Source organism: Pleurodeles waltl, chromosome 9 (assembly GCF_031143425.1).
Source record: "Pleurodeles waltl isolate 20211129_DDA chromosome 9, aPleWal1.hap1.20221129, whole genome shotgun sequence".
NCBI classification, from domain to species: Eukaryota; Metazoa; Chordata; class Amphibia; order Caudata; family Salamandridae; genus Pleurodeles; species Pleurodeles waltl.
Window position 1 is genome coordinate 504,796,450 of NC_090448.1, and position 144,179 is coordinate 504,940,628.

A 144,179-nucleotide genomic window follows, 5' to 3' on the forward strand; every position below is an offset into this window, starting at 1 on the left:
CTGGTATAAATTCTCTAGTTTGTGAGCGCAAACTTTATAAATTAAGAACTTGCAATAAGTAAAACGAATAGAGCCTGACTTCGCAATCCCAAATATCAAAGTATTTTCATTGGATTCTGGACTCTGCCTCCCATGTGCGATTAGTAATTTCACATAGGTATTTATTCGGTTCTTTACAAAACTCCTCCAATAAAAAAACTTTGAAAAGAAAAGCCAAGCGCTAGAATGCACCGTTAAGCTGGGATTCGGATAGTAGCTTTCTGTACCGGCTGAAAATACAGTGTTGACGTTAGTGAGAAATGTAAATAGCATGTGTTACTGTTAGTATTAAATTTTTTGTGCACATTTTATTGACATCTGGAAGATGGAAGACCGAGTAGGCCTTGCCTGGATTTTAACACATATCCTGTAGGTCGCTTTACCTTGCTGGCATGTTTTATCACTGAGTATCCGAATACGCAGCTAAGTGAAGGGGAAATAAAAGGTTTGGTGAACATTCTGGCAGGCACACTGGTCACCAATAAGACCCCTACAGCTCAGAAGGATGCTAGTGGGGTACCTTAAAAAGCAAATGATGCATTACAACTTCCTCAAGAAGACAGTGCATGAGGATGCCGCCCCCATCTACTGCTGCTCGATTAACATCCAAATTCAGGGTCTCTTCCTCCTTGGTCTCTTCTGTGATTTTCTCGTTGTAACTATAAACACATCGTAAATGTATCAAATGTGCTACCATCACTTCATAGCCACCTGCTTCTCTGTTTCCTCTAAAACCGATACCAGTTTATAGGTACTTTTAGCTCGTTCTTTCATGCGTCCTCAGAGGTCATTGTGCTCCAGCCGCTCACTAAATAAATACACCTTGTGAAGGTATGTCTCAAGAGCAAGACAAGTGACACTGCAGTAAACCACTTGGCACAATAACAAGCAACAGCTTGCTGAGGAGAATGTGAGGCATGCATGTTAATAACCGTGGATAAACTCCTGAAAAACTAAAACAAGTATATAGTGTGGAGTATATATCCCAGTGCCCCCTGGACCTGGCCCATCTGGCTATACTGAAGAAGCGTAGGAAACTGCACTTTAAAAAAAAAAGATTTTTTGGCCGGATTTGCAGATCCTCCACAATTTCCACAGGAAATTCAAAAGCAAAGTGCTTCTTTGCCTTGGTGTGGTCCCAGGTGAACCCCAGCACCAAGGCAATAGGTCAGGGTATTCCTACACTGCTTCCTTTTCTTTGTTTTTACATTTTATTTAGAACTCAGCTGAAGCTGAGGGCCAGATGTAGGTAAGTATAATTTTGCGACTTGCAGTTTGCAAGTCATAGCGACTCGCAAACTGCAACTCGCAAAACCAAATGCAGAAAGGTGTCTCAGACACCTTCTGCGACTCGCTATGGGGTCGCAAAGACCCACCTCATGAATATTAATGAGGTGGGTCGCAGTTTGCGACCCCATAGCGAATCCATGCACTCACAGGGATGGTGTCCTGCTGGAGACAGCAGACCTCCATGTCTGTGACTGCTTTTTAAATAAAGCAGTTTTTTTTCTTTTTGCAGCCCGTTTTCCTTAAAGGAAAACGAGCTGCAAAAAGAAAAACTTCCGAAACCATTTGGTTTCGGTTTTTTCAGAGTAGGCAGTGGTCCATAGGACCACTGCCTGCTCTGATAAAACATTTTTGTCGACATTCACAAAGGGGAAGGGGTCCCATGGGGACCCCTTCCCTTTTGTGAATGAGTTACCACCCACTTCAAGTGGATGGTAACTGCGAGTTGGTTTGCGACCGCATTCGCGGTCACAAAGCAACTCAGCATGGCGATGCGGTCGCAAATAGGAAGGGATCACCCCTTCCCATTTGCGAGTCGCATCCTCAAATTGCGAGTCGGTACCGACTCGCAATTTGAGGATGTGCATCGCGTTAGGCCTTTTGCACGCCGCAAACTGCGATTTTTGCAGTTTGCGACGTGCAAAAGGCTACCTACATCTGGCCCTAAGTCCCAAAATGGTTGCCAACACTTCCTGGTTGAAGTGTTGGAAGCCAATCAGATCTTAGCATGAGATCTCCAGGATCCGTGGAGCCTCAGCATCCCTATATATCTATATTTATTTTTTCTTTTAATATCTCTAAAACTACTGAATGGATATACACCAAATCACAAAAAGCACACTTTCTGGAACGAAAGCTAGCTTTCTGCCAAATATGGTGTAATTTTACTTAGTGGTTCGGGCTGTACCCATGTTCAAATTCCATATGGGAATTTGCATGGGGAAAACAGGTTTTAGGACCTCCCTTTTCTCAGCCTCGCTTTGACGAATCACCCTGAAACTTTCAAGACAGCAGTTGAACTGACTGTCATACTAATGTTGAAAGTTTTGCCAAGATTCTTCAAACGGCAACAAAGTAATTGGCAAAACAAACAATGTTTTTTTTCTATGGAAACTAGGGGTCCTAACTATAACTACCCACTGTCAACCACCAGTAGGTAATGTATATATAATATATATATAATATATATATATATATATATATATATATATATATATATATATAAATATATATATATGTATATAAATATATATATATATATACATATATATATATATATATATACACAAACGTTTATATAAATAAATATATATATACACATACACTAAATGTTAACTCGTACGGTGCCTTGGACGCGGGGATCTCGTCCAAGGCACCGGTTCCCGGGTGCCTTGGACGAGATCACCTCGTCCTGCACCTGGGAACTGGGAGGAGCGCTAGCGCTCCCCCCATGGGCTCCCCGCCCACACCCCCCGGTCGTGGATGGAGGGGAAGCCCTTCCCCTTCCACCCCAACCCCACCCTCGGCAATCCGATGACATCAGCGCGATTACAGCGCGCCAACGTCATCAAATATTGCCGAGGGACGCGCTGGAAGCCATTTGCTTCCAGCGCATTGAGGGACCAGGACCTTGAGGTGAGTCCTTCCCTCTTTGGGGAGTGGGGGAAAACAGACACAGGGGAAAGGAAAGGGTTTTTCCTTTCCACCGGTGCCTGTTTTCATTGGATTCCTGCTCCACGATCGCGGACGGGGCCCGCGATCGTGGAGCAGGAATCCCCACTAGGCACCAGAGATTTCCTTTTTATGTTAGTTCTGCGGGGGTGACCCCTTGGGCAAGGGTCGCTCCCATTGGGGGGGCATTATTTTCCTTTTTCGGACCCCCCTGGAGGCAGATCGGCTGATTTTTCGGCCGATCTGCCCCAAGGGGGGGGGGCCGAAAAACCACTGGACACCAGGGATATTATTATTTTGCATATCTTTTGGGAGCGACCCCTTGGGCAAGGGTCAATCCCATTGGGGGCATTATTTTCCTTTTTCGCCCCCCCCCCGAGAGCAGATCAGCTGATTTTTCAGCCGATTTGCCCCCGGGGGGGGGGGGGGGCGAAAAACCACTGGACACCAGGGATATCATTATTTTGCATATATTTTGGGAGCGACCTCTTGGGCAAGGGGCGCTCCCATTGGGGGCTAATTTTTTTTCTTATTTCGGGCCTGGGGGGGGGCAAAAACCACTAGACACCAGGGAAATTATTTTCTTTGTTTTAGGGCAGCGACCCCTTAGGCAAGGGTCGCTGCCCTGGGGGCAATAATTTTTTTATATGTTTTGACCCCCCCCTGGGGCTAGATAGGCCATGTTTTTGGCCGATCTGGCCCCCGGTGGGGAGGGGGGGTGAAACTCACTAGGTGCCAGGGATTGTGAGGTGTGTGTGTATTTTGTGTGTTTGGGGGCACCCCTTGGGCAAGGGTCGCCCCCCAAAGGGGGGAAATTTCGCATTGGCCATCTCTGTCCCCTTGGGTGCAGAGGGGCCTATTTTTGTAGGCCCATCTGCCCCCAAGGAGGGCAGAAACCACCAATACGGCAGGGATTTGTTTTGTTTGGTTCCCCTTTTTTTGTTTAGTGCTGGGGGTGCCCCCCGTTTGCCCCCTTTGGCAAGGGTCACCCCCTAAAGTGGGCACAGAGCTGTTGGCCATTTCTGTCCTTCTTGGGGGCAGATCGGCCAATTTTTTTACGCCCATCTGCCCCCAAGGGGGAAGAATCCACTTAGGCACCAGAGATCCTGTGTGTGTGTGTGTTTTGTGTGTGGGGGGGGTGGCGGCACCTTTGGCAAGGGTCGCCCCCCAAAGGGGGCACGTTAGTGATGGCCATTTCTGCCCACCTTGAGGCAGATCAGCCTATTTGTTTTTAGGCCCATCTGCCTCCTAGTGGGGCAGAAGCCACTCACCAGGGACATTTTCTAAGTTCTTAGTGGTGGGGTGTTTGTCAACTGGCGAAGTATTTTTATTTGTGATTATAACAGTTTATTTCTTCTTTTTGTTCTAGTTCAAAGCTTTTGCTTCCTTTGCTGTGGATCCTTGCGGTTTTGGCAGTAGTTGACCTGCGGTTTGCATAGTTGCATGTTTTAGGTAAGTGAAAGCAATTTACTCCAAAGTAGTATTGTTGACATGCATGAATGACATGTTTGTAGGTGGTGTACTAAATGCAGTATTGTGTGTGAAATTGTCCTTAGATTTGAGCACAATGATATTTGTGTTGTCATATGTCTAATTTGCTTTTTTCTTTTTTCTTTTTAGTGGGATATCATTGGTGATTGCTGTGTCTGTGCAGAGTAGTTGCTGGTGAGTAGCTTTTTTAGGCAAGTGAGTGGTATAGTTTTTTAGTACATAACTTTTTGTGATAAAGCTACACTTCTTGTTTATTACTTATTTTAGTGCTAGTCGGCAATCCATTTGTTGTTAGTGAGGATCATGGCTAGCCATATAGTGACCGCTCAGCAGGTTGTTGGCATGCTCTTTGAGTCGTCTTCAGACCATGATTACGAAACTGACTCTGCATCTGAGGCAGAGGAGGAAGTGAGAGATTCTGGCAGTGAGTTTTCTGTCCGAGAGTATTCTTCTGATGAGGAAGCTACTCTCAGTGCAGATGAAAGGCCTGTTGTAGAGGGGGACATTGATATGCCAAGAGTGCAGCAGCCTGAGCCTGAAGGGTTTCCCATTAGAAGACCTGACACCTGGATTGCCCCAAACATGGAGCAGCCACAGTTACCTGCATTTACTGGTCTCCCAGTGTGTAGAGTCAATACGGAAAACTTTTTGCCTGTCCATTTCTTTCACTTGTTTATGGACGATGTATTTTTGGAAGAGATTGTGGAGCAGACTAATTTGTATGCAGAGCAATATTTGCCGGACAATGCTGCCAGACTTAAGCCTTAGTCTAGAGCTACTCAGTGGGTTCCCACATATCTGGAAGAGATGAAAAAGTTTTTAGGTTTGACTTTTTTGATGGGGTTGATCAGGAAGCCGTCACTGGCTTCTTATTGGCCTACTAGTCCCTTGATGGCAACGGCTATATTTCTTGCAACTATGACACGTAATCGCTATTTGCTTCTTCTTCGTATGCTGCATTTTGTAGACAATGCTTTAGCCTTGCCACGAGATCACCCTGATTGTGACCGTCTTTTTAAGATTAGGCCTGTCCTTGATCATTTTGTGGATCGGTTTTCAGAGGTCTATGTTCCAGGCAAAGAGATAAGTGGACGAGTCTTTGGTCCTTTTCAAGGGGCGTTTAGTTTTTAAGCAGTACATTCCTAGTAAGAGGGCACGGTATGGGATTAAATTGTATATGCTGTCAGAAAGCAGTACAGGATATGTGTATAATTTCCGGGTCTACACTGGTAGGGATTCCAGTATTGACCCTCCTGGTTGTCCAGCCACTTTTGGAGTTAGCGAAAAAATTGTGTGGGAACTTGGTAGACGACTGTTTAACAAAGGTCACCATTTATACGTAGATAATTTCTACACTGGAGTGCAGTTGTTCAAGGAGTTGTTTAGAGTGGATACTGTTGCTTGTGGCACAATCCGTTCTAACCGGAAAGGCTATCCAAGGGAGCTTGTCTGTAAAAAACTTGAGAGGGGACAGTGCAGTGCCTTGCGGAATAATGAGCTGCTAGCTCTGAAATTTTCAGACAGGAGGGATGTGTACATGCTATCTACCATCCATGATGAGAGTACTTCCCCTGTGACTGTTTGGGGTCAGGTTGCGGAAGTGCGCAAACCTGCGTGCATTTTGGACTACAATAGGCACATGGGTGGTGTTGCTAGAGTAGATCAGAGGTTGGAACCATGCACTGCTCTTCGTAAGTCTTACGTGTGGTATAAAAAGTTGGCCCTACATTTATTTCATTGGGCAACTTTTAATGCTTTTATTGTGTTCAAGGATTGTTCACCTGAGTCAAGGATGACATTTGTTAAATTTCAGGAGTCAGTGATAGAAAGTCTTATTGTGGTGGAACAGGCCAGAGTTCCTAGAGTAGAAGTGGTGGAGGATGTGGCTAGATTGAAAGATCTGCACTTTCCAGATCACATTCCTCCCACTCCCAAAAAAGACTTGCCCACAAAGAAATGTAGAGTATGTGCCCGGAGATCAATCCGGAGGGAGAGACGGATGTACTACCGAAAATGCCCTTCAAAGCCTGGGCTGTGTGTGCCTGGCTGTTTTAGAAGTTACCACACAAGGAAAAACTTTTGGGAAATACTGTGAGCATAAACTGCCTATTTTATATTTTCATATGTTCAGTTTCACGGTTGGCATTACTGTCATGTATTTAGTTACAGCTTTTGTGTTTGTAGTTTTGTACTTATTTTATAATTAGTTCGAAGTTTCTTTGTTGTTTATTAAAAAAAAAAGTCATGGCGGTGTGCGTGGGGTGGCGCTTGGCTGGCGGTGTGCGTGGGGTGGTGCTTGGCTGGCGGTATGGGTGGGCTGGCGCTTGGCTGGCGGTGTGCTTGGGGTGGCGCTTGGCTGGCGGTGTGCTTGGGGTGGCGCTTGGCTGGCAGTGTGCATGGGGTGGCGCTTGGCTGGCGGTATGGGTCGGGTAGCGCTTGGCTGGCAGTGTGTGTGGGGTGGCGCTTGGCTGGCGGTATGGGTCGGGTAGCGCTTGGCTGGCGGTGTGCTTGGGGTGGCGCTTGGCTGGCGGTGTGCTTGGGGTGGCGCTTGGCTGGCGGTATGGGTGGGATGGTGCTTGGCTGGCGGTGTGCTTGGGGTGGCGCTTGGCTGGCGGTAAGGGTGGGGTGGCGCTTGGCTAGCGGTGCCAGCCAAACGCCAGTCCACACACTCATCAGCTGGTGTGATTGCTGTAACAGGCATGTGGGTGTATGAAAGTGATGGGCCCTGGACTGGCGCTGTCTGTTGATGCGAGTGTTGTAATGTGCTGGACCCGTGGCTGGCGGCGTGAATGGTCTTGTGCATGTCATGTATGAAAGGTGTGTGAATGGACTGTAAAGCGGTTGGTGCCTTGCCATGGCTTTACAGCTCATGAGCTGTGAGTCATTGGTTCAGTATTTTGGCCTTTCAGTTATTACCAGTGCATTTCACTTTTGTGAAATCTCTTGTTAATACAATTTGATCTACTGAACCATCACTCACCCTCATGCCAAATCCAACCAGTATGTGTGGCACAAATGACATAACGTGCTGCGCTGTAATCAGGCGTCGCAGCACACTTGAGACGCGCTAGGTGTCTCAGGTGGGACCCCGATGATGAAGCATGCCACCAACTTGGTTGGTGGGTGAGGGGTCTTTTTCACATAACCTAAGTGCGTTTCTTTTCACAATGTTAGTGCTTGGCACATCACAGACGTATGTGGACACATCAAAATGATACATTACAAAACTACCTGTGTTTGGGGGGGAGGGGGCACCTATGGTTTTGGTCCTGGGTGGGGCCTTCATCTAGGGAAACCTACCAAACCCGGAAATTTTTAAAACTAGACACCCCAAGGAGTCCAGGGAGGTGTGGCTTGCGTAGATCCCCCAACATTTTCTTACCCAGACTCCTCTGCAAACCTCAAAATTTGCATAAAAAAGCATATTTTCCTGACTATCGTTTGTACGATTACCGCTCCAGCACAAAATTCCTACTCCCCAGCGTTCCCCTCAGTCTCCCAAGTAAAATGACACCTCACTTGTGTGGGTCCCCAAAGCAGAGTCAGCCTAAAGATGTATAAAAGAAGAATATGTCCTTATCAACTCGCTGTGCTAGCCCCTCTATCTCTACAAGTTTTGGGCCTTATTGTGTTGCAGGCACCTGGCCTACACACACAAGTGAGATATAATTTTTATCGGGAGACTTGGGGGAACGCTGGGTGGAAGGAAATTTGTGGCTCCTCTCAGATTCCAGAACTTTCTGTCACTGAAATGTGAGGAAAATGTGTTTTTTAGCAAAATGTTAAGGTTTGCAAAGATTCTGGGTAACAGAACTTGGTCAGAACCCCACAAGTCACCCCATCTTGGATTCCCCTAGGTCTCTAGTTTTCAACAATGCACAGGTTTGGTAGGTTTCCCCAGGTGCCGGCTGAGCTAGAGGCCAAAATCTACAGGTAGGCACTTTGCAAAAAACACCTCTGCTTTCTGTGAAAAAATGGGATGTGTCCACGTTGTGTTTTGGGGCATTTCCTGTCGCGGGCGCTAAACCTACCCACACAAGTGAGGTATCAATTTTATCGGGAGACTTGGGGGAATGCCGGAAGGAAATTTGTGGCTCCTCTCAGATTCCAGAACTTTCTGTCACCGAAATGTGAGGAAAATTTGTTTTTTTAGACAACTTTTGAGGTTTGCAAAGGATTCTGGGTAACAGAACCTGGTCAGAGCCCCACAAGTCACCCCATCTTGGATTCCCCTAGGTCTCTAGTTTTCAGAAATGCACAGGTTTGATAGGTTTCCCTAGGTGCCGGCTGAGCTAGAGGCCAAAATCTACAGGTAGGCACTTTGCAAAAAACACCTCTGTTGTATGTCAAAAAATGGGATGTGTCCACGTTGTGTTTTGGGGCATTTCCTGTCGTGGGCGCTAGGCCTACCCACACAAGTGAGGTATCATTTTTATCGGCAGACTTGGGGAAACATAGAATAGCAAAACAAGTGTTATTGCCCCTTGTCTTTCTCTACATTTTGTCTTTCCAAATATAAGAGAGTGTGTAAAAAAGACGTCTATTTTAGAAATGTCCTGTAATTCACATGCTAGTATGGGCACCCCGGAATTCAGAGATGTGCAAATAACGACTGCTCATCAACACCTTATCTTGTGCCCATTTCGGGAGTACAAAGGTTTTCTTGATAGCTATTTTTCACTCTTTATATTTCTGCAAATGAATTGCTGTATACCCGGTAAAGAATGAAAACCCACTGCAGGGTGCACCTCATTTATTGGCTCTGGGTACCTAGGGTTCTTGATGAACCTACAAGCCCTATATATCCCCGCAACCAGAAGAGTCCAGCAGACGTAACGGTATATTGCTTTAAAAAATCTGACATTGCACGAAAAAGTTACAGAGTAAAACGTGGGAATAAATTGCTGTTATTTTAACCTCATTTTCAATTTCTTTTTTTTCAGTTGTTATTTCTGTAGGAAACCCTTGTAGGATCTACACAAATTACCCCTTGCTGAATTCAGAAAGTTGTCTACTTTTCAGAAATGTTTAGGTTTCTGGGATCCAGCATTGGTTTTATGCCCATTTCTGTCACTGCCTGGAAGGAGGCTGAAAGCACAAAACATCATAAAAATGGGATATGTCCTAGTACAATGCCAAAATTGTGTTGAAAAATTGGGTTTTCGGATTCAAGTCTGCCTGTTCCTGAACGCTGGGAAGCTGGTGATTTTAGCACCGCAAACCCTTTGTTGATGCCATTTTTAGGGGAAAAAACACAAGCCTTCTTCTGAAGCCCCTTTTTCCAATTTTTTTGAAAAAAACAGAATTTTCCCTGTCTTTTGGCTAATTTCTTGGCCTCCTTCAGGGGAACCCACAAAGTCTGGGTACCTCTGGAATCCCTAGGATGTTGTAAAACAAGGACGCAAATTTGGCTTGGCTAGTTTATGTGGACAAAACGTTATGAGGGCCTAAGCGCGAACTGCCCCAAATAGCCAAAAAAAAAGGCCTGGCACAAGAGGGGGAAAAGGCCTGGCAGCGAAGGGGTTAATAGTGAGCCTGCAGCACTCATTGTGCGACCCATTTTAGGAGCCCCTTTAAACATGTCTCAGACCTGCCATTTCATCCTGTATGCAGTTTTAAACTGCCAATTCAACTTGCAATATGATCCCCTTGCCAAGCCTAAAACTCCCTTTTTGTTACATATACCTCACCCCTAAGGTAGGCCCTAGAGGGCTCATAGGGCATGATGCATTGTAATTAAAAGTTGGAAATGCACTTTTAAGTTTTCTATGTTGTGGTAGTAAACAAAACTCACAAATTCACTTTTCACTATCGTGACGCCCACCTCTCTAATAGGATAACATTGCATTACCTTATCACATTTATTGTGATAACATTTGTCTGTGAGCAGGCAGAATTTACATGTTTGGTGTCTAGAGAATAGTAATTTTAAATCTTCTTTAATAGGAAAGTCAGATTTTAAGTCACAATTCTGAATGTGCCACTTTTAGAAATCTGGCTTTTTTTTGTATTAACCATTTCGTCCCTGCAGTATGGTCCTAGGTGACATGATTAGGTGTAGCTGGCAGTTGGCCTTTGTGTATTCCTTCCCGACAGCCACACAATAAAAAGCCTGGATGATTGCATGACAGGCCATCCAATGCAGTATGGGGTGTGGGACGAGGTATGCATCCCCCACTTCGACTTCAAAGAAACTGCTTCAGTTCACACATAAAGAACTTCACTTTAGCCCATTGGGCCTGCAGACAGACTGGGACCAGGACAGGAAGGCGGGAAATTCCAGACTCCTCTGTGGAGGGTAACTCCAAATGTTTCTTCCACTTCAAAGTGGGTACCAGGTAGAACAATAAGACCCTCAGACCAACTCTTCAGTTCACTTCTGGACATGCAAAATTACTCTCAGAAGACTGCCTTGCTGCCTGTGGCCTGCTGTGTACTTCAAAGGACTGCCTTCTGCACCAAGAAGACTGCCCTGCTGCCTGAAGCTTGTCCTGTGCACACAGAGGACTGCCCTGCTGCTTAAGACCTGTTTTTTTGCCTGAACCCAAGACTTCCAGAGTGACTCCAAGGGCTGGTTGGCTGGCCTTCTGATTGGAGCCTCTGGAACGGAAAAGGCTACAACCATCTTGAACCGGCACCTGGACCAAGTCTGAGGGAGTCCTACGTTTCCAAGTGGCGCCTCTTCAGTACTGGACACTTGGAAGTGGTGCTAAAATTGACCAGATAGCCCAAATCCAAAACTTGGGACTTAAAAGGTTTTCTGCCAAAAAGTGCTCTGAGAACCAAAAGAAGACTGGGGCCTACCTGCTCGTCGATCCGCCCAAGGTGCATCATCAGTTGGTCTGACTGCATGGCAGCTCCCACTTTATTCTTCTCCAGAGCAGCAAATCCTGTTCAGCGATTCCTTGCAGAAGGGCTATCATTGGCTTCAGCCTGCAGCTTCGCCCCGCTGGTGATTTTCAACATCCATAAAAGAGACTAAGGGCCTGATTACGGTCTTGGCCGATGGACTACTCCGTCACAAACGTGATGGATATTCCATCCTCCTTATTACATATCCATAGGATAAAATGGGATCATAATAAGGCGGACGGGATATCCTTCACCTTTGAGAGGGAGTAACTCCGTCTGCCAAGATTGTAATCAGACCCTGAATCGAAAAGTAGAAATCCTCACCACATTTTTGTCCAGCGGGTACCTGACGACGATGAATCCTCCTCTGAACCCACCAGCTGCATTGCCCCATTGCACTTTGCCTTCTCAGACATTTTGTTTCAAAGTTTCATCTAAGGCCTAAGTAGTTATTGATCGACTACATTTTCCATGCTCCCAACTTAGCCCTTTTTCCTGAACAGGGGACAAGTAATGCAAACTGGCATAGCAACATAATTTCTGGCCATGTTGACTAACAAGTGAAGTGTCATACATTAGAAATTACACAAGAGTATGACAATTTTTCCCAGGCCTACTTAAGAAAAGTAGTTACATACCTGATTTGTATCTGAAGAATTCTAAGAGATTTCTTGATTATGGTTGTTGGACAAGACTGTTTTTATCAGGAAACAAGTGAAAACTGCTGCCAACTAAACATGGCGGTCCAGAGTGACACAAAACAATCAAAGCACCCTTGGGGGAATTACTGCAAGTCCAAAAGTGAAGACACAGAAGGAACATTGTATCACTGGTTCTGCATGCGTAATGTGTGAATGATCATTCTGCTTACCTGTATGTCACCATCTTGGATCAACATCGTAAACATGGGCGATGCGGTTCCTCCACACTTTTCAATGTATGCCACTCAGCTTTCTACATTATTTGTAAAATATCAACTACATTGTAAAAAAACTATAATGGCGTTAGAAGAGTAAATGTGTCACCATCATGGAGTAATTGCAGAATTTCCATATTCATGTTTTTCTTTGAAAGGGCATAATTTCTTAACAGTGATATATTTAAAGCACAATCATCGTCGTTTGATCTCTTGACTTACAACCCTAAATGAAGTGTTTCATTAATTACTTTAGTTTGCACACATACTACATGGTTCCTGCATGACTATGTATATTCAATAAAACCACTTACAAGTAGGTAATGTGTCCTTTGTCCTGCTGATTTACAGAATACTGTTGGCACTGAATGACACAGGAAGAAATAATTGAGTACTATAATGTGTTCTGCCTCTGCAGTCTATGACATGCTGATATGTTTTTGTTCGTTCCCTAAAGAAACGAGCACATGCTGAGAAAAATAGCTAATCTGCCTATTTGTTGATGATAGTCTGCAAGCCAATGTTTTTTTTATCTGCAGCAAAATAAAGTATTATGGAAAAATGTTCATTCTTGAGCACAGAGCAGCTGTTAACAATCGATGTGGTATTCTTACTTTTAATAAAATGGGCTTCTCTACTATTTAGTGCCCGAAGGTACTTAACACAACATATGTTCAGATCATTTCCTGCTAAAGCCTCTCCGAGTTGAGTCACTGATGCTTGTACATTTTTACACTTGGAGTTAACTTTGCTTTTCACAAAAAAAAAAATATTCCTAAATGCGACGATTATTTAACAAAATTGAACATTAAGGCCACATTTGAAAAGAATTATATGATTGATTGTGTCATAATGTAACTTTTATGAAACGCACTTGTAAGCCGATGAAATAAATACAATACCACCGATACCTGGCGAGGTTAATTTTCTGATTTTCTGCAATGAGACCACTGCCGAAAAACCTGTTCCTTGTAAAATCATGCTAATAGAGAAGTGCCAGAGACAAGATAGAGAAGTTTGTATTAGTAATGTTTTATAGTGGTATACTTAAGGGAGGAGTATGGAGTGGATTTATAGGAGGGGCATTTTGAGTGTTTAGTAATGTCAGTGGTCTAGAGCTGGTTGCAATATTTATTGTGAAGACGAGAACTGCAGATCTAGCCAATAGGTTGAGGGCATTAAGATGCATATTTATACTTGGTTTGCGCCAAATTAGCGTCTTTTTTTCCCCGCTATTTCAGCCCAACCCTAACTCCATATTAATACTTTGCCGCTAGACATGTCTAGCGTCAAAGTTATGGAGTTAACGTCCTTTTCTGGACGTGGAAACCTACCTTGTGTCAATGAGATGCAAGGTAGGTGTTCCCGTGCAGAAAATGACGTTATGACCCTTGCGCCATATTTATCCCCCCGCGCTAAAATCATGCACAGTGGGGGTGGGGGGTTTAAGTAATGGTGCTAAGCTTGCTTAGCGCCATTATTTAACGCCTGGGTATGGGCAGGCGTTAGGGGACCTGTGGGCCTGCAACTTCAGTTCTGGTTTACTTCAAAATTTTCAACTCAAGCTGGTCCTCTAGATTTCTTTGCAGCAGTAACACTCCAGATATAGGAGGGAATTTTCACAGGAGCACACAGGAAATATGGTACATGCTGTTTCCTCCATTCTGACAGCAGCTTCTTCAGGGCAAACAGACTTAATTGGCAGGACCAGGATCCCTGTAGCCATGGGGTTCAGCAAGAGACTAGCCTCGCAAGTTCTGGAAAAGAAATTTGGTCCTGGAAACTCGAGACTGCTGAAACCTTCACTCACCACAGTCTCCTTTTAGGCACATAGTAAGTTCTTCAATTCAACAATAAGGGACGTCTACTTTTCTTCATTGGCCTGATGAAGGTCTCTCCTTGGAGTATGTCAAACAAAAGCTGAAACCAGTCTGCTGGTTGTGATGAGCTTTCGGTGAATAAGACCGTTCCTTTGCTTCCCCTCCCAGATTTTACATCAGGGTGTTCCAGTTCTTGTTCTAAGCATATGCTTTCATGCTACAGCTCCTTGCACAACACAAATCATCTTGGTGTATCCTTTGTACAACAATGTTTACCCAGTCTTCCAACACAATCCTTAGCCTCTGAACTTACTTCTACCATATCCATATATCATCTTATGGGGCCTATCACCGATATTCTGTCTGTATGCTACCACCTCAAATAATATGGTGCTGAAAGAGCTAACCGGAGGCCGATCTGCCCTTGAAGAACTGACGGCAATAATCCCTCCTGCTACTGGGCTGAACTGGGTAACTGTGTTAAGCTCTGTTAAGAGATAGAAATTTGAGTCAAAGATGTGGATTCTTGCAAATATTCAGCTAAGATTAGGGGGAATGCATTTAATATTCACCATAGGTAGTAAATAATTAACCTTACCACTAGTATTTTCAGATCTGTTTACCAATTTGCTACATTGAACATTTTGATGTTAACTAGAACCGAAGTAAAGATCAAATTACCAAAATGCTGCAAATGTATTTTTGATAGCACTTTCCTTTCACAAATAAATGAATTAAGCATTTAATCCATGTTACACATTGAGAATATGCTGTGGTGACAGAAAACACACTCTGATAAAAGCACGTCACATTTTAAGGTGCAAGTGAGAAAGGTATATACTTTGCTTCGGTGCTCCATATCTGCATTCTCTACAGCTGCACATGTATTCTGTATCCTGCACACAGACATCAGATGTTCCAGAGTAACAGAGATGGAAGTTTAGAAGTAGAAATAGTTGAAAATAGAACCACATGGGAATTTGGATTAACAGGTAGTCCACGACCAATACGGAAGTCAAAACATTATGGCCCTCAGTATGACCCTGGCGGTGAGTGATAAAGTTGTGGTACTTACAGCCAACAGGCTGGCGGTAAGTACCGCCAAATTATGACCATGGCGGTGATAACTCCCATAGAGAGCCATTGTACCACACCAACCGCCATGGCGGAAACAACACTCACCACGGCGGTAGCCAACAACAGCCAGGCGGGAGACAAAGTACCGCCCACCATATTATGACACTGCAACCCGTCACCTTTTCCCGAGCGGTAAAAACGCCAACAAAAGCCACGCGGAAACAGAGCTCAGAAGTGAAAGGACTCACCGTTGGAGACACAGGGAAGAACCACGCCGCCATGGAACCCGAACTGCAAATTTTCCCGAAGATCTTCTACGTCATGCTCCACCTCGAACACCAACGCCGATGAAGACGACAACAGTGAGTACAGCCGCCTAGCACACAAGGGAGGGTGGCAGGAAAACGACAGTGACACACACACGCACAACACACACACCTGACACACACACACCATACACACAACCAGCAGCACACGTAAACCAATTAGACACGACACACAGCATAATGAAACACGGACCATAATGCTGGAGTAATGACAATGTATTAGCACAGCAAAATCCACCACATGAATAAAATATATACAAATGTCCATAAGGGGCCAATGCCCAGTCCAAAGTCATGAGGGCACACAAGGCCACAGGGCACAGTCCAAGGCCCAACCTGTTTCCTTACACAGCCGGAGAGAACACAGCAGGGGCATCATGTTGCAAGTGGGAAGGCACCTCAGGGTGGTGGGGGGGCACCTCAGCCGAATATGGGAACATCCCCACTGGTTCTGGAGGGGGCAACATGCCCATTGCTCTGTCCTGGGGAGTGCAAGGCCACAGGGGACAAGTGCATAGTTGTTGTGGAGGTGTCTGCCAGTGAGGTGTGTGTTCTTCTTGGGGTGGTGATGCTGATAGTGGATGTAGATGTAGTGTATGCAGATGAGAGTGTGGACTTGAATGGGAGGGCGGTGGGAGAGGAGGGGGAGACAGTGGAGGCAGTGGATGTTGTTGAGTCTGCAAATGTATGATGTTTGTGTGAGTGCCTGTGGGATGAAGTGTGGTGCTTGTGTTTGCCTGTGCCACTCATGTGTTGCCTTGTGTGCATGCTCGTCTGTATGTGTGCCCGGGATGAGTTGGGGTTGAGGGGACTGGGAAGTGGGAGTTGGAGGGTGGATGGTGGAAACAGGGACAATGGCTGCCATCAGAGAGGAGGCCAGAGCCTGAATCGATCTTTTGTGGGTTGCCAATCCACCGTGAATGCCATCCAAGAATGCATTGCATTGCTGCATCTGGGATACCAGCCCCTGGATGGCATTCACAATGGTTGACTGCCCTACAGAGATGGATCTCAGGAGGTCAATAGCCTCCTCACTCAGGGCAGCAGGGCTCACTGGGGCAGGGCCTGAGGTACCTGGGGTGAAGGAGATGGGTACCCTCCTTCGTGAGCGGGCACGGGAAACTCGCTGAGGGACTACTGGCAGAGCTGTGCTGGTATGGGGGTGGCAGTTGTACCTGCAGCTGGGGTCGTCACAGAGGTGTCTGCCATCACCAGGGAACTCCCATCGCTGGAGGTATCAGAGTCTGTGTTGTCCCCTCCAGTCTCCGCCATGGTGCTCCCCTCGTCCTCCGTCCCACTGGTTCCCTCAGCGTCAGTGGACTCTGCCTCCAGGGTCCTGTGGGATGCAGCTCCCTCTGTCGCCAGTGCCCATGCTCCTCTGCCAGATGATGCTGATGCAAACAAGGACAGGATGACAAAACAAGAAAGGGGGGGGAGAGAGACAAAGGATACACTGGGTCAATGACTGCACCAACATAACCGTTGGCGTACACAGCACCCTCACACACAGGGAACAGGCCTATGCAATATGCATTGCACTACCAGTGATATGGCTAGTCACCAAGGCATGATGAGGAGCACACACCGCCAACTGCAGCACAGCTGGGACCCACGCAGCCCTGCCTAAAAGTGACTACTAACAAGCTAGATTACCTGTATTTGCCATGCAACCATTACCCTTCAGAGGGCCCAGGCTACAATGTATGGCCTGGCCTTAGGGGCACCCACTAACACACAACCACCACCCGGATACCACCCCACCAGCCAAAATATGTACTGATACCCACTGTACTCACCCCCTTGTGGCTGCTGTGATTCCCTCAACAGCCCATCGAGCTCAGGGTACGCCACTGCCAGTATGCGGGCCATCAGGGGGGTCAGTGTCGTATGGGCATCCCTTCCTCGTTGGGAGGCCATCCCCAGCTGGGCTTCCGCAGTCTTCAGTGCCCAGCATTGCGTTTCCTCCAACTGTTTCTAACAGTGGGTGCTCCACCTGCCATAGACCTCCAGGGTCCGCACCTCCTTGGCAATGGCATGCCATAATCCCTTCTTTTGATGGGCGCTGACCTGCAGTGTCAATAAAGACAGAACACCATTAAACTAACTGTCCAGACTGTCACACACATGTCCCACCATACCCATTTCCATCACTATTGGCCCACAGAATGCCCAGCGCATGACATGTACACCACCAACAGATAATCCCCCCTTCACACACATCTCCATGCATCCATGCCACATGCATCGTGCACACAGTGTACTCACCTGTCTGGAGGCCCATACAGCAGTCTGTACTGGGGTAGGACTCCATCCACTAGTCGCTCCAACTCCTCCGAAGTGAAGGCTGGGGCCCTTTCCCCGGTCATACGGGCCATGGTAGGCTCCAGACACAGGACACAGCAGCACATGCAGTATAGGTCTTCTCCTGTTGAAGGTCAGGATACAAGAGAGGAATGATTTAGAAAATGGCGGTCACGTCCACAGTGGTGTACACCGTCACTGCCGGCGTACATCCTCATTGGATACTGTACTCCATAGGGCCCAATATTTTCCAATGAGGAATTGCACAGCGGTTCACGACCGCCTACCGCCACGACGCCCAATGTCAGTGGAATTACCTCACTTCCACGTGTCCCTCCACACAGGATTTCGATAATTGCTGCATCACAGACTAGATTAGCACATACGTCGCCATCCCCACTGTCACACAACATAAATGCACAAAGTATACTGAAGTTGTGGTTTGATTGTTCAAATTGTGACAGCCTACTCACTTTTCTGTCCCTTGGTTACCTACTGCTGCGGATGAATTGGAGATGGAGACATACCTCCATGTACAGACCCCTGGTGGACTTAGCTATACTGGAGGACAGGCACATTATCCTCCCCTATGGACTGGACAGTGCCACAATCACAGGGCTGTGTGCCCAGTTGGAGCCTGACCTGATATCAGCTATCTGGCATCCTACTGGGATCCCCCCTCTTGTGCTAGTTCTATAAGTGCTCCATTTCCTGGCAACTGGTTCGTTCAAAGTGACAGTGAGCTTGGCAGCAGGAATGTCACAGGCAATGTTCTCAATCGTGCTGGCAGGAGTGTTGTCTGCCCTGATAAAACACATGTGCAGCTACATATCTTTCCCCCAGGTAGAACATTTGGCCACAGTGAAGGCCGTATTCTATGCAATGGGACATATCCCCAATATTATTGCTGCAATTGACGGGACCCATATTGCGTTTGCCCCCGCCAGAATGAACAGGTGTACAGGAATTGTAAAAGTTTCCACTCCATGAATGTGCAGATGGTGTGCCTGGTGGACCAGTACATCTCCCAAATCAATGCTAAATATCCTGGGTCGATGCATGATGCCTTTGTCCTGAAGAATAACAGCATCCCAAATGTGATGGGCCAACTACAGAGGCACAGGGTGTGGCTTATAGGTGAGCCTTGGTCCCCACCTGGTGTATGTTAGTGCATGCCTCTAATGTTAACGTAATAGGATAGTGTGTGGCTAAATGTTGTCCCTCAATGCCTGCAGGTGACTTTGGCTACCCAAACCTATTGTGGCTGCTGATCCCTGTGAGAATGCCAGGACAAGGGCTGAAGAACGTTATAATGAGGCACATGGGCGAACCAGAAAGACCATTGAGAGGACCTTCGTCCTCCAGATGGCCAGGTTCAGGTGCCTCCATCTGGCAGGTGGATCCCTGTGCTATTCACCTGAGAAGGTCTGCAAGATAGTAATGGCATGCTGCATGTTGCACAACCTGGCCCTCAGACGACATGTACCTTTTCTGCAGAAGGAGGTGACTGGAGATGACCCTGTGGCAGCAGTGGACCCCGAGGACAGTGAGGCTGAGGAGGCAGAGGATGAGGACATGAACAACCAAACATCAAGTTATCCGGCAATACTTCCAATGACACACAGGAGAGTCAGCACAACATCACATTTCTCTGCCTATTGGTATATTCTGTGTGGCAGTGGCATGCTGGCATTGCCCACTTGTTACCTCTGCTTACTGTCACCTATGGATTAGCACTTTACAGATGTTGGTGATATGACAACAATGTCCTGATGTGATCACTACAGCCAGATACAGGTCATTCTTTCTGTGCTCTCACTATGTACAGTTCATTTGCAATGGATATAGCTGTTTCCATCATAACATATTTTCATTAGATGAAAGACGAGTAGTCAGGTTTTTTTCCAAGGGTGTTTATTGTAGTACTAAGAAATAGAGAGGAAAGTGCAATGGAATGGGGTGATGATGGAGGAAAGTCCATGGTATTGTTCCAGTCTGTTTGTAGCACAGGTGCAGTGTCCAGGGGGCCAGAGGAAGGGGAGCAATGTCAGCTCAAAGTGGACAAGGTGACTGAGTGGGACACAAGGGGGACAATCAGAAGAGTCTCATTTACTGGCGGTGGTCTTGGCAAGTGTCTCTGGCTTCTGTCTGTGTCACAGGGAATGTTTGAGGGTGGTTCACCTTCTCTAGGGGGAGGGGCACTGTTGGCCTGTGGGTCCTGTGGCGGGGCCTCCTGTCCACTAGCGGCAGCGGATGTGGAGGGCTGTTCAGTTGACTGGCTAGTGGTAGGGGCCTGCTGATGTGCTGTTGCCTCCCTCATAATGTTGGCCATGTACCCCTGCTATGGAGATCATGGTGTTGTTAATGGCCTGCAGGTCCTCCCTGATGCCCTGATACTGTCCCTCCTACAGCCACCTGTTCTCCTGCACGTTGTGTAGGATCTGGCCCATCGTATCCTGGGAATGTTGGTAGGCTCCCAGGATCTCGGAGTGTGCCTCCTGGAGAGTTGGTTCCCTGGTCCTGTCCTCCCCCTGGTGCACCGTAGTCCTCCCAGTTTCCCAGTTGCCCTGTGCCCCTGTCCCCTGAACGGTGTCCCCACTGCCACTGACCCCAGGTCCCTGATTGTCTTGAGTATGAGGTGTGGCCTGGTGTCCCTGTACAGATGGGAACACTGCAGATTGACGTGTCCTAGAGACAGAGGTTTGGTTACGCTGGGTGGGTGCTGTGGTGTTTTTTCCTGATGGGGGAGGCTCTGTGGTGGTCTGTGAATGGGCTTGGGTGACCGGCTATCCAGTGGTCCCTGAGTGGCCAGGTAGGTCAACCAGATCCGGAAGTCCAGGGTTACTGTCATCACTGGGGGCCTCCTCTGTTGGGGGACTGGATAGTGGTGACACCTCCTCTCCACTGATATTGGCTGGAGTACCTGTGGGGATGCAAGTGTTGTATTATGCTTCAAGTGTATGACATTTGTACTTCCCTAGCTACCCCTCTATGGTTTGTGTTGCCCTGCAGTTCCTTTGCATGGTGATGCATTGTGTGATTGTTAGTTTCCCTATGCTGTGCATGCTTTAGTGATGGGTGTCCATGCAGGGCTGGGAGGACTGTTCATGCATTGGTACGGCATGCAGGGCTTGGCATTAGGGTTAGTGAGATGTGTAGGTGCAGTGTGTGGGATGGACTGGAGTGATGGGAGTGAAGGTGTGAGTGTGAGATGGCATGCAGGTATTGGGGGGAGGGTGATAGGTAGTAAATATTTACTTACCAGTGTCCAGTCCTCCGGCTACTCCAGCAAGTCCTTCAGGATGAAGTATTGCCAGTACTTGCTCCTCTCATGCTGGGACCTGTGGGGGAGGAGGTGGGGGTCCACCGCCAGTTTTCTGTATGGCGAGTTGGTGCCTTGCTGCTATGGAACATTCCTTCCCCCATAGGTCGTTCCACCTCTTCCTGATATCGTCCCTTGTTCTTGGGTGCTGTCCCACGGCATTCACCCTGTCCACGATTCTCCGCCATAGCTCCATCTTCCTTTCTATAGATATCTGCTGTACCTGTGCTCCAAAGAGCTGTGGCTCTACCCTGACAATTTCCTCCACTATGACCCTTACCTCCTTAGTGAGACTGGGGTACCTTTGTGGTGCCGTGAGTGTTGTGTGATGTGTGTTGGTGAGGGTGTGTTGGGTAATGTGGTTGGGTGTATGATGTGGAGTGCATGAGAGGTGTATGGGTGTAAGTGGTGTGTGTGTCTAGTTGTCTCTGTGCTCTTCTTCTCAGTCTCCTGGTAGCAATTGGTGTTCATAAGGGATTGTGGGTAATGTGGGGGGGTGTTTTGTAGTGGTGTGGGTGTGGTGTATGTATGAGTGTGAGGTGTGTGTATTTGGTATAGGCCAATGTACTGTTGTTTTGTATGTGGGTGTCCATTCTGAGCGCGGCGGTATGTACCGCCAATGGGTTACCTCCATTGAATGTCCGCCATGGTGATTCGTGGGTCATAATGTGATGGGCGTGTTGTTTTGTTGGCGTAACCGTATGGGTTTTGGGACCGCCACTTCATCACTGACCTTTGGGCTGGCAGATTTGTGTATGTGGACGTTTTCTGTCGGATTTATGTGTGTGTGTCATAATATGGTGAACGGATTTCTGCCACCTCTGCAGTATGTTGGGGGCCGTCAGCGTGGCAGTAAGCGGGATTTACCGCCAATGTCATAATGAGGGCCTATATTTTTAGCGCAAGAAAACGGGGAATATGGTAGAAAGGTAGATTTTTGTATATCTTTGGGGATTTTGGGGCATGAAGATCTACTGTTTCCTGGAGTTGAGGCTAGAAGAGAAATTTGGGCAACCCCATCCTCTCTAGGTCTAAATCCTAAAGTCTCAAGTATTGACTACCTTAACCTTTTAAAGGGTTGTGTCACTCCCGACTCCTGTCTCTCTACTTCTTGTCACTGGGCTACTTCAGCAAGACCTTTTTTCTATTCAAACTATCTGTTCCTTATTCACAGAGGTAAACTTACTCTTTTGTGTAAGATTACAGTTGCTGTAGTAAATTTACTACTTTTTGTTAGTCACAAGTTACATGTATAATTTACTTCTAGTAATTTGCCAGTAGTAAAAGTATACTCTTAAGATAACTAATAGTAAAATTACATGTGTAGTTTGTGAATACCAAAACAGTAGCAAAGTTACTACAGAAATTGTACATTTACACACAAGTGTAAGTTTAACTTTGTGAATCAGGCCCTTTGTCTTTATTTCTCTGACCTTCTCAATCAAAACTCAGTCTATTCTCACTTCCTGTCTAGGCTGTGTAAAGCAGGGAGATCACTAGGGGCAAGTGTGCCTCAAGAAGTTGAGGCTCATTAGGAATGCAACAATAATTGGTCCACTGTAGTGTGGTCAGCACTGGGGTCTGTCCTGTCGCTAGTCTCTATTATTGAATGACTCTCTTCACCTGGCTTTAAATTCAGAATAGTGGTAACAAGCTAGTTTTTTATGTGTTTCTGAGTTCAGACTCTTTGATTTTTGTAATTTCATCATTTGTTCTGCAGTGAAATCTTGAACATGACTTACTACTTTTAAATATGCGGACCTCAAAGTAGTATTGCACATCCTCTAAATCTGGAATGTAGGTATTCAAATTGCTTGCCCCACCACGGCCCAAATTGCAAGAAACTGTATCGAGAACTGGATGACAATGTTTTCAGAAGTGATCCTCTGGAAGGCTCCAATGGAAATGAAATGTACTTTATACAGTATTTTCACACAGACATGGATAGCCTGGGGACGGACAGTAGGAGTATCAATCTCCCAGTCTGCAGCCATGTCAAGGATTACTTCAGGTGAGAAGCAGTGTCTGCTTCCCTGGACATGCAAAAGATTTTGATCCTTTGCCTGTAAACCCCTTTTCTCCTCTTCAAATAATTATTCCTAAAAATTGTGGGACAAAGCAACAAACACACTCCCCAACATGTTTGTTTGGGATCTATTGCTGTGAGGGGTCCTTTCCTGGCTATTAGCTGTTTTATTTGAAAATATTTCTTGTAGTAATTTGTCCCTGTCTTCATTTTAAGAGGTTGCAAATATAAGGCATTGGTGCCCTGAATAAAAGGAAGGAGTGCAGATCACTATAAAGGGGGTAATAGAAGTATGCAAATTGCACCTCCTAAGTTGCGTGTAGTAAATGGCAAAGTACAAATAACAACAGTTAGGCCAAAGGTGGTGCTAGTGTGGTAACAGGAATCCTACTACCCAGGAAACCATCTGTAGGTTTCCTGCATTTGTGGTGTGTAAGAAGGGATGAACAAGTGGTTTTGGTGATTCTTTCTGTGGCCTTTGATAAGACATCATTGCTATACACTCTGCATCAAAACCGATTCTCCAGTGCTGTGAGTTCATTGAGAAATATGTGATCCTTACTGCAATTTCTTCTAAGATGTATCATCTCCCCAAAAGGAATCACTTTCGATCGTGAGGCTCATAATTGAAAGGGATTCCCTCTCAGGGGGTCAAGGCCAAGGAAAGAATCACCCAAACCACTCGTTCATCACCTCTAACACACCAGAAACGTAAGGAACCTACAGACAATAGACTCACTTAAATTACTGGATACTCTTCACAGAGCCACAATGTTTATAGAATTTTGAGGAAACATTGGCACCTACTACAGATGAATGGCACCTTATCCAAATTCCTATCAGAACACCCAGACATCACACACAGTAGAGGAAGGGCACTGAGGAACTGTCTATGTTCTTCACATTTCTCCATGAACCCTAGCACGACACGGATCAATTGGCTACCTCCATCCTCCAAAGGCTTTTTCAAAAGAGAAAACTGCAACATGTGTAAATATGCCAGAGACAGAACTACCTTACTTGAATACAACACCAAACAAAGGTACTTTGTACAGAACTTTATTAATTGTAACACTGTTTGTGGTTTATTGCATCATATGCCAATGTCAACAGATCTATGTGGGTAGTACCATAATACAACTCAAGGATAGAATACACGAACATATCAGGGCATTTGGAATACCAACATTAATTACCCATTGGCTGTTAACTATAACATGCATCATATGGGCTCTGAGATCAATATTGGTTTCCATGGTATTACAGTAGTGGAGACTTGACAGAGGTGGGAAACAGAACCCTAATTCTCAGGAGAATGGAAACAAAATGGATTATCAAACTGCGGGCTGTGGAAAGGGGTCTGAATATTGATAGAGAATTATGGGGGTGATTCTAACCCTGGCGGTCGGTGATAAAGCGGCGGCCAACCCGCCAACAGGCTGGCGGTCCAAAAAATGGAATTCTGACCCCGGCGGGAACCGCCAACACAGCCCGCCACTTTAACACTCCGACCGCCACGGCGGGACAGACAAACAGCGCGGCGGTCACCGCCAACAGGCAGGCGGCAGACAATGTACCGCCCACCCTATCACAACTCACCAATCCCCCACCTTTTCCGGGGCGGGAGCACCGCCGATAAAAACACGGCGGAAACAGACTACGAACGGGAAAACGCTCACCTCTACGCACTCCACGAGGAAGGAGGACAGCATGGAACCCGAATTAAACATCCTACCTGCTCTCGTCTACCTGCTCATCTACCACGAGTACGAACGCCGGCGCAGACGACAACGGTGAGTACCGCACATACGACACAGGGGAGGGGGGACGAGAAAATGTTACGGGCACACACATATGCGACGCCCCCCCCCCCAATATGTACACACCAATGCAGAGCAACAAGTCACAGTGACACCACCCAAACCCCCATAAAAAATGCAATTACATAATCAATTTGGGAATAAAAGTTTATGTACAAAATAGGCTCTGAGAAGTATTGGTCAACTATCAAAAATATTTACATTTCAAAAAGTCCATATACACAGCAGTGGATAACCGAAGCAATTAGCCTAGCAAATGTTACGAATTTCGATTTGTCCGTGGGCCAAAGTTTTGCGACACAAGGGCAAAGCCCACACAGGAGACCTGAGTCCTTTGGAGAGAACACTGCAGGGGCATCTGATGACAAAACTACAGGCACCTCAGGGGGAAGGGAAGGGAGGGGCACCACAGCCACATGAGTCCACGACGCCAGATCCACGAAGGGGCCACCATGCCCACTGTGCCATCCTGGGGAGTGCAAAGCCACAGTCTCTCAATGTCTCAACAGTGGGTGGGATGCCCACTGTGCCATCCTGGGGAGTGCAAAGCCACAGTCTCTCAATGTCTCTACAGTGGGTGGGGTGACCACTGTGCCATCCTGGGGAGTGCAAAGCCACAGTCTCTCAATGTCTCTACAGTGGGTGGGGTGCCCACTGTACCATCCTGGGGAGTGCAAAGCCACAGTCCATCAGGTGGATACATTTCTCCACTGGTCAAGGAGAATGCATGGTGTGCACAGTGAACCGTGAACAGTGCTTGCATGAAGGGCCCAGCGGAGCGGTGCTTGAGACGGCGGGGCCCAGCGGAGCGGTGCTTGACAGGAAGGGCCCAGCGGAGCGGTGCTTGACAGGAAGGGCCCAGCGGAGCGGTGCTTGAGACGGTGGGGCCCAGCGGAGCGGTGCTTGAGACGGCGGGGCCCAGCGGAGCGGTGCTTGAGACGGCGGGGCCCAGCGGAGCGGTGCTTGAGACGGCGGGGCCCAGCGGAGCGGTGCTTGAGACGGCGGGGCCCAGCGGAGCGGTGCTTGACAGGAAGGGCCCAGCGGAGCAGTGCTTGAGACGGTGGGGCCCAGCGGAGCGGTGCTTGACAGGAAGGGCCCAGCGGAGCGGTGCTTGAGACGGTGGGGCCCAGCGGAGCGGTGCTTGACAGGAAGGGCCCAGCGGAGCGGTGCTTGAGACGGCAGGGCCCAGCGGAGCGGTGCTTGACAGGAAGGGCCCAGCGGAGCGGTGCTTGAGATGGTGGGCCCAGCGGAGCGGTGCTTGAGACGGCGGGGCCCAGCGGAGCGGTGCTTGAGATGGCAGGGCCCAGCGGAGCGGTGCTTGAGACGGCGGGGCCCTGTTCAGCGGTGACTGTCTTCACGGCGGGGCCCTCTTCAGCGGTGCTCTTCTGCACGGCGGGGCGCTGTTCAGCGGTGACTGTCTTCACGGCGGGGCCCTCTTCAGCGGCGCTCTTCTGCACGGCGGTGCCCTGTTCAGCGGTGACTGTCTTCACGGCGGGGCCCTCTTCAGCGGTGCTCTTCTGCACGGCGGGGCCCTGTTCAGCGGTGACTGTCTTCACGGCGGGGCCCTCTTCAGCGGTGCTCTTCTGCACGGCGGGGCCCTGTTCAGCGGTGACTGTCTTCACGGCGGGGCCCTCTTCAGCGGTGCTCTTCTGCACGGCGGGGCCCTGTTCAGCGGTGACTGTCTTCACGGCGGGGCCCTGTTCAGCGGTGCTCTTCTGCACGGCGGGGCCCTGTTCAGCGGTGCTCTTCTGCACGGCGGGGCCCTGTTCAGCGGTGACTGTCTTCACGGCGGGCCCTCTTCAGCGGTGCTCTTCTGCACGGCGGGGCCCTCTTCAGCGGTGACTGTCTTCACGGTGGGGCCCTCTTCAGCGGTGCTCTTCTGCACGGCGGGGCCCTGTTCAGCTGTGCTCTTCTGCACGGCGGGGCCCTGTTCAGCGGTGCTCTTCTGCACGGCGGGGCCCTGTTCAGCGGTGCTCTTCTGCACGGCGGGGCCCTGTTCAGCGGTGCTCCTCTGCACGGCGGGGCCCTGTTCAGCTGTGACTGTCTTCACGGCGGGGCCCTCTTCAGCGGTGCTCTTCTGCACGGCGGGGCCCTGTTCAGCGGTGCTCTTCCAGTAAGTCTAGGGAGCCAGACCTGGCCTGGACTCCCTGCTCACTCGCCCTCCGACCGTGCAGTGGCAGGCCCCTTCGGGGACGGAGTCCTGGGCCCTTTGTTCTCGTCCCTTGCAGCTGGGATGGGGCTTGTGGGGCCCTCCTGCTCCGCGCTCCTGCTGGCTGACCTCTCCGCCCTGCTGCCCTTTCGCTCCTTAGATGGGGCTCTCGGGCCCTTCCCTCCCCTGGCTGTTGTGGCAGGTGAAGTGGCCGAAGTGAGCTCCTTGGGGGCAGCCGTGTCGGTCCTCTCACGGCGGCCCTTTAGTTTCCGGGTCCTCTTGCCTGGGGGGGGGGCTGGATGTGTCCTTGCTGCTGAGTGAAGTGTCACTGCCGCCAAAGGGTGGACTCCAGAACCCATGCACCACTGTGACACTCGAAGCAGGGCTGGTGGTGGCTGAGGTGCTCTTGGGACTCTCAGCAGATGGAGGGGGTGGGTCAGGGGAGGGAAAGAGGTTAAGATTAGAGAGGTAATATTTCTTAGGACCAAGGTAAAGGGTAGGAGTAGTGGTGATGGAAGTGGAGGAAGAGGATGTGGTTGTAGGAGAGTCAGGTGTGCTGTCTTTGGGTGCAGGTGACTGAGACGTAGGCTGTCGTGAGGTGGTTGGCTGTTGTTTGGGTGTCTGCCTGCGTTTATGTGTCTTGGAAGAGGGGGTGACAGACACAGTGGGAGAGGACACAGGGGACGTGTAAATGGCAGTGGGGGTGTTGACTGCACGTGTGCGGACTGGACTGGAGGGTGTGCTGGTGATGGAAGCACTGGCTGATGGTGGTGTGCATGCATGTGTGAGTGTAGACGTCACAGGGAGGGAGGAGGGAGACGAGGAGGAGGGGGACTCAGAGGTGGTAGTGACTGTTGGAATGTCTGCATCTGGGTGTTGCTTGGGTGAGTGTTTGTGGGATCTGTGGTGCTTGTGTCTGGATGAGCTGCTCTTGGGTGTTGAGGTGTTGAGGTGTGTGCAGGCTGGTCTGATGGTGTGGATGGGATAGGCTGAGGAACAGGAGACAGAGAAAGGGTGGAGGCAGTTAGAAGAGGGAGGCTGGAAACAGAGACAATGGCTGCCGTCAGTGCTGAGGCCAGAGCATTGAACGATCGTTGATGGGCAGCCTGACCCGAATGAATGCCCTCCAGGTAGGCATTGCTCCGATGCACCTCCCTTTCTACCCCCTGGATGGCATTCAAAAGGGTAGTCTGCCCAACAATGATGGTCTGAAGGAGGTCAATGACCTCCTCACTGAGGGCAGCAGGGGTGACAGGGGCAGGGGCTGAGGTGCCTGGGGCGAAGGAGACGCCCGCCTTCCTGGGCGAGCGGGCACGGAGCGAAGGCTGAGGGGCTGCTGGGAGGGCGGTGCTGGTGCGCTGGGTGGCGGCTGTACCTGTAGAGGCGGGAGGCCCGGATGTTGCCGCCACCGCTAGGGAGCTCCCAACCGAGGACGTGTCCGTGTCGCTGGTGTCTTCACCGGTCCCCGTGGTGGTGCTCCCCTCGCCCTCCGGATCACTGGTGCCCTCGGTGTCTGTTCCAGTGCCCACCGGGGCCTTGTGACTTGCAGCTCCCTCGTGCTCCGATGCCAAATCTCCTCCGCCTCATGATGCTAATGCACACATGCACATGAAGAGATAGAAAAAGGGTGGGGGGAGAAATGAAAACAGGTTGAGTGCATGCCATGTCAACACCGTTGGCGGAGAGGACAGACACAGGTGCCTCATGCACTAAGCCGCGCAATCGGGGTACACTACTCACTATTTCTGACTCGGCCAACAGGTCTAGGGACAACAAACGCGCACATGTGTGATGCAGGACCATGGTTAGCTGTACTTGGCACCCTACAGAGGTGGGGGGCGGGGGCACAGGGCCATGTCTAAGGGAGGGGACTACACTACAGAAAGCGCCCTGGCCTACTGTCACCCACAGCCCTCCTCCCCCACCCAGACGCCTCAACTGCGCGTAAAGATAGCAGAATGTGCAGATACTCACCCCCTTGTGTCTGCTGTGATGTCCTCAAGCGCCCATCCAAATCAGGGTAGGCCACCGCCAGGATCCGGGACATCAGGGGGGTCAGGGTACGACTGGCACCCCTCCTAGGTCGGGAGGCCATCCCCAGCAGTGACACGGCGGTCTTTCTGGTTCCGCGGCGGATGTCCTCCCACCTCTTGCGGCAGTGGGTGCCCCGTCTGGTGTAGACCCCCAGGGCCTGGACTTCCTTGGCGATGGCACGCCAAATGTCGATTTTCTGATGGGCGCTGACCTGTTTGACATGTACAGGGTGGGAAAGAAAAAACGTAATTTTTCTGCTTGTTAGATGTGAATGACCCCCCCTCCCCAACCTTGCCATGTGGCACATTCTCTCATCTGCCGGTACCTTGCACTCCTCATTTTCTCCCCACCCCACCAACTTACATCCACCCCACTCCACACAGGCATAACCCATTCAATGTGCACTCAGTGTACTTACCTGTTGGTCTGGAGGACCGTAGAGTAGCGCATACTGGGGGAGGACCCCATCCACAAGTTTCTCCAACTCTTCAGAAGTGAAGGCAGGGGCCCTTTCCCCAGTCGCAGCAGCCATTGTATCTTCCAGACCGAGGTCACAGCAGCACTTGCAGTATAGGTCCTCTCCTGTGGATAATCAGGTCTCGAGTGATTAAGGAGATAGAAAATGGCGGTCACGCCCGCGGCGGTGCGTACCGCGGCGGTGCGTACCGCGACCGCCGGCGCACATCGTCATTGGCTCATGAAACCCATAGGGTTCAATGTTAACCAATGCGCCTTTGTACAGCGGTCTTCGACCGCCTACCGCCACGGTGTCCCACGCTAGCGCAGTGACCTCACATCCCATTGTCCCACTTCACAGGTCAGGCAGCCGCCATTCCAAGGGCCCACATGGCATAATTTCAACTGCGTCACAGAGGCCTAGGCCTAGCATTGCCACTCATACAAGCCTTTCACTGCATTTCGAGTCAATTACTGTGCAAGCTGTGGTTACGTACCTGTGGGTTGCTTGACTCTGTGCTCCATGTTGTCCTTCCTAGGCACCGTCCGCTGGGACTTGCGATGAGAAGGATGAATCCTCGCGTGTACCGACCGCTGGTGGACCTCTCGACAATGGAAGAACGCCATATAATACTACGCTACAGACTTGACCGTGCCACTATACATGAACTGTGTGCCCAGCTGGAGCCAGCCCTGATGTCCCCCATCCGCCAACCCACAGGGATCCCCCCTCTAGTGCAGGTTCTGTCAGTCCTCCATTTTTTGGCAAGTGGGTCATTCCAGACAACAGTGGCCATGTCATCTGGAATGTCTCAGCCTATGTTTTCAAAAATCTTGTCTAGAGTGTTATCTGCCCTGACGAAACACATGCTGCGCTACATTGTATTCCCTGAGGAGGTTGATTTGGCCACTGTGAAGGGTGATTTTTATGCCCTTGGACATATCCCCAACATAATTGGTGCCATTGATGGGACCCATGTGGCTTTAGTACCCCCAAAAGACGATGAGCAGGTGTACAGAAACAGGAAAAGTTACCATTCGATGAACGTCCAGGTGGTCTGTTTGGCTGACCAGTACATCTCCCATGTGAATGCCATGTTCCCTGGGTCAGTGCATGACTCGTATGTGATGCGAAATAGCAGCATCCCTTATGTGATGGAACAGCCACAGAGACAACGTGTGTGGCTAATTGGTGACTCTGGTTACCCCAACCTGCCTTGGCTATTGACCCCAGTGAGGAATCCCCGGACCAGGGCAGAGGAACGGTACAATGAGGCCCATGGGCGAACTAGGAGGATCATTGAAAGAACCTTTGGCCTCCTGAAGGCCAGGTTTAGGTGCCTGCATATGACAGGGGGATCCCTGATGTACTCACCAAAGAAGGTGTGCCAGATAATCGTGGCCTGCTTTATGCTTCACAATCTGGCATTGCGACGTCAGGTGCCTTTCCTGCAGGAGGATGGTCCAGATGGTGGTGTTGAAGCAGCTGTGGAGCCTGCGGAGAGTGAAGAGGAGGAAGACGAAGAGGACGACCCAGACAACAGGGACAGAGTTATCCAACAGTATTTTCAGTAGCACACAGGTAGGGATCAGCCACGCCATTTAACATTTACAGAAAGCCCCCTGCATCTTTACTTTGTGTATTTCCCCCCAGTTCTTTTAAACTGATGTTTGATTTTCCCTTCCCTTTTCAGTGCTGTATGACCCACTGCGTGACTTCGGCTTGGTTAGCCCATGGACTAATGCTTATTGACATCGGTATGTTGTCATCACAGAAATTACAGAACATTATTGATAAGTAATGTGTTATACATTTGTCAATAATACAGGCTGACTCCAGAATGATTTCAGTGCAATGAGTGATTTATTTTTAGTGCTAGATATTGGTACATGATATTAAAACGGTGATGGGTGAAGGTGGAGTTATGTCCATGGCAGAGTCCAGTTCTCGGTCGCACAGGTGCATTGTCCATATGCCTGTGGAAGGATGGAGCAGGGGCAGTTCAAGGTTGGACAGGGAGACACTGTGGGACAGTGGAATGACATCCGGGGGGATATTAGGCTGGCGAGGGTCTTGGCATCCTACTCTGTCTTCCTTTGAGATCTCAGGTTCCTCTTGCGGGGTGGTTGTTCTTCAGCAGGAGGTGGGGTTCTGGTGGCCCGTCGTTCTGTGGGGGCCTCCTGACCACTAGCGCCGGCGGAGGTGGTAGGCTGTTCCTGGCTAGTGACAGGGGCCCTTTGTGGTGCCACATGGTCCCGCAATGTTGTTTCTCTACGGTTGAGGGCCTGGACTATGGTCCCCATAGCGGTAGCGATGTTCCTGAGTTCATTGCTGAACCCCATGTACCGTTCCTCCTGCTGTGCCTGGATCTCGGTGAACCTGGCCAGTACTGTCGCCATCGTCTCCTGGGAGTGATGGTATCCTCCCATGATGGTGGTGAGGGCCTCTTGGAGAGTCGGTTCCCTGGGCCTGTCCTCCCCCCCCTGTCGCACAGCAGCCCTCCCAGTTGCCCTGTTTCCCCGGGCCTCTGTCCCCTGGACGGTGTGCCCACTACCACTGCCCCCAGGTCCCTGTTGTTGTTGGGGTGTTGGGTCAGCCTGGGTGCCCTGTAGTGGCGGACACACCGCTGATTGACGCGTCCGCGAGACAGAGGCATGGGCCCGCTGGGTGGGAGCTGTGCTGTTATTCCCAGAGGGGTTTGGGTCTGCTGTGGCCTGTGTCTGTGTGTGGGGAACCGACTGTCCAGAGGTCCCCGATGGTCCGGGCTGGTCGTCAGGTTCTAGGTCGACAGAGCTGCTGTCCTCGCTGGGGGCCTGTTCTGGGGGTGGGATGGACAAATCTGGACCCTCCGTGGCGGTGTGTTGGCGTTCGGGCCCTGCAGGGGTAAAGGAGTATGGTTATTGTTTCTGTGTGTGCCATTGCGTGCATGTTGAGTGCCCTTGTCCCCCAGTGCTGGCATTCCCTTGTGGGAGGTGTTGTGAGGGTTTGGGGGGGGGGGGGTGTATGGGTATGTGCAATGGTCATGCTTTGGTGGTGGCTGTCTATGGTTTGTGTTGGCATTCAGGGGTTGGTGTTGTTTAGGGTGGGGTGTGCTGGTGAGACATTGGCAGGGAGGTTGTGTGCTGGGGGGTTGAGATTGGGGGGGGAGGGGGGGGGTTGGCATGCTGGTGGTTGGGGAGGGGGTGAAGTAGTTGAGATTCGACTTACCAGAGTCCATTCCTCCGTGTACTCCAGCGAGGCCATCAGGATGCAGGATGTTTACCACCTCTTGCTCCCATGCTGTGAATTGGGGTGGAGTGGGTGGGGGTCCGCCGCCAGTCTTCTGCACAGCGATGTTGTGCCTGGAGATCATCGAGCGCACCTTCCCCCGTAGGTCGTTCCATCGCTTTCTGATATCTTCCTGATTTCTGGGATGCTGTCCCACAGCGTTGACCCTGTCTACGATCCTTTGCCATAGCTCAGCCTTTCTTGCTATGGTGGTGTGCTGCACCTGTGTGCCGGAGAGCTGGGGCTCAACCCTCATGATTTCCTCCACCATGACCCTGAGTTCTTGGTCCGAAAACCTTGGGTGTCTTTGGGGTGCCATGGGGTGGTGTGGATGAGGTGTGGGGTGGTGTTTGTGGTGATGTGCGTGGTGATATGTGGTGATGTGTGCGTGGATGTGGTGTGGGTGATGAAGTTGGGTTCCTGTGTGTGTTGGGGTTTTCTATTGCTGTGCTCGCTCTCTCTATCTCTATCTCTCTCGCTCTCGCCTTCGCTCCGATTTCCAACTAGTGGGGGTTTGTGGGTGATGTGGGTGTGTGTTTTATATTGCAATGGGTGTGTGGGAGTGGTGTGTGTATGTGTATCAGGTGTGTGTATTTGGAATTGTCCAATGTGGCTGTGTTTTGTAAAGGTGTGTGTATTTTGAGCGCGGCGGTGTGTACCGCCAATGGAATACCGCGGTTGAAAGACCGCCGCGTGGATTCGTGGGTCAGAATGGCATGGGCGTGTTTGTGTTGGCGTGACGGTGGAGGTTTGGTCATCTCCAGTTTTCCGCGGCCCGCTGATGAGGCGGCCTTCCTTGGATGTCGGATTTTTGGCGGATTCACAGTTGTGGGTCAGAATGACCGTGGCGGTTTACCGCGGCCGCGGCGGTAGAATGGCGGACTTCTGACCGGCGGTAAGGGCCTTTTACCGCCGAGGTCAGAATGACCCCCTATATGTTTATCAGACAGATTAAAGTAGCATAGAAGTATTGAAACTGTAGAATAATAGACAACCTGATGTAAATATAGGCAACCTTTGCCTTCTAGTGCCTTTCTTTTGTTCGCAATCTGACCATTAAATGTTTCTACCTTCATGCGAAGGACTACTCTTTTTTCAATGGAGACGCACTTATTCCGTCTCTATTACGCTTAATACAACTATGATTGTTCTTGATGACCACACCTATTTCTCAATTCTACTTGGCGTTCGGAATGATGCTGTATAATTTTCCCTTATATACATGTATGATGATTTCATATGTTTTTACACCCTAATTGAGTGGTCATAATGCTGTTGTAGAGCATGTCACAATGTGTATATATACTACTGAGGAAGTTACTTGGCAATAATATACAACTGCTCCAGCTTTCATGATGGTGACTCAACTATTATTTAGTGGCACTTAAATGTTCTGTATTACATATTGATAAATTCTGGTATTGCAGAACCAGTATCACTGTAAAATGGATGACTGTCTACTTACGTTGATGTGAAGTATCTCTACACTGTTAATTGAACGGATTGTTATGTGTGCTGTAGTACTAACATTTTCAACATTCCTCAACATAGTGAAGACAGAGCAAGTTGTTTGGTGTGTGAATTAATTTCTTATGTGTTCAGCCTGGTTGTGATAGGTTGGGGTTGGAATGTGTTTGACCTGTAGATGGGTAGTGGCATTCAGATCAAATACTCTATGCATTACCCGATGTTGTGCAAGTGTTGTAAGCCTTGTTATAAAATACAAGATTTATGTTTAAAGAAAACTTTGAATCTTAACAAAAATAAGCACTGTTATACAATTAAATAAGGTTTGCTTTAAAGAAAAGAAGATGATGAGATCACAAGAAAATGAAATAACATTACACAGAATTTTCTACAAATATCACAAATTAAGATCTTCAAAGCACACATTTACCAACACAAAAATGGCATATTATGTGTTATCCCTGCAGAATCTGCTTATTTATATGACAAAATGTTTGTAGCTCAAATAGATCAAAAGTGTGGATAAAGGTGGCAACATGTTTGCACTTATTGAAAGGCCCTTTGCAAAGGTTGACTAGTCATCATTCAGCTGCCTTTTTATGTATTTGGTTGCTATACTGATGCTACTGAGGTAAATTATTTCCCCAGGCAGTATTATGTTGTTCAAAGACAAAAAGTAATACTGTCAAAACCATGCACATTGTGTTGTATAATTTGGCTCTTCTTGATGCATAATTTAGTCCATCCTGTAGCATAATTTGGTATTCTACCGCCACATAATTCCAGTGACCCTGGTGATAGTGCTGTGAGTATTTACAAGTAGCACCTCTGTGCACAAAGTTGCAGGGTCTACTGCATGAATTTGTGCTTTATGACAAAAAAGGTAGATTTTTGGTTTCAGGAAATTACTTTTCATACTGGTAATGGCCCAGCAGGCCCGCAAACAATAACGTTTTGCATAAGCCACGACAAAGTATACTGTAGTATTGGTTATGTGGCAAGGTGAAGTCATACTGTGTCTTTTATGTACTTTGGTTAGTGTCTTGAACCTTCAGTTTCAGGATACCAAATAAGTAATTTTGTCTTTATTTACTGTTGCACACATCTCACACACACACACACACACACACACACTGATTTAGAACCATACTTCTGCCTTCCAGGTAGGATAGTGTTTTACAAGGATGGTTTTAGCCAGCAGCAGAGATGGGGTCTTGGTGGATGACACCTGCCCAGGTCCTAACTTGGGTTATGGAGGACAGTGCTGAGGCAGGATCAGAGACTGAGACAGCAGACTCTTACACAGTATCTGAGGGAAAGGAGTAAGCAGCAGAATCCGGAAGTGATTTTTCAGTCAGTGGAGTCCATCCGATGATTCATCTTCCAGCAATTCTGAGGGATATGATGATGGCAGTCATGCTGCCCGTCTGCATCAGAGCGACCGTAGGAGGTTAGATCAACCCAGAGAGCAGACACATGTGGTGGCCAGCATAAATGGAGTGCTCTCTTGGCAGCTCCCTAATTTAGTTCAGCCCCAAATTCCACTTTTCACTGGTGAAGCTGGATGTAAAGTTGATATGGCCAATCTTTTGCCAATTGACAATGTCCATCTTCTTTTGGATGTTGAATTCATTGAGTAAATTATGCATCAAACAGATTTGTGTGCCAAACAATTTATGAGGGAGTATGAATGCACCAGAGGGCATACTTCTAGGGCACACCAGTAGACTCACACTTCACTTGAGAAGTTGAAGATATTTTTGGGCCTTAAGCTAAAAATGGGGTTAGTGCACAAACCAACCTTGCGATCCCACTGGTCTATTGGCACAGTTTGGATAACCCTTATCTATGCCCCGTACATGAGCAGATATTGTTACACACAATGCTCTGCAAATGACAAACTGTGCCTGATATCACAATTTCCCCTAAATTTCTGTAATGGAAACTTCTGGAATCTGCAGGAATCCACAAAATTCCTACAACTGTGCATTACCCCACTTGTGTGGATACAACACAGCCACACTTGTGTGGTTGTGCCTAGTGCCCACTACAGTAACAGCTCAAACCAAGGTAAATGGGAGCACTCACAAGGGAGCTCCCAGTGACCTTGGTTTGATCTGTTTCTGTCTCAGGCACTAGACATAGCCACAGAATTGCAGTAACATTTTTATCCGGAGACATGGGGGAAAGCTGTGTGCATGGAAGTTTGTGGCTCCCCACAGATTCCAGAACTTTCCATCACAGAAGTGTGAGATAAGTGTGTTTTTTAGTCAACATTTGAGGACCACAATAAAATGGGAGTCCTGTAACCCAAGCGCGCAGATCCAAGCAGGGCTCTGGTAAGATCCAGGGCAGGCACAGACCAGTCCTGTATTTTTCAGAAAATCATGTTTATTTCCAAGGCAGGATTCCCTCAACATGTGTTGGCTGTAGCCTTAATCATAGGTCATGGGAGTATAACACCACCAAAGTGAAATACGCATAGTAGAAACAAACAAGGGGTCACTTCCTGTAGCAGGTACAGACAGAAGGGAGACAGACTGGAAGTCAAGATATGGATGATTTATTGTTCTCAGAACCTTATGATCAGGTTTCTGCAATAAGATTAGTTTTTAAAACATATTTTGGCATAGTAAAGTAAATAGGTTTCTTTCTTTCCAAAAAGAGTTCCTTCACTCTTCTTTGTGGTCTTGGTGGTTTGTTCACTTCTCCCAGCTTCCTCTTTAGACACCAGAGAGACCCTCCTGGAAAACATAAAAGAGATCCTGAGCTACTGTCTTGCGGTACAAGCATGATACCCGTCACCAGTAACCAGTAGTTCTCTGCGGTAGGAATTTAGGTCCTGTTTTTATTACCCTGTGTCTTTTATGCCAATTTTTGCTCCCTGGTCTGAACCATGCTCACCCACCACATAACAGTGTAACATGGTAAAATCTTAAGTGCTCCCCGTGTTATTGCTACTCATTTACTAAGCAAACCAACACTTTCCTGGTGCTACAGCCCTCACTCCTGGCCGCAGCCATAAGGACCTCGGCACCTCTCTCCCTTTGGCAACTGGGTATGTGTGCGGTATCTCCGGTGGTCTGCTGGGGTTTGCTGCATCAGCGCTTTTCCCTCGCGTGTCAGGATTGCACGGGCTCTGAACACGAGTTTGTGGTCCCTTTAAATGGTGGAGTGCATAGTCTATAACACTGCGTGCTGCACCATAGTAAGTTGCTTGTCCTCAAACTTCCTGTGAAATACTTACCTGATGACTTGAGTCCGCATCTTTGTGTTGCTGGATTCCTGCTGTCGTGCTCATCCGTTGTTGGAGTCGGGTCACATCCTGCTCCACTTCAGTGTTCCCTGAAGGATTTCTTCTTTGTTAACCTGCAAGCAAAATACAAGAAACAACATCCTTTAGGACACCATTTGTGCATCGAGTGGTAACGCACTTCCTCACCAAGTAACTGTTTATATTACTTATCTGATTTTTTTCATGTTCCCTGTTTTGAAGGCTATTTGTTGTAAAAAACTGAAGTTTCTTCATGCTGAAGGCTTGTTGCTGAAAACCTGAAAGTAAATAAGACATTTATCGAATTCATTTTATTTTCGCTAATTAATAGCAACAGGTAGATATATATGATTTTTTCTTGATTGTGGAATGAAGTCATTGGTTGAATGTCTATATATATATATATCTATATATGTATATATAGATATATATATATATAGTGAATATTTAATTGTCAGTGAGATAGCTGCAAGTTTTCTTTTAGAGGCTACCTATTTTCCAAGCTCTTCCGAGAAGTGTAAAAGGTGTGTTAGTCATCACTACTGAAAATGTACACATCAGATTAATACAACACCAGAGTCACTTGAATTCTGCTTTCTTTTAGATTCAATAATTGAGCAACTCGAACTTCTGACACTCTCTAGGCATACAGAAGAGGGGATATAAGGCATCTTAGTAGTACATTTGGTACATACCATAGCGGTAGGCTTCTTATGAACTTCTTGGGCTGATCTTTATGGTGTATTTTTCTTGTTTCTAGTGAAAGAAAAAAGCCAGATGACCAGAGCAACAATGCAGTGAAATTACCAGGCTCCTTTGTCCTCTGTTCCCTGAGGTTCAAATTTGACTTTGACTATGTTGGGTCTTTTTGACCTACAGGAAGTTAGGAACTTACGCTGTGATCCATTTCACTCCTGCGAAATGTTCCAGGTGAGAGACTGACATTGTGGTTTGCCTTGTCCTCCCTCTCTCCCTGCTGTGATGGCCTGCAGGTCCCGGTCTTGCGCTCCTCTGCTGTCCTGCGTGGTTCCTTTTCTGTCTTCTCTTGCTGCACCTGGCATCTCTGATTCTTCCACGAATCTCCTGATACAAGTGTTCGCAAAACTCTTTTTCCCGTGCTGTCTTAGCCCTTACCGTCCTCTGCAGCCGGCTCTTTGGGCAAAGTTATGCCCAAGTGATTTTCACTGAGGGACAATGCTAGAGGTGTAACCTCTATTTCCTGATGCCCTGTGATGGCAGCCATGTTGGAATGGTTGTAAATACCTCCATTACACTTCCCTTCACCAATACAAATACTAGTGTTATCAGCAGTGCCCTATTGGAATAGTGAAAGGGGACACATATGATGTAAGAGCAAAACAGACCATATGTACTGTAATGTCACAAGTGTTCATGCATATGAATTTTCTAAATCATGAATGTGCAGTGTTATATATTACAAAATGATGGCACAACGATTAGAAATTTGTCTGCAGTATGCAAATTATATACAGTACAAAGAAAAACACGCCATGTGCACTCTGCAAGTTGAACATATAAATAAAGGTATGCAAAACATTACAACCAAGGTGTTTAGCAGGAAATTAAATCACAAGCACCCTGGAGCGTCCAGTGGGCAATCTTAATAAGCACCATATTGGAGGGGGACTGCCTTGGTGAGGACCAAGCAACCATGCACGATAGACAAGATCTGTTAGGAGTACTCATGCACGAATATAACGCTGTGCACAGTCTATCACAATAATAACAATAGTATGCTTGTGAAATGTGAGCATCCTAATACTGAATGCACATATGCAAAAGTTGAAATGGAGGTCCATCCACACCACGTGAGCTAAATCCTTCTACACAATAAATCTAGACTCCAATGCATTCTCTGTTAGTGATATATGAAGTCCCATGTACAGATCCCTGATAAAAAAATAAATAATGAGAACAGGAGTGCCAACATATTTGCATATGAACACATGGGTTATGGAGAGGCAAGTGCCCCCAAAGTAACTGGCTCAGAAACGCTCATGTGTGCAGAACTTGAATGGTAAATGGTAAAGAGACATAAAAAGGTCTTGTATAGGTGACAGAAACTTGCCCATGTGGGCAGTGGATACAAATCAAGGGCAATCTTCCTGTATGATGCCCCTGTACTTGCTGACTATGTAAACACCAGTGAAGTGAAGTGACCTGAGTGAAAAGACAAGATACAACAAAAGTAAATTAAAATCAGTTGAAACAGGCTGACACTCGTGAATACAAAAAGCAGAAAGAAGCATCACAAACATTACAACAAGTGAAATTTAGGTTAGAGGAACTGACAACTCCTCATCTTAATTAAGTCCGAAAGGTGCACAAGTATCAAAGTCCGGTATGAAATGTGATTGAAGTTTGTGAAGTGCCTTTTCCTTTTCACTTCCTCTGATGTTAGGCAGCACTGTGTCCAAGAAAATAAAATGCAATAAGTCCTCATTGTAAAAGTTTTTTTCTGCAAAGTGTCTTGCCACCAGGTACTGTTGGTCAGTGTGGCATATTGCCCTGATGTGTTCAAGTACTTGCTTCTTAGCCTTATGTACAGAGCTGCCAATATACATCAAGTCACAAGGCCAGAGCAGGTAGTATACACAGTAACCAGTGTTGCATGTTACAATCCTTCTAATCACAAACTGTCTAGATGTGTTGAGGCTAGGCACACTGGAGACATCAAAACTATTGTTACATGCTCTACAGTTCTTACAACAAAATAAACCCATAGGGACATTAGTCCTCCTACATTCACTGCTGGTCACTGCATTCTGGCTCAGATTGTCTCTCAGTGAGCAAAAATGTTTGATTTGTGGAGCTGGACCCAAATATCTGTCAAGTATGTTATCAATTTTGAGAATGTGCCAATGTTTCTTGAGAATTCTCGTTACAGTGTGTGCCTGATTAGAGAAAGTGTTGATGAATCAATTGGTGCCTGATTCTTGAGGTGGTTTGGCAATAGGATACAATAGATTTTGTCTAGGAACCAAATTGTCCCTTTTCTTCACCAGTTATATGACCTTGTTAGTGTACCCTCGCTCCCTAAACCCACTGACCATCAATCAACTTTCTGCTTCTAAGGCTTCCACTGTACTACAATTCCTCTTTGCTCTTAAAACTCCCCATAAGGGATACTAATTATGAGATTGGTAGGATGGGAGCTGCTAGCATAAAGCGAGCCGTTCCCAGCAGTACGTTTTTGAAACCACTTTGTTTCAAATTTCACACCTGAAACACAGACCAAGACTTCCAGGAGTTCAATTAAGGTTTTGCTTGAGTGGCCTGTGAAGTGTAAATTATATGGATTGGAAATCAATTTTTGCACAAAAACAGCCGTGGATTTTTCAACAACCCGCCAAGTGGCAAATATTTTGAATCTAGTCCACAGGACCATCTGTTCTTCAAATTCAGTAAAGTTGATGACCACCTGCTCCTCTCACCAACCCACAAAAAACTTCACATAGCTGGGGTGAAGTAGGTGCCTACCACCATTCCTTAAGTCTGCCTGTACACCTGATTGTCAAATATAAAGAAATTGTTTTTGAGACAATAGTGAATCATATCAGCAATCATCTTTGTGTGCAAAAGATAAGAGATAGGTCTGGCTCTCATGAAATGTTTACAAGCGTGTATGCCAGCTTCGTGTTGGATACAGGTGCAGAGACTGGTGACATTCAAAGTCAGAAGTGTGTACTCATCTTCCCACTAAATATCCTCAATGATAGTCAAAAATGTGTTGTGTATTTCAAATAGACAGTAAGTGCCATGACAAAAGATCTCGAATAAAAATTAATATATTCAGAGCTATTCTTCAAAAGAGATCCTAAGGAGAGCACAATGGATCTTCCTGGAGGGTTAGTTGCATCCCTATGCAGTTTAGGCAGTAAATATAGAAAGGAAATTATCGGCTTGTCACATTTAAGAAAAAGGTATTCTCCCCAATCCAGGAGACTTTTGTCCTTTATTTGCTAACATATTCCAGTAAACTTTATTGGACTTAACTGTCTCCAACCTGCTAGAGCATGTGTAACAAGTCTTATTCTTAAGTTGTCTTAAGCCCTCTTAGAGATACATGGATTTGGATAACACCACTACATTCTCTCCTTTGTCTGGCTGTAGTATAACTATACTGGAGTCAGACTTGAGGTCCTGAAGGGCTTTGAACTGTTGGTAACTCAGATTTTTACCTTTTACCCCTTCTGAGCGTTTATACCTAAGATGTTTCAAATCTTTAATTACACCCTTTTCAAAACAGAAAGTGCCTCACAAAAAACAAGGTGTACAAATGTTGATTGAGGTTTAAAATCATTAGAACAGCTCATGCCCACAAACCAAAATCAAACAAATTCACGTAAGGATCTTCATAATAAGTACTATTCTCATTGAGCATGGATAATGCATGGAGGAGTTCTATATTACTGATATGCAGTGCTTAATTTCAGCCAATGGTTTCCGGTACAGGGCACTGGAACTTGTTTTTGAGGCCCTGCACTTATTTTTCTGCCTCAAGCATTTACTGTGAGCAAAAGACATATATGATAAAGACAGAGGAAGAGAAAAGCGAAAAAGCTTCACATAAGGAGAAAGCTGAAAGCTGCAATAGTGAGCTGAATGGGCAGGGAGTGGCTGTAAATGGCTTAAAGAGGCCCGGGATGGCTTTAGGATTACACTCCCTAAGTATTCCGTGCTCGCACATTTAATTGTAGCAGCCACATGTTTCAGAGGACAGCTTTGGGCACCGGAACATTTTTATTGACAAAAGCACTGCTGATATGGTGCTTATAGTAGGGGCATCCTGTGTGACACTCTGACCTTTATCTTTGGTGCGAAACCATTTCGGGAGTTGTAATTTCCTGCTAAGAAAAACAAATCAATCCCACTCTGAACATTGTTTAAATCTGTGGAAGGACAAAATGACAAACACAGCAAAAGTAAATTGATTTCCTCTGTAGAGAGAGGGCATTCCGAAAAGTTTACCACATTCATGGTGCCTGCATGTCACCATTCCAATGGAGGCTTTGCCATCTTCTCCTTTCTCTCTTCTCAGCCTGTTTCCGCTTCTCTTTCCTCGGATTCCTCTTCATCTGCCTCGTTGAGGGCTTTGTTCTAGGGGCTGCTCTGTCCTAGCTTGGTATAAGATTTGAAATTATTTTTTAAAAAATCCTGCAAGATCTAATTTGTTGGCTCCGTGCCAGGGCAGACTCTGAGACGTCTGAGGTGCTGCTCTCTGACATATCACTCTCTTCATGTTCCCATATAGCACCTTTGTCCCTGGTTGCACCCATTGGTGTGTCAGTCACATTAGCATCGTTGTACAAATAATCGTATTTTCTATTGAACATGAGAATACGCCCCTATTGGTAATCCTTATCATCTCTTACAAATGTTCTGCTTTTTACTGGTAATTTCTCCCTCCAGTTTATCCAGTGTGGTTTGAAGATTTATGGTAAATTCTTCCAGCATATCCTTAGGCACACTGTTGCGGACTTCTTGAGTTAACTTATCAATTTCCTCCAGTAGTTTCATCCTGTCTTTAATGTCGTATTTGAGAAGGTATCTGCCTCATAGTGATTGAACACTGTTTAGAAATGTTAGCCCACTCCTCCAGCATCTCTGAGTCTGTGTTGTCGTAAGTGAGAATGGTAAATATTTGCAGACCCCTCGGTGCTCTTTCTACATCTATGTACTTTTGTAAGGATTCTGCCACCCACCATTTTGCCAGTTCTTTTTTCTGTAAATTTTCAAGATGCTAAAATTTAAACTATATACTAATACCAGTAGCAGTACTGACCACATCTGAATTACATGCACAGAATAATTTATTGGCTGCATATTTCCTTCTTGCTTCCACACTAGAAGCCAAGTTCATATAAAGATCTGATAGAAATTCCAATAAAGACTGTTGCAAGAAAATACAGATGCTGCCTATACAAACACAAAAGTCACAGTTATTGGGGCACATTGCTCCTGGATTCTATACTAATAACTGACAATAAACGGCACGTGGGCAGAACAGTAAACAATAAACGAGTGCGGCTTACTCACCACCATCAGCATCGAACCTCAGATATGAGCCCCCTCTGCTGAAGCAGTTATAGCCCCAAGTGTTAACTCGTGGGTAATGCTCGTGGTTGAATGGCCACCGCCCAATGTATAGAATGTCTGCTATGCAGCTATTTCGTGAAGATGATGGCACCGTCCATTGTTTCCCCTTAAGGCAATACATGCTGCTCTTGAGATGACCTGTGCCGAGACCACGCAGAGTAATGCCGGTGCGGCCCGTTTACACAGAGTGCTCAGAAACTGACGGCCCTGTACTGTATCAGCGCGAACGCTGTCCAAATAGTCACTGTGCTGTAGGCGCGGGCAGACAACTAAGCGTACGGCTGAGTTTACCTTAAGTCGTGCCGCTTCACACAACTCTCCTTCACCAATACGCCACAACATGCGCTCTGCTGTCAATGGCGAGGGCCAACTGCTCGGCGTGACTGACTGAGTCAGCACCTTGCTCCTCAATTCAATGATCGGCGCTGTGCTAAATTGGCGTGGGCAATGTTTAAAACAGTGAGGACCGCGCGAACTGACAATTCAGAGTGTTGAGAAGAAACGGCAGCGTGCGCCTCAGTCAAACACAAGTCGTGCCGTTTCCCCACACGTCGTCTTTAATATGCCGCCCCATGCACGCTGCTGCCGAAAACACCGGCTGACTACTTGGCGTGTTGCAATAGACTGCAGCGTGCACCTGAATTCACACAACTCATGAGGCTTCCCAAAACTCCTTCTCCAATGTGTTGCACTATGCACACTGCTGCTGATACACCACTGCTGGGCATGTGCTGATGCCATTCACTGCCGCCTCAAAGGCCACAAAATGTAGTGTCCTGTCCCACTTCTAATGCGTAGATTTCATAGGTCTATACCCAGGGGCAAACGTGTTGGCCACAGAACTGAATACAGCTCGAGACCACATCAAAACTGGAGTTCTGAAGCCCAAGTGCGAGGAGCTGAGCGGGGCTCCGGTAAACCCAATATCAAAAACACAAACCTTCATCCATCAGGGCAGGCTCAGACAGTCCAGTAGTTTGCAGAAAATCGTATTTATTTACAAGTCAGGCTTTCCCCCAACGCGTTTCGGCCGTAGCCGCCTTAATCACTGGTCACAGGAGTACAACACCACCAAAGTGAAATACACATAGCCAGAGGTTTTTCTTTGATCGCGCTGAAAGTAGTAGATAGGTCCAGCAGAACCAAGGCTACTGTTTGTCCACTGTCACCTGCCCCATACATATCATCAAGAATGGAGAGCATCACATGCTCTGTATTATGGGCTGGGAGAAAGTTTGCCCAGAAGGGATTAAAAAAATTAATTTTCTGCAAGTGGCAACATAATTTGTGTTCCACATGCACTTCCATAATTTTGGAAGAAAATGGTAACAGAGAGATGGGGTAGTAAATATTTGGGCACAGGGGATCTTCACCTTGTATTTTTTTGCAGTGGTATGACAACAGCCTCTTTAAAAGTACTTATACCGTCTGTAGGAAGCTGGCTCTCTATGTAGTGTGCAAAACTAGGCACATTGTGCAGAGGGTCAACCACACACCGGTTTATAGAGGTAAAAACCAGACCACCTAGACCTCTAATTTTTATGGAAGCTTGGTCGAGCAGTTAGGCTAATCTTGGAGAAGTGCAAAGCATTTGTTGTACTCACAGTATCAATAAAGCAACCCACACACTCAGAAGAATAACTTGAGACCAATTTACAAAACTACTTTAGATTTTTATAACATTTTTAAGACCAATATAATCAAAATCGGGTAAATACTTTTTAAATTGTGAATTTTTAAAGTTCAGAAAATGTCTCAGTTCTGTGCATAATTACGCACCACAGGAATCAATGGATAAATTGATTTAAAATGCATATAAAATCAGGAAATGTTTTTACCAATGTCTCCTTTTGCAGATAGGTGGAGGTCGTCGGTGGGCCCTGTGGACCAGCTGGAGAAACTCGGTTGGCTCCCAGTTTCGGTGGGAGCAGCTGCAGAACGTTGTTAGAGCTGGGGCAAGGCCACTGCAGGGGACCACTTGGAAAAGCATTGCACAGGTGGACTTCAACGTGAGTCTGGTGAATCCCCTTGGAGTGTCAAGGTTGCAAGGGGGAGGGGACCCTTAGAACACAGCTGGATCTTTGGTGCAGGGCACAGGCGGCCGGGTGCAGAGCAAATCAGTGAGCCAGGAGCTGTGCTTGTACTTGCAGGTCAGCAGGGGCACTCTGGTGGGAATTCCTGATGTTTTCTGAAGTCCCTTGACTGGGGCTTCCTCCTGGTCCATTTTCAGTCCGGAGTGGACTGTCCTTCTTGCTGTCCAACGTGGAGTGACCAGCAGCTGGGACTGTTGCACGGTCCAACCACTGGAGGTCGCAGTGCCACAAAACTTGGCACACTAGTAGGTTTCATCCTCACAGTGTGTTGGGTGAAATTTGGTCCTGCTGCAGCATCTCGTGCCTTGGTCAGTGAACTGGACTTCACTAGTCTTTTGGTCTTTGTTGCAGGAGAGTGGTGCTTCCACTCTGAAAGGAGATCTTAAGCGATTTTTAGAGGAGTGGAGATCCTCTGGGAGTTCGTAGAGTCTGTTCAATGTTCAAGCAACTCCTCAGCAGCAATTGTCAAGTCCTGGGTGCAGCAGACAGGGTTTGGTGCCTTCTTGGGGCCTCTTAGTCAGCATTTAGGGGAGTACCTCGTAGTAACTAATGGGTCATTGACTAATGGGTCATCTACCTTCCTGTGGGTAGAGGTCACGTCCCTACGCCTGATTGGCTATTTTCCTTCCATGCAAGATGAAGGAAAATGAAATGGAGGGGGTCACCTCGCAAGCAACACCTTAGGGGTGGTGAAAGCTGGGGCTGATAACTCATCCTGTCCTTTGTGTGTTTTCCTGCCATTGCTCTTGCCAAAAGTGGGGGTTTGCAATGGGGGCGGCCATCTGCTGCTAGCAGCAGGTTTTGGGGTTAAGTTTCAAAGGCGGTAAGCCCTTTGAAGCTCGCTAGCAGGGCAGTGCACATTCCTAAGGAGGGAGGTGTGACACCTCTACCCAGGAAGGGCTTTGTTCTGGGATCCAGAGAGCAGAAGCTCTCACCCAACGGTTCCAGAATCTTGTCCGGTGGTGGCAGGCTGGTTGTGACCAGCCAGCAACCATGCCAGTGTTAGTTAGCTTTACAGGGGTCACCTCGAAGGTGGCCCCTGAGTACATTTTGCAATAAATCTAATACTTGTACCAGTTTGGATTTATTATTCTGAGTTGTTTGATACCAAACAACCCAGGGTTCAGAGAGGTCATGTAGCTGTGAAAATCGTACTGACCAGGGTCCAGCACCTACATTTAAAATGGCTGCTCTGTTCACTTACTATGTCCAAAGTTAGTCAAGGACATAGTGGGGGCATATTGCTCATGCATCTAGACCCACACATACATTATGGTGCACCCTGCCTTAGGGCTGGAAAGCCTGACAGAGGGGTGACTCACCTATAGTGCATGCAGTGAATAGTGGACCGGGCACACAGGCTCTATGCCATGTCAAGTTTGCATTTTAGGATTGCATGAGGACATTCAGCCTGCAATGGCAGTGCTGGGTGCCTCTGGATGCATGGCCCTAGAGGGTGGCACAATCTGTGCTGCTGCCCTCAGGGGCCTACCCTTAGTACCCATGCCATGGGTACCTAAGTACCACTTACTAGGGGATTATAGTGGCAGCTAAAGGTGTTACCAATTGTGCCAATACATCACAACAGTTTTTGGGAAATGATCTGGTGCAGGGAACCTGATTAGCAGGGGCCCTGGGCACTGACAACTTAGAGACCACGTCAAATACCAGGCAAAATGTGGGGGCTAACCATGACAAAAGAGGCCTTTTCTCACATTGCCCCTTGAAAATCAGAACCATTTAGGAGGGATTGTAACGGACTGGGGATTTTCGATTGGAAGAGTTTTGAACTCTGCAGGGAAGACAAAGATCCAAGGGTAAACCAGATTTCACCATATACATAAAAACTAAACTGCTTTTATCAATAGAGGGGACCCTATACATGGTAGTGGGATTCCTGTCTGGGATGGTCTGTGGCATCATTGACTTATTAGGACTGCTGGGAATACTATCCTTAGTTTTATTTATCTATGAAATAGCCATTAAGCAAATCACAAAACTCCTGAGTAGGTAGGACCAGCTAAGATATTCTATCAGAGGCTGAAAGTCAATTTACAGTTTTAAAAATATCTTTCTGCCTTTTCAGAGATACCATAACTTTATTGGTGAAGAAAGAGACTTAAATTTGATTTAATAAAATCGTATACTCAGTCATTCCATTCTTAAACATCGGCCTAGATTCTACACAATAGTCTTTTTGCCGAAGATGCTTCAATTGGTGTAATTTAAGCTTAGCCTCCTTTAGTCACTGGGGAACCAAGTGGGCAGATCTGGTCCAAACTTAGTTTTCATCTTTACTAATGGAGCATGTTGATTACCAGTTACGTTCAGCCAGTGTTTAAAATTATCAGCAGCAATGTTTGTAAAAACAACTCATCTGTCACATAGCTTCGGAGTATTAAAATGAACATGAAGGAGCTCATTTCATTTAGTTACCTTAGCAAGTGGGACTCTTTTTGCTATTTGTAAATTTTTCAAAACGTGATTTGTTGCCTAAAACTGCTCTCTACAATTTGTATTTACGATACTTTGGAAATTATGTTACAACGTAAGGAGGTCCTTGTATGACTGCTGGCTGCCATTGTGTGTGTATGGTGTGCATAAAACACACACACAACCATATCACAGGGCCGAATGCAAATTATTTTAACTAAATTAGTGACAAAAACACCAAGGGCCAGATGTAGGAACGCAAAAAATAGCGAGTCGGAAATAGCGACTCCATGCGAATCGTTATTTACTACTCGCAAAACGATATGCCAGGAAAAATCGCTATTCCAAATAGCGATTCGGTGCGGAGTCGCACCACAATTTGCGACCTCGCAATTTGCGAGGTCGCAAATTGCACGAACGGTGTGGTCCTGTGTCGCAAATTGCACGCAGGTGAAAATTAAACTTTTGAAAAACCCACTTCCTGGTTCTGAGTGATGACATCAGAACCAGGAAGTAACCTCATGGAACAGGGAAGAGCCCACCCAGCCCAAACTGCAGAGCCACACCCAGGTGAGAGGAGCTGCAGCAACAATGGCTACACAGGAGAAGGAGACACCCAGTGGAGGCAGAAAACGCAAACTTATGTTTTCTGAGAAGGAATTTTAGGTGCTCACCGAGGAGTGCTGCATGCACCATGAGGAATTATTTGGCAAGGTAGCAATGAGTGTCCCTGACAGCCACAAAAAGAAGATCTGGCAGGACATCCTGAACAAAATAAATGCCATCGGTGTCAGCCACCGCACCCTGGATAAGGTCTGCAAAATGTGGTATGACTTTCGCTCCAGGATCAAGGAGAGGGTGGCAGAGCGCATGAGGGCGGTGCATGGCACTGGAGGAGGGCCATCTACTGTAACACCCCCTACAATCATCGAAACCATGGGGGAGACAACTCTGGAGCCGGAGGCTGTACTTGGCATTGGAGACCTAGACAGTTCAGCACCAGGAACATAAAAAAGTAACTACCAAAATGTATGTATTTACACCAGCCTATGCACCATGCACACAATCACAGTACACATCAACAGGCACCTCCAGATTAGCTCCATTCATAGTTTTGCAACCTATAGAACACTGCATTATGGGCAATGTAGTACAGTAGTCCAAATATAGGGAAATGTTTATTCTGAGCCATCAAACATGTGTGTGACACTGACAGTGTATCCCCTATGTCCCACAGGTCTCCCACAAGGCTCCCCCATCTGCGCCACTGTGCAGGGAGAGGATCATGGCACTGACACATAGGAGGAGGCTGCCACAGACACCACAGGGGAGTGCAGGACAACACCACCTGTCCAATCGGCACAGGAAACATGGATGATCCTGCTCTGGGTATAGAGGCAACCATTTCGACACCAGGGCCAATGCCTAGGGAGAGTCAACCACGGGGATCCTCTGGCTCAGTGAGTAGACGACACACAATTCAGTCTGTGCGTAGGGAGGATGTTGCCGATGAGGATTTGTTGGGACTGGAGGCATCCTTATTGCAGAGTCACCGGCTGCAAAATAGACAAATGCAGTTAATGAACCGTAACCTTTCAAGACTGCAGAACATAATCATGCATGGGCTGGCAAATGTGGACAACCAGTTCACTACAATGAACGCTCACTTGGGTAACCTGACTACCTCCATAGACAACTTGGTCAGGGAACTGGTGGCTGACAGGGCACAAGCACGGCGCAGGGAGCGCAACACTGCTGCCCGTTTAGACAAGTTAGGTGTGTCTATAGGGCGCCTGGCTACCACTACAACCTACCTGTCAAGGCGCACTGTCAGCCTGCAAGTGGAACTAGGCCATTTTTCAGGAGATGTGGCTCGAGGACTTGGCCGCATCAGACAGGCAGCAAGGGGCATTGGGGATACCCCGCAGGACAGTGAGGAGGTCTCCAGTGTGAGTAGTGTGTCTGCAACTGATGCACGTGTGTTGTGGAGTAGCAGTGCACGGCAGGGCTCAGGAGACCAACCTGGAGTGAGCCATGGTGGCCGCAGTCACAGGAGGCTGTGAGCTACTGATATGTGGTGTTACAGAGGCACATGCACGTAATGTGTCAGACTACACTTTTGTTTTGCCTTTTGTAGCATAGTTCACAATTGTTTCCACATTATAGTTCTGCAATTAAAGGGTTAATTTTTTGAACTGCACAACTGGGCAATGTGTGTCTTACATTAGTGAGTGTTGTCAGGGTTGCTATGTACCTGCAGAAGTAGTGGTTTCCTATGTGGTTCTGTCTCTGTCTGCCCTCCATTGTGATGCTTCTATCACCAGGCTGTCGATGTGGTAGCTCTTGCTTCTCATCCTCCGAATCTGTGTCATCAGGGGTGAGATATAGCCCACGTCTGGTGGCAATGTTGTGTAGGATGGCACAAGTAGCAACAATCTTGCAGGCTGTTTCTGGGGCATACTGCAATGCTCCTCCACTTTTGTGCAGGCATCTGAATCATGACTTCAACAAGCCGACCGTCCTCTCTATGACAGCTCTGGTCCGCCGATGTGCAATGTTGTATCACCTCTCATTCAGATTGCCAGGTGTTAGGTATGGGGTGAGTATCCATGGTCTCAGGGCATATGCACTGTCACTTGTTTGACAAAAGAGGCAAACTTAGCAGGGAATTACAGGGTTACGCAGTAACATGTATTTAAGGCATCAGAGTGTACTCGCCAGTACCTAATAAATATCCTTCTCCAAACTCCCCACATTCTAGGCGTTGGTGTATCCCACTGTGCCTGAATATGCATGCATCATGTGTACTCCCTGGATATTTAGCCACAATGTCAGTAATGACATTATGGGCATCACATACCACTTGGATGTTTGGTGAGTGGGTACATTTTCTATTGCGCAACACATATTCCAGATTTGCTGGTGGGCAAATTTGTACATGTGTCCCGTCCACACACCCTATTACATGGGGGAAGTTTGCAATTCTGTAGAAGTCCAACTTGGTGCTGTTAATTTCCGCCTCATTCCTGGGAAGGTGTCTATATCTGGGCATGTGTGCAAGTATGGCATCTAGGAAACGTCTGAACAATCTTGAGAGGGCACTTTGGGATGCCCCATCTGCCACTGCAATCACCCCCTGATAGCTACCCAAGGCCAAGAGGTGCAGTGAGAAGAGCACTTGCACATGTGTGGGGATGGCGCTGCTGCACATTGTCTGGCGTTCTAGCTGAGGTTTCAGCAGTTCAATTATCTCTAAGATAACAGCGCTGCTCAGTCTGTATTTATCATAAATCTCCTCCTCAGTTTTTTGGAATAGTGTCTGCCTGGTTGGGTATATCCTCTCCTGTCTCTGCCTCCTCCTCCTCTGCTGGGAAGCCTGAAATCTCCTCCTCCATGCAATCACGTATAGTGCAGCCATTTTGAGTCACCCAGATGCCTTCTGGGTCTCCTTTTATACTTTGGTTCTGATTACCACCTGCTCTGAATCACTGGTAATCTGGGTGTGCAAAACGGGCTTTTTGTGACTAGTCGCAATTTGAAACTGGCTTTTGCATACGGTTTGCGACTCGCAATTTGCGACTTCCTAATAAGCCGGTAATGGGTCGCATCGCTATTTGGTACTCCGATTTGTACATCCCATTTCGCATTTTGCGAGGTCGCAAATAGCGCTGTGACCCATTTGCGACTCGCAAACGTTTGCAAGCTCTGGCCCCAAATGCGTTCTACTCCACTGAACCTTGCTCAATTTGATTATGACACCAGTCCTCTTCCCATTTTATGTGAGTATAACGTGAAAAGTGATGACAGGTACAGCATTCATGTGATTTTGATAAGGTTGTTCTTAGAAAGAGAGAGAAGGCATATAGAGGATGGATTGAAAGGAGAGAGCAATGTGAAAGAAAGAAAGGCAACAATCAGCAGTTTTTAAAAAAGGCCACTTTAAATTGGCCAGTTTTAAAATGTTCATGCTATATTTAGAAATATAAAGGTTGCTTTTTGAGATAGCATGGTATTTGAGGGTGCAAAAATGTAAAAAGAAACAGCATAATTTGAATGTGAAGATAGTAAAATATTAGGGCCCATATTTATACTTTTTTAGCGCCGCATTTGTGTCGTTTTTTGACGCAAAATCAGCGCAAACTTACAAAATACAGTTTGCGCCGATTTTGCGTCAAAAAACGACGCAAATGCAGCGCTAAAAAAGTATAAATATGGCCCTAGGTATTTTTGATGGTACTAGAACCAGAGAATAGCCTCTCCACTGCGAGGCTACCACTAGATCACTGCTCCATTAGTCAGCTGATCAGTATAGGTTGGAAGAATAAAGTGATAGCTGCTGCATTTAGTAGGAAATATGAGGTTCAGGCTGTGCTCAAAGGAAGCAGTAACCTTGTGACCATACTAATGTGACAAAATATATGGGTAAGTAATGTTAACACTGAAAATGAGATTTTGCAAACACTGGAGGAGCTGTCTAGTGATGTCTACCTTCAAGTTTGGCTCACAGTAATAATTTTAAAAGTGAAGTAGGATCGCTTTGGATGCCCTGGTTGTAGCATGGCACAAGATGGAGGGTGAGGCCAACTTCTCCAGACAGTGCACTTGTATTGCCCTCATTCCTGTGGCTGTAGACTACAGATTCAAAACAGAGGTAATAAGGATAGTGGCTAGGCTGCTTTTAGAAATTAAATGAAGACTTTGTTAGCAGGCTGACCTCCTGTTCACAGCACAGCACAGCACAGCGCCACAAAACCTGCAGAAGCCTGCCTGGGTGAACTTGTAGCCCAGATCACCAGATCACCTCTCCTCGTCGCAGGGCAGCCTGGTAGACCAAGACATGATGCTTAAAAGCTGCCTCCGAGTCTTCTGGACCTCGGAGAGTCATCGGAGTGCAGTTTGGTCACCTAAAAGGAGATTTATTGCAAAAAGAAGGGACCTGCTGGGATCATTGTGCCTGGCGACCAGTAGTGCAGTGGCGACTCAATTTTTGCTTGAGTAAGGAGGATTTCCAGGGACATTGCCCCCGTGGCCAAAATAGCCCCATCTGGATCGTGGACTGAGGACTAGCCCCAGGAAGAGCCCCATCAACAGCAAAACATCTTCAGCACCCTTGAGCATCTTCAGCATACTGTTCACTTTGCGTCTAGCCCACTCCATAGAAGTCAATTACAAGTGGCCATTAATGCTGGAACTGGAACTGGACTGGAGACTACTTTTGTTGCAAATGAAACTGTTTCCTCAGACTTTGTTGGTCCCTCTGGCTGGCTCCCTGCTGGAGAAAGTCATCGAAAGTAGTCAAAAGTGACAATATGTCACTTGATGTACATTTTTGCTGAAAAAGTTTCAAGTGTCAAGCTCCTTGAATTTGCCAATGCTTGTTTGGGTTGAGTGAAAAGTCTTGATTTATTGTTTCTTCAAAAAAATCTGTATCCCTGCAACCATCCGGCAGATCTTTTTTTGTTTTGGTGTCCATAAATTCATAAAGATATAATCTATTTTTATAAATTGGTGTCAGATGTTTTGAGAATCATGTTTCTTTCTCCTTTAATTGTTTTGGTACTGTTTCAAATGTTTTAGATTTGCCCTTTCTTTGGAGCCTGACTGCTCAAAGCTACAGATACCCAGGGTTGAGCCAAGGTTTGACAAACAAAGCCTGTCTGGTCCTAAGAAGGGTTGGAGGTGTATTACAACCAAACCATATAATTTACCCTATTTCTTCACAAAGTTCTATCTATATATTTTGGGATTGTTGGCACAATATTTTATTGCTATGGTTGCATTCAGTGTTCTAAAAACAAAAACTGGTGACCAGCGCTCAAGCATGAGCTTCATTGCAGTAAGCAAAAGCCCATTCTTTACATTTTGTCCAGTTTTCATTTCTGCATTTGAGCCAGCAAATCAATGAACAATGATCAATGCGCTTTGCCTGCTCTTACCGTGCCCAACCCAGCTCTGCCACTAATGTCTTACCTTTGGCTCCCCTTGGAATGCAAGATGCCTCTGATTCGACGTCCTCTGCTGCCGCTTCATCTCCATCCTCCCAAGCACTGTGCAGAGTAGCATGTGAGCGGACTGACTGGCCTACAACACTGCCCTTGTAGACTTATTGATTCCCCGCTGCAGTGGTTACAGGAAACCTATGAAAACATTAAGAAAGACTCTTTGTATAAATTGATGGATTACAGTTACTTGAAATTGAATGATGGGCCTCCAAAAAGTCACATAGGAAAACAAAAGATCACTTTGAAAATATGGAAAGGTCCATGCCTGGCAATGCGGCCATTCCTCTCCAATGATGGAGAATAGCTGGGTCACCGTGGGAGATGCAATCTAGAATGTCCTTCCTGTAGTGAATTACAGATTCACTACATTTGCCACATAATTTCTCAATTTGCTGAATTCACAAAAATGCTGTTTTTTCTGCAAAGGGATGAAAATATTGATGCCAGTGAAGGTCACATAATTTGCGTATTAATTTTTGCCATATGGTTTAGAAAACATTGCTGCATAATTTAGTCACCTATGCTGCCTAATCCTAGTAGTCCTGACAATCTTAAAGTTCAGAACAGTGGTTTGGAGGCTGTCATAGACGAAAACCATAGGTTAAAGTGGCTTAATATATAGCAATGGCAAAAAGATCTGATTTTATGTTAAAAATACTTTTGAAATTCCATGAGAAAAACAAAGGTTAAATTGCCGTTTTAGTTGGGTATTGTAATAAAATCTCGTCTCACAATAAAAATCCCCCAGAAATTCCCTTAAGAAAGCAAATGTTGAAGTCATGCTATAGTTAGGCATATATTAAACAGAAACTAACATGTAAAACCAAATAAACACTTTTATTTACTGAGCTAACTGTAACCTGTGCCCCCATCATGTACTGCTTATGATGTCACATATTACATTACTCATGACATGTGTGACATCATTGATGACATCCTAAATTACCTTAATGATGGCATCACTGATGACATCATCCAATGTATGTGATAGTGTCCTATATGGTTTTCGAACTGGAAGGTATTCAACAAGCTACACCTAGACCCAATTGTTTTATTATTTCTGTAGTGCTTATGGGTGTGACCTTTCACTGCATGCAGGATATGAAGCTTATCTGTGAAATCAAGAATCGACAGTCTCATCAATTTGTGATAAGTTTGTTATATAGATTGACTTCAAATTCTCTTTTAAATGGTTGTTTCCTTTTAATTCAGTAAAATAGCCCAAATAATAACTGAATTAACAATCAGACATAAGGGAACACTCTCTCTCTCTCTCTCACACACAATTTTATAGGATGATATCATCTCCCTAAGGAAGAGTATCAGATGGAGTATTTCAACTAATGCCCTCAACATAGTCATGAGGCATCTTCAATGTGGATTTACCTTACCGCACAAATTTCATCCCTTGCATCCAAGTTCTGTACTGTGCTTAACCCACTGGTAGATTAGCACAAAAGAAGTCGTTCTTAACTTAGAGGAAAGATCTAACAAATTTAGAAAAACAAAGAACTTTTCAAATAAGTAAAGTGACACCAAAATTAATTAAATCGAATCAGTAGAACCAGAGTTAAAAACTTTTAAAGTTTTAGCACAAAATAGCCCCTAAAAGATCAAAGTGCCAACCTTGGATATCTGGTTGCACGAGACTGGGGCAAATAGAAAAAGTTAAGGTCAACCACGATGGAGCATGGGTCAGATACACAAGGTGGATCAGGCCCAGTCTCAGCTTATCTTTAGACTTTCATTGAGAAAATCAAGAGAAGGTAAAAGTTCAGCGGAGCAAGGTAGCCGGCCGTATACGGGGAGGAGGCTTCACCGTTGGGGAGCCCCTAGACGAAGTCGCAGTGAAGATTTCTACCTTTGACTTAGTCACTTTTCTGGAAGTCATAAATCCCCAACAGGTTGAAGTTGTGGGCTGTAGTCAATGACGGCTTCACAAGGCTAAATATCTTATCCAAGAGGTCCCGCTGAACAGGATTTGCTGCTGTGGAGAACACAGTGGGAGCTGCTGCAAAGGCAGACCAACCTGCAATGCACCTTGGGAGGACTGACTAGCTAGCTGGTCTTCTGTCAGGCTTAAGGCCACTTTTTATACTGTACTGTAAACCATGTACACTAATTACTAAATGATGTACAGTGAAGCCTGTATAAACTACCCTGTCCACTACACACTTACCCAATAAACCTGTACTCACAATCCTGCACCCTAAATCCTGCACTCTTAATCTTGTGCCCATCACCATATAACCCTTAAAGCTTATCCATTAACCTTCTACTCATTACCATGTATCCTGTTCCCTAAAATGTGTACCTTAAACCCAGTACCTTTCACCTTATACAGTGCGTCCTGTACCCTTGACCCTGTACCCTGCTTCCTAACTCTGTTCCTTAAAACCTGTCCCTTCACCCACTACCATTCACACTGTACCCATAAACTTAAACCAGCTTCCATATCCCAGTACCCTTCACTCTGTACTTGTATCCTAAAACCTTACTCCTCTTTTACCCTTCTACTTTTGACCCTTTATTCAACGCCCAGAACCTAGATGCTAAAACATATCCCCTAAACCTTGTACACATAACCATGCACCCTTTACCCTCAATCCTATAGTCTTAACTCTGTACACTTCACTCTGTCCCATTAACCCTGAACCTGCATCCTTAGTCCTTTACTGTTATTAATTGGGTTTCTGGTTGGCAGAGGTATGCACCCTGTCCAAGCAGGAACCGCAATCCTACTCAGGGTAAGTCAGATACACACCATAAATTAAACCATGCTCACCCTCTGCTAGTTTGGCACAGAGCAGTCAGGCTTAACATAGGAGGCAATGTGTACATTCTTTGTGGAACACTTCAAACAGTAGAACAGTGAAAACACTACACAAAAAGATACCACACCTGGTTAGAAAAATAGAGCTTAATTTTATGAGTAAAACAAGATCAAAATGTCAAAAATCATTAAGTAGAGGCCAAGATTTGAATTTATAAAGATTAAACTGCAAAATAGTGTTTAAAAGCATAAAGTGCCAACCAGGGCTATCTGAATCAAAAAGTTCAGGCTGACAGCGATGGAGCACCCATCGGATACACTCAAGGGCAAGTCCCGCTGAAGTTTTACCTCCTCAGACTTGAGCCAAAATTCCTGTTCGGGGAGAAGAAATTTGCCAGGAGCAAGGAGAGCGTTGCTGGCGGTGGTCCGGAGGCGTGACGAGTCCAGCTGGGTCTCGGGATGGGGAGACTGCAGCCTCGCAGTCGTGAGCGGCGATGCTTGTTGTGCACCAGGTAATTCTGATTCTTTGTATACTAGCATCCCCAGAGCGAAAGGCATGGTCGCGATACAACACTTTCTAGACAAACGGGACACCACCTTACTTGAACATTCCAATATGTTGATTGATTTCATTGAAACTGAATTAGATAATAATGTGTTCATACATAATGGTACATGGTACCGTCAAAAACGAGGAGGAGCCATGGGGGCTAAATTCTCTCCTTCTTTTGCGAATCTATACATGGGTTTCTTCGCGAAAGAGCAGCTGTGGCGAACTGTCCCCCAGAATTAATTCAATATGTTCTATACTGGGGGAGGTATATAGACGACGTACTTATGTTTTGGTCTGATTATCACAATTCCTTATGTCTTTTTATTGAACACTTGAACAATAATGACTTTAATATCAGCTTTTCTAGTCAACATAGTGGCACTAGAGTTGACTTCCTGGACATTACCCTGTACATTGACAACAATAGAATATGTTCCAAAATATAAAATAAAACGACAGCTTGCAATTCGGTATTACACGACAGCAGTTCTCATCCTCAATCTCAAATCAGGGCTATTCCCTATGGAGAAGCCACCAGAATTAGACGTAATTGCAGTCATGATGACAAATTCTTTAGTGAATTACAATTGATGGAACAACGCTTCCTCACACGTGGCTATCCTAAAGGCCTCTTAAGGGATACCAGCAACAGAATTAGAAAAATAAAATGGGAGACTCTCCTCACTGCCCCAGGTAAATGCAAGGAACACAACAGTCTGTTTCTCATTACTCACTACAGTACTCTCAGTCCTCAGATCTATAGGATTCTTCTCAAACATTGGTCTTTTTTACTAGCTGACCATACCCTAAAAAATGGGATTACTACCAGACCAAGCATCACACACAGTAGTCGTAGTACATTACGAAACCTTTTATGCAGCAGCTTTTTACCACCTGTAACTAATGAAACATGGTTACCCAAACCACCCTGTGGTTTCTACAAATGTGGACATTGTAATATGTGTTGTTATGCCAAAGATAAAATTGTCACCTTTGGCTATAATACTAAGGTATCTCACAAGATCTCTAAATTTATTAACTTTAATACCAGATATGTGGTGTATTGTCTAATATGTGTTTGTGGACATATCTATGAGGGTAGTACCATCAGGCCTTTCAAAGAAAGAATCCAGGAGCACATTAGGGCCATTAGACACAATAACACAGATTATCCTTTCGCAACACATTACAATTCAATACATGGCCAAAGGGAAGTTCTGGGGATCACTGATCATGGCATTGACACACTAGGTTCCTGTCCATGAGGTTGAGACAGGACCTTAATGTTAAGTCGTATGGAGAGTAAATGCATCCTTAAACTCAGAGAGGTCGAAGATGGGCTTAACATTGAGAAAGACTTACATGTCTTCCTATGAAGTATTCCTACTGTAGACTGTAGCAATGCATCTGTTTATTACATATCTCTTCAGTTCCAGCTGTGTATATTTGTGTATTTTACCGGACATAACAAATATTGTATGGCTTTAACACATAAGCTTCTTTTTTTCACTTTCCTATGCCTATGAGATATTTATAACAAGAAAAAGACCCGTCATATATGGACTTTGTGGTATTTCACACAGCAATATTACCTCAGGTATGAGTTTGTTAGCTTGCCTACAAGTTTTCCATATCTGTCACATTTCACAAGTTTACCGTACCTGTGGTTATGGTTGCATTACCCTCTTACACTGTTCTGTGCTTTAATGTACATATGTTTTATACAGATGCACCTTTATGCCCACTTTTCATTTTTGTACCCTTTGTAGCACTTTTAGTCTGGTTGTTTAACTGGGATGTTGTACCTTAGTGATAACGTCTTCTATACATTTTGTTAAGATTTTAAACATTCTCAGAAACTATATGTCCCAATATATGTCCTCATTTGCTTCCTGTCATATAAGGGGTCATTACAACATTGGCGGTAAAAGGCGCTTACCGCCGTGCAGAAGACCGCCAATACACCACCGCGGCCGCGGAATTCCGCCACAGCTATTATGACACACATCTCGGAATCCGCCGAAATTCAGACACCCACACAACTCCGCCACACCAAAGGTCAGTGATAAACTGGTGGAAACAAATCCTCCACCTCCACGCCAACAGAAACACGCCCCATGCTATTACGACCCACGAATCCACGCGGCGGTCTTTCAACCACGGTATTCCATTGGCGGTACACACCGCCGCGCTCAAAATACACACACATCTCCAAAACACCGCCACATTGGACAATTCCAAATACACACACCTGATACACATACAAACAACACTACCACAAACCCAATAATATATAAAACACACACCCACATCACCCACAAACCCCTACGACCAAAAAATCACGAACGAAGGCGAGAGAGAGAGCACAGAATAGACAACCCCATCACACAGAGGCACACCACACCATTACCCACACAACATCCACGCACAAAACACCACACACCACTACACTCACCACACTCATCACCACATACACCACCCCATACATCACACTCACCACCCCATGTCATGCCAAAGACACCCCCGCTTCTCCGAGGAGGAGCTCAGGGTCATGGTGGAGGAAATAATCCGGGTAGAGCCACAGCTATTTGGCTCACAGGTACAGCACACATCAATAGCCAGGAAGATGGAGTTATGGCGCAGAATAGTGGACAGGGTGAACGCCGTGGGACAGCACCTAAGAAATAGAGAGGACATCAGGAAGAGGTGGAACGACCTACGGGGGAAGGTGCGTTCAACGGTCTCCAGGCACAACATCGCGGTGTAGCGGACTGGCGGTGGACCCCCACCTCCTCCCCCACAACTAACAACATGGGAGGAGCAAGTCTTGACCATCATGCATCCTGAGGGCCTCGGAGGAGTCGGTGGAGGATGGGACACTGGTAAGTCTAATCTTAACTATCATATCCCCCACCCTACCTTCATGCTATCACACACCCCCACCCTCACACCCTCCCCTATCACTCAAAATCCTCACTAATGTACCCATAACACAAACCACACATCCCAACACCAAGCCCTGCGTGATACAACTAAGCATGGGCACCCCTCACTAAAGCATGCCCACTGCACATACCCAGAACACCCCCCAACCATCATCACACAAACCCACACACAGGAATGCTTGCACTGGGGTACACGCTCACCCACCCATTGCACACCATTACACACACACATGCAATAATCATGCTCTTATGCCCCTGCAGGAACCCGAAGGACCGTCACCACACCAGAGGGTCCAGACAACACCACTCCACCCCCAGAAGAGGCCCACAGTGACGAGAGCAGCTCTGCCCTACTGGATCCTGATGACCAGCCCGGACCATCGTGGGCCTCGGGACAGTCGGTTCCCCTTGCACAGGCACAGCCCAACACTGACCTTCCACCCTCTGGTAACACCAGCACAGCACCCACCCAGCGGGCCCAAACCTCCGTACCCAGGACAGGTCAATCAGCGGTGTGTCCACCACTACAGGGAACCCAGGATAACCCACCACCCCAACAACAACAGGAACCTGGGGGCAGTTGTAGTGGGCACACGGCCCAGGGGACGGAGGCACAGGAACACAGGGGAACTGGGAGGGCTGCTGTGCGACAGGGGACGGACAGGCCAAGGGAACCCACTCTCCACGAGGCCCTATCCTCCATCATCGGAGCATACCACCAATCCCAGGAGACGATGGCAACGGTCCTGGACAAGTTGCAGGAGACCCTGCGCCTGCAGGAGGAACAGTATTTGGGGTTCAGGGAGGAGCTCAGGACCATCAGCTCCGCCCTGGGCACCATCGTAGGGGTGCTGAAGGACATACAGCACACCATGAGGGACACCGTGGCACTCCAAGGGGCCCCTGACACTAGCCAGGACGATGAACTGCCCACCACCTCCGCCAGCGCTAGTGGACAGGACGCCCCGCCACAGGACCACCACACCAGCACCCCACCCCCTGCAGACGGACAACCACCACGCAAGCGGTCCCTGAGATCCAGGAACAGGACAGAGCAAGATGGCAAGACCCCCGCCAGGAAATGAGACCACCCTGTTTGTCCTCCCACTGTACCACCTTGTTCCCCTGTCCATACTTAAACTGGCCAAGCTCCACTTCCTATGCCCAGATGGGCAGTGCACCTGTGAGACTAATAGACTGGACTCTGCCATGGACATTCCTCCACCATCACCCATCCTCATTTAACAAACCCCTCACATTTCTGAGCACTTCAATAAACACCCTTGAAACACAAAACAATCTGGAGTCAGTCTGTGATTTAGTAAATATGTATTATCAATGACAGTGTCATAATGGGTTTCCCATTGTAAGGCTAACATACCTATGTCACACATCACAAGTCCTTGAAGGATGCAAGCAGATGACACATTGGTAACTACACCTGTGAAACCGTAATGGAAGGGTACAACTCAGTTACCAAATAGTGATTGAATTCGAGAAACAGGATAGAGGTAGACGTGTGAAAGTTAATGTAATGTTAAAAATGAAAATGTTCTCACCTGTGTGTCACTGGAAATATTGCTGTATGACTGACTCCCTGTTGTCGTTGTCTTCTTCCTCAGCTTCCTCCTCATCACTGTCCACAGGCTCCACAGACTCCACAGCTGCTACAACACCGTCATCTGGATCATCCTCCTGCAGAAAAGGCACCTGGCGTCGGAAAGCCAAATTATGGAGCATGGAGCAGGCGATGATGATCTCGCACACCTTCTTCGGTGAGTAGAATAGGGATCCACCTGTCATATGAAGGAACCTGAACCTGGCCTTCAGGAGGCCGAAGGTGCGTTCTATCACCCTCCTAGTCCGCCCATGGGCCTCATTGTAGCGTTTCTCTGCCCTGGTCCTGGGATTCCTCACTGGGGTCAATAGCCAGGAAAGGTTGAGGTAACCAGAGTCCCCCAATAGCCATACACGGTGCCTGTGGAGTTGACCCATCATATCAGGGATGCTGCTATTCCGCAGGATGTAGGCGTCATGCACTGAGCCAGGGAACATTGCATTTACCTGCGAGATGTACTGGTCTGCCAAACAGACCATCTGTACATTCATGGAATGATAACTCTTCCTGTTCCTGTACACCTGTTCACTCCTGTGGGGGGGGGGTACCAGAGCTACATGGGTCCCATCAATGGCACCTATGACGTTGGGGATATGTCCAAGGGCATAGAAGTCACCTTTCACTGTAGGCAAATCTGCCACCTCAGGGAAAATGATGTATCTCCTTACGTGTTTCAGCAGGGCAGCCAACACTCTGGACAAGACGTTGGAAAACATAGGCTGGGACATCCCTGATGCCATGGCCACTGTTGTCTGAAAAGACCCACTTGCAAGGAAATGGAGCACTGATAGCACCTGCACGTCAAGGGGGATTCCAGTCGGATGGCGGATTGGTGACATCAGGTCTGGCTCCAACTGGGTACATAGTTCCTGGATAGTGGCACGGTCAAACCGGAAGGTGACGATGACATGTCTCTCTTCCATTGTCAACAGGTCCACCAGCGGTCGGTACACCGGAGGATTCCGCCATCTTCTCACATGTCCCAGCTGACGGTGCCTACGAAGGACAACAGCGAAGAATCAGTCATTATCCCTCCAGGTATGTACCCACAGTTACACAGAAGACTACACCACTCACAAAACCCTTCCTGTATGTGTGTTGAGTGTAGGCCTAGCTATGTGTGACGCAGAGGTAAATTAAGCCATGTGGGCCCCTGAAATGGCGGCTGCCTGACCTCTAAACTGGGACAATGGGATTGTGGGGTAACTGCGCTGGCGTTGTACACCGTCGCGGTAGGCAGTCGTAGACCGCGGCGCAATGCTGCATTGGTTAACATTGGACCCTATGGGTCTCAGGAGCCAATGAACAGGTGCGCCGGCGGTGATGATGCGCCCCGCCGCGGACGTCACCGCCGCAGACGTCACCGCCATTTTCTATCTGTTCAATCACTAGATACCTGACCTTCGACAGGAGAGGACCTACACTGCAAGAGCTGCAGTGACCTCGGTCTGGAAGCGACGATGGCTGCTGCGTCTGGGAAAAGGGCCCCTGCCTTCACTGCTCAGGAGCTGGAGAAACTGGTAGACGGGGTCCTCCCCCAGTACACACTACTCTACGGTCCTCCAGACCAACAGGTTAGTACCAAGGGAGCACGTTGTATGGGCTATACCTGGGTGGAGTGGGCTGGTTGGAAGAGGGAAGGGGGCAGAGTTCATAGAACATTAATGCATGGGAATGAATGGGCCACATGGCCAGAGTAGGGAGGGGGCCACTCACAACGATGGTGCAGTTGGTAATGACTGTTCCTCTTTCCTTGTGCATGTCATGTAGGTCAGCGCCCACCAGAAGAGGGACATTTGGCGTGCCATCGCCAAGGAGGTCCGGACCCTGGGGGCCCACCAGAGACGGGGCACCCACTGCCGGAAAAGATGGGAGGACATTCGCCGCTGCAGCAAGAAGACAGTGGAGGCTCAGCTGGGGATGGCCTCTCAACGTGGGAGGGGTGTCCGTCGCACCATGACCCCCCTGATGTTCCGGATCCTGGCGGTGGCCTACCCGGAGTTGGATGGGCGCTTGAGGACATCACAGCAGACACAAGGGGGTGAGTACACTCTCATTCTGCGGACTTTGCATGCAGTGGAGGTGTCTGGGTGGGGGAGGTGGGCTGTGGGTATCCCTAGGCCAGGGCGAGTTCGGTAGGCAAGGCCCCTCCGTAATGTAGGCCATGTGGCACTCTACCCCACCTCAGCAGAGTGGCAAGTCGAGGTATAGTTGCCCCGGTGGCATCCATGTGCGCAGATGTCCACCATTGCCATGTAGGCCATATCCCAGAAATTGCATGTGCAGTGGGCAGGAGCACGGCATAATGCAGGGGGCTGCTGTGTCTGTCTTGTCCGCCAACTGTAGCGGTATGCCATGCACTAAAACTCTCTTTCTCCTGTCCCCCCCCTTTTTGTGCTCTCCCTGTCCTTTTGTGCATCAGCATCATCAGGCGGAGGTACAGTGGCACCGGAGCAGGAGGGAGCTGCATCCCACATGGCCATGGAGGGCCACACCACGGACTCTGAATGCACCAGTGGGACGGAGGGCAAGGGGAGCTTCACGTCGGCCACCGGATCACCAACCAGCAACACGGACTCGTCCGCCGATGGGAGCTCCCTTGTGGTGGCGGCACCATCTGTGCCCCACACTTCACCAGGTACAGCCGCCACCTCCCCTACCAGCCCCGCCCTCCCAGCAGCCCCTCAGCGTTCGCCCCGTGCCCGCTCACCCAGGAGGGTGGGCATCACCTTCGCCCCAGGCACCTCAGGCCCTGCCCCAGTCACCCCTGCTGCCCTCAGTGAGGAGGCCATTGACCTCCTCAGGTCACTCACTGTTGGGCAGTCTACCATTGTGAATGCCATCCAGGGTGTAGAACGAGAGTTGCAACACAGTAATGCATTCCTGGAGGGCATTCATTCTGGTCAGGCTGTTCTTCAGCGAACCCTGCAATCTCTGGCCTCAGCACTGATGGCAGCCATTGTCCCTGTCTCTAGCCTCCCCCCTCCAACTTCCTCCACCCAGACCCAATCTCCTGTACCCCAGCCCATCCCAAGCACACCTACAGACCAGCATGCACACAAGTCAGCACACACAAGTAGCTCAAGCAAACATAGGCACCACACACACCACAGGCACTCACGCAAGCCTCACCCACGTACAGACACAGCAACATCCACTGCCTCCACTGTGTCCCCCTCCTCCCTCCTAGTCTCGTCTACACACACACCTGCATGCACCACATCTACAGGCACCAGGAATCGCACAAGGACACCCAGCACCACAAGCCGCTCACCTGCACTCACCACCTCCACTGCCATTTACACGTCCCCTGTGTCCTCTCCCAGTGTGTCTGTGACGCCCCCTCCCAAAGTACACAAACGCCGGCAATCACTCACCCAACATCCATCCACCTCACGACAGCCTCCAGTACCTGCACCCAAAACAGCTAAAGTGACACCTCCGACAACCACCTCCTCTTCCTCCACTCCCAGACCCCCTCCAGCTACCCATCCCAGTGTTCGTCAGAAACTGTCCATCTGTAAAGTTGACCTTTTTGCCCCCCCCCCAATTCATCAGTCCCGTCGTAGCGCCTCAGCCAAAAAGCCTCCAATACCAGTGGTGCGTGTTCAAGGCTTGTGGAGTGCACCGGCCACCAGGGCAGGCAGTGTGCCCCGGAGCCAAGGCACTGGCAGCCCACCCCCTGTAAAGGCTAAAAAATTGGAGAGTGGACGACGGGACTGTGTGAAAACTCCTCGTGGAAAAACAACTCACATGGGTTCCAAGGGGATTGGAGAGTCAGCTGTTACTCCACCAAAGGTGGGGAAGGGCCAGAGGAAGTCTGCCCAGCCTGTTGTGAGTGTCACAGTGGAGAAGTGCGCCATCATTTCCGGCGGTCGGGACACAACCGCCAGCACCGTCGTCACTGGTCCAGAGACCACCGCCGGAGTCATTGCCCAGGAGGGCTCAAGTATCGTCACTGGTCAGGAGACCACGGCCGGAGTCACAGCCCAGGAGGGCCCAAGTATTGTCACTGGTCAGGAGACCACCGCCAGAGTCACAGCCCAGGAGGGCCCAAGTATCGTCACTGGTCAGGTATCGTCACTGGTCAGGAGACCACCGCCGGAGTCACAGCCCAGGAGGGCCCAAGTATCGTCACTGGTCAGGAGACCACCGCCGGAGTCACAGCCCAGGAGGGCCTAAGTATCGTCACTGGTCAGGAGACCACCGACAGAGTCACAGCCCAGGAGGGCCCAAGAATCGTGACTGGTCAGGAGACCACCGCCGGAGTCACAGCCCAGGAGGGCCCAAGTATCGTGACTGGTCAGGAGACCACCGCCGGAGTCACAGCCCAGGAGGGCCCAAGTATCGTCACTGGTCAGGAGACCACCGCCAGAGTCACAGCCCAGGAGGGCCCAAGTATCGTCACTGGTCAGGAGACCACCGCCGGAGTCAGTGCCCTGGAGGGCCCCGGCTGCCAAAGCCCCGCTGGGCAATGATGGAACGTCATGCCACACACCAATGCCCAGTGTAGAGAACGTCATGCCACAAACCAATGCCCAGTGTAGGGAACGTCATGCCACACACCAATGTCCGTATCAGAACCGCCATGGCAAAGCACCGCTGAACAGTCCAGAACCGCCATGGCTAAACACCGCTGAACAGGGCAAAGACCGCCATGGCAAAGCACAGCTGAACAGTCCAGAACCGCCATGGCTAAACACCGCTGAACAGGGCAAAGACCGCCATGGCAAAGCACCGCTGAACAGTCCAGAACCGCCATGGCTAAACACCGCTGAACAGGGCAAAGACCGCCATGGCAAAGCACCGCTGAACAGGGCAAAGACTGCCATGTCAAAGCACCGCTGAACAGTCCAGAACCGCCATGGCTAAACACCGCTGAACAGTCCAGAACCGCCATGGCTAAACACCGCTGAACAGTCCAGAACCGCCATGGCTAAACACCGCTGAACAGGGCAAAGACCGCCATGGCAAAGCACCGCTGAACAGTCCAGAACCACCATGGGTAAACGTCGCTGAACAGGACAAAGACCGCCATGGCAAAGCACCGCTGAACAGGGCAAAGACCGCCATGTCAAAGCACCGCTGAACAGTCCAGAAACGCCATGGCTAAACACCGCTGAACAGGGCAAAGACCGCCATGGCAAAGCACCGCTGAACAGTCCAGAACCGCCCTGGCTAAACACTGCTGAACAGGGCAAAGACCGCCATGGCAAAGCACAGCTGAACAGGGCAAAGACCGCCATGTCAAAGCACCGCTGAACTGTCCAGAACCGCCATGGCTAAACACCACTGAACAGGGCAAAGACCGCCATGGCAAAGCACCGCTGAACAAGGCAAAGACCGCCATGTCAAAGCACCGCTGAACAGTCCAGAAACGCCATGGCTAAACACCGCTGAACAGGGCAAGCACCGGGTAGGAATGAATGGACCGCCACATCAGGCATCCTTATCCCATGTGCAGCTGGGACAGTGACAGGACAGGAACTTTCACGGGGAGACTCATCCAGTCTGGGCACCAGTCCCCCCCAGTACCAGTGGAGACCTGCATCTACTTGAGAGTCTGTGGCTTTGCACTCCCCAGGATGGCACAGTGGGCAAGCCACCCACTGTATAGACTTGAGAGACTGTGGCTTTGCACTCCCCAGGATGGCACAGTGGGCAACCTACCCACTGTAGAGACTTGAGAGACTGTGGCTTTGCACTCCCCAGGATGGCACAGTGGGCAAGCCACCCACTGTATAGACTTGAGAGACTATGGCTTTGCACTCCCCAGGATGGCACAGTGGGCAACCCACCCACTGTAGAGACTTGAGAGACTGTGGCTTTGCCCTCCCCAGGATACATCAATGGGCATGGAGCCCCGTTGTGGATCTGGCTTTGCAGTCATCCGGCTGAGGTGCCCCCCCTTCCCTTCCCCCTGAGGTGCCTGTAGTATTTCTATCTGATGCCCTGGCAGTGTTCTCTCCGATTGTGGTCAGGTATCCTTTGTGGGCCTCGCCCATGCATTTTTGGACTGTTGGTGCACGGACATTGTTATGTACATATCTGCACTAATTCTCGTATTGTATATAATTATGACTGATTTTCATATATATATCTGTATATTTTTGTATGACATGTATATTGCCACATTACAATGTTTGACAAATTTTGCTTTGTCTTTTCATTCTTCCGGGGGGATTGTGGGTTGTTACTGTGATTTTTGTGAATGCATTGGTGTGTATGTTGTAATATGTGAGGGTCGGGGTGGGGGTGTTTGGTGGGTGTCCCCCTAACTTTTGCCTCCCCCCTCCCCCGTGTCGTAGGTGCAGTACTCACTGTTGTCTTCGGCGCCTACGTAGCTGTTGGTCGTAGAGGAGCAGAAACACAAGGGCAGGGAGTATTTGGAGTTCCGGGTCCATGGAGTCCTCGTTCCTCGTGGGATGTGTTCAGGTGAGCGTTTTCCCATTGCAAAAGCTGTTTCCGCTGTGTTTTTAACCACGGTGAATCCGCCTTGGAAAAGGTGGCGGATTGGCGGGTTGTGATACTATGGGCGGTACTTTGTCCTCCGCCTGTTTGTTGGCGGTGTCCGCCGTGCTGTTTGTCTGTACCGCCGTGGCGGGCGGTGTGTTAAAGTGGCTGTCTTTGTTGGTGGTTTCCGCCAGGGTCATAATTCCCTTTTTTTGTCCGCCGGCCTGTTTGCGGTATTACCGCAGCTTTAACACCTTCCGCCAGGGTTGTAATGACCCCCATAGTGTCTTCATGTTTACACTCCTGACTTAGGTGTCTGAGAAGACATGGGAATCTGCTTGCTGCCATTTTTTGCCGTACGTGCCTTGGTGTCTGCACATTTGCCAGCCTTGACCTCTCAGTATGCCTCTTTACAGCCCTGCATGTTTTTAGACACGTTATAACATTGGGTTTCTGCCCCTGGCTCACACTTTCTTCTTTTTATGAAGTCCTTTTTCTACTTCCATGATATTTGTATTTATATAGAACAACATGGCGTCGCTCGTACAATCTACACACACACTTACTTGTACTATGCAGCGCCAACCTTAGATGGTAATACTTATATGTGCATATCTGTCTCGTGGCTTGTACTGGACCCGATTTAGGGTGTTTCCACATGTTATTTACACTACCTAGATGCTGTTCCTGATTATACCTGTTTTCTTTCCCAGGGTTTGATTTATGGTTTATTTCCACCCTATGTTTACCGACAACTCACATATCAAGTGTAGGCCATGATGTCTTGTCGGAGACTTCATTTTCCTTGACGCTCGCTCAGTCGCGTTTTTTCACTAGACAATCGGGACATTAAGGGTGTTCGAGTTTTATGTGACACTGTCCTTATTACTTTGGGGCCTCCAACTTTCTTTGTAATATCGTCTCACTTTGGGCCCACACAGAACATCGCTTTATGTAGCATGTTTCTAGACATACTTGTGGTACTAGGACGTATTCATGTACGGTCAATTATGTATCCTAATGATTTGCTTACCGGACCTTTTCTTTCCTTCTACAGCAGACGATTTAGATCATATAAATCTTTTACAGACGTTTGACTTTGGACACCCTACTTTATGCTTACCCCTAGTTCACATATTGGATATTGTTTTTTCCTGTCCATCCTCGACATATGGGGAATTACCATATTCCAATAAGTATCTTTGTCTTTTTGATTGTGGTCACTTTTTTTATGTAGGCTTATCATGGCCGTGTCCATTTCACTTACTCGATTTACTCATTATCCTCCAGTCCTTGGCAAGACAATTTAACACTTTACGTCACCCCGTACTCGTGAACATGGGATCTTTTCTTTAATATCATATTGTTTGCGAACATATAGTATGTCCCCTTTTTTATATATATTTCTTCTCCTTATTTAAACTCACTGGTGTCTTGACGGATCGCACATCTCGGTGAATGTAAGCTGCAGGTTTTAATGCATGTGTGACACCATTTTATTTGTTATTCTGTTATATATCGGGTTTACGGGCCTACCAATTCGGGACACTTTTACTTATCTTTATTATGTATGAACCATGTACAACTCACTGGTCAGCAGTTTCCAGCACAGGAATGACACATTACTACACATACACATGACACTATAAAGGTATGCCCTCCACTCCACGGGATTATGACGTCACACCTTAGAGGCAAGCATGAACTCTTTCTCTTATTCCTCTCCCTCTCCTCGGAATGATTGGTCAATGTGCACGGACTTGGGAGTGCCGAAGCAACAATCAGATTCCCTGTTGTCTTCTTTTAATCTGACTGTACTCCTATTGCATGTCCTTCTTGCAGCCTTAAGGAAGTCTTGAAGATGAAACATGTGTCGGCTGTTGTCCACTGGATTGCTGTGTTCACTGAATTAATGGTGCCTGGATGAATAAGGCTGTTGTTTACTGGATTCACGGTGCCTTGGATGAATAAAATCTCAACTATATACAGATGCTTACTTGGATCTTTGACTGTTTACTTTGTCCCAAGAAACTTTTCTTTTGGAAACGTGTGGTGTGCCTGGGTATACTATTATCAATCATGTTGATTCTGCGCCTGAACGGTACAGTTCCACTGCAAGCAGGCCCATTCGCAGTCTTGAAGAGTCGAAAAGCTTGGTTTTAGGAGTCACAAAACCACTTTCAAGGGGTGCCTCTTGGGAGTCAGGAGCTAGTTAAAGACGGGTCCAGGAGCTGTAGCAGGTGAGTTAGAAGTCTTTTCTGTCCCTGAGATGTCAGAAAACAGGGGGCAAGTCAGCAATCCCTTAGAGTTCTGGGATGTAGAGATGCAGGTTCAGTCCTTCTCACTTCCAGACAAGAGGGCAGCAGGCCAACTCATCAAAGCAGGAGTCTAACAGAGTAGCAGCTCAGCAGAGCGGCAGTCTATGCAGGAGCACAGCAGTCCTATTTTCTGACAGAGTATCCCCAGGTCCAGAAGTGTAATGAGTTGGTCATGTCTGAGGTCCAGTTTTCATACCAGTGGTGTGTTTGAACTGGGGTAGAATTCAAAGAGATGCTTTGAAGTGCACACAATCCCTGCCCTTCCTGCCCCACCTCCAGACTCACTACAGGAAGTTATGCAGCCCTTTGTGTGGGATCAGGACACAACCCATTCAGGTGTGTCAGCTCCCCCCTCCCATCCTGCGCAGGATGGCCAATCAGGTGTGGATGGCCGATCAGTCACATCTAAGCTCTCTTGATGTGTAATAGGGTAATCCCAATGTTATCCTGTGACAGAGATAGGCATTGCAGTAGTGAAAAATGAATTTGGAAGTTTTTCACTACCAGGACATGTAAAACTTAAAAGTACATGTCCTACTTTTTAGCACTGTGCTCATGGGCTGACCAGGGCCTACCTTAGGGTGACATGTATTAAAAAGGTGGGTTTGGGCCTGGCAAGAGGTATAACTTGGCAGGTTGACAAAGCAGTTTAAAACCGCATGCACAGGCTCTCCAATGGCAGGCCTGAAACATGGTTAAGGGGCTACTTAGGTGAGTGGCACAATCCATGCTAAAGGCCCACTAGTAGCATTTAATTTGCAGGCCCTGAGCACATGTAGTGCATTTGACTAGGGACTAGAGTAGAGAGCACAGTCACTTTAGCACTGGTTAGAAGTGGTAAAGTGCTCTGAGTCCTAAAGCCTACAAAAACCTGGCAGAAAAAGAGGAGAAGGAAAGGAAAAAGTTTGGGCTGACCCTTCAGAGCGGGCCATTTTCCAACATTTACTGATGACCATTAATCCTGTATCATTAATCCTGTCCCCCATCACTATATTTATGTGTGTGCGTGTGTATGTCAAAATGTGTGTATGTGAATGTGAAAGTGTATGAATATTTGTGTTTTTGATTATTTATGGTACTATGGTACTGAAGCATGACTACACAGTATCCATGGTGAGCCCTGTGGCAGTGACACAATGAAAATAGAAATTATTCTAAAAACGTATACCCTCAAAAGCCATGTCCCCTTAAACCTGCTTTTAATTTCATTTACACAACACAGGAATCAAGTAAAACGACAGCCATAACATCTATGTTGATGTTGCAGCCATACTATCAGATTGTTTCTTCCGACCTGGTGGTACAGAGGAATGCTGCTCGCTAGATATATGTAAATTTTGACTCAGGATTTCTTCAAAGCGGCTGAACAGGTTTACACAAAAAACACTTTCTGAGTAAAGATCTAGCTTTCAGCCCAATTTGGTGCAATTCTGTTCACCCTTTTTTCTTTAGCGCTGTCTAAAGTTCCTATGGGAAATTACATAGGGGAAAATGTGTTTTGGGACCAGCCTGTTTTTCTCGCCCGCCCCCTTTTTTGACGGATCACCGCAAAACCTTTTAAGAAGGAGCTGAGGTGGATGATTTTTGTTTTCTGTAAAGTTTCATGAAGCTTCATCAAATGGTGCCATAATTATCAGTAAACCAAAAAACACTCTTCCTGTGGAAAGTTTGACCTTACTATAACTACTCAGTGGTGTCCGCCATATATGTATCCTTTTCACCTCTGCCTTTCCCTCCTCTCTCTGATTCATCCCAAACCTTTCTGACCACTGTGGACTCCCAAACATGCTTTCCAAACTCATCCCTCTTTCTATCCAATTTAACTAACACGCATACATCACTAATCGACTACCTATTTACCTTTAACCTTGGGATCCAGAGTTGCTTGCTGCTTGTCGCAAAGCACTTAAACACATCTTTAGGGGTACTAAGCACTATGGAAGTAAAATTTATAATTACAAACAACAAGTGGTCTCTGCGCATGGGCAAGTCAACAGCCAAATTGAAATGTATCCAGTGGTCCATGCCTGTTTAGGTGTTTCTGAAACTGGTAGGTCACTGTTTTTCCAATCAATTGGCTGAGAGCAGGGACCCCTGCAATTAGTCAGATTAATTTCATTCAAGATGTCCTTCTTTTATTAACACATATAAATGGAATGCCTAAAGATACTATATCATCACCGGTAGGATGTCTTTGCAGGGCCTCCCTGTGTTGGTGAGAATTCAATTGAACTGGGCTGCATCATTTTCAGCTGCCCGTATGATGTGCCACTAAACTACACCATACAAATAATCCACTCTTACATTCTTTCTAGAAGTCTCAGAAGTAAAAATATTGATGATAATAAGTTACTTACCCGTAGCTGTAGATCTATAGTATTGGAAGCTGCTCTGCAAATATTACACTAGGAAACAGGGCTATTGAGGTTGATACAGATCTTGTGGTTTGAGCATGCACCTAAGTCTGTAATAGCTTTCCTGCTGCCTGGTGACAAAAGTGAATTGCAGCAGCTATCCAGCTAGCTATGCTCTGTTTGGAAGGGGGTGCACTGTAAGCCACAATAATTAGGTTTCCGAAAAGATGTTGTTATGTAAATTTTGATGCATCTCTTGACTTCCAAGGAATGAAGAGCCCTTTCAACTGGTGTTGAAGGGTTAGGAAAGAAGGTCTTTAAGATCAAAGGCTCATTGAGATGAAAGTCAGAAGGGGCAGAGGTAATGGTCACAAGGAAGGCCATCTTGAGTGTCAAAAGCCTGAGGGGACACTTATGAAGTGGTTCTAAAGGAGCACACATACGGAATGTTAGAACCAAATTCAAGTCCCATTGGGGCTAGATAAATGATGAAGGAAGAAACAAGTGGTATGACCCTTAAGAAACCTACTAAATATCAGAGATTTAAACAAAGAGGGTATTGATCTGCTAGTCTAAAGAAGGCAGCGATACCAGAAAAATAACCTTTGAGGGTGCCCAAAGCAGAACCCTGCTAGGCCAAAGAAAGTATAAACAAGACAACCTCAGAAAGAGGGGCAGAAAAGGGATCCACAGACTTGTCTGTGCACCACACCACAACTTTGTTCCATTGACAGACGTCTACCATTTTGGTGGAGGGACGCCTGGCTGCCAAGATAACGTTACAGACTTCAGGTGGAAGGTCAAAAAGCTGTCACTGCCATGGCTCAATCTCCATGCAAGAAGGTGGAGACTGGACAAGTTCGGGGGAGAACCTTCCCCTGCTTCTGCTACACAGTATCATCCCAAAGGGGCAGTCTGATCGGAGGATCGATGGCCATGCTCAATAGCTCGGGATACCATATTCATCGTGCCCAGTCCAGAGCCACAAGGATCATTTGGAACCAGTCGTTCTTGATCTTCTTCAGAAGTCTGGGCAGAAGTAGTATGAGCGGAAAGGCGTATAGGAGGCCAGAGCTCCACTCAAGGCGAAAAGCGTTGCCGAGCGAGAGCGGCCTTGGAAACTCCAACATGCAGAACTGCTGTTCCAGCCGTGTCCAGAGGCACAGAGCCTCCTGACAAAGGGTCCATGACCCCACCCCATCCTGCCCTAGTTGTTGCAGTATCACAAGGTGGTGGTGTTGTCCGTGAACACCTGCACCACTTTCCCAGTCTCATCGCCCTGAGCTCCAAAAGACTGATCTGGAGCTCGGACTCCGCTGGAGACAAGATGCCTGTGATCTTCGCCTCTCCCATGTGGCCGCCCCATCCCAGGCATGACACATCTGTCATTACTGTAAGATTTGGTTGGGAAGGGGGAGGGATCTGCCTCTGGCTCAATTGCGGTTCAAACCCACCACTGCAGATTTTATGTAGTCTCCTCCGAGATCTAGACCATGTTGGAGAGATTCCCCTAATGCGGCACCCACTGGGACTTCAGGTCCCACTGCAGAGCCTGCATGTGCAATCTGAGATGATTTACTAGCAGGAGGCAGGAGGCCATGAGGCCCAGCAGCCTCAGAGTCATTCTCACCAAAATCCAGGATCTCCTTTCTGAGTAAGAGATTGAGGGTTCAAAGGTCTCTTGTCCTTTTTGGGTACCAGAAAGTAGCGGGAATATCAACCACACCCCACTTGTGGCACACTGGCCAAGAGAGTCGTAACCTCCTCTCGGAGAAGTGCCAAGTGATCCTCTGTCATGCAATCGTAAGATGGTGGCATGGATGGAGGGGAAGCCTCCAAGGAGAGGGAGTAGCCTCTTCTGACAATTTGCAAAACCCACCTGTCTGATGTGATGGACCACCAGTGGGACAGGTGATGGCGAATCCTCAATCCGACTGGTCCCTGATGGGTGAGTGCCTGACTAGGAAGGTTTGGAGGCTGCAGCGGAGGGGGGGGGGGCGGTGGACTGGCTAAACCGCTGGCTCTCTGATCCACACGGACATTTGATCCCATGTCCTCGACCACACAGAAACTGGGCAGCATGCGCAGCACGGTGGCTGGAGGGAAATGGATGTGGCACAGTGCCCCTTCCATAGCCAGGAAAGGGACAAAAAGCAGACTGAGAGGGGCTTGGGGCAGCTGCGGGGACTAAGGACCGGGCCATAGCTCCGGACTCCTTAAAGCACTTGAGCGCTGAGTCTATTTTGCCTCCGAAGAGACGAGTGCCATCATAGGGCATGTCCATAACGTTGGAAAGCCTGACATCCTCAACTAGGTGTGGCACCTGAAGGCCATCATCGAAGCAACCGATCTGCCTAGTCAGTCGGTCGTATCCAGCCCACATCATATTGTGAAATTAGCTGTGTCTCTCCCATCAGTAACAGGTTGGGAGAGAATAGCCCAGGTCTCCTGAGGGACCTGTGGCGGCACTTACGCAACCATGTCCCATGAAGTATGGGTTTAAAGGCCCAAAAGGCATGCAGTGCTCACAGACTGCAAAGCCAGGCTGGAGGAAGAAAACATCTTCTTCCCAAGATGATCCAGCCTCTTGGATTCCTTACCCGGGAGTGCAGAAGGAACATGCCCTGGGTTAGGAACACTGGGTTAGGACCACTGGGTCATTAGGCGCAGGTCTATGGCTACAGGCTATTGTCCTGTTCACAGGAACCCCTGTGCTGGGTTTGGACCAAGTCCAGAGCAGGAGCACCTCTGTCAGGAGGTTAGTCCTGACAGCCACTAAATGCAGCTCAAGGCCCAAGACCTCGCCTGCTCTCCGCACCACCACAGAAAAGTATGCTCCCTGCTCTGTAGCCACAGTAGGAGGAAAAAGCATGTCAGCGTCAGGAGAGGTGTCCAGACCACTGGCTTCACCCAGGTCGTCTGGCTGTCAAGAGGGAATTACAGACTTCGGGTGGAAGGCCAGTCCAGAGGGTCTTCAAGCTGGTATTCATAATCTCATCATACCCGTACCCATAAGAATAGGAGTCAGAATCACTCAAGCAGTTCAAGAAGGACCTCAAGACCTGGCTCTTCGATTGAGAAGCACGCCCAAAATCAGCGCCTTGAGACTTTACGGGTGATTGGCCGTGCTTTTGAAATGAATGATTCATTGATTGGAGGATCAGTCCCAGAGAGCAAGGTCTCCTTCAAAGTCAGAATTTGCATTGAGAGACACCGGTCCAATTCTGTGCCAAAGTTGACAAACAGTATGGGGTCGACGCCGACAGCAGGCCCAGGCAGTGTCGAGAGCATCGACATCGGAACTGTTGTCGGTGAAGGTCTCAGAGGCATATCCAATGCCGGTTCAGATCAGGAAACCGATCCATAGGCGCCCCCTGGGGCCGGGCCGAAGGCACCTGTGCAGAACCTGAGGGGGCCCCTGCCAACCCCACGAAAGTGCTCTGGCTGTGTCAGACTGCCCAAAGATGAGACACATGGCCTCGTAAAATTCACGCAATTGGGCAGGGGGTGCACGCTCCCAGAAACTTGGGGTGGCATGGAGCTGACCCAGAAGAAGGTTCTGAGGATGAAGGCATAGAGCGACGACGCACCTTTTCCCACGTTACGTCATCCGACCGATCCGACCAGTGAGGTGAAGTCCAAGAACGCTTGCTCTTCTTGAACTTCTTGTGCTTACGAATGGGACGAAGAAGAATGTGGAGCTTGTGAGCATTCCTGGGTCCTTCCTCTCGTCCGGGAGCGACGTGCAGCCGAATGCCGGGCAAAAGTAGCTTTAGAGAGTGCTCCCTCAAAGCCTTGGGGTTCATGGCTCGGCACTCAGAGCACGACTTCAGGTTGTGGCTGCGCTCCGAACACCAGAGACACATGAGGTGCGGATTCGTCACAGACATCATTCAGTGACAGGAGTAGGACGGCTCGAAGCCGGACTTCCGTGACAGCATCTTGACACACCAAAATGTCAAAAAGCTTCAACAAAAGTCAAAAAGTCCAGTCAAAACGTGACTGTAGAAGTAGCTCTTCTTCAGATCTGCTCGCAGGCTGGCGCAGAAAGAAAATAACTGATGTCAGTGCGCTGGGGTGGCTCTTAAATAGGACCCACAATGTCACATCCGGTGACCACGATGCCAACGACGAACGCAGAGCCGACCGACGCCACCTGGCGGCACGCAGGGGTACTTCTTGTGAAATATTTCCGGATCCAGACTAATGCCTGGGGGAAATTCTAAGGTAAGGAATCTGCAACTAGAAGTGTCTATCAGATGTTGATTTACTCTCTCATAAAAGTTTGGTGTGCTTGTCTGCAACGAGCATTCACTTAGTATAACCCATTTGAAATGACGAGTCTGTATCTGTAATAACAATAATGAATTACAGACAGTTTCCCAATTTATCCTCAGGTAATATGGTAAACAAGAGTAAAGAGAAGGCTGCAGGCAGGATTCCAGTAGCAAGCAGGCATCCAAAGTCAATGCAGAACATCCTGTAAAGATGGTGACCCTACACATAATGCTGTAGGTAAAGTGTAACTGTTCTGCAGTCTCCAGGGCCTGGGTAATTTGCCCAGGGAGGTTGATTTGATCATGTCTTGGGTGCGAAGGGTTTGGTGTTCCCTGAGGGTCCTCATTTTTGAAGCAGAAAGGAAGGCTACTTTCCCAAAACACAGATGTGAATTATGAATGTGATGTATGCAAAGAGTGCCTGCGCCAGGAGCAAGTTATTCTAACCCTGTGTAATCCACTTTTGTAAGGCCTGTGAGGAAGCATAGCATTATATCTCTTGCCAGGAAGGAAAGATGGGTAAACAAGATATACCCGGGACCACATATGAGCGAGTGACAGCATCTACAGCTGTCAGATTGGTATATTCCTACAAGGGTGTGCCTGCTGTATGAATGTTTGCAAAGTCTGAAACTCCACATAGAGTTAGTTCAAGAGTCTTCATTTGTGATCAAGTGAGGGGCTCACAGGCGAGCTGCCTGTGGGGTCATGGCATTGCCAATCCCTACATGGGTCACAGACTGAAACAAAGATCTGCCTTCAGTGCTACCCTTGCTAGGAGCATGTTCTTCCCTGGAGGAAGTACAAGGTCACCCAAGGACTGGAAAGTTTAGCACAAAGTGAGCAGATTTCAAAAAGGCAAGTCCATGTGTGTCTATTGGTATGAGGCATAAGGGACTGTAAGGAATTGCTGGAATTGTGTCCAGTTTCTCTCATTGTTGTGTAAACAGTAAATGGGTGATGTGCTGTGGGTCCCTACTATTAAGTACACCAGCCCGTGTGAGTACGTGTATCATTATGGTTCATGACATCCTGGACCATGGAGCAAAACCTGCTCTGGACATTGACTCAGAGCTAAGCCACAATGCTTCATCCTTTCAGGAAAGGAGCTCACTGCAAAGCCTAGATATATACAGACCCTTTGAGCATTCATGATAAACAGACCTTATATCTTCTTGCATCTCCTTACACCATCTGACTTGCTTCAGAGAAGATGTAGGGCAGGTCTGGGTAATGGATTACTAGAGAGGGATGAGGGTTCTTTCCCATGGTAATGAGAGAAATACAGGAATGTTGCCTCATTATTGTGAAAGTGAAACTCAAACTCCTGCAAGTGAAGTGGAGATAGCTTATATGTTTCCTCATGTGAGACAGTGTATGTTCACCTGGTCTTCAAGAGGGCCATGGTGCTCTAAATAGTACTGCCACACTGTAACACGTTATGTGAATTTAAAAAACTACCACAGCATGGTACCCAGCCTACAGTGCATATGTTGCTGTTTTTGGGGATAAAGTGTATAACATGTATGTTTTCTGGAACCAAATAACCAGTTAGATGCATTAAGCGGTCAATTCAAACTTTGTGACAGCCTATGAGGTCAGCCGAAACCCAATCACCGATCGCTGTCCTACCTATTGGTGATCTCTATACCAAAAGTAGCTCCATCAGCAGTCAGCAGTTTTCCTCATACAAATGGGGTGGCAGCACTGATAGTTTAGCAAGGGTCGAGAGCCAGTAATTTACGGAGGGTCTCTTGTCCTGCCAAACTCTTACTGAACTTTACCTATCTTGTTGATGGTGTATTTTACCAAACTACCTTTGTATTATATACCAGGTAGGTGGGCTTGCACCCATCCATGCACAAAGTCCTGGAGATGCAGGTGATGGGGTAGTTATAATAAATATAGAGAAACTGTGGCAAAAGGAAGGAAATAGGAATGCACTTACAGTCTCTTATGAAGTCTACCGGATTCAGGCCCTGCTTGCATGGCAACATGAACAGCAGGACACATTGATTAGGGGAAACTAGTTGTCTCTGACTAAATGATGGGAAGTAGCTGTTATCCCACTGCTGTTCCTGGAAGGCCTACTCCTCCTGATGCACACTTCAGGCTAATTGAGCAGCTGCACTAGGTAAGCCTGTGCCAGTACAATGGAGCAGATCAGTAGCACACCTTCCTCCCTACCTTGGGCACACTGGATCTGGGCTATAAATGCCTTTTCATCCCTTTGATCTGGCCTCGAAAAATCATACAAATGTTACTAGACCTGCAGGTCGAGTAACTTGAAAAATCTACTTGACCATTACTGTAATATATTTGACCCATAAACTGGTCTCAAATTGCGTCATCCCAGGAAAATATTTTAGTTTAGAGTCACCTTTTTCTTCGTTCTCACATGAGTATACCTTCAACTATATGAGCTCAGCATTTTTGCTGTACAAAAAAAGTGTTTGATTAAATAGACTAAAAGTTTGCTCCATGTATATAAAGAATCTAGCCCACATGTATGAGACACATAATCCATTACTTGCCTCTTAGTTTACTAATAGCATTGCTACCAGGGTAGGAGTGTTTCTAGGGTTGTGTTTAAACACTCAATTAAAAAAAATATATTACTAAAGCATGATGTGGCCGCACACTGTCATTTACAGACAGAAAATTAACAAGAAATGTCCAAAAACCTTCCTAATAACTTGATGCTTTACTGATAAAGCTATATAATTTATTAACACATCTGTGAACTTAACTGTCAGTGGTTGAACTCTTGATGATTTCTATTTTTATTAGTTTAGGTGGAGTGCCTTTATGAAGAGGTTTATCACCCAGTGCCTTTGCTCTCTTATCACTCTTCTCATTTTGCTTCATCTCTCAATTCAGGAATGCAGATGGAGAATAGCTTAATGAGGTTTATGGGTTTCAATATGGCTATGTTATACCATGTGATTATGTCCATCGACTTTGTGGCTTTTATCTATATTTGTGAAAGAGTAGCCGTATGTTGTGGTACACTATTCATACTAGTCTTTCACAGCAATGGCATTCTCATAAGATCAGTTGGATGAAGTGACTCTTCAATTGGTTATGTGATCAGGCTCTGAATATGAGAATCAGGGGACTATGGGGGTCATTCCAGCCCTGGCGGTCGGTGTAAAAGCGGCGGCCAACCCGCAAACAGGCAGGCGGCCAAAAAAATGGAATTCCGACCCTGGTGGGAACCGCCAACACAGCCCGCCACTTTAACACTCCGACCGCCACGGCGGTACAGACAAGCAGCGCGGCGGTCACCGCCAACCGTCAGGCGGCAGACAATGTACCGCCCACCCTATCACAACTCACCAATCCGCCACCTTTTCCGGGGCGGGAGCCCCGCCGATAAAAACACGGCGGAAACAGACTTCGAACGGGAAAACGCTCACCTCTACACACTCCACGAGGAATCTGGACAGCATGGAACCCGAACTACACATCCTACCAGCTATTGTCTACCTGCTCCTTTACCAGGAGCACGAACGCCGGCGCAGAAGACAACGGTGAGTACTGCACCTACGACACAGGGGAGGGGGGAGGCAAAAAATTACGGGGACACACATACGCCACACACCCACCCCCACCCTCACCCACTACAACACACACATCAATGCAGAGCAACAAGTCAGAGTGACCCCCCCAACCCCCCCGGAAGAATGCAAAGACAAAATAAAAGGATCATTAAAAATGAAGTATATTATAGCATAATTGAAGTTAAGTGAAATATGAAATATATAAATAAAATATATTACATCATGAACAATATATACATAGGTCAAAAGTCCGGGCCATATTGGCTATCATCCATTGTTCGTGGGCCTCGAAACCCTGACAGCTCCTCGAAACCCTGACGGGTACATAGCGCGCTTTATAAATACTACTGTATGATTGATTGATTGATTGATTGATTGTGGGCCAATGGGCCTAAACACATGGGCAAAGCCCACACACGAGACCCGATTCCATTGGAAAGAACACTGCAGGGGCATCAGATAGTAAAACTACAGGCACCTCAGGGGGAAGGGAAGGGGGGCACCTCAGCCAATTGAGTCCACGACGCCAGATCCACGAGGGGCCTCCATGGCCACTGTACCATCCTGGGGAGTGCAAAGCCACAGTCTCACAAGTCTCTACAGTGGGTGGGTTGCCCACTGTACCATCCTGGGGAGTGCAAAGCCACAGTCTCTCAAGTCTCTACAGTGGGTGGCTTGCCCACTGATCCATCCTGGGGAGTGCAAAGCCACAGTCCATCAAGTGGATTACAGACTCCACTGGTTCTGGAGGAGGCATGGTGCCCAGAGTGCTTAGTGAAGCCCTGGCCGACACAGATCCGGCCCTGCCAATGGGCCAGCGGTGCTTGAGATGAAGGGCCCAGCGGCGCGGTGCTTGACGGAAGGGCCCAGCGGAGCGGTGCTTGACAGGAAGGGCCCAGCGGAGCGGTGCTTGTCACGGCGGGGCCCAGTTCAGCGGTGCTTGACAGGAAGGGCCCAGCAGAGCGGTGCTTGAGATGAAGGGCCCAGCGGAGCGGTGCTTGAGATGAAGGGCCCAGCGGAGCGGTGCTTGAGATGAAGGGCCCAGCGGAGCGGTGCTTGAGAGGAAGGGCCCAGCGGAGCGGTGCTTGACAGAAAGGGCCCAGCGGAGCGGTGCTTGACAGGAAGGGCTCAGCGGAGCGGTGCTTGAGAGGAAAGGCCCAGCGGAGCGGTGCTTGACAGGAAGGGCCCAGCGGAGCGGTGCTTGAGAGGAAGGGCCCAGCGGAGCGGTGCTTGACAGGAAGTGCCCAGCGGAGCGGTGCTTGAGATGAAGGGCCCAGCAGAGCGGTGCTTGTCACGGCGGGGCCCAGTTCAGCGGTGCTTGACAGGAAGGGCCCAGCGGAGCGGTGCTTGAGAGGAAGGGCCCAGCGAAGCGGTGCTTGAGATGAAGGGCCCAGCGGAGCGGTGCTTGAGATGAAGGGCCCAGCGGAGCGGTGCTTGAGATGAAGGGCCCAGCGGAGCGGTGCTTGACAGGAAGGGCCCAGCGGAGCGGTGCTTGAGATGAACGGCCCAGCGGAGCGGTGCTTGAGAGGAAGGGCCCAGCGGAGCGGTGCTTGACAGGAAGGGCCCATTAGAGCAGTGCTTGAGATGAAGGGCCCAGCGGAGCGGTGCTTGAGATGAAGGGCCCAGCGGAGCGGTGCTTGACAGGAAGGGCCCAGCGGAGCGGTGCTTGACAGGAAGGGCCCAGCGGAGCGGTGCTTGTCACGGCGGGGCCCAGTTCAGCGGTGCTTGACAGGAAGGGCCCAGCGGAGCGGTGCTTGAGATGAAGGGCCCAGCGGAGTGGTGCTTGAGAGGAAGGGCCCAGCGGAGCGGTGCTTGACAGGAAGGGCCCAGCGGAGCGGTGCTTGAGATGAAGGGCCCAGCGGAGCGGTGCTTGAGAGGAAGGGCCCAGCGGAGCGGTGCTTGAGATGAAGGGCCCAGCGGAGCGGTGCTTGAGATGAAGGGCCCAGCGGAGCGGTGCTTGACAGGAAGGGCCCAGCGGAGCGGTGCTTGACAGGAAGGGCCCAGCGGAGCGGTGCTTGACAGGAAGGGCCCAGCGGAGCAGTGCTTGACAGGAAGGGCCCAGCGGAGTGGTGCTTGACAGGAAGGGCCCTGTTCAGCGGTGCTTGTCACGGCGGGGCCCTGTTCAGCGGTGCTTGTCACGGTGGGGCCCTGTTCAGCGGTGCTGTCAGCGGTGCTTGTCACGGCGGGGCCCTGTTCAGCGGTGCTTGTCATGGCGGGGCCCTGTTCAGCGGTGCTTGACAGGAAGGGCCCTGTTCAGCGGTGCTTGACACGGCGGGGCCCTGTTCAGCGGTGCTTGACAGGAAGGGCCCTGTTCAGTGGTGCTTGTCACAGCGGGGCCCAGTTCGGCGGTGCTTGTCACGGCGGGGCCCTGTTCGGCGGTGCTTGTCACGGCGGGGCCCTGTTCAGCGGTGCTTGTCACGGTGGGGCCCTGTTCGGCGGTGCTTGTCACGGCGGGCCCTTTTCGGCGGTGCTTGTCACGGCGGGCCCTTTTCGGCGGTGCTTGTCACGGCTGGCCCTGTTCAGCGGTGCTTGTCACGGCGGGGCCCTGTTCGGCGGTGCTTGTCACGGCGGGGCCCTGTTCGGCGGTGCTTGTCACGGCGGGGCCCTGTTCAGCGGTGCTTGACATGTGTTCCCAGTGAGCCAGATCGGGCCAATATTTTCCGCTCACTCGCCATCCGACCTTTCGCTTGCGGGGCCCTCCTGTGCTGGAGTCCTGGGCCCGTGGGTGTCCTCCTTCACACCCGAAATGGGGCTGGTGGGGCCCTCCTGGGCAGCTCGCCTGCTGCCGGAAATGTCCGCCCTGCTGCCCTTGCCCTCCTTCGCCAATTCTCTGGGGCCCTTGCCTCCCTTTGTGGATGTGCCTGGTGACGGTGCCAGGGTACTGCCTTTGGGGGCTGCCGTCTCTGGCCTCTCGCGCCGGCCCTTCCCTTTTTTAGTTTTTTTCCCAGGGGGTGGGCTGGCTGTCCCCTTGCTGATGGCCGATGTTGCTGCCCTAGAAGCTGGTGGACTCCAATAGCCCTGGACTATGGTCCTTGTAGGTGCAGGGCTTGTGGTGGCTGAGGTGCTGTTTGGACTCTTACGAGATGGAGGGGGTGGGTCAGGTGATGCAAAGAGGTTAATTTTGGAGAGGAAAAACTTTTTAGGAGCAGTGGGAAGGGTAGGTGCAGTGGGTATGGGAGTGGAGGAAGAGGATGTGGTTGTAGGAGAGTCAAGTGTGCTGTCTTTGGGTGCAGGTGCTTGTGACGGAGGCTGTCGTGAGGTGGATGGCTGTTGGGTGGGTGGCTGCCTGCGTTTGTGTGGTTTGGAAGAGGGGGTGACAGACACACTGGGAGAGGACACAGGGGACGTGTAAATGGCAGTGGGGGTGGTGACTGCACGTGTGCGGAGTGTTCTGGTGGGTGTGCTGGTGATGGACGTACTGGCTGATGGTGGTGTGCATGCAGGTGTGAGTGGAGACGTCACAGGGAGGGAGGAGGGAGACGAGGAGGAGGGGGACACAGAGGAGGCAGTGGCTGTTGGCATGTCTGCATGTGGATGTTGCATGTGTGAATGCTTGTGTGATCTGTGGTGCTTATGTCTGGATGAGCTGCCCTTGGGTGTTGATGTGTGTGCAGGCTGGTCTGTAGGTGTGGCTGGGATAGGCAGAGGAACAGCGGAGTGGGACTGGGATGAGGAAATTGGAGGGGGGAGGCAGGAGACAGGGACAATGGCTGCCGTCAGTGCTGAGGCCAGAGCGTTGAACGATCGCTGATGGGCAGCCTGACCCGAATGAATGCCCTCCAGGTATGCATTGCTCCGGTGCACATCCCTTTCTACACCCTGGATGGCATTCAAAAGGGTAGACTGCCCAACAATGAGCGTCTGGAGGAGGTCAATGATCTCCTCACTGAGGGCAGCAGGGGTAACTGGGGCAGGGCCTGAGGTGCCTGGGGCGAAGGAGATGCCCGCCTTCCTGGCCGAGCGGGCACAGGGCGAACGCTGAGGGGCTGCTTGGAGGGCGGAGCTGGTGCGCGGGGTGGCGGCTGTACCTGTTGTAGCGGTGGGCACGGATGTTGCCGCCACCACAAGGGAGCTCCCTTCCGAGGACGTGTCTGTGTCGCTGACGTCTCCACGGGTCCCCGTTGTGGAGCTCCCCTCGCCCTCCGTCTCACTGGTGAACTCGGAGTCGGTTGCATGGCCCTCCGGGGCCATGTGAGATGCAGCTCCCTCGTGCTCCGATGCCACTTCTCCTCCGCCTGATGATGCTAATGCACACATGAACAGGAAGACCACAAAAAAGGGGGGAGGGGGGAAATGACATGTTGAGTGCATGCATTGGCGATACCGTTGGCGGAGAGGACAGACACAGAAGCCCCCTGCATGACGCCGCGCACTCGGTGTACACTACTCAATTATTGTGACTTGGCCTACAAGCCTATGGACGACAACTGCACACATAGGTGACCCAGGGCCATGGATAGCTGTGCTTAGCACCGTACAGAGGTGGGGGGCGGGGGCACAGGGCCATGCCTTACGGAGGGGACCAGCCTACAGAAGTCGCCCTGGCCTAGAGATACCCACAGCCCTCCTCCCCCACCCAGACACCTCCACTGTGCGCTAACATAGCAGAATGTGCTGGTACTCACCCCCTTGTGTCTGCTGTGATGTCCTCACGCGCCCATCCAAATCGGGGTAGGCCACCGCCAGGATCCGGGACATCAGGGGGGTCAATTGACGGGAGCCACCACTCCTACGTTGGGAGGCCATCCCCAGCAGAGCCTCCGCGGTCTTCCTGCTCCCGCGGCGGATGTCCTCCCACCTCTTGCGGCAGTGAGTGCCCCGTCTGTTGTGGACCCCCAGGGTCCGGACGTCCTTGGCGGTGGCACGCCAAATGTCGATCTTCTGATGGGCGCTGACCTATGTGACATGGACAGGGTGGGAAAATAAATATCATCATTTTCTGCATGGTCGATGTGAGTGGCCCCCCCTCCCCAACCTTGCCATATGGCACATGCTCTCATCTGTCGTGCGATGCATGCCTAATTCGCTCCCCTCCCCACCATCTTTCATCCACCCCACTCAACACAGGCATTGCCCACAAAGCATGGTCCCAGTGTACTTACCTGTTGGTCTGGAGGACCGTAGAGTAGCGCATACTGGGGGAGGACCCCATCAACAAGTTTCTCCAATTCCTCAGATGTGAAGGCAGGGGCCCATTCCCCAGTCGCAGCAGCCATTGTATCTTCCAGACCGAGGTCACAGCAGCACTTGCAGTATAGGTCCTCTCCTGTGGATGATCAGGTCTCGAGTGATTAAGCAGATAGAAGATGGCGGTCACGCCCGCGGCGGTGCATACCGCGGTGGTGCGTACCGCGACCGCCGGCGCACATCGCCATTGGCTCCTGAGACCCATAGGGTTCAATGTTAACCAATGCTGCTTTGCGCCGCGGTCTTCGACCGCCTACCGCCACGGTGTGCCACGCCAGCGCATTGACCTCACATCCCATTGTCACACTTCACAGGTCAGGCAGCCGCCATTTCAAGGGCCCACATGGCTTAATTTGTACTGCGTCACACAGGCCTAGGCCTTGCATTGCCACTCATAGAAGCCATTCAATGCATAGCGAATCGTGTTCTGTGCAAGCTGTGGTTACGTACCTGTGGGTTGCTTGACTCTGTGCTCCATGTTGTCCTTCCTAGGCACCGTCCGCTGGGACTTGCGAAGAGATGGAGGAATGTTCCCGTGTACAGACCGCTGGTGGACCTGTCGACAATGGAAGAAAGACATGTCATACTGACATACAGACTTGACCGAGCCACTATACAGGAACTGTGTGCCCAGCTGGAGCCAGACCTGATGTCCCCCATTCGCCAACCCACAGGGATTCCCCCTCTGGTGCAGGTTCTGTCAGTACTCCATTTTTTGGCAAGTGGATCATTCCAAACAACAGTGGCCATATCATCAGGGATGTCTCAGCCTATGTTTTCTAAGGTTTTGTCCAGAGTGTTGTCTGCCCTGATGAAATACATGCGGAGCTACATTGTTTTCCCTGAGGTGGGCAATTTGGCTACATTGAAGGGTGATTTCTATGCCCTTGGCCATATCCCCAACATCATTGGTGCCATTGATGGGACCCATGTGGCTTTGGTTCCCCCCAGTGAAAGTGAGCAGGTGTACAGGAACAGAAAAAGTTATCATTCGATGAATGTCCAGGTGGTCTGTTTGGCTGACCAGTACATCTCCCATGTAAATGCCAAGTTCCCTGGGTCAGTGCATGACGCGTACATCATGCGAAATAGCAGCATCCCTTACGTGATGGAACAGCTACAGAGACACCGTGTGTGGCTAATTGGTGACTCTGGTTACCCCAACCTGTCGTGGCTACTGACCCCAGTGAGGAATCCCAGGACAAGGGCAGAGGAACGGTACAATGAGGCCCATGGGCGTACTAGGAGGGTGATCGAGCGGACCTTCGGCCTCCTGAAGGCCAGGTTTAGGTGCCTGCATATGACAGGTGGATCCCTAATGTACTCACCAAAGAAGGTGTGCCAGATCATCGTGGCCTGCTGTATGCTTCACAACCTGGCTTTGCGACGCCAGGTGCCTTTCCTGCAGTAGGATGGTCCAGATGGTGGTGTTGTAGCAGCTGTGGAGCCTGTGGAGAGTGAAGAGGAGGAAGACGATGGGGACGACACAGACAACAGGGACACAGTGATACAACAGTATTTTCAGTAGCACACAGGTACGAATCAACCCCGCCATTTTACATTTACTTAAAGTCTCCTGCCTCTCTACTGTCTGTGTTTCCCCCCAGTTCCTGTTAACTGAGTTGTGACTTTCCCTTCCGTTTTCAGAGCTGTGGGCCCCACTGCGTGACCTCTGCTTTGTTTGCCCATGGACTACAGCTGTGTGACAGTGGTATGTTGTCATCACAATGTAACTGAACATTTTGGCAACGTTATGTCTAATACATTTGTTCAAAATACAAGCAGACTCCAGATTTTTTAAGTGCAATAAGTGATTTTATTAAAGTGCTAAATTTAGGGACATGATTGTAAAACGGTGATGGGTGATGGTGGAGTAATGTCCATGGCAGAGTCCAGTTTTCAGTCTCACAGGTGCATTGTCCATATGCCTGTGGAAGGATGGAGCAGGGGCAGTTTACGTTTGGACAGGGTGACAATGTGGGACAGTGGGATGACATCAGGGGGTATCGTTTGCTGGCGGGGGTCTTGGCATCCTACTCTGTCTTCTTGTGAGATCTCAGGTACCGCTTGCGGGGTGGCGCTTGTGAGATCTCAGGTACCGCTTGCGGGGTGGCGCTTCTTCTGCAGGAGGTGGGGTTCTGGTGGCCTGTCGTTGTGTGGGGGCCTCCTGTCCACTAGCGCCGGCGGAGGTGGTAGGCTGTTCCTGGTCCATGCTAGTGACAGGGGCCGTTTGTGGTGCCACATGGTCCCGCAATGTGGTGACTATCTGGTTAAGGGCCACAACGATGGTCCCCATTGCGGAACTAATGTTTCTCAGTTCCTCTCTGAACCCCATGTACTGTTCCTCCTGCAGTACCTGGATCTCCTGGAACCTGGCCAGTACCGCAGCCATCGTCTCCTGGGAGTGGTGGTATGCTCCCATGATGGAGGAGAGGGCCTCTTGGAGAGTCGGTTCCCTGGGCCTGTCCCCCCCTGTCGCACAGCAGCCCTCCCAGTTCCCCTGTTTCCCTGGGCCTCTGTCCCCTGGACCGTGTGCCCACTACCACTGCCCCCAGGTCCCTGTTGTTGTTGGGGTGGTGGGTCAACCTGGGTGCCCTGTAGTGGTGGACACACCGCTGATTGACGTGTCCTGGAGACAGAGGCATGGGCCCGCTGGGTGGGAGCTGTGCTGGTGTTCCCAGAGGGGGTTAGGTCTGCTGTAGCCTGTGGCTGTCTGTGGGGAACCGACTGTCCCGAGGTCCCCGATGGGCCGGGCTGGTCATCTGGGTCCAGGGAGACAGAGCTGCTGTCATCACTGGGGGCCTCTTCTGGGGGTGGGATGGACATCTCTGGACCCTCCTGGGCGGTGTGGTGGCGTTCGGGTCCTGCAGGGGTATTAGAGTATGGTTATTGCTTCTGTGTGTGCCATTTCTTGTAATGGGTGGGTGGCCATGTACCCCAGTGCTGGCATTCCCTTGTGGGGGCTTTTGTGACGGTGGCTTGTGGGGGAGATGGGTATGTGCAGTGGGCATGCTTTGGTGATGGGTGTCCATGCTTTGGGGAGGCATGCAGGGCTAGGTTTTGGGATGGGTGGGTTGTGATGGTGAGCCATTTGCAAGGAGTTGGTGTGATGGGGGTGGGGGTGAGGGTGGGGGTATGATTTGGCATGCAGGTGGGGTGGGGGGAATGAAGTAGTGAAGATTTGACTTACCAGAGTCCATTCCTCCGCCTACTCCTGCGAGGCCCTCAGGATGCAGGATGTGCAAGACTTCCTCCTCCCATGCTGTGAATTCTGGGGGAGTAGGTGGGGGTCAGCCGCCAGTCCGCTGTACCGCGATGTTGTGCCTTGATACCATGGAACGCACCTTCCCCCGTAGCTCGTTCCACCGCTTCCTGATGTCGTCCCGATTTCGTGGATGCTGTCCCACAGCGTTGACCCTGTCCACTATTCTGCTCCATAGCTCCATCTTCCTGGCAATGGTGGTGTGCTGCACCTGTGCCCTGATGAGCTGGGGCTCTACCCGAACTATTTCCTCCACCATGACCCTGAGTTCGGCGTCAGAGAACCTGGGGTGTCTTTGGGGTGCCATGGGGTGGTGTGGATGAGGTGAGGGGTGGTGTATGTGTTGTAGAGTGTGGTGAGTGTGGTGGTGTATGGTGTTTTGTGCGTGGAAATTGTGTGGGTGATGTTGTGATTTGCCTCTGTGTGATGGTCTACTCTATGCTGTGCTGTCTCTCTCTGTCCTTCAGTCACAATTGTGGTCTTAAGGGTTTGTGGGTGATGTGGGTGTGTGTTTTATATTTAATTGGGTGTGTGGGAGTGGTGTGTGTATGTGTCTCAGGTGTGTGTATTTTGAATTGTCCAAAGTGGTAGTGTTTTGTAAAGGTGTGTGTATTTTAACCGCGGCGGTGTGTACCGCCAATGGAATACCACGGTTGAAAGACCGCTGCGGGGATTTGTGGGTCGGAATGGCATGGGCGTATTTCTGTTGGCGTGACGGTGGAGGTTTGGTCATCGCCAGTTTTTCGCTGGCCGTTGCTGTGGCGGACTTTTGTTGATGTTGGGTTTTTGGCGGTTTGCCAGTTGCGGGTCAGAATGACCGTGGCGGTTTACCGCGACCGCGGCGGTGCTATGGCGGTCTTCTGACCGGCGGTAAGTGCCTTTTACCGCCGAGGTCAGAATGACCACCTATGTCCCTACACTATGCTTAATAGTACTTCCAGAAGTCTGAGGCCAACATGCATTGCAGCTCCCATGTCACTCTGAGTGGGTGCTGTGCAATTCAGGTCATCCAACTGCTCCATTGGAGTATCTTAGAGTATCTTCTATTTTTTTTTAAATAATGGCTGGACATATTTTGTAAACTATACACCACACACGTAATCATTGTATTGAGAGTCCTATACATCCCAGAAGGAACAATGGGTGTTGCAACCACCTTTAGGCTGACTCACCTAATGTTTTCAATATCACATCCACTTTACTATGGTATACTTCTAATGTATCACAGGTCGTGTAGACACCCAGGTATTTAAAAGGGAAATCACTATCCGCTATGGGCCTATCACCCAAGGCACCCATATCACAATTCCATAAAGGATATTAGGCAGATGTAGTTGGGTTAATTATAAAGTCAGTGTGCCTGGCCACCTCAATGACAGTGGCGTATAAATGTTGCATATATGTCTCTGGTTCCTTAATATCTCGTAACATCATCAGAGTTTACTAAGATTACATACTATTACATGCAACACACCCTTTATTCATACCTTTCTTTGCAAGTACAAGAAGCAGACATTTGGCCAGCAATTCTAATACAAGAGCAAATGCTAGTGGCGGCAGTGGACGGCCTTGCCTTGTTCGTCTTTAAATTGGTTGAGGGGGCAAAGTTATGTTATTTGTGCAAACTCTAGTCTCTGCTCCATTATAAAATAACATCACCTACGATGGAAAATGACTGGCTAAACCATATCGATCAAAAACCTCCAACATTTCACCATGCCAAATATCTTATGGGCAACAAGACTGGCCACAGCTTAGACACATTGTTTGTTGCAAACATGTTCTAGCAGAAGGAATGCTCATCTGATATTACATGGTGTGTCTCTTTTTTCGGTGACATCCGTTTGATCTCCTGTCAAGGTATGCACAACTTTAGACAATCTTCTAACTAAAATCTTTCCAAAATTGTAATGTATTGCCTTTATCATTGGAGAAGGTACAATACGAGTCCCATATGAGTGAATTTTTCTCTTGTTTAGGGATCACTTAACCTATAACTTGCATGGTAATTAAATTGAATGTCCCATTGTGTATCTCCAGTAGTGGATCCACTAGTTGATGATGTTTTATAAAAATGTACAGGCCATCCATCTCCACCCGGAGTCTTCCTGGAGTTCAGTTGTGCTACTGCCCACCTTAAACCTCCTATGTCTACGTTTGTTTAGTGACTAATGCTGTGCAGCACTATTTTTGTGTAGGTTTACTTCATCAAGTAATGAGTGCATGTGTGATACATCAACGCATTCGTATCTTGCATGTAGCTCCCTATAATATATTGCAAATCTGCTGTGGATCTGCATTTGTTCTATCAATGTGTTTCCATATCTGCTTTGTATCATAGTCATGGGCCTATGGCATTTCTCCCGTTTCACTAATCATGCTAAAAACCTCCAGGTTTTAACTCCTCTTAAATATTGTACTTTCATGTATATTGTATTATAATTGCTCGCCTGCCACCAATAAAGCAATTGTTTCAACTTTCAAGAGAGTGCTGATTGCAGTATCTGATGGCATTCTGCTTTCCATCCCCCAATTCTCTCCCTCCAATTTTCTAACACATCAGTTAAATCACGTCTAACTCCACAGGAGGTACCCAAGCCTGTACCGCTGATAAAGGTATTCCAGGCAACTCTAGCAAATTCAAGTGGGTCTTTGATAGTTATAAAAAAATCATCTGTTGCTTCAACAATGGTGCTCCTGTATGGCGCATCTTGCCGAGCCCAGGTATGTAACCTCCCCTTGGGAGACATGTGAAATGCAAAAGCACGAGATCTAAAATGGAGTAAGAACTGTGTGGAGGGGAAAATATTTTAGTTACTTTCAGTTACCAGATCGGTTGGAGCATAAGAGACGACAAAGACAGGGTACGCAGAGAAGATAGAGAACGGGACCATGGAGGATATAGAATTACACCAACAGAACTACAACTCTCAGAATCAGTCATGCAGCCTTAGCCACATTAGTGATGTTCCCCACAGGTAAACTTCTGGGTTGTTAGTGGCAGAAAAGACCAGACAGTTGCAAGGGCAAGCTGTCTGGCAACATTTGTTGTTGTAGCTCTCTTGACACTTGGCACCTGGCTATCACTTTGTTTTGTCCTCATCACCATAGTTCCCTGGATGCTTAATGCTATATGATTATATTGCCTCTCCACTGTTGCCTAGTCCCTGACTAATACACATCGAGAGTCTGCAATGCACCAACTTATAGGGAGAAACTCTTAATTGTAAGTATACTGGTGAGAAGCAGGATGGTAGAATCACTGGACCTTTCTATTGCTCTAACCATTCTGTTAGCTGTTGCCAGAATTGTGTTTGTTTACTCAATAAACAGCCTTGGTCCAGGGTATTAACTTTCCTTACCTCATTCACCATTCCTTGATGAATGTTTTGACTACTTAACCAATTTCTTACATATCATATGCCTGACAATCAACTTTAAGTAAAACACCAACCTCCTTTGGTTCCTGTTCAGTTTCTCAATAATTGCAATATCCACTCCAAACACCAGAGTTGGGCCTACCTTCAGTCTCTGACCAACCACCTCGGATATAATCTTACTTGCTGCTGCCGAAAAGATTGAGGTGGATAGTTATAGTCCCCTTGACCTACATTAATGTCATTATTTTTTATGTTAATGTGGCCTAATGAGGCCGAAATCCCTGTGCCGTATGTACAGAGTGGCGCAATGCCTGCATTGCACCACTCTGTAACCGTTTGCACCACATTATGCCTGCACCAGGCATAATGTATGCAAAGGGGCACTCTCCCGTTAGGGGAGCCGTAAAAATGGTGCAAGGAGAGCAGGCGTTAAAAGGGGGGTTCCATTCTTTAGAATGGGCCCCTATGTACTCTGCAGTATATCAATAACGTCATGAAAAATTAGGCTATTGCCCCCTACCCTGCACCATGGTGTGCCGTATTATAAATATGGCGTACACGTGGTGGCATTGGGGGGGTGCTAAGAGGCTTGGGAAAGTGGCGCTGCACTCAGTGCAACACCACTTTCCATAAATCTGGCCCTGAATGCGCCGGGCAAGTGACACACATATGCACATCATCAGTCACTGGGGCACCACATTTCTTATAGCTCAGCTTGCTACCTTATACCTACTTCTCCACTCTTTTCAGAATCCAATATACTATGTGGAAGGTAAAGAGGTGGTTCCTTTTCAAGGTAACAGGGCTGACTGTAACATATTGAGTGCTTAAAGATACTTACCATAACGTTTTCAGCTCAGCGTCCAGAAAGTATACATCCCAAATTCGATACACTGCAGGTCTTTCTGTTTCCTTGGTGTCGCACAGATAGCCATGCCATCTTGCCACCTCTTCCTTGACATTTCCTTTCAGGTGTAGCTCTTCTAGAAAAAAAACACTATCCTATATTATCCTCTCTTGTGCCAAAACCCACGAGGAGATCTGATTGTATTTAAACCTGTAAAGCGTTCCGCTAGTGTTTGTGTTTAAAATTTCCCAGGATTTTAAGCCATCAACACTAATCAGGTTGCTGCATTGGCTGATGTTGGCACCTCGCAGTGGCTGGCTCAGCCATTCTAAGTGAGTCCCACATTGGTGCAAACTCATTATAACACGGTATCCTACACGTGGACCCCACACTCACCCAGACTCTGACAGCTGACGCCAAGACCGCACCTGGCTATTCAGCCCCCTCACTTTTATGTGTTCTTTCTCTATGGTTTCTTTGGTCCCCCTATGTTTCCTGATTTATAGTTTACCTCTTACCTACAGTTCACCATTGAGCATTGGTTGTCTTCCCTCTGTCAGGCCCCTTCCTTCCCAATGCTGCTGTGGTGTTCCATCGGCGTGCAGTTACTTAGGACACCTCCTGGTACACCCAATGACTAGTTACAGCTCATCTACTTCTCACACTGGTTAAGATAATCCTCTGAGTATATGCTCTGCTTTTCCTCATGGCTTTGCCCAGGCCACCGACATGTGTTTCCTTGTCGATAGGAAGACTTGGTCCACCCTCACTTATGATTAGAGGCCCAGTGCTGTGTGTAATCCAGTCTGGATTTTCCCAAACCCAACAAGCAGTGCCTCTCCTTTTCTCTACTAAAAGCCAATCATGGGTCCTCCTTACCTCCTTTGGCATTCTACCAGTAGAGTAGTTGGACTCCTGGGGATGAGAGGGGGAAACTGGCTCCACACATCAAAGCTCTGAGGCTGTGACAGTAACCCCTGGAGTCCTCACAAACTGTTTGCCATAGTTCAACACAATTTAATTTAGCTATTGTTTCTACCAGTGAGGTAGATTCCCCTCCCAGTGGTCTTCCTGATATTCTAGAACTATCCGAAATGCTGTCAAGAATGAAGTTAAAATTCCACACCCATATGATTAGATCATCTACATACTCTGTCAGTTAGACCGAGATTCAAGTGAAGCATACTGTCAATGTTTGGGCTGTCCATGTTCAGGAGTATTTTTGAGTGCCCAACAACCTCGTGGATCTTGCCCGTGCATTGAATTCACCCTCAGCAGGACAACTGTACTCATTCAGCTCACTATCCCTATAATCAGGGAAGCAAACACCATGTGCCAGTGTTGATCTTTCCACATGGAGCTTAGTTTGACATGTTCTGAGTGAGTCATATGTATCGCCTTCAACACTGCAATTTTTATGCCTCTTCTAGTAAGACAGGATCAAATTTCATGCCTCTTCAACCATCCACTAACTCCTCATATATTCAAAGATATTATAGTATAGCTACCCATCTCCTCTGTGTACAGTGTTTAAGATTGTCATTATCCTATGCTGAGCCTATTTCCATGTAGTATTCAGTGCCACCGCACAGGTTAGTGCAAAAATAACATATGATGGATGGTATACAGAGTAAATCAAGCATTCACCCCCCCTTTACAGATCTTGGTTTAATCCATCAGTTGTTTTGTTTGAAATGCCATTGCAGTTTGGACCCAGCCAAATGCAAATCAGTCTTGACCCTGTTCCCCATGGGAACAGTCCAGCCCGAACTGCCAGGCCAGGTCCTCCCTGGACCAGAAACAAGCACGCTAGGACAAGTTTCAGGGTATCACCCTTCATCAACCAGGCTAGCTTGAATCTGGTGGCATAGCACGCACGTGACCCATGTCCGAGCAGTCCCTTCTTACTTGGGGTGACAAATGCAAAAACAACAGATGATGGACGGAATGCAAAGCAAATCAAGCATGCACCCCTGTCACAGATCTGGGTTTAATCCATAAATTTTTTTGCTTGCCATGCCATTCCAGTTTGGACCCAGCCATACGCAAATCAGTCTTGACCCTGTTCCCCATGGGAACAGTCCAGCCCGAACTGCCAGGCCAGTTGCTCCCTGGACCAGAAACAAGCATCCTGGGACTAGTTTCAGGGTATCACCCTTCACCAGCCAGGCTAGCTTGAATCTGGTGGCATAGCAAGCACGGGACCCACGTCTGGGCATACCCTTCCCACTTGGGGCGACAAATACAAAATCAACAGATGATGGATGGAATGCAGAGCAAATCAAGCATTCACTCCCAGTCACAGATCTGGGTTTAATCCATCAGATTTTTTGTTTGCCATGCCATTCCAGTTTGGACCCAGCCATCCTTTGTGTTTCTTCGCTTTTGACTCCATAAGTGAGCTGTGGATACAAGATGGCGGCTCCGTATTGAATGCTGCCGCGCCCACACATTTCACTGCTCCCACTGCATTGGCTGCAGTGCCTGGGCCTGGACTGAAACCGGTGTGGGGGTTATAATTCAAATCCCCTCGACCGTTTGTCAAACTGCCTGCACCTTCTAGCCCAGTGGTCCGCCCACTTCTTCCTGCCAGAGGCCCTGTATGGGCGAACTGGACAGCAGCGACTTGTGGGTGCAGCGGAATGCCTTACCACTGCCCTCCCCTCCTGGGGCTTCACACTACATGCTGGGGCCGGCTGGAGGACAGATAGCAGCCCCAGCATTAAGATATATAGGACACAGCATCTGGGGCCTGTGATACTAACTACTACTGGGTTACTGGGGCCCCCCAGATTTATTTACACCCCACACCTTACTCCTTTTACACTAATTTCTCGGCGTTTGTGGCCCTCCTGCTAGTGCACAACGCTGGCACCCCTTGCAGGACTGATGGACCCATGAGCAGAGATTGCTGGAGCTGTGGGGAAGTGACGGACTTATCAAAGGTTGCTGCCGGTCTGGTTGTTCTACTTGGGGGGGTAGTGGTCAGCCTGTGACCGCCTTGTCTGCCCCACATGGCGTGGATGTGAGGCCGGCTGGGGTCCGGACCGTGGCCAGGTGCTGGTGCTTGTTGGTAAACACCCTTCCTACCTCTCTGAAGGATGCACTGGCCCCTGCTGGTTTATCTCTCAACACTGACGCTGCGGAGGCACTAAATGTGGTTGTACTTTGATTACTGACACTTGTGGTGGCGTGTCTCCCTGTAACCCCTTACACCATAGGCCGTTCCCAGAGACCAAAAGTCAACGCCTCAACAGGCGCCTCCTAAAATGGGAACAAGCAGGGTGCCGAGCGCGACATGGCCTCTCAACTCAATGACAAGTTTAATAAGCTGATGGTGGCAATCAATGCCTCTGAGGGCCGGTTGGAGGGTAAGATTGACTCCTTAGCAGTGAAATTATGCTTTATCAGGAAGGAATCAAAGAAGGCTTTGGCTCGGGTGTCCACCCTTATGACTTCCCTTCGGACTCTGCTGCCAGAGACAGCAACTGTGGAATGCTGCCCCACCAACCTGGTGGCTCACAATCACTGGCTAGAGGCTAGAGGCTAGAGGCGAAGAGTAATGACCAGGAAGGGAGGGCATGTCATCACAATATCAGGATTGTTGACCTGCCGGAAAAAGAGGAGGATGAGTTCATACTTGGCGTTTTGGAGGGCTGGCTACAGGAAGTTGTGGCCTCGGAGGGCTTATCCAGGGTCTGTGCTCTAGAAAGCGTGCATGGAGACCCTACCCAACTTCCCATGCCGGGGGCCCCACCTGACCAGTGATAGCCAGGCTGCTACATTTCCAGAACAGAAACTTCCTTTTACATCAGGCACACCGCTGTGGCCATCTGTCGTGAAGAATGCTAAGGTCTCCCTTTACCCAGACTTCATCATTCAGTTCAAGAACCGGAGGGCATCCTTCAATGCTGTGAAAAAGAGGCTTCAAGAGATGGGTTTGCTCTATGTCCTATTGTTCCCGGCTGCATGAGTGTGCAGGCAGAGGGTAAGACGTACTTCTTCTCAGCCCCTTAGCAGCATGAGATTTGCTGGAACTCTTTGACAAGACACCTGTGCGATCAGCCCCCACCTCCACAGAGCAGCCTAAATTGCAGCGGCTGGGACGCAGAGATCCCGTAAGCTTTGAGCGCCCCGGCCCACGAATCAACAAGCAGCTGTGGACAAGGGTGGGTGAGGTGGCGGCTTCACTCAGACATACACTATTGGACTGGCAAGTCTCTCTCCCTTACAGAACGTTCCGTAACATAACTTGTTGGCCTTTATAACAGGGCTTTAGTTTGTGGTCGTTTACTAAATACGTTTGGACAGGTTGTGTTCATATCAAAGACTGGGAAGGGGATTGCTGTGGGTATCTAGTTGGTTTGTTGTATCTTTTTGTGCGACTGGCAGGGAAGACCCTTGTACACAGACCCACACACTTTAATACAGCAACGTCCAACCGCATACGAGTGATTACTGGAATGTGAAGGGACTGTATACACGCAAAAGCGGTATAATGTTCTGGTGTACAAAAGATGTAGAGGGGCGCAGAGAGCCTTTCTGCAAAAGACCCACTTGAACAACAACTTTATTAACCTGCCTACTCTGCCTTGCACAGGGAGCTGTGATCTGGATTAGACCTGGAGAACCTTTCAGACTGCATAAGGTACTGGTAGACCCCGAGGGACACAACGTTTTAGAAATGAGCTGACTTGATGGTAATGCCTTTGCACTACTAATGCCCCAAACACCTACCAACACACATTTCTTACAAGATTGACATCCTTGTTGACAGCCATGCTTCACTAACTCGAAGATAATTGGGAAGGATTTCAACTGTGGCGGATCCCCATCTGGACCGGTCATATCCTCCTCTGCCTGCGTCCCCAGCGCACAAAATAGCGGGGTCCTTTTGAAGTGGATTGGGCATTGGAGGCTGGCAGATTGCTGGCGGGCACACAATCCGGGGGCACGGGACTAATATTTCCACTCTGGATTGCACAGATTGAATGTGGGCTTGGATGCAATATTTTGTTGTGTTGTGATGCGATAGCTGAGCAAGTAATGGATTGGCAATGTTTAGCGAGGACATAAATCTAATAACTACCCGCTACATCCTGACATTGAGGACCGCAGGACATTCGGGTCGCACCAGCGCTGCGATGGGACCAGAATACCATTAAATACCTGGGTGTGGCAATCTATAGAACAGTGGAACTGCGTTTCCAGGGGAATTATGGCAAGTCTCTAGCTGACTGCGACGCTCGGACGCCTTTTCTAATACCCTTACGGTGAGTGACTGAATAGCGGTCTAGAAGGTCGTGGTATTGCCGCATATTCTTTATTTGTTTGCCGCTATGCCAGCGGAACACCCTGGGAGGTTCTTTCAGGAAATGGATGGTGTTCTCTAGACTCTGTACTGGGGCTCATCCATGCGAGGAGTAGCCCTACGGGAGCTCAGCTTACAGTGGACAAGGGGGAAATGGCAGCCCAGGACCTTGAGCTCCACTACCTGGCTACGCACTTACAGTGGGTGGCCAAGTGGCGCTCTCATTTCAGGGACGCCTAGGTCACAGAGAACATGGTCTGCTGCCTCTGAATCTCTTCATCCAAATTTTACTGAAGCCAACTCCTGCGTCGATGGTGCGTAGTGAGAATATACTGATTACAGCAAGGCACGTCTGGGCCAGGGCCCTGAAAAGGACACGCACAAAAGCCCCTTATGCTCACAACTCCCCATTCTGACTGCGAAATACTGGCCTACAATAGGGAGCTGGGTCGGCCTACACAAGTGGATCGAGGTGGGATTTACTATTTATGGTGACCTGTATAATGGGGAGGGGGAGATCACCCCCTCCCCGGAACTGCAAGAATCTTATGACTTTCCAGCTGGACACTTTCTTCTGTATGGGGGATTGACCAGTAAGGTGTGTGCTTGATGGGACTCGGGATCCGCAGAATCTCCAGAACACGAATGTCTCCATTACAGTATTTATTCCTGATAAAAGAGAAGACCAGGGGAGTTACCTCTGTTTTGTAGGGCCCTTGTAAAGAGAGCTCGGGCAGACCTGACTCCACAATACTGGCGATGGGTGGAGGGTCTCAGGCCCTCTTTCGATGATGCAGCCTTGAGGAGGAAGGTGGCTTTCACCTCTAGAGTATCACCCAATGCTAGGTTCAAACCGATCCAGTTTTACTTTCTGCACAGAGCATGCCTTATTCTGCGTCGTATCTATGCCTTGATTTCTGGAACATCTTCGACATGCCTCTGCTATACTGCAGAGGATGCCGACTATTACCACGTGGTGACAGTTTGAATGCACCTGCAGTTGTGCCTGGTGGGTCTCCACATATGCAGCTGCTCAGAAGGTCATTAAGAGGTTCACAGATTTGGCACTAATCTTTGCTCATAGACAGTTGACAATGTGCTGAAAGTCGGCGGGGGGGGCAGATCTGTACAGGTGGTGAAAGGAAGTAATTGATTGGGCGGACTGCGAGCGAGAGGCGATCTGGAGGGGAGAGGATAGAGGGGTACAAAAATACTAATCCTACTGGCGTGGGATACGGTGTTACTGGCCTGCCCTAACCTGGATTCCTAGAGGAGGATTCTGGGGGAGGAAGGATCGTCTGGGCAGTCCCCAGTGCCATACCCCCAGGGCAGCAGAATGATGCAGAGACCCCCTGAACTGGGGAAGTCCCCGACTGTGGGACACTGATTTTCCTATTGCAGACATGACTGATGATTTGGATATATAGGGTGTGCATGGCCTAACATCTGTGCTACTGAACATATAAGCCCGTTCACTGTCCACGCTTGTCAACACAGTATCAGCTCAACGCTACAAGTTATTTCATTCTGTCTTTATTGCCACTCCTGACCGCCTATATAGCCATGTCACCACACCCTTGTTTCTTGTGTTTTGTATTTATTTTGATTGCAATACAATAAAAATGTTGGTTTTTTAAAGTTATTTATCTTTTCAGTAATATGTATTACCACCTATAAAAGTTTAAATTATTGCAGTAATGGTGACAATAAGTCACTGCATCTCTTGCCATGGTCATTGTGCTTCTCCAAGGCGTCTGAGCTAATTTTGCAAGTCATTTTTTAATAGTACTGCATGTTCCTGTTTGCTGGACTAATTGTTCTTTATGTCTACCTGGCATTAGACTGTAGTTTTCACTATCAGTCAAAGTATCAGTCCCTGGTAGCTGTTGTTATCACCCCCTAGGTAAAGGCCAGTGGAGATTCTACCTCTCTTTCTACTGCCAGAGTAAGTGTGGCTAGGAGATGTGATGGGTAACATCAAGCATTCAAGCAAACAACACAGACTGTTACGTTAGCACTGTGAACACACTGAAGCTTTTTATAGCAACAGTCAGGTAAAATCTATAGGTAAACATCCCTTAATTCACAAAGTAGGACAGTTAGAAATCTTTGAATCGCAGCATTTCAATCTTTACCAATCATAAGATTTTTCTTATTTTTAGTCTGCACTTTGTTGCCGTTTAACAGTTTCCAAGGATTCTGTATGCACCTTCTTTCACTTGGGAACCCCTCTACTGATGTGCGCATATTGTATGACTTACGCTGCACTCACTGCCATCAAGCCTTAGGGCTCAATTGGCAGCCCACCTTCAGTCTTGGGCTGGTCATTGCAATGTTGCAACCTTCATCTGAGCTGACTCCCTCTTCAGGCAGACAGGGATGGTCACTTCAGTCGAGGACTACCTTTCCCCTGTACTGCTGTACCTGCAGCAGGCCTCAGACTTCAGAACAACACAAGTAAGCATCCTGATGGCACCTCCTTTCTTGGGTCAACAGAGACATAGGTAAGAACAAGTCACATGTGCATCTTCATCTTAGCGCTCATTCTTCATCACTGAAGGGGGTATCCCTGCCAAGGACGCATAATGGGTATTATTTAACCTGTTTAGAGGGCTTCAAACTAGATTATTGTCTGCTCTATGGTGCATGGGATTGTACTCCTGCTCTGAGTACCTGAGTGTATCTGAATTTGGTATTCTGACTTTTTGTTTGCACAGCCAGCATGTTAATCTAAATGTGTGTGCTCATGTCTAGGCCTGTACAAGGCAAAGACATGGTTCAGGGCCTTTCCTGTGACCAATGAGGATGCACCAAGCATGCACTCTGCAGCAACATAGGATTATTTTCCATGTCTTTGATTAATGACAAAACCTATGGTGGTAGCATACTATTTTTGAGGATTTGGAGTTCTGGGCAGAGCCTTTTTGTGTGACTCAGTAGAGTGTAGTTTAGGGGCTCCCTTGCGTAAAGTTCTGCTGGGACATGACAACCCGACCCTTACGCCGGCCTGTCATGTGAGCAGAGTGCTTGTGAGCAGAGTGGGTCTATGGCACATGTCATAGCGAGGATCCATGTGTAGAGGGAGGGTGATTGCTGTATCAAGGGGATCCATTTTAGATAGTCCATGGTTTCAACATGGCACTAGATCGAGGACAGATGAAGCTTACATGGATGGTGGAAATGTACTGCCTGTATTTCTGTGACTGGAGGATGGTGACTAAGATGCTGAAGTGAAGAGAGAAGGTTGGAGACAGGGCTATCTGTCTGACAGCGACTCACCTTCTACACTCCCAACCGCCAACTCCGCTCTGCCAACCTCGCCCTTGCCACTGTTCCTCACATCCACCGACATACAGCAGGCGGCAGATCGTTCTCCCACCTCGCCGCCAAGACCTGGAACTCTCTCCCCATCCACCTTCGACAGACTCAGGACCTGCTGACTTTCAGGAAACGCCTCAAGACCTAGCTGTTCGGGCAGTAGCCCCTCTCCCCACCTCTCCGTTCAGCGCCTTGAGAGCCTAGCGGGTGAGTAGTGCGCTTTACAACTGACTGATTGATTTATCTTCTGATATTCCAGGAGATCCTTTTAGCAAGGTGCTGCTTGATTACTCCTTCATGAGATCTGTAATCTGGTGGGTGATAAGGGAAAGGGTGTGAGTCAGCAGATTCTTTTATTAAATATGAGGACGTTTCTATGCTGGGCCTTCCCTTGTTTGTCCCCGATTACCACGTCAGGAACGAGGATGAAGACTGCAGAGATCTCACACTTTTTTGTGCCCTTGTTTTGGATACTCTTGCTTAGAGCCTGCATCATTCCTGCCTGCTGTGAGAGTCATCACCATGCACAAATGCTGTGTCTGTACTACAGCTGAAAATAGATTTGAAAGGCTCCCCCTTCCCAAATTAGTTCCAGAATCTTAGACAGGATCCACATTCCTGTCTGGAAAATGAGTATAAAAGTGACACAGACCACCCCACTTTGTTCTAGTTCCAAGGTCCTCTTGACAAAAGAATGGAGAGCTTCTGTGCAACTAGGGATGGTTTCTGTCTGACAGGCAGTCTCCCAGCCACTCTCCCAATGGTGAGGGGACATCATCGGAAGTCTGTGCAACTTGCTGGAGAACCATGGGTTTACTTAGTGTCTAGACGCCTGTTTGCCTGCCTGCTCAGAGAGAGAGAGGGAGAGTGCTTGACCCTGCAGGAGGAGAGACTGTCAAGGTGGAGAAGACCAGCTGTGTTTCTGTGGACAACCCGAGCTGAGAGGGCCTCTACCCCAATCATGCTGATATGGAAGACAGCATGAAGTGACAACCACTGTCAACTTCAGTGAGGCACCCGGCATCTCCATGGTTATCTGAGGGGTCTGCATCGGCACAACAGTGTGAACTGACACTGCAAAAGCCAAAGTCTACCATGATTGCTCAGAGGATGCAGCTGCCCAGAATAAAATCACTTCAGATCCCAGTGTATCATGCTGTGACTCTGATGTAATCCATGAGACGAGACCACCTCCAGAACCTAGCTTCAACTACCAGAAGAGTTTGCTATGTGATCACGAAGAACATGGGTCAGCTACTGAACCAGGCCTCCTGTGCTACCTCTGCAACCCTTGTCTCACTGCTGGAGGACTCTGCTGTTTGACAGCATGGAGCGCAGTTGATCATAATATGCCAGACAGCTCTTCACCCAGAAAGCTAGCACTGGGCAATGCCTGAAAGATGGACGAAATGTCTCTTGCCATAAAACGGAACATTTTAACCAAGCAAGTCGTCTCAACTGATCTATGGGACACCCACACTGGACCAGTGGTTTTATAGCCATAATTGAGTACTGGACCTGAGCCAATTCTTGCATATTTGCCTTAAGCAGAAGCCCTGCAGACATAGGGGAAGCAACAGCCACGGTGGGGATAAACAACCCTAAACAGATTCCTGGGTGGATGCATGCACAAACACATTCATTGTAGCCTATTTCAATGAGAACAGCCCTTTATCTGAACTTGGTTACTGTCAAGGGCATTATGTTTTGTTGTGTTATTAAAGTGCTTCTCTTTTTACAATATCTCACTAGACTGGACAGTATCTTATGTGTGTCTGTTGGTTGGTTGCAGAGTGCTGTGTTCTGAGTTCTTACTCCCCCATTATTACCTCTCTGAGAAGCCTTTGTTTATTCACCCTCGTTATCCTGACAATCAAGTATAAAACCGGTGTTCTTGGTCCTCATTGCAAGGGCATAGTGTAACGGACCCCAGACACCACTGCCAAACGACCTGAACCACTATGGTTGGAGCCCAGTGGCCCTGTCTGCCCTGTGGCCCTCCAAACGGGGTCTGAAATAGGTGGTGTAGCAGAGACCAGAGACAATGTCATCTACAACACTGACCAGAGCACAAATGTTTCTATCTTGAACCAAGGAAGATATTGAGCATACCTGTGCTCAGAGGGATTGCACAGTTAAGAGAACGACGTCGCCAGTCACGCTATTTACGAATTGGGATGTTGTGTCTTATTTCCACATCTAGCAGCTGTTGGCTGTGCTTGATATTGCTAAGCAACTATTCTGCATTAGTTTTCAACTGACTGCTTTTGAAGTGAGGCAGAGGGGTCTTGTTTGTTGTCGTGACACCTGTGATGTAGAAGACTTCATTTTCATCAGTGAAGATGATTTGTATCTTCTCCTACTTTCAGCTATAGTATTGCTACTTTCATTCATCGTATTGAGCTAAACTTGTATTTCTACTTGCTATGTGCCTCAAATTTTTGCAGTATACTCTGCTCATACATTATTTAATATCAAACCTTTTAGTTTCTGAAGGTTTTATTTTTATGGTTTCAGTTGCCTTTAGAACATTACTGCTATTCCGCTTTGGTTTTTGTGGTGCTCATTTACATTTCTCACCTTTAGCTCTACAATATCTTACCAATTTTTTGATTTTTGTCTTGGATATAAAATTATTTACTTTTACTGCACTTTGCTACTGTATCTTATCAGTAACAAGTGGTGCTGGTAGGGCATAAAGCTACAAATGCTATGGCAAAATGTTCCTCCTTACAACATTTAAACACTTTGATGCCCCATAAGAAGGAATCATAATCTGATGAAGTTTACAAGATACAGGAGCTACAAAGATCTCATGTGTAGGATAATCCAGGTGTTATGGGGGTTCAGGTTGATCTTATCTGTACTTTCAACAGAAAGACCTGGAAATGGTGCAAACCAACTGTAATTCATCAGAGGCTTCATGAACCTAGCCCATAAGTGCCTCATTGAGTATGGATGCTGCTTACCACCCACCATCATTGAGAATAAGGAGGACAGAGGATGCTCAGAGTGAAGAAATGCTATAGCCTCCACTGCTTTCTTTATCACATTTGTGTAGTGAGTCTGCTCTGCTGTGGCCTCACTCTCTGGTGCAGTCACTGCATTGGGCTGGAACAATTTTCAGAGTGGGGGTTCTGTCATCAATGTTACATCTCTGCACTCAGAGATGCTGTGAAAAATCAAAGCATCGCAGATTAAACAAGTGTAGCAAATGAGCCATGCACATTCTGCAAGAGAGAGGTAAGTGTATGGGATGCAGCTAGTGATGCATTTTGGAGCACTTTGTTGCACATACATTAGTAAAACTAGCTTCGATCATGCACTGTCATTTACAGATAGCAGATTCTCCTTTGAAATTACCACTAAATTTGCAAAAACATACAGTTTTACTGATAAAACTATATAGCACACGAACGATAATGTGTAGAAATTGAGTGTCAGTGAATATTTCTCATTTGTGCATCACCTAGTTAACTGTCTTGATTTGTTTTGATCCTATTATAATCATTGTTTCCAACATAGAATTAAAAACCTTTTTCATTTGTGATTCCCTATCTACTGATATAGTATTAAATATGTTATAGCCTATTTATAGGTATTTACATTTTGTTATGTAGCCTTTCCTTTTACACCAACAATAGTGTCACATAGTTCATTTTACAAAATCCTCTCACTTCGTAGTCAGATGAAGGAAAGTAAACACCAATTTCCAGATTAAAAGCATAAGCAGCAATTTGTCCATATTGTCAGAAGACATAGGTGGTCATTATGACTTTGGCGGTCTTCGAAGGGCGCCAGAAGGCCGCCAGTGCTGGCGGTCTTCTGCCCACCATATTACGGGTCCTGCTGGATTTCCGCCACACTTTGGGTTGAAATCCAGCAGTAGTTATGCTGGCGGACGGAGGCGCTGGGGCGGTTCCACCAGCAGCCCACCCTGCCAGAAGGACTCCACCAGCCGTATTATGAGCTGTAATACTGCATAGAGATGTCGCTGCCGGAAGAGGAAGCGTCCTTTCCTGTTCCCTGCCAGACAACCTCCTCCCCAGACCAGGTAAGTTGATCGTCCGACAGGGGAGGAGGTGGGTGTTGTGTGTACATGTGTCAGTGTGTGTTGTCTGCGTGTGTGCATGAATGTGTGTGTGCGTGATTGTATGCATGTCTTAATTTAGAAGTGTGTGCGTGTATGCATGTAAGTGTGTATGCATGTGTGTATGTGAGAATGAGTGTTGTGGTTAATGCGAGCATGAGTTTTGTGGTGAATGCGTGTTTGCATGTGAGTATGCATGTTTGAATGGGTGTGAGTATGTGTGTTTGGATGGATGTGAGTATGCATGTTTGGATGGGTGTGAGTATGCGTGTTTGGATGGGTGTGGGTATACGTGGTTGAATGCATGTATGAGTGCTGAGGTGAATGCAAGTATGGATGCGTGTGAGTGAATGCGTGTATGTAAGTGTAGGTGGATGAGTGTATGCATGGTGCGTGTGGGTGTCTGTGTGCACTTATGCAGGGAGGGAGACCCTGTGTCTGGAGGGATATAGGGGCGCTGTGTCTGGAGGGGGGTGGGGGTGCTGCACCTGGGGGGGCGGGTTAGTGCTTGCTGGGGGGAGAGTCGTCTACCAGTGACAGGGAAGGAATTCCCTGTCACCGGTAGCCTTTCCGTCAGGGTTTTCCTGGCTTTGCTACCACCGCGGAAACCCTGGTGGAAAGGCAGCTCCTAATACCGCCAGCGGTCTTCTGTGGACCGCCAGGTTGGAGATGCTCATCTCTGTCCCAGTGGCTCCGACCGCCCTGGCGGTATGAGTGGAAATGTGGCGGGTTGGTAGAGGCCAGCCCGCCACACTCATAGTGTGGCGGTCTTCACCATCAGCCTGTTGGCGGTGAAAATGCCATCTTTGGCCTGGCGAACAGGAGACTGCCAGGGTCATAATGACCACCATAGCCTGACATTCGGCCTGTCTCTGAAAGCACTGCAAATGTAACAAGATAGAAACAAAATGTAAAGGCATCTGTATTGCACATTCACCATTAGAACTCCCGCATGGTATTCTGGGTGTACTGTAGGACCCACTGTAGCCCTATTTCCAACACCTATGGGCCGCTAGCATTCTGGAGTTCAGTCAGAAAAGCTGAATTACAATCTGGAGGAGGAAACAATTTCCGCATCACTTTCCTCACAGTTGTACTCGGTATGAGCAGGCAATTGTAGTGTCTCTAAGCCAGACATAAAGCTGTGAAATAAGGCAAACGTATCAGCCTTGGTGATGGCAGGTCTCTGAAGGAACTAATTCCTTGGAGATACAGTTCTAATGTCAAAGTAGTACAGGATAACTCTGCTGAGTAACTGTGTTGTTGGAAGCACAGCTCCATTGATAATAGCGCAAAAATCACAAACTGAAGGTTACAGATCCAAACTTGATTTCATTATTGGTTTCTGAATCAGCTTCTTACCAGCACCAGAGAACAGGGTGGAACTGGTTTACAAGCCAACAGTGCAAAAATCAAAATCATTGGCCCCAAAGACATGATAGTGCTTGAGATGCTGCAGTGGCCAATAATATTTCACAAGAGGGCATGGACGTGAAAATAACCAACAATGCTGTTTGAAAGAAGGGTGACAGAGGGAACATTCACCTTTGGAAGCTGCTGCATAGGAATCTGGTCTGATGATGAGTATAAAGCAGCTTTAGATGGGATGAGGCATGCCTGTGCTACATTTTATGCTTTTTCTTCTGTAAAAGGCTTTGGAAATGGGCATGCAATGAAGGAGATTTCTACTTGCTTTTTTATGAGTGCCGTAAACAGTATAGCTTTCATAATGCAAATCGCCTTAAAATACATATGAGCTCGGAGGACAAACCCTTGGAAGACATACATTGAGCCAAACATCATAACCTATGATGGTCAGTCACTAACATAGGCCGATGACAAGACCTGCAGGGCTAAATCCCAAATACTTAGGTAGAGACATAGAATAAAAAAATACACAAATAAACACGGAAATCCTAAAAGAAAACCTCCGCAGGTCCAAATCATGCCTTTGAGGTGGCTTGGAAAAAAGGAATTGACATCACCTGCACCTTTTATAATAATTGTATCACTTCTGGTGGATCTGTCCAATCCGGGTCCCATCAGACAGCGCACCTTTCTGAAGAGAGATTTCCAGATTTAGTCTGACACCTGGGAAAGGTTTTTAAAACAAAAAATCTGAAAAAGTGAATATTCATTATAAACAGTGTTTTTTATCAAGGTTTTCAGCAATATCCTTAATTGCCATTTGATTATGCATGGGTTGGGTCAGTGGAGCTCCCCCAGCGAGGAACTTGCCAATACTGCACAGTATCAGCATAAAAATAAGGAAAAAAGCACAATGCATGCAACCACTGTTGCTGGTCACATCACTCTGTAGGTACCATTTTCTTTTTTTGAATTTACTGATTCAAGATGGCGGATGCAACTTGGATCGGTAAATAAAAAAATTGCTTTCATTTTTACAGCTAAAGGGCAAGATTAAAATAAAAAGGACTGTGATGGTGGGGAGGCAAAGGAGGAGGAGGGTGGGGGAGTGGATGGGAGATGGAGGGGAAAAGCAGCACATGAGGGAGAGACCAAAATGAAGTATGGGGGAAGAAGCATCCAATGAAGAGAACAACATGGAGTGTGGGGGTGTTTGGCAGGGGAGAAGCACATGTGCAAAAGAGCAACATAGGAGAGGGCAGAAACACATGAATAAGACAGCAACATGGAGCACGGGGAAGCCTGGGGCGGTAGAAGCATGTGAAAGAGCGAGCTGTAAATACCTGCATTCTTATGAAGTGCCTAACCAAAAAATATATATATATAGCTCCCAAAAAGCGAGACACAGAAGGGTACAAGTTAGTAAATCAAAAGGATGGTGAAGAAGCTTTAGCCCAAGGAAGAGAAAAACGCAAGAAGAAGGTGGCAAAACAGAATAAGGAGCAAGCAAATAAAAGTGACAATAAAGTCAACCAAGGGTAGGGAATGGGCGGCCTGTAGGTTCACTATAAGTTCATAATAGACCTTTTGCAACTGGACACTGAAAGGCAGATCTTAAAAAAGGCCTCAGCTGCAAATAATTCAATTAGCATATACATTTTACCTACTGTTAGGGCATTATTATTAACCAATAGTAAAGCACTTATATTTCTGTTTATGACAACAGAAAAAACTCAGGACATCAGCACATACTCCTGGTGTACACATTGGAAAAGCCTATGGTATTTTCTCTGTGGACCATGTATCTACTCTGTGCATATGTTTCTTCATAAATGAACTGTAATACCTTGGGCCAAACTCGAGTTGCGGCTCGTCGCCTTGGGGGATTGGGGGCTTGTGTGGGGGGGTAAAATTTAATTAGGAAAAAAAATGTACCTCCATCGCAGCTGCACTGCTCCGCTCCTGTCTTCTCTGCAGCATCCCAAGCCTGCCCTGAGGCCAAACCTGACGCTTCTCAAAGCATCATCAGGATTGTCTGGGAGCGCACAGCCAGTGCAGGCTCTCTCCAGCCCGGCAACTGCAAAGCATACATGTGCACTGAGGGGGAGTAATTTGCACTCCCCCTCAGTGCTCGTCATAGCCTGTTGCCCCGCTCCTTTTACCAAAAAACAGTAATAAACACAGTTTATTATCGTTTTTTGATAAAAGGTTTGCAGCTGCTGCTGCTGGTGGGGGGGGCAAAGCTCCTCCGCCCTAATGGAGGAGCCGCCCCTGCCAAACTCTCTCAAATGTGTCCCACGTAAAGTTCTTACAGTACTAAGAGGTTTCTTTAAAATCTATAAGAACCACGAACAACAGCTCTCTAAGAATAATGACATACTTCAAATAAATCATTTGGTGGCCTGCCTGTTCAAATGTACTACCCCTACCCCTATACGCCCGACCTGCAGAAGCCTGTTTGTAAATAGAAATTAAAACAGACATTAGTCTTTAAGACCTATCATTCATTGTGTCGAGAAATTGTTTGTAATACATTTTGGCTAATGTTCGTTTATATCTTGTTCATATTTAAGTACTGAGCTAATACAGGCTGTCAGTCATGTTTGAAGAAACAGCTTTGCGTACTGACATACAACATTCTGCTTTAAATTAATCTATCAGTATCTTATCATCCTAGGTTCTTGTGCCTTAATCACCTCGGTCAATATTATTTGGTGTATTGGTGGAAAACCAAACGAATCAATAAAGAGTAATAATTCAGCATTAGCACATAGCAATGTACTTACTGCAAGGGGGATTGAAAGATGATCGCACCGCTACTTAGATGCTGTACTTCACCCTCAACCTTTCAGCCATGGGCTTGTCGACTGCTGTTGCTGCTGTATAACCTTAACACTTGTAAATGTGCTCCTTTTATCTTTGTATACAAAACATGTTTTGCAAAAGGAGTCTAAACATCTGAACAGCTCTGATCCAAGGTGAGGGCTCAGACCATTCATCTTGCTAGATGGACTTGCGCAAACCTAAACTTGAAGAAAATCATTATGCTAATCACTGTTGCTTGTAAAACATAACACCATTATACAGGTACTCTAAAACATTTAGCATTTTCATACATTACAATATTCAAACAATGGTCTAATAGGCCACCCCACCCACCATATTGTTCACCATTCAATGAAGCTGACTGCTCACAAACAGGCATGATATTGTTTTCTAAGGGCTATCAATACATACAATTGTGAATGTTCTTGGCATTAAGACGTACACACACACCAACTACTGTAACTTGTAGATCGCTTTCAGCTTCATACATTTCAGAATTGGTGTTATCCATATTGTCCGGTAGGACCGGGAAGTAGGGGAGTTCGAAAAATGCTTTAAGTCCCAATCTTTATTGGCAGTGGCCAGCGATTCCTAAACTTTCACAACAGTTGTGTCCTTCTTGCAAATAGTATCTGCACATAATGTTGAATGTTTAACACGCTGACTTCAGCTGTAAACTCGAGAGCCATTTAAGGCATGTATCCCTACATATATTACACCAGATTAGTCACCACACAGTACCACCAAACATTGACTCATAATCACTAAGATACAGACCTGCATGATATTTTATTGGTTATCTCACTTTCTTGGTATCCATAACATCACTGGTACATCCCTGTGAATATATACCTCTTTGGTCTCCAATTTCCTGCCCCCAAAATGGCATCCTCTTTTGAAGTCCTCAAAACAGCAGCGTGCCTATTGTAGCACATTATCAACCAGCGTAAGCATTGAAAGAGGGAGGGGCGACCCTTCCTGTGGATGGGCGTGGCCACCTAACAAAGCCCTGTGATGTAATTTAAAGGATATTTAATAACCTTAATTATATATTATAAAGTGTGTAGCTAGTATGGCCGGACTGGCTTATCTGCCAATCAGGCCTGTTCCTGTTAGGGGGCCCCTGCAGTGCCCATGCCAGTGGCATGGGCACTGCAGGGGCCTCCAGGGGCCCCACGACACCCGTTCCCGCCAGCCTCTTCCTGGCGGTGTAAACCGCCAGGAACAGGCTGGCGGGAAGGGGGTCGGAATCCCCATGGCGGCGCTGCTTGCAGCGCCGCCGTGGAGGATTCCCTGGGGCAGAAATATAATTAGGCCGATCTGCCTCCAGGGGGGACAGAAACCTCTAGTCACCAGGGATATATTTATATTTTTATTTACTTTATGTTTTTATGTATGGGGAGCGACACCTCAGGCAAGGGTCGCTCCTCTGGGGGGCAAATTGTATTTATGCCATTTCTGCCCCCCTTGGGGGCAGATCAGCCTATTTGTGTTAGGCCAATCTGCCCCCAAGGGGGGCAGAAAGCACTAGACACCAGGGATTGGTGTGTGTGTTTTGTTTGGGGGGCAGCCCCTTGGGCAAGTGTCGCTCCCCATGGGGACACATTACTGTTGGCCATATCTGCCCCCGTTGGGGGCAGATAACCCCACCCCAAATAAATGGGGCCAAAGGTGTTCTGCCCACCAGTGGGCAGATGGGGCAATTACCCCGATCCACACCCCGGGGGGGGGGGGCAGAAAGTCTACTAGATGCCATGAAATAAAAAAATTAAAAAAAATAGTGGGGTGGTGACTAACAACCAGTATGAGCCTGGTTATGCCCCTCACCCGAACTGAAGGGGCTAACAGTCATTCAGCTCTGCCTGCACACTAAAACATCTTATCCCATGGCAAGCAAGAGGACATTTGATTTTTATATTTTTTTGTTTTACATTTGGGCCATGAGAGCTTGGTAACTCTCAAAATCGTCCCACTTGGAATGGTGAGGGCTGCACTTTTTTTTACTTTGGGACACTGCCATGTAGAAAAATCCACAAGACCTGGACACATCTGAAAACTAAACATCTAGTTGATTCCAGGGTGGTGTGCTTCACATGGACCCCGCACCATTTCCTTACCCACAATGCCCTGCAAACCTGCAACTTTGCTGGAAAGCACACATTTTTGTGCTGGAACCTTCCGGAATCTGCAGGAATCCACAAAATTCCTACCACCCAGCATTGTCTCACCTATACAGATAAAATTTCTGCTGCACTTGTCAGCCTAAAAATGTATTGTTTCAAACTGCCCTTTTGGACCCACTGTGGTTCCCCCTCAATTTCGACGTGTTTTTGGCTCTTCCCTGTCACAATCACTTGGCCCACCTACACAAGTGAGGTATCATTTTTACCGGGAGACTAAGGGGAACGTTGGGTGGTAGGAAATTTGTCCCGGTGCTGTGATCTCACACAGAAATGTAGGATTTTTTTTTAGCTAAATTTGAGGTTTGGTGAGGATTCTGGGTAAGAAAACATTGGGGGATCCATGCAAGTCACACCTCCCTTGGATCCCTCCGGTGTCTAGTTTTCAGAAATGTCTGGGTTTGGTAGGTTTCCCTAGGTGGCTGCTGAGCCCAGGACCAAAAACGCAGGTGCCCCCCGCAAAAACAGGTAGTTTTCTATTTGATAATTTTGATGTGTCCAGATAGTGTTTTGGGGCATTTCCCGTTACAGGCACTAGGCCTACCCACACAAGTGAGGTACCATTTTTATCGGGAGACTTAGGGGAACGCTGGGTGGAAGGAAATTTGTGGCTCCTCTCAGATTCCAGAACTTTCTGTCCCCGAAATGTGAGGAAAAAGTGTTTTTTTAGCCACATTTTGAGGTTTGCAAAAGATTCTGGGTAACAGAACCTGGTGCGAGCCCTACAAGTCACCCCATCTTGGATTCCCCAAGGTCTCTAGTTTTAAAAAATGCACAGGTTTGGTAGGTTTCCCTAGGTGGCGGCTGAGCTAGAGGCCGAAATCCACAGGTAGGCACTTCGCAAAAAACACCTCTGTTTTCTTTGAGAAAATGTGATGTGTCTACTTTGTGTTTTGGGGCATTTCCTGTCACGGGCACTAGGTCTACCCACACAAGTGAGGTACCATTTTTATCGGGAGACTTGGGGGAACACTGGGTGGAAGGAAGTTTGTGGCTCCTCTCAGATTCCAGAACTTTCTGTCACCGAAATGTGAGGAAAAAGGTTTTTTTTAGCCACATTTTGAGGTTTTCAAAGGATTCTGGGTAACAGAACCTGGTGAGAGCCCCACAAGTCACCCCATCTTGGATTCCCCTAGACCTCTAGTTTTCAAAAATGCACAGGTTTGGTAGGTTTTCCTAGGTGGCGGATAAGCAAGAGGCCACATTTCACAGGTAGGCACTTTGCAAAAAACACCTCTGTTTTCTTTGAGAAAATGTGATGTGTCCACTTTGTGTTTTGGGGCGTTTCCTGTCGCGGGCACTAGGCCTACCCACACAAGTGAGGTACCATTTTTATCGGGAGACTTGGGGGAACATAGAATAGCAAAACAAGTGTTATTGCCCCTTGTCTTTCTCTATATTTTTTCCTTCCAAATATAAGACAGTGTGTAAAAAAGACGTCTATTTGAGAAATGCCCTGTAAATCACATGCTAGTATGTGCACCCCAGAATTCAGAGATGTGCAAATAACCACTGCTCGTCAACACCTTAACTTGTGCCCATTTTGGAAATACAAAGGTTTTCTTGATACCTATTTTTTATTCTTTATATTTCACCAAATGAATTGCAGTATACCCGGTATAGAATGAAAACCCACTGCAAGGTGCAGCTCATTTATTTGCTCTGGGTACCTAGGGTGCTTGATGAACCTGTTAACGCATCCCAATCTGATTAATTTATTCAATCTGGGACTCGTTTTAGGCCAATTAATCTTTTGACCCTGATTTAAGACACCTTAGGACGAGATAACTAATTAACATGTCAATCAATATGTCAATAACGTCATCAATAAGACTCAGGAACCACCATGACCTTGCAGTCATGAATAACCACACCAGTTTAGTACGATTACATGAAGTTTATTCCCTATTGATTACAATTCTACTAACAAGTTTATTAGTCTCAAAACCATGAAACACATTAGCATTGTCATAATATGGCAACTCGAATAAGATTTCAATTAGGGAAGGATCACAAACATTAGAACATAGCACGACGTCAACATAGGTTATCCTTAGCAGAGTATCATTAGAGCATCATTCAACAAAGCATTGAACCAGTCATTTGTCTATTTGCATCCATTTCAGTGAACCCCTTAACTAACCTCGAATTAGCATTGGCATGTTGGGCTTCATGCAAAACAATTTGGTAACACTAATTTGGAAAACATCTAACTATGGTCTCTGTCAAAAGAAGCAGTTGGTACCTAAAAAGGAAAGGCAATAAGTCAATTACAATTTCATCATCATATAGTTACCGTCCGTAATGGGTCAGCATACAAATTCAGTCTTCGTCCTCAGGACATCGGTTGATTCGCCATCAGCCAGGGAATTCAGCAAGAACGGGTAAGAAGGGACACTTCCCTCAGAAGGAGAAAAAGTATATAACGGGCAAGGTATGGGTGAGGATGGTTTGAAGAACCAAACAGCAAAGTCTCTATGCAGAGTGACAAAGTGTCTGGGTCATAACAAAAGTTTGCAATGGCATCTCCTAATGGCTCCTCGTGTCAAAGGTTTTTATCCCTTTTCTGTTGTACAGTCCCCTAATTCTTGATTGGTTAGGGTTGGCACCCCACTATCTCCATCCAATAGGTTTTCAATGATTTCATCAAAATTGTCACCCCATAACAGTTCTCACGTAGTTTATTGGTTCTTATGATTGACGTCTCCAGTGGGCAGAATGTCCGGTATGATTTCATACTCTCGTGGTCCTCTCACATCTTCAGTCAGTAGGACCATTGTCTGTACCGGTTCAGGCGACCCTGTACCTGTTACTAGTCTACAGTGTTGCATTCAGCAAAAATGTTTCTTCTAGCAAGTCGAATTTCATGAGAACGCATCTACTACGGTTACATTCATCCTTTAGCTTTGGAAAAATACGAGTACATGTCCTTCAGCAAGTCAGCACACTGCACGTTAGAAAAACACATTTAATATGAAAAACCAGGCAGCTAGGTTTCGACTCACGCTAACTGAGCCTAATGATTTATTAGCAAAACCTTAACATATAACTTTTAATATTAGTGTAAAATCATACTTTAACATCTCGTTTTCATTATTAGTAGTCAGTTTCATTAGTCATTGTATACATTGGTGGCCACTCACCGGGGGCACATTTCAAGCGCGAGTTTAGCAATAACACATTAATACATTTTCTATGCAGCATTATTATGCTTTAGTTCATAAACATTTCATGTTAATTTTGAGTATAAGTGCTACGCTCTCTCAAACCTAGAAGCCCTACATATCTCCGCAACCAGAAGAGTCCAGCAGACGTAGTGGTATATTGCTTTAAAAAATCTGACATTGCAGGAAAAAGTTACAGAGTAAAACGTAGAGAAAAATGGCTGTTTTTTCACCTCAATTTCAATATTTCTTTATTTTAGTTGTTATTTTCTGTAGGAAACCCTTGTAGGATCTACACAAATTACCCATTGCTGAATTCAGAATTATGTCTACTTTTCAGAAATGTTTAGGTTTCTGGGATCCAGCATTGGTTTCACACCCATTTCTGTCACTGACTGGAAGGATTTCATGTTAATTTTGAGTATGAGTGCTATGCTCTCTCAGTCCCTCCTCTGATGACACTTGTCATCACACAAAACCTTTCCCTTCACAACCTTTCACTTTCTTAAGTTACGCATTTCAATTTCTTCCCCCCTGTGTGATCTTTCCCAAATTTCTTTGAACATTTTCTCCTTTTTCTGTTCTTCTTTTCTTTTATTGCGTTTTGCCAAATTTCTTTTAATTCTTTTACTAATTTTGCATGATAACCACAGCCCATATAAACAAGTTAGAACAATCAATATACCCCCTATTATTTTTGCAAGTATCCCATTCCAAATACTACTAAACCAATTCCCTACTTTAGTAATTCCTTTTCCAACTTTTTCCCAAACTCCAGGTTCTCTCAGCTCCTTCAAATCTGCACTATCTCTTGTTAGGTTAGTAAGCATACCTCTAATCTTATTACTATTATCTGGAATAAATGCACAACAATGGCGCTCATTAAGCATCTTACAGACTCCGCCACTCTTCGCTAAAAGAATGTCTAAATCAAGCTGGTCTTGAAGAGTCATAGCCCTCTACGCAGCAAGTTCAGTATCCATCAGGAGTATAGCCCCTGTGAAGTTTGTCAGCATGTTATCCACAATAGTAGACAACTTTCAAATCTTTATGGAGTTTAAGATAACCCCTACCGAAGAAATTATGGCTCCAAATATGTCACCTACGACAGCAGCCGCTGTCTCTCTCTTTTGTCTAGTATGATGTAATTCAGACATTTTAGGAAGTTGCTTTAAGTCATCAATTTGGTAGATCTTTGGGAAAACTAGTCCCAAATAACATGTCCCATACCATCCCTTTGGAAGACAGTAATAAGCATTAAGTCCACACATATAATAGATCCCAGGGATCGCTGGATCCTGTCCATCTAACATGAATGTCCATTTACTCTGAAACAAAAACACATGCCTGCACTCACTCGTTCCCACAAATAAAGTGTCATGATCAGATTTTGGCCTATATATACAAAACCCTTCCTACGTGTAATCCATCTATAGCTAATTTGCCCTGTGTCTTTATTTCGCTATAAGCATAATCATTTGCAAATGTTCGTTTTTCTAAACCCTTTTCTAGTCTTTCCTTTAATGTTTTTCTTCTATCATCAGTGTGATCTAAGAAGCTCTTTTCTACCGGCGTTAGTAAGCAGGTTAGATTATTGCGGTGCGCATAAGCTGTTCCAAATGTCAGTATCGGCTCAAAAAAAAACCTAATTAATTTTATGTTGTGTTCCTTAGCTAATTTATTTAGAAACTCAATTACAGGCACAAAGGAAAACACTACATCTAAGTTAGAATAGAAGTATTGAACGTGTTCTTGATCCCAGAATCTCGTTAATAACAAACTACAGCTTATTCCGTAGGTAAGTGGCAGACTATGGTAAGTAACCCCTTCTTGTACTAACGAAGGAATCTTTGTGCACACATAGCAATTCTTTGCATCCATTGTGTCAACATACTCATTCAGCAAGCGATAGAAGACATTAGTAGATAGTTCCCCTTTTGAATTAGTTCCCTCATGCAAGTACTTCGTATCCCGCTCAGACCTCTCCCGTGGTGTTAGTGTAGTAGTAGTTTCAGGAGTTGGAGCATTGTTAGTCGCATTCTTATCCACCAACGGCATTCCCACAATCACACCTATAATTATTATTACACATACAATACCCAAAATAACACTCAACCAACCAAGCATCCTACCCATATCATTATTTCTAAGGTTACTCATGATCTGTAAAGAATAAGAGAGCAGAATAAGATAAAGCAAACAATCAACTTTGAGATAGACTAAAAGCTCTTTTTTTTTTTTTTCTTGTGCAAAGTCTCTTTCTCTTAGCAAGTATTTACAGCGCTTCACTCACTCCCAGGACCCTTTGTCAAATCAGGTTAGCAACTTGTCATAATCGTTTTTTCAGAGTCAATCCAGGTTAACAGTGTCACATTCGGTAATTTGTCAGTCTCTTTTCTCATGTTCTTTTCTTTGTTTATTAATTTCAACTTTACCACAGTCTCTTTCTATGGTTGAATTCAGGTGCCGTAGTATTGACCTGGAATTTCTCGATCAAAACAGAATGCCAAGAATTCTTGTTGCCATTCAGCTGATGTTGCATACGCCCATTCAAGACCTGCGTATTTTCTGCTTGCAACTCTCTTTCTTTTCAGTTTGCGATCACACTGTAATTCTCCTTCACTTTCCTGGTTGTGTCAACTTCTTCCTCTATTGTTTCGTTAGGGATCACTCTCTCCTTTGCAGCTTGTGGCTTCGGCCAGTTATCTCCTTTAAGTGTTTTCTTTCCACTTGGCCTTTCAGGATGTTGAACAGTGCCCTCCTCTTGTACTATGGTGTTTTCTCTTGATGGATCTGCAAGTGGCTCAGTAGGAGTCTGAACCCCCTGCCCTCCTTCCACCTCCCCTCCTTCGCATTCAGGGTCAGTTATGGGCTCAACTTCAAACCCGTATCCATCTACTTCTGGGAGAACCTCTCTTTGTGTCGGTTCCCCTGTTGCCTCAGCTGAGATAGGCTCAATGTCACCCCTCTGGATCTTGTTTACTGTTTGAGTGATTAGGCCGTCCTCAGTGAGCTCTCCTTCAGTCTCAGTTCCCCTTTGATTACGATCCGGCCCTGAGACTTCCTTCTCTGCAGCTGTTGTTTTGGACACTTCAAGTTTCTCATCAGTTGGACACGTCACCTTCTTTGTGTGACTGGCATATATCCAATTTGGAAGTCTTGCACATTTCACAGCAGTAGTAATTGTCAGTATTCCTTGATATGGCCCCTTCCAACGCGGCTCCAAACACGACTTCCTTACGTGTTTCTTGACAACAACCCAGTCACCGGCTTTCAGGGTGTGACCTGGATCACTTATCGGTGGCAATGTGGTAGCCTCCACCTGGTGAGAAAAAGAGCGGACCACATCAGCCAGAACCTTGCAGTAGTCCAACACCATATCATCCATGATATTCACAAGAACATTTGCAGGCACTGCAGGCAATCTCAGAGCTCGGCCCATAAGAATCTCATGAGGAGACAGTCCTGTTTTCTTGTCGGGTGTGTTTCTCATTGACATCAGCACTAAGAGCAATGCATCTGGCCATTTCAAATTGGTAGCTGCGCACATTTTTGCCATTCTCGACTTCAAGGTACCATTCATCTGCTCCACTAGTCCTGATGCTTCAGGGCAATAGCTACAATGCAACTTCTGTTCAATGTTCAATGCAGCAAACATGAGCTTAATCACCTCATTGTCGAAGTGTCTTCCCCTATCTGATTCTAAAGAGATCGGAAACCCGAAATGTGGTTTTAACTCCCTAAGCAGCAGCTTCGCTACTGTGAGACTGTCATTCCTACGTGTAGGGTAAGCTTCAATCCAATGACTGAAAATGCACACAATCACCAACACGTATCTCAGACCTCCACACACCGGCATCTCAATAAAATCCATCTGCATTCTGCTAACTGGACCTCCTGCTCTCCCATCGTGGCTCAAATTCACCACGGTCCCTTTCCCCACATTCATCTGCTGACAGATGATACACCTGTGACAGATGACTTCTGCAGCTTGTCTGAATTTTGGATTGAACCAATTGATTTTGAATAACCTGATCATTGCATCTCTCCCAACATGTGCTTGACCATGGTAAAACCTCGCAAATTGTGACAAAAGACTGTTTGGCAAAACCATTTTCCCCTCCTCTGAAACCCATAAGTCATCAGATCTCTGTACGCATTGCATTCTCTGCCAGGAACGTTTCTCCTCTTTACTGGCACGTCCCTGCAATGATTTGAGCTCATCCAGTGTGTCAACCACCCTTAATGCATACCCTGAGCATGTTTCATTTTCAGTTTCAGGTAACAATTCCCATTGGTGTTGAAACGATATACAGTTCAATGCACAAAACTTTGCGACTTGATCTGCATATCCATTTCCCATTGACACAAAATCTTGTGACTTAACATGAGCATTGAATTTCACCACGGCAATTTCAAGAGGTAACTGAATCACATGCAACAAGTCCTTAATTTTCTCGTCATTTTTCACTGGTGAACCAGAAGAGGTCAGGAAACCCCTCTGTGATCACAACTGGCCAAAATCATGTACAATTCCGAATCCGTATCTGCTGTCAGTATAAATAGTGACTTTCAGGTTTTCAGCTGCGTGGCATGCTCTAGTCAGAGCAATTAATTCAGCCACTTGAGCAGAGTATACTCTTTCGAGCTAGGAAGCTTCTAAGATACCAGTGATTGTACACACGGCATATCCAGCCCTCAGAACTCCTACTGCGTCTCTCAGGCATGAACCATCAACAAAGATAATGTAATCATTTTCTTCCAGTTGGGTATCTTTAATGTCAGGTCTCGGTTTAGTGCACAGATCTGTTACCTCAAGACAATTATGTTCTACCTCCTCAGCATCATCAATGTCTGCATTATCAATAGGAAGTAAAGTTGCCGGGTTCAACACAGTACATCTTTTCAGAGACACATTGGGTGATCCCAGTATAATTGTTTCATATTTTGTCAATCTCGCATTTGTCATATGCTGTGTCTTTGTTCGGGTCAACAGGATTTCAACTGAATGTGGGACCATTACTGTTAAAGGATGTCCCATCACTATACCCTCACACTGTGTGAGGCTTTGACCAACTGCTGCAACTGCACACAAACAACCCGGTAAGGCTGCTGCGACTGGGTCCAAAGTAGCTGAAAAATATGCTTCTGGGCGGTTTGCACCTCCATGGACCTGTGTCAGGACAGACAAAGAACAAGCATCACGTTCATGACAAAACAGTACAAAAGGCTTTGTGTAATCAGGCATACCTAAAGCTGGTGCCCTGCACATGCTTTCCCTCAGTTCCATGAATGCCTTCATCTCTTTCTCGGACATGGTTATGGCACCCAGGCCATCCTGAATTTCTTTAACAGTCAATCTCACCAAAGGCTTAGAGATAACCGAAAAGTTGGGAATCCACTGACGACAGTAGCCCACCATTCCCCAAAACATCCTGACATCTCTCTTTGTTGTCGGGGAATCATCTGTAATATGGCTGTCACCCTCTCCTTGGATATTTTTCTCGACCCTTTCTCAATCAGGTGACCTAAGTACTTCACCTCTTTCTGACAGTATTGCAGCTTCTTTGGGGACACTTTGAGTCCATTCTTTCCCAAATGTTTCAGTAAGGCAATTGTGTCATACCTGCAGTCATCTTTTATTCTGGACGCAATTAACAAATCATCAATATACTGTACTGGAGTCGAACTGAAAGGCAGTTCTAATGATTCCAAATCCTTCTTCAGTATCTGATTGAAGATGGAAGGTGATTCAGAAAACCCTTGAGTAATTCGACACCAACTGTAAACCTTGTCCAGGAATTTGAAACTAAAAAGAAATTGGCTGTCCTCATGGAGAGGCACCAAAAAGAATGCTTGAGACAGGTCCACAACTGTGAACCACTCTGCATCACACGGAACCTGAAACATGATCACAGCTGGATTTGGCACTATGGGGCAACATTTTACCACAATCTCATTTATTTTCCTCAAGTCTTGGACAATTCGAACTTTCCCACAAGGCTTTTTCAGACCCATTATTGGTGAATTACACGGGCTGCTCATCACTTCTTTTAGAACACCTTGCATTATAAAGTCTGCAATTATCTGCGTCACCTGTATAAGGACATCTTGTGCCATGTGGTACTGCGGTACCTGGGGAAACACTGCATTTGGCTTTACCTCTACTTTAACCGGTTCTACTTCTTTTATTAGTCCCACTTCTTTTCCTGTCAAGTCCCACACCTTTTCTGTCACTGTTCCCTGGTAATTCGCCTGGTAAATCAGTCACTGTGAATATCGGGTATAGGGTTATCAAAGGATATTCTTCATTTGCGGTCTCCGTCTCTACCTCTGAGAACTGACCATCGTCCTCTTCATCATCACGGTTTGTCTGCACCTCAATCCCTTTATTGGAACAGGTAATTGAACACCTTGTTTTACACAGTAAGTCTCTTCCCAGTAGGGATACAGGACTCGAGTCACAGACTACAAATCTATGTAATCCCTGGAAAGTACCAATCTCGACTTGGACTGGATCTGTAATCGGATTTGTCAGGAACTGATTTGCTACTCCTACCACCCTTATGGTACGCCCCGAAAGTGGCAATTTCGGAACCTCTGCACTTCTGACTGTAGAGCGTGTAGCTCCTGTATCAACTAGGAATGAAACCTTATGACCCATCACCTTTCCTTCTACATAAGGTCCCCTCTGATCTACCTCTAGGGACGCTGCAAGCCTGCACTCCTCACTATCTGAACAATCATCCGACCATTCATCATTTATTCCATCCTCACCACGCAATGGGAACTGCTGTACTGTGTTATTTTGACTCATTGCTGACCTGTGACCTGTTGAGGAAGCATCACCTGTTGCTGGCCCATTGGAGCTAATGGTATCTGCATTTGCTGTCTAGGTACCATGGGAATCTGCTGTTGTGCCTGCTGCATTTGTGCTGGTTGAACACGTGGCATTTGCATTTGTTGCATGGGTTGGAGACCCTGCATCTGAACCATGTTATTCTGGAAGTTTGGATTTTGGCCCCCCACTTTTGGACCCCTTACATTTTGAAATGTACTGATATCATTGCTTTGTTGAACAGCACCATCCTGCACCATCATTGGGCATTCCCGCTTCCAGTGCACCACGCCCCCCGCACGCGTGACATAGTGACATCTTTTTCATCCCCTGCACATCATTTTGAACCACAACAGTATTCAGATCTGGACCATGGTTCACAAAACCTCCTCGACCTCGACCCCTGGGTTGTGCCTGAAACACTCCAGTTCCCTGCAGTTGCTGCTGTACCATCTGCTGTATCCCATTTCCCTGCATCCCTGCTTGCGCTGCCTTAATTTGCATCACCATCACCTTCTCTTTCAACTTTCTCTGCTTCAATTCAATCTCGTCACTACAGTATTTTGCATACTGCAATACCTCATCAATCGGCTTCGCTTGCCAACTGATCAAATGATTCTTAATCATCTTGCTAATCTCTGGTCTCAGCCATTCAACAAACCTGAACACAAGGTGATTCATATCTTTCGGTTCTATGACCTCAGTGCAACTGTAGTGTTTGAATGCCTTCAACAACCTCTCATAGTAAGCATGTATCGACTCTTTGCCCTCCTGTGATGTTCGATCAATTTTCTGCCAATCAGTCACTTTCGGCGACACTTTCTGCTTCAAAAACTCAATCACTTTGTGATAATACCTCATCACTTCAGAAGACGGTGCTCCAGTAACCTTGTCTCTTGATGGTTCCTCTGTCGGCCAATCCACACCCCTCTTACACTCAAGCCATAAGTCGGTGGGAACTATAATCTCAAACAGGGTATTCAAGTCTTCGCATAGACATTTTGCAAGCTTCACAAACCTGTCCGTCTGCTGATACCATTCTATCGGCTTTTCCTTCAACCGGGGATAATCATTTGTGAATGACAGGATGTCACCCCTAGGCCACGGTAGGAACCCCTCCAGCTGTCTCTCTCATTGGTAACATCTTTATTGTCCCCGTGTCTGGTGCAGCTTTTGCCTGTTTTAGTTCCGGGCCATCACCTTTCTCTTTATCTCTCTTCTTTGCCCATCTGCCTTCCCATTTCTCTAATGCTCCCCAAATTTGAGCATTCTGCAGTATCTCTTTGAGGTGTGCCTTCATTCCAGTAGATCTCATGTGATCGAAATCTTGAGGTTCAAAGTCTAACCTATAGCTCCTTTTCAAATGCTTAGTATTTTCTATGTCTATGCCGTATTTGTCTGCTAGGTTTGCCAACCTCTGATGCACCTTGCTCTCTTCCTTGGTTATCTTGGGGCACAGATACCTCAATTCTGCTTCCGTGTATGATTCTAATCTGTTCACCCCCATTGTTCCTTCCACTAGTTCCGTGGCTTCTACACCCAGTCTCACAAAATTCAGGTATTCTTCCCTTTCTGACCTCTCTGCGGTCGCTGAAGTAGTCTGCGGAGTGTTGAGCTTATCTAACCACTCGTTCAATTGTTGCGCTGTTAAGCCTTGCAACGAGACATTTCCAGACCGCATCATTGGTGTCTGTGTCGTATTTGCACTCATTACCTGTGGGGTTAGTGTTCCCAACCCTGCTTGCCTCCTCGTCTCCAAAGGAACCCCAATCAGACTAAAGTCCAACAAGGATCTAGACCTTTCAGTTGTCTGTCCTCCCTGTGTCATTCCCTGCAAGTTTCCGGTAGACCCTCCTCTTATTGCCTCTTGGGTCATTACTCCCTGATCAAATACGCCAGGCTTAGCTTGCGCATACAGCGGTACTGGTGGACCAACAGTAATTGGCAATGATATAGCAGCTGGTGACTGTTCAATTCCCAAACCCTGTGGAGCATTAACTCCCATAGCTTGATTCATCATGGGTGCTGTAGCTACTGACTGCGGTCCTGCAACAGAAGTGTAACTCGGAACCACATGTTGCTGCGGCTGGGGCAGCAATTGCGGAGTTGGCTCAAACTGCACTAAGTTTGATTTTGTGTATACTGGATCAGGCGGCACCATCAAACTTGTAGTTGTTTCTTATGCTGGAACATCAGGATAGAGACTCTGAATCTGTGGTGACTGAAACTGTATCTGTGTATCTGGCGCAGTGGGTACACTGACACCATTCTGTATCAAAACTGTATCACTTGTCTGCACTGTATTCAGGATTCCCTTATTTTGTGCCGGGTCTTCAGAACCCACACTAGTGCTCTGTACATTATCATTTATGGCATATGGTGGCGGCCGATCATGTAACAACTGATTAAGAAACTCTTCATCGTCTGAATCATCTTCATCTACCCAGGACCTTTGAGTCTCCTTTGGCTTACTAGAGCCCTTGTCTGTCTTACAAGTGGCTTTCTTTCCCTGTGTCTCATCTTCTTGGGTTATTGCCGGAAACATCTTTATTCCATCAACTATTGTCCTTCTCCACATCTTGGTCTCATTGTCCCATTTAGCTTACTCTAAAGTCTTTCTTCTCTTTTCATTCTCCTCATAAATTTCTGCTGCCTCTGTTGTATGGCCGTTAAATCCCAGACTGATAATGCCTCATACTGAGCTGGTCTTGGAGGCGGTTTTTGCACACTTAATATCAACCGCAAATTTTCCAAAATTCTTATATTAAACGTTTCGTGTTCCGGAAACGCCAAACATCCCTCCTTCTCTGTCAATTTGCACCACTGCTTTAACCAAAGACATGGCGCGACTCCCTTCTCCTCCATTACGATATAAGCTGGAGTACCCTCAGGCAGTGTAGGCTCCCCCACACTCGCTGTAATGTATGTATCTCCCCTCAAAGCACATTTTAGAGCCTTGAAAAACTTCATTTTTGCGTCTTTTATTTTGTTTAGAATCTAATCAGGAAGTGACTTTAATCCCCAGAACACTCTTCGCCTACCTTCTCAACCAATTGCCTCTCACGGACGGCTGCCAATCCTTGTGCGACCCCTCTCAGCAACTGACCTATCCCAGCGCGGCTCCAATGACGTCACACACACTAAGGCTGACAAAGTCTTGCGGCTGGTCCTCCTCACACAAAACTAATGCAATATATTGCGAGCACAAAAACCCAAATTTGCCGGTTTACTACAGGAAGGGTAACACAATCGCTTCAGAACTTTACAGAGATTTCACTTGAAGCCTCGGCCACTACTCTCTCCTTCTCAACTCCCGCACTCGCAAGCAGAATTCGACCCGCAAATCCTACTCTCGACTTGTCAATGGTTTGTTCTAGTGCACTTTAGAACTTGCCAAATCTCCATCGAAGGTTTCACTCACACAATTTGACTCAAACTCGACTTGTCAATCACGCCCGATTGACCTATTAAACCACACAAATTACAACATAAACCAAGTGTCTCATACACGTATCAATATACTCAGGAGTCTCAGACCACGACGGGTCCGTACATTACCAACAACCACGTGGATAATTTTTTAGCACAAAGCGCCACACTCACATGAAGTTCGCCGACTTCCCTACTCTCATACTACGGAGTACGCCCACTCCTACTAAAACAACATTACCAGGCCTAAATCCACACAAATTTCACAAATCATCTGCAATATGCATAAGCTGAGCAAGTGCAAATCCTACACCGCGCATACTAAAACGCCGAGAACATACCCAACTCACTTAGGCAAGCTCTGAGATTCCGGGAAAGTCATGGGGAATTTAGAGACACATCATACCTCCAATTTGCATTATTTTGAAAAACACTTTTAAACAATGGTCCCTTGTCCTAGGGCCCCAAAGGGCCGTAACCGTCGCTCTGCTACCAGAACTGTTAACGCGTCCCAATCTGATTAATTTGTTCACTCTGGGACTCGTTTTAAGCCAATGAATCTTTTGACCCTGATTGAAGACACCTTAGGACGAGATAACTAATTAACATGTCAATCAATATGTCAATAACGTCATCAATAAGACTCAGGAACCACCATGACCTTGCAGTCATGAATAACCACACCAGTTTAGTACGATTATATGAAGTTTATTCCCTATTGATTACAATTCTACTAGCAAGTTTATTAGCTCCAAACCATGAAACACATTAGCATTGTCATAATATGGCAACTCAAATGAGATTTCAATAAGGCAAGGATCACAAACATTAGAACATAGCACGAAGTCAACATAGGTTATCCTTAGCAGAGTATCATTAGAGCATCATTCAACAAAGCATTGAACCAGTCATTTGTCTATTTGGGTCCGTTTCAGTGAACCCCTTAACTAACCTCGAATTAGCATTGGCATGTTGGGCTTCATGCAAAACAATTTGGTAACACTAATTTGGAAAACATCCAACTATGGTCTCGGTCAAAAGAAGCAGTTGGTACCTAGAAAGGAAAGGCAATCAGTCAATTACAATTTCATCATCATATAGTTACCCTCCGTAAAGGGTCATCATACAAATTCAGTCTTCGTCCTCAGGACATCGGTTGATTCCCCATCAGCCAGGGAATTCAGCAAGAACGGGTAAGAAGGGACACTTCCCTCACAAGGAGGAAAAGTATATAACGGGCAAGGTATGAGCGAGGATGGTTTGAAGAACCAAACAGCAAAGTCTCTATGCAGAGTGACAAAGTGTCTGGGTCATAACAAAAGTTCGCAATGGCATCTCCTAATGGCCCCTCCTGTCAAAGGCTTTTATCCCTTTTCTGTTGTACAGTCCCCTAATTCTTGATTGGTTAGGGTTGGCACCCCACTATCTCCATCCAATAGGTTTTCAATGATTTCAGCAAAATTGTCACCCCATAACAGTTCTCACGTAGTTTATTGGTTCTTATGATTGACGTCTCCAGTGGGCAGAATGTCCGGTATGATTTCATACTCTTGTGGTCCTCTCGCATCTTCAGTCAGTAGGTCCATTGTCTGTACCGGTTCAGGCGGCCTTGTACCTGTTACTAGTCTACAGTGTTGGATTCAGCAAAAATGTTTCTTCTAGCAAGTCGAATTTCATGAAAACGCATCTACTATGGTTACATTCATCCTTTAGCTTTGGAAAAATACAAGTACACGTCCTTCAGCAAGTCAGCACACTGCATGTTAGAAAAACACATTTAATATGAAAAACCGGGCAGCTAGGCCTCGACTCATGCTAACTAAGCCTAATGATTTATTAGCAAAACCTTAACATATAACTTTTAATATTAGTGTAAAATCATACTTTAACATCTCATTTTCATTATTATTAGTCCGTTTCATTAGTCATTGTATACATTGGTGGCCACTCCCTGTGGGCACATTTCAAGCACGTGTTTAGCAATAACACATTAACACATTTTCTATGCAGCATTATTATGCTTTAGTTCATAAACATTTCATGTTAATTTTGAGTATAAGTGCTACGCTCTCTCAAACCTACAAGCCCTACATATCTCCGCAACCAGAAGAGTCCAGCAGACGTAGTGGTATATTGCTTTAAAAAATCTGACATTGCAGGAAAAAGTTACAGAGTAAAACGTAGAGAAAAATGGCTGTTTTTTCACCTCAATTACAATATTTCTTTATTTTAGTTGTTATTTTCTGTAGGAAACCCTTGTAGGATCTACACAAATTACCCATTGCTGAATTCAGAATTATGTCTACTTTTCAGAAATGTTTAGGTTTCTGGGATCCAGCATTGGTTTCACACCCATTTCTGTCACTGACTGGAAGGAGGCTGAAAGCACAAAGTATCGTAAAAATGGGGTATGTCCCAGTAAAATGCCAAAATTGTGTTGAAAATTGGGTTTTCTGATTCAAGTCTGCCTGTTCCTGAAAGCTGGGAAGCTGGTGAGTTTAGCACTGCAAACCCTTTGTTGATGTCAATTTCAGGGAAAAAAACACAAGCTTTCTTCTGCAGCCCTTTTTTCCATTTTTCTTTTTTTTAAACGAAATATTTACTGTAGTTTGGCTAATTTCTTGGTCTCCTTCAGGGGAACCCACAAAGTCTGGGTACCTCTAGAATCCCTAGGATGTTGGAAAAAAAGGACACAAATTTGGCGTGGGTAGCTTTTTTGGACAAAGAGTTATGAGGGCCTAAGCACACCCTGCCCCAAATAGCCAAAAAAAGGCCTAACACCTGCGTGGGTAGCTTTTTTGGACAAAGAGTTATGAGGGCCTAAGCGCACCCTGCCCCAAATACCCAAAAAAAGTCCTAACACCTGAGGGGCAAAAGGCCTGGCGGCGAAGGGGTTAAAAAAAAGTGGCCAGTTGGCTTTGCATAAGTGCGCGGTTGTGGTATGAGGCCTGGCGGCTGGAGAACGGTTCTGTATGTATTGGAGCTCACTGGCTTGTGATGCCGTGGAATTGTTAACAAACCTTTCTCTGCTGTTTCTTCTCAAGCCCTTCTGTGTACCAGGATGCGAGCCCTTCTTGATGCGTAAGTAGCTAGTTGGCAGCACGCATTTAATAATCAATGTCAAGTCTGTGGTAGCCTGTGAGAAATCCGATGAGGCGGGATTGTGCGGAAGGAAGGAATGTTCTGTTCACTGCTGGATGCTCTGTCTGGATGCTTTAAACTCCCTCAGTTTATGACAAGAATAGCTTTTCATCCTAACATAAAATACTACAGTCTGTGGGAAACCTTTACTTTCAAACGCCGAGTTGGGCTTTCTGGGAGCTAGCAGTACAACCAGTGCAAGTTCTTGTAAATAAGTAGTGAAATGTAAACGAAAAACCGATTGTTCGTGCCTTGAATGAATTTCTGAGGCTTAAATTGGCAAGCAAGCAGTGTTGTATCTCAACCAGCTTAGTGCACCGTTTTTTCAAATGTGTACAGCCGTTTAAAGAAGGTAAATGGAAGTGCTTTAGTTATATGCAGGGCCACTGTAATTATGTGGCAGGAAAATAAATAATTATGAGGCAGGGTTGACCAATTTATGTGGCAAGAAATTCCAGTTATGAATTTACAACGTCAATAGCTCTAACTCAAGCTAATGCAAGACCTATTACATTGCAAATGGTTGTTAGCTCTCTAATTCACTAGTAGACTGAGGTCATTTTTACTGAGGTGTCCGGGGCAATTTTCTGTCCCAGTCTGATCCTGGCCAGTAGAGTACATCCACCAAGTAAGAACCTCTTGGAAAATATGATAAATTACAAAGTTACATTGTTGTAATCTATTGCTGCATTATGAGGAAGCAAAGGACTAGGAAAACTGTTAAGCACATTATGCACTCTGCCCAATTTCTTATATAATATTGTCTCTATATTAATCTGGGTAAACAACTCTGCTGGCCAAATTACAATCAATGCTTGTCTTGTCGATATTAATTGTATAGGAATTTTCTGCTTGGATCACGTTATTACTTTAAACAACGGATGCTTTTAATGCATTTATACTTACGCCATTATTTAGGAAATTCATTATTTCGAAACAGACAACAAAGGTTATCTTACATAATATGTATTACACGAAAATAAACTAACTTCCCCAAAAAATGTGTTGTAAAGCAACAATGCTACGTAAAAAGCTTTCTGAAAATGCAGTTGTATGGATGTTTGTGCCAAAAAGAGGAACCTATCCGAAAATAAATTAAAAGACATAGAAGGCAAGTATTACATTATCCTTCTTGCAGAACATCTTTTTCTTCCATTTTTATAAAGAAGGCAGCTTCCTTTTTTAGCACATTCTGGCAGTTACCCCATTTCTGCATTACCCAAAAATAGAGTATAGTAGGTTTGAGCTATATAACTGCACTCATAGGCACACAGGTGGAGAAGAATACAGGTCACGTTTTGGAAAAGCCAATAGGTTTGGTCTTGGCATGGTGCTGTAATGCTTACGTATCTTCTTACATTTTTATTTTATGCATATGCAACAAAAATAATTAAAAAAAGTAAACAGGCTGCCATCTAAATATGACCACCATGGGGGTGTGTGGCTGTACCAAGATATCAAATGGAACGCACGCCTAAGATGCTCCCACTGACCCCAATAAATCCTACATAATCCTTGGCCCTCTTTGACTTTTTTTGACTCACACTGGCCCAGCGCAGCGCCTGCCGCTTGTTTCCTGCCGAATCCTGAGTCCATGAGCCCCCGGTGATGGTACACTAATCGGGCGAACCCGGACTCGCCACCTGATGGGCGGGTTTGTGTGGGCCTGCATTGCCCTGGACGGGGGTTCCGTGAGGACCCCTGTGTTTGCTGGTCTTTGCGGAGGGGTCTCCGCGGTAGCAACAGAGGCAGTGAGGGGGGTGACTTGGCTGCCCCTGCCCTGGGCCGTGATCCTGTGTAGCGGTGGATTGGCTGAGCCCTGGCCGATATCCGGGCTGCAATGTGGCTGCGACCTGAGCGGAGGGCACCTGACTGGACTGCAGTGCGCTGCCCATGGCCTCAATGGGGCTGGAGTCTGAGAGGAGACCTTTCGTTCTCTGGAGGGGGGCACTGGACCCATGGAAGAAGTTGTAGGCCGGCAGCTTGCTCAACACGCCCTGAGAGTGCACGTCGTGGCATAGAGGATTAAGGAGGCTGGGGTGGGACACTGGGCATAACGAGCGGCGTGATTGGGGCTGTGCCCCTGGCACACAGAAGGTGAGCACAACGTGGCCCTGCGGGGGAGAGAGGGGAGCGGTGGTGCCGTGTGAAAAAGCCTGGGGAATGGGACAGGCCTAAGAGATATCTTCTCACCAGTGGAGCACAGGGGGGACACTTAAGAGGATAGACAGGGGGACCTAAACTACTTCCACCTAGCAGGAGACTCCTTTCTTGTCTAATGACTTTAAGCTGAAAGGTTACACAGTATTGGCCCCCAGGGTGTGGAACTCTGACGCCGGATTGTACCTATATGTGTCACACCTTCCTTGAGACCTCCTTTTTGATTGAGTACATCCCTACTGCGCAGCACACAAACTATGCACTTCCTGCCCAGTGGAGTTCGTCTACTCCTGTGTACCTGTAGGGACTGGTGGTGCTAGCTCTGGGTATTGGTCTGAGTACTAAGGGAGGTCTGGACAATAATTGAAAGGATACAAGCATGGGCAGACATAAGCAAGCATATCCTCCCAGGGTAACACCTTGGACAATTATGCAACCCCTGCTACAGACAGACTCATAGCAGGACTACTCAGAAGACAGAGAAGGAGCTTACAAGGGCAGAGCTGCTTGCTGCCATACATGGTTCGAGGGAAGCCTAAGAGGGAAAAATTGAAACCGTAGCAATTGAAGTCAACCTTTTACGTTCCAATCTACGCAAAGTGTCTGATAAAGTAAGAGTAGCAGAAGGTTCCATTGTGAAGATCCAGACAGAGGTGACCACTCTCCAGAAGTTGCTAGATGATCTGACCTAATTGGGGTTCCCTGTCATACTCTATACACGGGAAGGCATGGCTCATTCCCCTACTGGGAAGCATGGATTTCTGTTCTTAGAACAGTTACTTCAGATTGTTCAATGGACTCACATGAACTATATCCAAAACGTATGATCATTGACATTATGATGTAATGGTTCAGACATGGTAAAATAACCTGTAGGAGTTTGGTGGGAGCCATTCCACGTTTTTGGTAGGCAATAGTTGGTGTAACTGGGATTAGGCTGGATTTCCTGACAGCGTACTATGTAATTGATTTATAGCAGTTTTATTGGTTGTTTCACTGCTTAGGGTGAGATGGGAGTTTGTTGCATTGTTCTGAAACCGTTGTTGTATGCCAATGCAGTGTGCATGGGGGCTCAAGAAGGTGTGGGTTCCCTACTGATTCTTTCCAGTCTTAGACAGACAATAGTCGAGGGGCTTCATTCCCCTCGAGAGCAGAGTTATATGAGTTTATGGTAGATCAACTAAAGGTTACAACCTGGAATGTCAGGGGGCTCAGACGGTACACTACACTATAGGATACACTCATATTTGCGTCGCCAAGGAACGCAAATTGCATGCCTACAGGAGACACATCTGTTTATCAGCCGGATTGCGCATGGTGCATAGAAAATTTCCCTGCATGGCGGTCTTTGCGTGGATTTCAGTCCTTTTCCACCAGCTTCACCTTTCAAGGGCCGAGGGATTGGATGAGGCACCACCTGGCAGTGCAGGTGTTTCACCAGAGAGTCCAGGTGCTGGTAGAGGAAGTGTTTGATGGCCCTGAGACTTCAACAACAGGAGGCAAACTCAATTCAAGCCCTTGGAGATTCTTCTCAAGCAGGAATGCACAACAATGTCCAGTCTTTGTCCCCTTTCACAGGCAGAAGCAGCACCTGCAGGATAGCCCAACAAAGCACAGTCACAGGCAGGGGCAGCACTTCTCCTCAGCTCTTCAGCTCTTGTCCTTGGCCGAGGTTCCTTTTGAATCCTTGAAGCAATCTGAAAATGTGGGGTTTTGGGTCCAATACTTATACCCCTTTCTGCCTTTGAAGTTGGTAAACTTCAAAGGAAAGTCTCTGTTGTTCAAAAGATCCTGCCTTGCCCAGGCCAGGCTCCAGACTCACACCAGGGGGTTGAAGACGGCATTGTGAGAGGGCAGGCACAGCCCATTCAGGTGTAAGTGACCACTCTTTCCTCCACTCTAGCACAGATGGCCCATCAGGATATACAGGCTACTCCCCAGCTCCCTTTGTCTAACTGTCTAGAAGGAATTCACACCAGCTCAACTGTCAGTCTGACACAGACAGGGAATCCACAAACAGGCAGAGTCACAAAAGTGTTTAAGCAAGAAAATGCCCACTTTCTAAAAGTGGCATTTTCAAGCTAACAGTCTAAAAAACACCTTCACTAAAATATGTCTTTTTAAATTGTGAGTTCAGAAACCACAAAATCCAAATTTCTATCTGCTCCCAAATGGAATCTGCACTTTAATGATATTTAAAGGCAGCCCCCATGTTAGCCTATGAGAGAGATAGGCTTTGCAACAGTGAAAACTGAGTTTAGCACTCTTTAACTGTTAGGACAAGTAAAACACATCAGTACATGTCCCACCTTTAACATACACTGCACACTTCCCATGCGGCTACCTAGGGTCTACCATAGGGGTACCTTACATGGAGAAAAAGGGAACATTTCGGCCTGGCAAGTGGGTACACTTGCTAGGTTGAATTGGCAGTTTAAAAATGCACACAGAGACACTGCAGTGGCAGGTCTGCACTGGTCAGCACTGGTAAAGTGCCCAGAGCACCAAAAACAGAAAAAACTGAGTCCAGCACACAGTCAAAACATGGGAAGCAGAGGCAAAAAAGACAGGGGAGACCACGCCAAGGATGCCAGGTCTAACAGGAGTTAATTGTTGAAAGTGTTTAAAGGCATGTGATTCGGCCCTAACTTTTGTGCTGGGGTACGCCTCCTCTATAACGAACCCTTCATACGTATAAGAGTTGGGCCAGCTCTCCGAGGCAGAGGGTGGGCAGGGGAACAAGACAGGGATGCCCCCTATAACCACTCCTGTTCTTGATGGCAATTTAACCACTAGCCCTATTGCTGATATGGGATATGGCCTGAAATGGTATTCAGGTTGAGACGAAAATTCACGGTATCTCCTTGTATGTGGACAATGACCTGGTGTTTCTTAGAACCCCAGAAGAGTCGGTTCCAAAACTTATGCAATTGCTGGCAACATTTAGTAGAATCTCTGGGCTTAAGATTGATGCCTGGAAATCACTCCTGTTCCCCGTAGGGGGCCTGTTGGGATGGCCTGCTGAGGTACCAGAGGTAGGGTTACGCTCGGAAATGGAGGGATTCCGCTACCTGGGTATATGGGTCACACACACGAGGGAGGCACACCACAATCTTAATGGGGAGATGGTGGTGGGAGGTTGGATGAACTCACTTTGTGGAATAAACTCTTCTGTCCATTATGGGCAGAGCATCGATGGCCAAAATGGTCTTCCTGCCCCCACTGTCTGTGTTTAGTCCAGAACACACTGTTTCCACTTTACTCTCAGCTTTTTCACAGACTTGATGGGTTATTGAGCTCACGAATATGGGCTGGACTTCGCAGCAGGGTTTCCCTCCCCATGCTGTGAAGAAATCTATGTCAGTGAAACAGTGGTGAAGAGGGGGTTGCCTATTAGCAGGAGACATTTATCCAGGAGAACATTTCATATCCTTCCAAGAGGCGCAGGAAACCTTTGAAATAGGGCCAGTTCTTCAATATGCTAAATTAGAGAGCGTGGTGCGAAAAGGTTGGTTCGACTTTCTGGATGCCCCATGAGTGTCAGAAGTCATATGAGGGCTGATTAGGTGGGGTGAGGGAAGGCTATTGATTTAATTGCTTTATACAGCGCTTAAAAAGGACAGGTAGATTGCACCGTGTGTAGCACGTAGAGCATGGGAGGAAGACTTAGGAGAACCGCTTTCTGATTCTGATTGGGGACAGGCCCTGGAACTGGTCCACACCTTATCATGTAATAATAGATTTGAACTCCTGCATTTCAACTATCTGCATCGCACCTATATCCCACTGTGTATGTTGAGTATAATAGACCTACCTAGGGGGGGCTAGATGTCAGTGATGTGGAGAAGGAGCCACCTTCCTGCACTTGGCGTGGGCATGTGATGATGTTCAGGCCTTCTGGAAAGAGGTTGTCCCCAAAAGAACAGCTGCTACGGAGCTAATATTCACACTGTCTCCCATGACTTGTCTACTGGGAGTGATACCTAGGTCTAAGGGGTGGAAGATACCTTTTAAACTGACCCAGCTGGCCTTCTTGCTGGCTATGAGAAGGGTGGCCATTAGCTAGATGGGAACCAGGAACCCACAATGGAACACTGGATGAGAAACAAGATGGAGTTGGGATGTGGTGGCAGAGGAACTGCTTATGCGATTACTGTGCATAGATGATGGTGCTACGGCTGAAATTTTGGCTTGGGGTTTGCTGCTTGAACGATTTACAGAAGGAGATGACTCCAACTCAGAGTCTCTTGCAGATGTGGAGAGGTGAAGAATGCACATACTGTTATTTGAATAATATTGGAGACGACCAAATGAGTAAATGCCTCCTCTTATCAATAAGGATCATTATGCAAACTTGGCACATTAGTTTATGAAATTATCGTGTCATAACTGCTATATGTGATGTGGTTCGAAAGCCCACACTTATATTGATGTTGCTAATTAATTGTGAAATCTTAAAACTCTTAATATCTCACCTTCCTATGTCACAGGAAACCTTGTCACGGAACTCTATGGTTGTTTTATGCTTTGTAATTGTTTTACATTTCAATGTTTTGAGTTGAAAATCTGAAAATAAAGTTGTTTTTTTTTTAAATATGGCCACCATATGCTTGCAAAAAAAAATATTAAATGTAAAACACATTCACTGATGCGGCTGTTTTGCCAGGTAGATTATTTTAAGGGAAAAAACGAGTCTTTCAGTTGTGCCATTCATTATACTACTATTTTTGTGAAGACATAATTACCCAATCAAGCACTTGACTTACAGACAGCTATGATGCCAATGAAAAACTTTATAACAGCAACTTCAAAAAGGAGACAGGAAATAAAGCAAATCCCTAAATGGGCACCTGAAGTGCAGGCTAAATAAATAATATTTAAAATAGAATTTAAAAAGCACACTTCAACACGTGTAACTGAAGAGAAGGGAGCAACTTTTAAGTTGAGGTGAACAGTATGCATACACTTTGCGCTGTCACTTAATGTCAAGGGAGCAGGTGGGCAAGAGGCAATGTAAATGACACTTTAACTCACCAATGAATGAGGCCTGCTGAACAACTACCCCTCCATGTATGTGTTTTATGTGTGTCTTTTTGGAAAACAATAGTCTGGTGAGACAACTAAAAGTGTCCCTAAGGCTATACATACAAAGGAACATTTTCAGACGGGAGGATGACACAGTAGGTGGAATATCAGAATATACAAACATACATGGGGGAACAATATGGGAAAACAGGGTGAATATAAAAGCTGAAGAGCCTAGTAGAGTAGGGATACATACAAAAGAAGCATTTACACACCTAAAAGGTTTGACTTTTCTATCATACAAATATTTCCTCAGGTTCCACTGAGACACAAAGAATTGGTACAGAACAGCCATTAGCAGAGCATGCTTCCCTCATACACAAGCTGCAGCATGGTAGCAGGAACTGCAAGCACCACAAGTGCAACACACACACACAGTGTCTCCAGACAGGTAGCCACAATGCAGGTTTCTCGACTATAATGAATAGGTATAACATGGGGAGCAGATACGAACACTACAAGTAACCACAGTTTGCACGCCATCAAACTTACAATAGGTACACCTCCACATCTGCCATGCAAACCATAAGTCGCACCCCAAATACAGTATTCATGACATTGCCTTTAATATAACAGATAACTTTATAAATAACATTAATGACCTCACTAGTGACAAAGCATCTTACCTTACCACTGATGTTCAGAATGACAACTATGAATACATAATAATTACTTTGTGTGTGTTGTATTGTAATGATGTGGTTTGAAGGCCTATTATGTGCTGTTTCAAATATAGGCCCTCATTACGAGTGTTGCGGTCTTAAGACTTCCACACTTGTGAAAGCGGTCGGACCACCACAGACAGGGCGGTCCGACTGCCCTATTATGACCGTGGCAGAAGTGCCACGGTCCAGCCGCCAACACTGCCAGGCTGCTGCCAGCCTGCAGCCTGGCGGTCCCGACGGTTGTACTCCACCTGGGGATTAGGAGTCCCATCTGCCAGCCCTTCCATGGTGGTTTACACTGCCATGGAAAGTTATAGGAATGTGGGTGTCAGGAGGCCCCCAGGGACAGCCCCATCGCGCATTTCACTACCCGAATTACAGACAGTGAAATGCGCGATGAATGCTGTCACACCCGATGCACCACAACATTCCCGCTGGCTCGATTATGAGCCGACGTTAATGTTGTAGTGAGTTTTCCGTTGGGCCAACGGGTGGAAACGCTGTTTTCGCCAGCTGGCCCAGCAGAAAACTCCTAATAGGGCGGCAAGCATATCGCCAGCACTGGTGGTATGCTGGCTGCGCGGCTTAGGCGGTCTTCTATGAAGACCACCAAAGTCGTAATGAGGCCCGTAGGGTGTTTATATGCTTTGCACTTAGTGAGCAAGTTATGGTTTGCATGGTGGGTGCATAGGTTATATTTTGCACAATGGTGTCTTGATGCAGGCAAACAATCTCACATGTGGCCAACAACCAGTTGCACGTGTAGCTAAATCCTATTCTGGTTTCCGTTCTTTCATGAAAATCCATCAAATGGTGCTAGATGTGTTGGCAAATCAAAGTTTTTTTGCCCCTTCTCTCTTTTCTCTTTATGTCCCTTGCCAGATCTGCGTGAAACCTGGGATCCTTGCACTAGGCTTAGCTTGATTTACCAAAAGAAACCTTAGCATCAAAGTATCCTAGTTATACAAAAATTAACACTTTGTGTCCCATCTCTTTAATCATTCGCCCAACTAACAGATCTACCTGAAACTCAGCATATCAGAAATAGACTAGATGTGCCAAGTTTATGCCAATTTTTGTTCACATCTATGATATCAAACTAGTTGTTAGCAAATAAAAGTTTTTCTTTTAATCCTCATACACCCCTCCTTATCACAGCTCACTGAAACCAGATTACTACTGTAGGAAGTTGGCTCTGTATGCACTATTTCAAAGTAAGGAATAGTATGCACAGAGTCCAAGGGTTCCCCTTAGAGGTAAGATAGTGGCAAAAAGAGATAATACTAATGCTCTATTTTGTGGTAGTGTGGTCGAGCAGTAGGCTTATCAAAGGAGTAGTGTTAAGCATTTGTTGTACACACACAGGCAATAAATGAGGAACACACGCTCAGAGACATTTCCAGGCCAATAGGTTTTTGTATAGAAAAATATATTTTCTTAGTTTATTTTAAGAACCACAGGTTCACATTTTACATGTAATACTTCAAATGAAAGGTATTGCAGGTAAGTACTTTAGGAACTTTGAATAATCACAATAGCATATATACTTTTCAAATAAATCACGTATAACTATTTTAAAACTAGACACACTGCAATTTCCACAGTTCCTAGGGGAGGTAAGTAATTGTTAGTTCTTGCAGGTAAGTAAACCACCTACGGGGTTCAAGTTTGGGTCCAAGGTAGCCCACCGTTGGGGGTTCAGAGCAACCCCAAAGTTACCACACCAGCAGCTCAGGGCCTGTCAGGTGCAGAGTTCAAAGTGGTGCCCAAAACGCATAGGCTTCAATGGAGAAGGGGGTGCCCCGGTTCCAGTCTGCCAGCAGGTAAGTACCCGCGTCTTCGGAGGGCAGACCAGGGGGGTTTTGTAGGGCACCGGGGGGGACACAAGTTAGCACAGAAAGTACACCCTCAGCAGCACGGGGGCGGCCGGGTGCAGTGTGCAAACACACGTCGGGTTTTCAATTGGAATCAATGGGAGACCAAGGGGTCTCTTCAGCGATGCAGGCAGGCAAGGGGGGGGGCTCCTCGGGGTAGCCACCACCTGGGCAAGGGAGAGGGCCTCCTGGGGGTCACTCCTGCACTGGAGTTCCGATCTTTCAGGTCCTGGGGGCTGCGGGTGCAGAGTCTTTTCCAGGCGTCGGGATCTGGGAGTCAGGCAGTCGCGGTTAGGGGGAGCCTCGGGATTCCCTCTGCAGGCGTCGCTGTGGGGGCTCATGGGGGGCAACTCTGGCTACTCACGGTCTCGTGGTCGCCGTGGAGTTCTCCCTGAAGTTTTGTTTCTCCACAAGTCGAGCCGGGGGCGTCGGGTGCAGAGTAGCAGGTCTCACGCTTCCGGCGGGAAACGCAGTTGTTTTAAAGTTGCTCCTTTGGAAACAAAGTTGCAGTCTTGGGTGAACAGAGCCGCTGTCCTCGGGATTTCTTGGTCCTTTTAGAGCAGGGCAGTCCTCTGAGGATTCAGAGGTCGCTGGTCCCTGGGGAAAGCGTCGCTGGAGCAGTGTCTTCAGAAGGGGGGAGACAGGCCGGTAGAGCTGGGGCCAAAGCAGTTGGTGTCTCCGTCTTCTCTGCAGGGTTTTTCAGCTTAGCAGTCCTCTTCTTCTTAGGTTGCAGGAATCTAGTTTCCTAGGTTCTGAGGAGCCCTTAAATACTAAATTTAAGGGTGTGTTTAGGTCTGGGAGGGCAGTAGCCAATGGCTACTGTCCTTGAGGGTGGCTACACCCTCTTTGTGCCTCCTCCCTGAGGGGAGGGGGGCACATTCCTATCCCTATTGGGGGAATCCTCCATCTGCAAGTTGGAGGATTTCTAAAAGTCAGAGTCACTTCAGCTCAGGGCACCTTAGGGGCTGTCCTGACTGGCCAGTGACTCCTCCTTGTTTTTCTCATTATCTCTCCTGGACTTGCCGCCAAAAGTGGGGGCTGTGTCCAGGGGGCGGGCATCTCCACTAGCTGGAGTGCCCTGGGTCATTGTAACACGAAGCCTGAGCCTTTGAAGCTCACTGCTAGGTATTACAGTTCCTGCAGGGGGAGGTGTGAAACATCTCCACCCAGAGCAGGCTTTTGTTTCTGTCCCCAGAGAGCACAAAGGCCCTCGCCACATGGGGTCAGAAACTCGTCTCTCAGCAGCAGGCTGGGACAGACCAGTCAGTCCTGCACTGAACAATTGGGTAAAATACAGGGGGTATCTCTAAGATGCCCTCTCTCTGCATTTTTTAATAAATCCAACACTGCCATCAGTGTGGGTTTATTATTCTGAGAAGTTTGATACCAAACTTCCCAGTATTCAGTGTAGCCATTATGGAGCTGTGGAGTTCGTTTTTGACAGACTCCCAGACCATATACTCTTATGGCTACCCTGCACTTACAATGTCTAAGGTTTTGCTTAGACACTGTAGGGGCATAGTGCTCATGCACCTATGCCCTCACCTGTGGTATAGTGCACCCTGCCTTAGGGCTGTGAGGCCTGCTAGAGGGGTGGCTTACCTATGCCACAGGCAGTGTGAGGTTGGCATGGCACCCTGAGGGGAGTGTCATGTCGACTTAGTAATTTTCTCCCCACCAGCACACACAAGCTGGCAAGCAGTGTGTCTGTGCTGAGTGATGGGTCCCTAGGGTGGCATAAGACATGCTGCAGCCCTTAGAGACCTTCCCTGGCATCAGGGCCCTTGGTACCAGAGGTACCAGTTACAAGGGACTTACCTGGGTGCCAGGGTTGTGCCAATTGTGGAGACAATGGTACATTTTAGGTGAAAGAACACTGGTGCTGGGGCCTGGTTAGCAGGGTCCCAGCACACTTCTCAGTCAAGTCAGCATCAGTATCAGGCAAAAAGTGGGGGGTAACTGCAACAGGGAGCCATTTCTTTACAACTACACTTGACTTAACTTGCTAACAGCCTGCCAACCGTCATGCAGATTAATTAGACAGCACTGAAGATAGCAGCAGACTAAATATTTTTGACCCTACCCCTTTCACTGTGCCCTATGTAAAACCCAAAACATAACCATAATAACTGTATGCCAAGTGTCATGTATACCTGTAACACTATGCAGTTATTAGCAATTCAATGACTTTCTGTCCCTGACCCCCAACTTGAACTTTCTGACCCCCTTTTGAATTTACATGAAGTCTGACATTCATGCGCTGGGCTTTGCATGCTAGGAGCCTGCCAAATTTCACGCAGATTCATTAAACAGCATTTACTCCCCTTTTTAACTCCCCCCACTGTCAGTCTGATCTGTACTAAAGTTGCTTTACCGACAGACGAGTACACATGCTACATGTCTGCTAATTTCATGTGTCAAAGGATGCCGCACTTTTTTCCTTATTTGTAAATGTGATGGGTCTGAACTGTCATGTTTGTGCAAATGATCAAAGTGCTAAAGTTATAAGTAAGTCAAAAAACGATCGTTCAACTGTCAAGAGATCTTTAAAGTTTAACCTTTTGAAGCCCACCACGCACATTTTTGTAACACTATTGTCGCAAAAGCTACTGGACCGATTTACACCAAACCAAGCCAAGGCACTCCTCTATGTAATCTATGTAGATCTACGTAAAGATCTAGCTTCATGCAATTTGGATGTAATTCTGTTTAATAGTTTTTCTATGATTCTCTAGGAACCTTTGCTCTATGTTACAGGAAAAACAGCTGAAGGAAATTACATCACACTTTCCTGGAGGGAGTGCCTTTCATAAATCCACTCAGATTTTTCAAGATATTAGTGTTTAAACAACATGTTGCAGTTTTGAAAGGAACTAAAATAAAAATAACACTCAAATCTGATTGGGCGAGGGGACTTATTTTGCTGTCATCCATTTCAGAGGTGCAGATCCAAATTCAGGTTCGTAGAACCAAAGAACTCCGATTGACTGGCTGAAACGTGAGAATAATATGGCCACCATTACAGGACTCTGGTACTTGGTCCCACAGTCCTGAAATAAAAAATGAAGGGGATGTCAAGCAGCCTTTGACATCTGATAATATTCAAACTGACAGCAATACCTGCCGTGAATCTAGTTCCACAAATGTAGAACCTAATGTTAGTGTTTCAGTCTCATTTTGTTACCGGCAAAGCCTGCAGCATGTTTTGCTATGGAATGCCATTTCTTGAATGGCTCCAAATAAGTGTAAGATTGCGCAGTGGGTTTATTCAACAGTTGTAAAAATCTTCATGTAAGTTCAGGGCAGCAGTTTTGAATTTGGCACAGTCTGCCATTCTTCTGAGGTCAATAAAAGGAGTATATCCTCCAGTTTTAAGTAAAAGCAACATGCATGTTTGGGGATGCTGTATAAACAGTATCTTCAACCAGACATGACATTGGTGACGTAGTCCGTGGATATCCCCAAATGAGGAAAGAATTCTTTTAATTTATAAAGCAGTCTATGTATCTGCAATATGAATATGTTGCAATTCAGATCCGAATGTACCGAGAGGCACTATAGTAGTATTAACAGTGGACATGTGTATGTTGAGTTATGTCGGAACACTTTAGCAACTTATGTCTTTTGTTCAATGACAGCGTCAGCTAGTAGGTTAATTGTGTATAGGAGCCACATTAAACCACAATTTTATATTCACTGCTGGAAGTGTATAACTTTCTATTTTTTTGTAATAGTGCAACATTTAACAATCAGTTCAAGCCACTGTAGTGCACATAGCACCACAAAGAGTGCAATCAATATATCATGCAGCAACACCCAGTTGGTTTGGTTCTCTTTCAAGAGTCCTCTCAGGCTGGCCTCCATAGACAGCCTTTGTGTAAATGGATTCTTCTCACAGCAGGGAGCGCTGGAGTAGCCTCCAGAAAGGAGCACCTATAACACAAACTCAATGAAGTGTGACATCTCTGCATCTGCCTGTCATCAAACTTCCTGAAGTGGGAATTAGGGACAGGCACAATTGCTGGTTTGGCCTACAAACTTCCTTACCTTCAACAACAGAAACTGCGGTCACACCCACACCCCTACAATCCATCAAATGGCAGTCTTGTGAAGAACTAATTAGCAGACTTTTAAAAACAAAGGGGGCCATTACAACATTGGCGGTAAAAGCCGCTTACTGCCGTGCAGAAGACCGCTAACACACTGCCGCGCCCGCGGAAATCCGCCACAGCTATTATGACCCACATCCCGAAATCCGACAAAATTCAGACACCCACACAAGTCCGCCACACCAAAGGTCAGTGATAAACTGGCGAAAACAAAACCTCCACCGTCACACCAACAGAAATACGCCCATGCTATCACGACCCACGAATCCACGCGGCGGTCTTTCAACCGCAGTATTCCATTGGCGGTACACACCGCCGCGCTCAAAATACACACACATCTCCAAAACACCACCACATTGGACAATTCGAAAGACACACACCTGATACACATACGCACACCACTCCCACACACACACAATACTATATAAAACACACACCCACATCACCCACAAACCCCTACGACCAAATTTCACGAACGAAGGCCAGAGAGAGACACCACCATCCACAAACTAGCAGCCACAGACACTCAACACCATCACCCACACTACTTCCACGCACAAAACACCACACACCACTACATATCACCACACGTATCACCACATACACCACCCCACACATCACCTACACCACCCCATGGCACGGCAAAGACACCCCAGGTTCTCGGAGGAGGAGCTCAGGGTCATGGTGGAGGAAATCGTACCGGTAGAGCCACAGCTATTTGGCTCACAGGTGCAGCACACATCCATTGCTAGGAAGATGGAGCTACGGAGAAGAATAGTCGACAGGGTCAACGCAGTGGGACAGCACCCAAGAAATCGGGACGACATCAGGAAGAGGTGGAACGACC